Here is a 144,179-nt window from a genome sequence, read left to right as displayed (position 1 = left end):
AATAATCCAACTCTTTTAATTAATATTTTATTAATTAGGATCAATAAATTGAAAACATAAAACGAATTGACACCATAAACATGCAAGCACTAATCACGCATGGATCCCTCCATATTGGTAGCAGCGAGTCATTTGGAGTTGGTTATTCAGAAAAAATATCCATGTGACTTATTCCCACTTTGCATCATTTTTTTGAGGCATTGCCAATTAAAAACTATTAAAAAACTGCTTTCAGTTTTTGTATTGGTTCACAGATTATAATTAATTGGAAATGGGATCAAAACCAGCAATAATCACAGTAGCTGAGAAAGCACCCATTACTGCTGCAAGAAAAGTCCATGATGATCTCGACACCAAGCTTCCCAAACCCTGTAAATAAATTCTACCGTATTCAATTTAAGTGCATTATGATCATGCAATGGTCAATAATTCTTTCATATTAATTAAACTCTGAATTGCGTTTTTTTTAATGATTCTTCTTCTTCTTCAGATGTGCCACGAGCAGTGGTTGCACCTGATACAGAAAATGTGAAGGGGACATGGGGTCACGAGCACAACAACATGTCTGTGCTTCAGCAACATGCTGCCTTCTTTGATCAAGATGGTGATGGCATCATCTACCCTTGGGAAACATTTAGAGGATTCAGATTAATTGGCTTCAACCCAATTGCTTCTTTTGTTTTTTCCTTTCTCGTTCATATGGCTATGAGTTATGCTACTTCACCTGTAAGTTTCCCAATTTATATTATGCGTTAGGGTTACATTATTCTAACGGTTTTTTGCGTGTCAGCTAATTCAGTTGGTAGAAAATCTTAATTTTCTTGTAGACTTGGTTACCTTCGCCTTTCTTTCCAATCTACGTCCAAAACATACATAAGGCAAAACATGGCAGTGATACAGGGACCTATGATACTGAAGGAAGGTAAGAGATATCATTTACAAATGAATAATTGTTTTTTTCCTTTTCAGAAAAAGGACATCAATACCATGTGTTTTTTGTAAAATGATCACGGGACTCTTTATTTTTAAAAAGATCACACGGACTCCTTTTAAAAAAATTTCAGTACCATTTTTCCATGTTTAGAAATGGTCACACATACACCTAAGGTCCCCATGATTTATTCAAGAAAAGAGCCTGTAAGTTCTAAAAGGGAGTTCTCATAACTATTTTACCAAATCAAAGAGTGACACTATCATTTTTCTTTTTCCAATTTTAGTGAGCAATGCATCAAACTAATTCTGGAAATTACAGGTATGTCCCAGTGAATTTTGAGAACATATTCAGCAAATATGCACGAACAGTGCCTGATAAACTTACAAGAGCAGAGATTTGGCACATGACTCAATCATCCCGCAATGCATTCGATATTTTCGGATGGTCTGTGACTCTGTCAATCTGTAATCTCCCAAACACAGTCACATTACATAAACATATAATGCCACAACAGCAATGTGACAATTTCGACTTAATCTTAACAGGATTGCGAGTAAATTGGAATGGGGAGCTCTATATATTCTTGCAAAGGATGACGAAGGCTACTTATCAAAGGAAGCTGTACGACGCTGCTTCGATGGAAGCTTATTTGATTACTGTGCTAAAGTTCATAAAGGCCCTGCCGCTAAGATGGACTGATTCGATCGGTTATCTCAACAATAGAATTGTACTTTCTTAAATTCCCATTTTTGCCCTGTGTACTTCATTCTTTTTCTTTCTAGGCAAAGGGGAGTGACTCACCTTTGTCTTATTGTCTTATGAGCAGTTTATTAACCATTTATATATTTCATCTATGAGGAACTTAATACAAATCAATATGTTGCTCCGCTAATCAAATTATACATATTACTCCATCAAATGCATGTAATCATTAGTCAATAAATTTGTACAATTTTGGGTAATGAAACAATAAGCTTACATTAGAGATTTAATATGAGTAATACTAAGCTCTGAGTGCACCTTGATTGGCCGTAAATATGTTTTGCGTCCGCGACCATCTGATTTGGAGTAATAATAAAGAGCAAGTGTTGGTATTTAACATAAGTAATATTGAGCCTTCAGTGTACCTTGACTGACCATAAATGCACTTTACTTCCGTAACCATCTGAGTTTAAGTAATAATAAAGAACAAGTGTTGGTATCTAGTAGGTATCAGCTCCGTAGAGATACATTGCACTTTTACATGCCTCAAAAGAGCTGGACAAATTGCAAACTACATGCTGATTTAGAAGATTTTACAACTAATTTATCAAAAATGCTCTTAAGATGTCCGTGTACACAATTGCTTCCACCGCTGGATTTGATGATTCATTTATTGTTCAAAAAATAATTGGAACACGAAACCCTGATAATTAAAAGGTACATAACATAAGTGGAAGAAATTGTTTGTGAGCACTAATATTGAGTAATGAAGCAATAAATTGATTATCGAAATTTGAATAATAATAAAGAATAAGTATTGATATTTAATGGGTGAGATTTTCCATCCCGGTTCCGAAGAGATATATTGCACTTCTATATACCTTATAAGAGCTAGACAAATTGCAAACAACATGCCAATTAGGAGATTTGCTATTCAGTTCGCCAAAATGCTCTTAAGATGTCCATGTACACAATTACTTTCACTTCATAAATTGAAGCAAAAGACTTATCCATAGAAGAATATACTACCGAATTTGAGCAACTCATGATGAAATGCAGTATTGTTGAAGCAAAAGACTTATCCATAGGTATACTACCGAATTTGAGCCACTCATGATGAAATGCAGTATTGTTGAACCGAAAGAATAAATTATAGCCCGCTACGGGGAAGGTTTCAAATCAGAAACAAACGGTTCAATTGTTGTTGAAAAACTGCTAGAGCGGGGAAATCCCGACAGTTAGAAGTGTGTACACCCACACCCACACCCACACACACACATAGAGACACACACACATGTATATATATAACAGCTACCAGAGCAAATTCGCAAACATAATAACTAAAGCCACAGTTTTTGGCTTACCTTAAATGAGCAAATAAACGGCGCACTCCCTACAGTAATCAGCATGATTTTTGCTATTTAAATTTATCTCACAAACATCATCACTGTGATTCACTGGATCACATAGAGTGAGAGGATGTTGGTGAGAAAAAATTTGTTTTGAGTGAACCGGGTGTTGAATTTGACCTTGCTCTTCTTGTGGAGGAATAAAGCAAGAGAAATATTGGCTGAAACTGAAATATTGAATCTGATCCATATGATCAGATATAGCAGGTAAGGATTTGTGAGTTGAACTTGAATAGTTACATGGAGCTATTAACAAATGGATGTGTGATAAGGAATTTGAGGTGGGGAGAGAGAGTTTACAGAGAAAATGAATCCCCTGCCCAAGAAATCAATAGCAAGAGGATGGTGATGATCTAGATGCCGTGGATCATATGTCAATACTTTATCTTGTATTTGATATTGATGGGTTGGAAAATAAATTAATATAGTGTCGAGATTGATTGTCGGCAAGATTAACGAAAAATATTATATATTAGGATCTGGAGATTGATGTTAATAATGTTTTATTATAAAGTTAATATTAATGTCAAAAAGATTCACTTTCGAATCGGCGCCTATTGACTAAGTTGGGGGAAAGTGGGAACACAAAAATATTGTTGTTATCACGTGGGGCTGTGGTGGTTTGCATTGATTTGAGTGGTGGACAAATGATGCACGACACATGTTTGAATTCAAAAATAATTATGCTGCGTTTACTTTTTAGATTGGAGTGGGAATCCTGATGAATGGGAATCCTTGAATTAGGAGTGTGGAGTGGGAGTAGGTTGTTTACTTACACTTGAATGGAAGCATGGAATAGAGATCAAAATCCAATTTATGTGTTTACTTTGTCTTAGATTGGGAGTAAATAGTTTCAAATTACAATTTTATCCTTATTTAAAGAATTATAGTTTTTAATTACAAAACTAATAAAAAATATATTTAATGAATAATATTTATTTTATTATATTTGTAAATTTATTATAATTATTAATATTCTTAATTATGAACAATAAATTATTAATTTTAATTTTAATATAAAATGAAACCTTATTTTATTTTATTTAATATAATATAATTATATTAAATTTATTATTATATAAAATAATAATATAATATTATTTAGTACAAAATTAATATTTTCTTAGAATAAACTATTTATTATTATTAATATTAAATAAATATAGTACTATTATTTTTAAAATAAATATAATAATATTATATTTATTAATTCTCTATTAATATAATAATATTATTTTAAAATAATTTTAACTTACAATCAATGTAAATTATTATTTAGTTAAATATAATATTATTATTCAAATAAATATTATTTATTTTATTTTATTAATTATAAAATAATATTTATTTTATTTTATTTTATTAATTATAAAATATTAAATTAAATTAAATTAAAAATGAAATGGTAAAAAGGGTAGAGGTGGGAGTGGATTCTAGAGCTGGCAAAATTTAACACGACCCGATTACCCGACACGAACACGACATAAATAAATGGGTATGGGTCGTCAAATTTAACACGATTATTAAATGGGTCGGGTCTGGGTCAACACGATTTTTTTTCGTGTCGGGTTTGGGTTAAAATTCTTGACCCATTTACCCGATTAATGACCCGATTATATTTTCTATTTTAAAATAATTTACATATTTTTATAATTAAAACTCAAATATTAGAGATGATTTTCTTTTTTTTTATTCTTTAAAAGGGTGAATATAAACACAATATTTTATTTATAAAATTTTACATACATTTAGAGCTTCAATAGTGTAAATGTGTAAAAATTGATAGACATGTATATTTTATAATATTGATATATAATATTATATATATATATATATATATATATATATATATATAATTAAAACCTCAATAGTGTACATGTGTAATATATTGGTAGATATGTATATTTTATAATATCGATAAATTATTTATGTACATACGTATGTATGATAGTGTGTAAATATTTGATGTAACTTTTGTTCAATATATAGATATTAAACGGGTTATTGGGTAACCCGATTATTTTTCCGTGTCGGGTTTGGGTCTCAATATTTTGACACGATTATTAAATGGGTCGGGTTTGGGTCGACCTAAATTTGACACGAAACGAAGCTGACACGACACGAACATGACCCGATGACCCGTTTTGACAGCTCTAGTGGATTCCCACTCCCACCTCCCCCAATGGGAGTCCCACTCCCACTCCCCACTCCAAAAATGAGTGGGGCCCACGGAGTGGGATTCCTAATCCGTAGTCATTTTAAGCAAGTAAACGTTGGAGTGGGAGAAATCCACACTCCTCACTCCCACTCCAGCAAGTAAACACAACCTTAATGTATAGAATTCTTCTGCGTTAAAAGGACAGCATGCACCTCTCTAGGGTTTACAACCTTCTTGGGAGGAGGGCTTTTTGGTATAATTTTTTTCAATAAAATTTTTATTTTTAAAGTTTTGATAAATAAAAAAAATTTTAAAGTTTTTACAAATAAAAAATTTTTGTTGTTTAATTGTTAATGAGATTTTTATTAAAAATTGTAAAATTATATAATTTATAATTTATAAAAATAATGTTATAAAAAGAATAAAATAATATTATCAAATAATAAAAAATATTTTAGATATTTAAATATTTTTAAAAAAATTAACCTCTATTCTCAAAATTTCAAAATTTAAATTTTTTGTTAGTAGAGATAAAATAATTTATTTAATTTTCAGAAGTTCTAGTAAAAGAATAACTAAATAACAAAAATTTTAAAAAATTATGAATTAAATAAGTATTTAATCAAATAAGTTATACTAAATAGATATTAAGTAAAACACAATAACATTTTTGTTCAAGTTGAAATAATATATTTCTTTTCAAATACTTTAATATTCATTTTTTAATTATTACGAGAACAGTTATTATAATTTGGATATATTAAGGATATGAGGTCATACATTACATTAGTACAATATAGACAATAATTGGGTAAAACTCAAAAATCTACGGCAATTATTGAAAAAATCTCTACTTTTATACTTGAAAAGAGACACTAAAATTTGAGAAAATATATACATCTTTGCCCACATTGCTGAGAGGGAAATTTTATTAAGTCCCCCGTGAGGGGATTGGAATTTGGAACTACTGCTCTCGTTTATCGATTATCACCAGCCCAAGGCTTTGGCGGCAAATAATTGATATTTTTTTTAAATTCAGGAGGATGATTGCAAGTGGCCAACAGGCCAAGTAAGGGAGTGGCTGCCTGGCTGCACAAAGAAAGCTCAGCGAAAAAGATAAGGGAAAGACAAATACAATAATTAGAAAAAAAAATGACTTTTTTTTAATTTCTGTTAATAAATTCAAATTTTTTATTTTAAAATTTAAATTTGAATAATCAATCAAATAAAATTATATGAAAATTAGTAGACCCTAGAAGGTGATGACCATTTACTCATATATTTGATGGCTTTACTAAGCTAAAAATATGACTTGGTTGTGTTAAGCGAAAGTAGTAAAAATACTTTTAGCGAAATTCTTTTCATTAACATTCCAACATTATATAAAATTGAACAAACGAGTATACTCGGGAAATTCATACAAATAACCACAAAACTTTTTGATTTTTCAATTTTAATCCCACAAACTTATTTCTATCAACAATAGCCAAATGTAAAATTTTCATACCAAAATGCCCCTCTCACATCTCTCCACCAAGTCAATCTCTTTCACATAATCTCTCCTAGAGCCAAAAACACCCATCGTCGGCAGTGGCTCCACGCATCATCGGCGTCCGATCTACTTTCAATGGCGAAGAAAATCCATCGTCGGCAGCGGCTCCACGCATCATCGGCGTCCGATCTACTTTCAACGAGATCCATTATTCAACTTCAACAAAACCTAGGTTAGCCATTTTATTTTTATTTAATTAATTTAAAATGCAATTTGAGAATAATAGTGGTAGTAGTTTGAGAATAATGGTGGTGGTGGTGGTGGTGGTGGTGCTTGTAGTGGTGGTTGTTGTTTTAAGAGTGTGTTGTTTTGTGATGGGCACGATTTGTGTGCGAACTCGCACGATGGGCAACAAGCATCGTGCAAGTTTGGTCGCTAGGCAACAAGCGCGTGCGACAGGTGCGACAGGCTACAGTTTTTTTTTTATAACGTGAAGTTAATTTCCCTATTATTTTGTTATAAATACAATCTAATAATATTAAAAATATTACAAATACATGGCGAAATCAAAAGTATCAAGAAACGAACTGGGAAGGACAAAGTTAGCTTATGCCGATCACTTCCCAAGGTGAATTTTGAGTATGTGTAACATTTCTACGGTCGCAAAAGCCATCGAGCGAAAATTAACAAAACGACATTTGCATTTGTTCAAGGACGACATATTTGGGCATTTCTTGGAGTGGCGAAACTTTTCGTTCAGTGGTATAATTTTTCACAATGTTTTGCTTAGGCAAGTGACCCATGGAGAATACAGGGGGATGATCAGTTATGATTTCAAATTGGTGAGCATTTGAAATGCTTGTCAATTGGAGAATGGTGCCTAGTTACTGAACTTTCCTATGGTGTAGATACTGCACTAACAAATAACAAAATGGTGCATAGGCTACTAAATACATGTTTTGATGGTTTGTTTCGTAACATCAATCTTAAGCAATTCGATGCATTATTTAAGGAGTTAGACTTCAAGGCTATGGACAACATTAACGCATTAAAGATCACGCTCTTTTATTTTGTGGACTTGAAGGTTATGGACGACATTAACGCATACAAACCCTTGAGCCGGATGCAAAAGAGAGTCACAAAAAATATTGGCTGACTGTGAAGGATTACATACCACGTATTCTAGGCTAATTTCATAAGGTCAGTATCTTATAAGTACTATTTTTATTAAATCGAAATTTTTAACTTTTCATTTACTTATTTTAAATATTACTTTTTAAAGCACCAGCCTTCAATCAACGCAATGCTGCCCGTTACAAGTTAATCAGACGAGCATAATGACATACCGAGCCCAACACCAGAGCAGTGTCACGACACATCTAGGGATGAGGTGCCTGTATATGACCATCAGGAGCAAACAGACAAGTCTGATGACGCACATGATTCCGAGGTTATAAATAATTTCCTTTCCTCATATATAAATCATTATAACAATCTGTTATTATAAAGATTTTTCTTTTGTAATAGTCGAGGACAAAGCAGTTTAATGATTATATGAGACGACAAATGGACAAGATTGATCGCAACATTTATGGACTTAAGTCAGAATTTAAAGACTTTAAAGAAATCGTGATGGGATTTATCGATTCACTGTCTATACATCGAAACAATGATTCTCCAACTGAACGCTCGTATGTGGTGAGCAAATTTAAATTTAACAATTGTGTTCGTTTAGCTTTTAATTTAATAGTTGTTTAATATGTTGATCTTGCCGAATGGACAGGCCCCATATAACTATAGAATGTATACTGATGTGGGCAATCAAAAGTTTTCTACTCACACGTCATTGTATAGTTTCGACGGGAATGTTAGTGGGGAAAGCATGCAGGTCTTCACTGAGGCGTCTCTGGGCATTGGTAAGTTCGGCCGAGCATACAGACCGTTGTATGTTTTTAATAGTCCTTATATGATTTCTCCATTCAGGCGAGGAAAGAACGTCCGGCCTTTACTTCCACCCCAAATCATGGACCATGTGATTGACATAAGTACGAGTATGGATATAAATCCACTTAGAGGATTGGAGGACTCTAGTCTATATGATGGGTTTGACCGATGGTTCGCTGGCAATATGACAATAGATCGAAGAGTCCAACACCTGTGGTCGTTCTTTTAAGTAATTTTAGGCCATGCTTCGATGGGATGATTAGGTGATAAGGTAATTATTTTTTCTAATTTCTTTGAGTGTTGTGGATTTGTATATTATTTTTTTCCTTTTAAATCGACATATTTCTATTCCTCTACATCATAGTCACGAATATTATCACTTGATTAGCGAAAAGTAACGACAGTATCGAAATGCCTTAGTTCAGTGTGTCACACATACAGACACATTTTTTTGAGTAATGTGCAGACATAACTTATAATTACACGATGTATTATTTATTATCTTCTAACACCTTGAAGTTTTGTTAATTTATGCATTTTTTTGGATATCTATGTACTAGGTGTTCTTAAATTAGTTATTGAACAACGGAAATTGTGCGGTCGATTCATTAGTATATAGCAACAGTTTGAATACCTATATTGGTGGGCTGCAGCACATCATGTCCAAACCAATAACGGATGTTGATATGGTGTGTATTTTATTTTATTTTACAGACACAATTAAATGTGTTTTTTTGTTGTATGTTTTTCAATTTCATATGATACATGATACATTTACGAGAATTTTTTATATACAGGTATTCATCCCTGTTAACTGGACCTGGACCTGGACCGCGAGCATTGGGCACTAGCCCGAGTTGACTTTCATAAGAACAAAGTTTGGATTTATGACTCATTGTTGATGTTTCATGACGATAAAAAATACAAGTTCAAGTTTATGCTGTTTGAAGTTATCTTCCCTCGATGGTTGGAATATATTGGATTCTACAACTTCTGACCTGAGTTGCGGAGTGCCAACCTATGGAAAGTTGTCGCAGTTAAGAGTGTGTTACAACAAGAGCCCAATACTGGCGATTGCACTGTTTTTTTTGTTGATGTTTACAATATGTTTAATGTTCGGGCTTAAATTATATTTTAACGGTAGTCATGGGGAGCACTTTAGAAAGAAAATTACAGTTGACATATTTAATGACGATATTGTATTGTAAACCGTTATAGTAATTCGACTATTGAAGTATAGATTTTTTTTCTAATTTGTGTACTTAAGTTTATATGATTTTTATACTCACATTTTAATATAAACTAAAAAACTTAGGAATAAAATTTCATGATATATAAGTGTACAATACACAAAAAAGTAACAATTAATTTAACATAATCACTTGAAACAATACAACTAACTTTAACTCGATGCAATAAGATTCTTACATCGCTTACGATTATGTCTCAGTTCATTACATCGCCTGCATCTAATAATCCTCTTATTGACGTCCTCGCCAGCCGAGGGTATTCAGAGCTCTTTACAATGATCAGGTAGTGGTGCCTCAACAGGTATATAAACGTGCATCTCTTGAATTTTATCTGAAACTTTCCAATCAGCCACGTCGCTAACCGGCTTCACTGGTTGTGCATAAGTTATCGCCAACGATTCCTTGGTGTAATAGTTCGAACAAAGGTTTATATAATCCACTTGGACAGTCAGACAAGTCGAAATTGCATGAGCACAGACAAGCTGATCAAGTTGAAATACGCTACTATTTTGTATGTCAACTAAACATTCCTTAATCCCACCACCTACAACTAAAAATCGATGCAGAGACACTGGACGAACTATCATTCTTTCAGCCATAATTCTCCTATCAGTGACTATTTCATCTGCCCACATTGTTAGCCGAGCACTCATTGATTCAGCCACAATTTTTCTATCATAAAACCATTGCTGCAATATTTTTCTCAAGTGATCAACAAGATGAGTAACATGAAATTTTTGCGATTCCCTCATGAAAAAATTAACACTCTCCGCGATGTTGTTTGTAAGTATATTGTACCTCCTATCTTCAAATTGAGACCTTGCCCAATTACACATACACATATTATTCTCTAAGTAATCAGCCGCGCCTGAGTGGAGCATCCACAACCCTTCAAGTTGCCTTTTAAATTCTTCATGTCCATATGCCTTTACTACATTAATAAAGGCATGCTCAAAGTTATCCCAAAGAGCTTTGGACATCTTGAATTTTGACTTAATGTTACTTTTCACATGGTAAAAACAAACGTCGTGAGCTGCATTGTGAATGCTTTCAGAACGGCTTTCCTTATGGCAGTGCATCGATCAGAGATAATTACCAACTCTAGCCTATCGCCAATCACTTCGTGTAACTTCATCATAAATCATTCCCAAGCATCATTGTTTTCTGAATTCATGACCCCAATGGCTAACTAATACAATTGATTGTACCATCCACAGTAATGACAGGCTCTTTTCTTGAATAAATCATGGGGACCTTAGGTATATGTGAATTCATTACCAATAACATGCTTCCACGATATAGCCCTTTTAGATTAGTACCATCCACAGTAATGACAGGCCGAATGTACTGAATAAAATCATTGATGGAAGATTCAAGTGCTACAAAGTAGTACAAAAAATTACTATTTTTATCCCGCTCAAGGTGAGTGACTGTACCCCCATTCGCTTTAGTCAATACATGAGAGTATTTAGGAAGTAAGTTGTATGACTCTGTAGGGTTCCCTCAAACCATTCAAGATCAACTTCTCTATCCCAATATGCCTGCTAGTATGTTAACTGAACATCGTATTCCTGCAGCGTATCTGTTCTGATGTCATTCGGAGTGTATATCATTTTTTCTTGAATATATTTATCTGCGATAATATGACCGACAACTCGACTCCTTACTTGATGACGATCATCAATCAATACCTCATTATAACAAGTGTGTACATTGTCAATTCTCCTCACCACCCAAGGACCATTATGCTTGTTCAAACTTTTAATTACTTGGATACGCCATTTACATTATTCCGAACAACAGTGAGCCTTGAAATGTGTCGTTGTAGACTGTGCAATCTTGAAATCAAACTTATCCCTAAAGACAACCTTACACAATTATAATATTAACTTATTCTTCTCAGCGAATAGCTTACCCACACTGATATCATCTGAGTCAGAACTGTTAAGAAAACTTAGAGCAACCATATTCGAAGGCAAAATTGAAGTAAGACTTATGAGGGGGTCGATCCTCCTTCTCGAATCAGCCATTGGAGGAAAAGATTGATTGTCTCTGTTATTCTTAGGAATATCGTCTTCACACTCATCCACATGCTAAAACGACAGAATATTGGAAGGACCAACACCTTCATTAACACATGCATTATTGAAATGAGTGGCCCTCATACTATTAGAATGTTCTGCACAAATATTATCTGCCTCCGCGTTACTAATGTCATCAATATGATCATCATTGTCGCGGAAATCATTATTGTGATACGGAGAATACTGTTACTCCAACGACGTCGTTTGTCGTAATACCTCTTCTCCAACATCCACCAACATAATGTCGTCGTCATCAATATTGTCATTATTGTCGTGAGGTGGAGAGTAATATTACTGCAACGGCGTCGTCCTTGGCAGCACCTCCTCTTCAATATCGGGCCTAAAACATATTTGCTCTAAAGGAAGTTTCTGTTTCAATGAGTAGCTCAAGATCTTCACTCGGAACTCGAGGAGATGTGGTAATAAACATAGGAATGCATCCATAGTTAGCCACATCGGATATCATATACAATACAACTCTCACCATTTCATCATTAAATATGTCCTTGGGCAATACACGTATGATATAAAGTGTTATTAAAGCTCAAAGTTGTTTTCATTGTGATACTATATTCATTAGGATTTATTTGTAATACATCATATACTCTTGCCAAAAACTAATCGAACTGACAATTTTTCCCAACTAAAAAAATTGTATTTTTACCATTCACATACTTCATACGGCCATCCTTTAACGTCTCCCACCAACCATCATAACACAATTAAAGCACAACTGAATCCATTAAGTCTGAAATTATTAAAAAATTTTAATTACGTACTATGAAACTAACAAAGAGAATAAATTTTTATATATAACATTAAAAAAAATTATAGGTTGGTGCGACAGGTTGCTTGTCGCACTATCGTACCAAGAGTGAGTTATAATGAATCTATCCCTTAGTGCGATAGGCTGCTTGTCGAACAATTTTAGTGCGACACGCACAACTGTCGCACGAAGAGGCAGATTCGGGTAAATCTACATTTGCCTGTCGCACCAAAATCGTGCGACAGGTGCTTGTCGCACCTGTCTGCAATCACACTAAAACTCTCCCAAGTTGAGAAAATACCACTTAGCACTCGGTGATACGGATTAGTGTTGGATCTAAATGGATTATGTTGTATTTGATTAGAGTTCACTTTTACCGTTTGTCGTTGCCGTTTTCCGTCGCCGGTGATGATTCAAGAGTGCAAGGTTGTATTTGGTTTAATAAAATGAGAGAAGAAAAGTTGTTTTTGGTTTGTAAACAAGGGTAATTTAGGAAGAAAACCATGTGTTTGGCTAATATTAATAGAAAACAATTTGGAGGGTAATTGTGAAAATTAAAAAAGTTTTTAGGTTATTTTTATAAATTTCCCAGTATACTCTCATCTACAAACACATCTTCTTTCGCCGAAAAAATGGCCCTCTTGAATTGTTTTTCCAGCGAAAATCTTTTTTGCTTATTTATTTATTTTTATTTTGTTTAGTTTTCCAGTTAGTCTTAAATCAGATTTGTGCACAACTTTTGTTGGAAGAGATATCTCTTATGGTGGAGTCTCCATTGCACTAGTTTTCATTCCCATCTTTAAAGAGAAAATACAATGATTTGACTATTTGGATACTGTAACAAATGAACTGTAAAGAGATGCCGAAATATTTTTACATGTATTCTACTGTGTCGTATGTTGTTTGTGCGGAATGGAGTTTATGTATGTTCCTAAAAAACAAATGTATTATGAATATGAGTCTGTGACATCCATGTGTTATGGTCTTGAGATTGATGGCAATAAAATTCCGATATATAAAAATGTCAGAGATTCCTTTTTATTTCGCAGTTGGCCCATAGTAACTGTGGTAGAGAAAATGTCCTAGTTTGGTAGGTAACAAGAGGGAAAAAAATTGTAAAAAATTGTAAAAAATTGATCCTTGCAATAAAGAACTAACGATTAGGGTTTAAGACAATTTGCTTCGACTTTTTTCTATATGAACGCGTAAAACCTAAAATTCTGCTGAGATTAATTTAAAATTTTACTCCTACAATAGAATATACGAGAAGATATTAAATTTGATCAATAAAATAATGGTTGCAGGTTAAACAGTAATAACAAGAATAGTGCTTTTAACATCTCTCAGAAATCCTTATGAAGACACTTTTTTTAATTTTTATTCCTTAAAATACCCCTAATTCGATTTTAAAATATTAATATTAACATATAAATTTAAGTCAATTAACTTGTCATTGAATTTAATTGTAAAAAGAGATTTCTTTTAAGTTTTTATTTGTAAAATATATACAAATCTTAAAATCTTAAATTATTTTCTTTTTACTACAGAATTTCTATCTCTATAACTCTAAATTCTTAAAAGTTTCTCAAAAGAATATTTTTTTAATTTAAACTATAAATAATCAAATAAAACGGGTATAAAATATTGGGAAAAGGATATCTATCCCAAAACTTAAGGAAATTGTTATGTAGACCCTAAGTTTTCAATAATGAACATCAAAATCTTTTTTTTACTATAATACCCTCACTGAATAGTAACTAAAAAGATTGATTTTAAATAGACTAATAATATCATAATATTTTTTATTTATAAAATAAATTTTTTTGAAAATCTTAAAATTGTCATATTTATTTTAATATAATATATTTATATTTGTTATAACAATTTTAAATAAATTTTTGGATTAAATAAATTTTATAATTAATAAAATATATCTCATGCATTAATAATATTAAAATTATTTTATACAATATTTAAAATAATTTAAATTTATATATATTTTTTTAATATTATACTTCTATGTATTATAAAATTTAGTTAATATAATACAAGAGTATAAAGTATTAAAATATTTTTTTAAATATTGAATTTTTTTAAAATGTATATATTAATACATTTATTTAATATTATATTTCCATTTCTATTGTTATATGACCATATCTCTAAACCTTGGAAACATATATGTTCTTCTTCCTAAAATATTTGTTGCAAGAAAAATTTATTTAACTATTTAATTGAATTTTCATTCAAAAACAACAAAAAAATTATCTTTAATTATTTAAATAATTTCAATTAAAAAAGAGTTCTATAAGAATTTTGAAGAGGTGTGAAAAGGGCTATTGTAATAGCAAGTCTTAAAAGCCAAGTCTTAAAAAGCAAGCTTAATGTCTCGAGATGATTACTTTATGCAGCAATCCGTGTAACGCTTAGACAACTAATAACACAAAAGTTGTTAAAGTAAGAACTTCTTTCGAGCGGCCCGTGACATTAAGCCGGATTAGGTGTGAAAACCAGCCAAGGCCTTCCACTACTGTCACATATTCATAATTTTACACCAAAGAATAAAATATTATTTGATTAATTACTTATATAAAGAAAGATCCCAACGTCGTTGATTTGCTTTGACTTTCAAATAATTTCTCTCTATTCATAGAGCAGTGCTAACTAGCCAAAATAACGACAAAATGAAGACATAAATGGCAGCACATGCTACCGTTTCCTGTCCTCTTCTTCTGTTATGGGCCCACAGTAAGTTTAAAAAAATGAATAAATAATGATGCACATGCATGAATAAAGTGAAAACTTCTTTTTTCTACTGTTGGACAAGAATTTTAACGTTTTATAATTATTTAAGTGAGAGGCAAAACCAAGTTGTTTACCACAACTGATATCTGCATTTCCAGCCCTGCATTTGCACGATTTCAATAACATAAAAAAAATGTAATAGAAAATCTACAATATGTTGGCTTTGTGATGCGCCGAGGACAAGGGAAAATCTCCAAGGTTGGCTGGTGTGGTCGCGACAAAAGAAAACTGCAAGGTTGCCGTGGGTATAGGTTTTGTCACGACAAAAGAAAACCACCAACAAATCATTTGCTCTGATGTAAAAATAGCTGGTTCCGTCTGATGGTGGGTATAGCTTTTGTTAATAAGAGATAAGGTAGAGAAAATGTACAAAAGAGATAAGATTGCAGCAGCTCTGATATCCTTCTCGAGCTTCTCTTTTGTTTTATTTTTAATTAATATTTACCTTTTTTTAAAGTAAATGTGGGCCCATGAAGAGGAAACGATAAATGAACAAAACGTCAACAAGTGGCTACAGTTTCTATCTTCCCTCTGTCGTGGCTATGTTCACTTACCATTTTCCCACTTCATAGAGCTCCAGGCTCCAGTAATTCATTTCTGTTGTTATTTTATGATGTTATTCTCTTATTAATAGGACTAGGGATGGCAAATTTTTCCAGACCCGGCCCGGACCTGGACAAACCCAAATGATTCGGTCTGGGTTCAACCCGACCTGGATGTATAAAAATGCGGAATCCAAAAGCCTTTTTTGAAACTCGAATGTTTCTAGGTCCAAGTAAACCCGGATACGGAACCTAAACTCGGATTTTATGATTTATTAATTAATCAATTTTTTATTATAAAATATAAATATAAAGCAAAAAGTTACAAAAAAACAAAAACACAGAACAAACCCTAAAGCCCCACACCAGCCGCCACCCCAATCTTCCTTATCCTCAACATCAATTCATCATCCATCCATCATCATCAATTCATCATCAAGAGCAACAACAATTTAAATCATCCTCAACATCAATTTAAATCAGCAAGAGTAGCAATCACGAGTAACAACCAAGCTCTACCACCGTTCATCATCCATCATCATCAACTAAGGGATTGGACGGTACCTATCTTCTTCGTGGATGTTGGACCTCGAACACTGCTTGACGCTCTCATGGCTGCCATCTCTTGGACTCACCAATGCCTCAGCCGATATCTCAAAGAAACCACTAGTCTCTTTTCGTCAGCGCTTCGGTAATTATTGAAGTTTTTGTTGTTGTGAATAGTCAAATACAAAATTTAAACACAGAATATCGATATAATTGTAAACTTTATTATTGATGTAAGTAAATTTAGTTGAGATCTCATAAATTTGTTCTACCTTTTACTGTCTTTGCAAATTCCAAAGAGCCAAAAGTAGCATACTTGGAGAATTCATCTTCCTCCCTTCACCCAACAACCCGGGTTTAAAATCTGAAATTCGGGAACCCAGACTTTTTTCGGGTTGAACCCGCTCCGAACCCGCAATTAAAAAATCTAGGTTCTAATCCGGATCCCAGAAGACAAATTGGCATATGGGTCTGGAACTGAAAAGGCTGAACCTAGACCCGATTTTTGCTTTCCCTAAACAAGACCCATGTAGGCACAATTTTCTTTGCCTATATAATTAAGGAAAATGATAAGTGAACATAGCCATGACAGAGGGAAGACAGAAACGACAGCCGCTTGTTGTCGTTTCGTTCACTTATCATTTCTTCTTCATGGGCCCATAATTACTTTAAAAAAAAGTAAAGATTAATTAAAAAACAAAACAAAAGAGAAGCCCAGGAAGGATATCAGAGCTGCTGCAATCTTATCTCTTCTCTACCTTTGCTCTACCTCATCCCTTATTACCCACGGCAACCTTGCAGGTTTTCTTTTGCCATGATTGGGCCAACCAACCTTGCAGATTTTCCTTTGCCCTCCACACAGCACAGAGCCAACAGATTGAGATTTTGTAGATTATCTTTTGCAAATTTTTTTTTATGTTATTGAAATTGAGCAAATGCAGGGCTAGAAATGCATATATCAGTTGTGGTAAACAATTTGGCCTCTCACTTTAATCATTATGGAGCGTTAAAACTCATGTCCAATAGTAGAAAAAAATGTTTTCACTTTATTCACGCATGTGTGCCATTATATATTCATTTTTCTAAATTTATTGTGAGCCCATAACAGAAGAGAGAGAGGACAGAAAACAACATGTGCTGCCGTTTCTGTCTTCCCTCTACCGTTATTTTGGCTAGTTAGCACTGCTATATAATTAACGATAAATTTCTCTTTTTTTGGTTAAATCTATCATCTTACGCAACATTTGAGGAGTTTAAATGACAAAATTGTTACCAATAACAAAAACTTACGCTGTTACAGCATTCATAGATTTACTTCAATTATTGAGCTAGGCAGAACATGTTCAGCAATAACAGAATTTTGAATCACTAAATTCCTAATTTATGAGTTAAAATGTAGGTGAAAGTTAACTTACCTCACATATGATGCATTCAGAATAAGCAAGGAAGCCGCATTCCCCACAGTGATAAACATGATCCTTAGGAGTTCTTCCTGTTTACAAACATAATCTTTTACACAATCCGTAAGCATAAGATGATGCAATTGGTAACTTTAATGTCTTACAACAAGCGGCAGAGAAATAAATTCAATAAAAACATTCCAATTACACTTACTACACCTATAGAATGAATCTTCACAGTAATCGTGGCGCTTGCCATATTCGAAACACTTAAAACAGTGCATTGTTTTCATTAAATAAACCAAATCATGATCATCAGTGAGGCTTGTGTTTCAAGCTTCTTGTGTAGGGGTATCAACAGGTAACATGATAATAAAATTTACAATCCGAGCATTATTACAGTGCAAGCTGATGCCTTCAATTAATTCGTCACAGACATTACAAGTCTTGGACTCGTCGTTCACCAAAGTATTCAAAAAGAGGGTGTAGTTTTTTAAGAGGATGATGGTGATTTCTTTGGACGTGTTTAGACAGAACCCATGAACAAAGAATTTGCAGTGTATGCAACAATAAGCTGAGTAGTTGATGATGATCAAGTTGCAACAAAAACAAAAGGGTAATAATAAAGTTTCTGAGTGGTTTCCGAAATTGCATAGACCCGATTTATGCATGTATGCACGACATACAATATGAAAAAATCAAGCATACAATAAGAAAAAATCAAGAAGACCCTCTCAAAATTGTAAAACTAATTGTACGGGCATTTTTATTTAGAAAAAACGAGACTTATCAATGGGTCCTGTATGGGACATTTAAAATGGTATCAACAGGCCTTAAAACCCAAATAAATGTCCTTTTAATCCATTTCCCCTTATTAACGAAGAATCCATATCCCCCGGACCTTCCAGGGACAAGGGCAAGTCTCGCTCTGATCTTCCATCTGGAAGGGTAATTGGAAATTAAAAAGCACGGTGTCTAGCAATTGTGCAAAATATTGAGAAGAACTTCTATACTTTGTAGTACAACTAACTAATAAAATTATAATATGCACATAGTATTTTGTCACTCAAATTTGTCAAAATTAAAAAAAAAAATCTTAATTATTAGAAATTCTAGGCAAATTAGTCTGGGTTTCAATCCAAGGAAACCTACACTTGTTACTACCGAAACCAAAAATCAATCCACCTAATTTACTTTGGGTTTAGTTTGAGTTTTGGTTCAAATGATTTGGCTTTGACTCTACTATATCATAATCAATGTAAATTATCACTGTCATACATTTTGGTTATTAAATTATAACTAACACTCCAAATAAACACACAAATGGACAATTAAAAGAATATGTTGGGCATCCTAGAGCACAAGATATTTTGCAGGGAAAAAATTGCTTCATAAATTACTTTGAATGCAATTCCTAACATAACATCATACATGCCTATTCTAATGGATAAAACAAACCCATAATCACATATCCGTATCACAAAATTTTATAATAAACATAAAAAAAAAAAAAACCTCTTTAAGACAGCACTCACACATGCACACATGTTCAAAGTGAATGTAGTTAAAAGTTTAGCTTATTTACTTCTTGGCGGTCACAACAATAAACCTAGTCACCGTAATCGAACATCAATGATTACTCTTGGCAGTCACAACAATAAACATACTCATCATAACTGAACATCAAAGATTAATCTCCTGTGAAAATGTAACAATAAACTACTAAGCACTATGGGTCTTAATAAATGATAAACAAGTCCAAATTTACTTTACAAGATAATTTCCTAGTTTCAACACGCTTATCACCCTTAGCACTTATTTATTTATTTATTTTTGTTTGATACCTTAGATGATATTCATGATACAACTAAAAATATCACATAAAATTCTCAGCTCCTATGTCTTTAAGAAACAATTTCAAGTAATATCACAAATCTTGCTTTCCATTCTCCTTATAACAGAAAAAGTTACTAACCAATCCTCAATCTCAGATTTTTAATTAAAAAAAAATCAATATCCAATATTTATGAAATTTCATAGGGATCATATAGGCACATAAAGGTTACTTTTTTTACAGTAAAATTTCAAGGCAAATTGCATTCAAAATCTGTTAAAAATAAACTTGTTTTTTAGGCCATTTAATCATGCCATAAAAAAAATCCAAAATTGAGTCCCTTTCACTCGTTAACTCATATTAACGAGAAACGAGGAATTAAGACCTCAGTATCTAATATGCCGTGTAAAAGGGCCCATCTGCAAAAGTTCATGATTTTAAAGAAGGTGTTGATGCAAGATTCTGGCTCTCCTCGTTCTACGACCAGGGTCTCTACTTGATCAACTTCACCACGACCAGGATCTCTCCTCGTAAAGCTTCTTCTCCAGAGGTTCCTGCGCACACAGACAAGTCAGAGTACGCGGTTGTTTTCCCGGCGCAAACCCTCCGACGCTCAAGTCAGATATGAAGGTTCGGGGAACGCTTGCCACAAATCTTATGGCTGTTAGGTTGTTTTCTCTCTTTTAGAATCAAAATTGCTAACCCTTTTACCTTTGTTGGCTACCTTTTTATAGGCTTCCTCTGAGTCCCGACCTTCCGCAGTTTACGCCCGTTATTCTCCCCACCTTCGGATGTGTATTCCCCATTTCCGTAGTCGTGGGTGGTTGCGTGGCCTTCGTGCCTAGATTCTCGGGCTGGAGAGCGTGCCTCGCCAACTGTCGTTGACCGGGTCTCCTCGAATAAACCCTTAGCAAGAATACAGCAGGAATGGATTTATGCTTCTTACAAGAAATTGGTCTCACGGATGACGTGCTCGTGGATGAGCAGGATATTCCTGCCCCTGTTCCCCTGCTACCTGGCTCTTACAGGACACACCTGCTCGCAGACTTCTGCCACCAAACATCTGCTCATCACGTCTGGTCTCGTCGGAGTATTTCCCTCAAACAAAAGGTTTGATTGGTCAAAAGTTTTTCATCATTTGGCAACATTACAGAAACCGTAAATTTTTAATATCCAATTGTATGATTCAAAAATCCATTAAAATTCGAATTTAAGTATATTTCAATTTAAAAATTCTAAGAGACCTTACAATGTCTAGTTTCAGTACAAAAACATACATATTTGCAAAAAAAAATGCATTATTTTAAATCGTTTTGGAGTAGGTCACTATCATATGTACACAAAACCTTGAAAAAAACTTAATTATTCCTTACTGTTTCTTCAAAGAACACAATAAGTCAAAACTGATCTTTGTCAAACTAAATCATCCTCTCATAAGTTCATTCTATAGCGTAGATATATCCCACGACATATTTTTGTGAGAAAGAAAGTTTAGCAACCTTACAGTAAGCTTAACAAGTAAATTTAGATATTAAAAAAAAATACCTCTTTGCTCTCTTTCCCTCATAACCTTTTCCAAGAATCTTCAACATCTGTCAGCAGTCTCTAAAACTAATTTTTGTAAGAAAGAAAGTCTACCACCTTACAATAAAAGAAGACCTGATTCTTATTGGGTTTTAGAACTACCCCAAAAAAAATTCACTACGCACAGAAAGCTTTAACTCTTAGGCCCAAAAATTAAAATTCAAGGAGTAATAATAATAATTCACATAATTATCAAAAAAATTAGTCACTAATAATAACAACTGAAATGAACCTTACTCACTTGATTCCAGGCATTATAATATAAATACAGAGTGATCACGGATGATAGCATGAAATTGTGTGCAAACGCATATCTTTATACTATATAACATTGTAAACTATTTTACAACTCTATTAAAGGTTGTGCATGAAAACTGATGCAGATGTTCGCACGTTGGCATGATTTATATATATATATATACACCCAAGATCCCCATATTGTAATATCTATATGGGGAATTTTTCGATCAAGGATTCCCGGATGGACCATTGGATTCCAAATCCCTTTTTTTCATTTTTCTTCCATTTGGTTGGCTGCACATGGTCTGCCATGTGCAGCCAAATGTTAGCCTTTGGATTCAAAAACCACCATTTTGTTCTTAAATTGGAAAAGTATCTAAGAACAAAATATTTAAATCCAAAGGTTATCATTTGGCTGCATATGTTGTTGCTCATGTTGGAGCCAACAAAATATTAAAAAAAAAAAAAGTTTCGGATCCTTGGATTTCAATTAGTGGCTCATTCGAGAATCATGAATTGGAAAATTCCCTATGTACATGCATGCGCGCACGTGTGTAGATTGCACTTATTGTGATGATCCTTTACTTTAGGCAAATATTAAGTTACATTAAATGTAACTTAGGGGCTCCCTTTACTTTAATATGATAAGGTATAATCTAAAAAATATAAAAACACAAATTTCAATACACTACAAGACAAAATATAATACATTGAAGCGTGCTTTTCTTCTATTTTAGCTCATTCTTTACTTTATTAAAGTGCGAGAAACTCACCAAATAATAACTCACACACACACACACACACATATATATATATATTGTGAGCTTCCCATTAAGTGATCCTTTTTTTCGTAAATAAAATGAGGACTTCAAATATTAGCAATCTGGCTGCATTATGTGGAATAACCTCACTTTTAATTATTTATTTTTATTATATTCTTCGCTAAACCAAAGAGAAAGGGAAACAAATATTATATGTTGGCCAAAATCGTGAAAATTGTTTGTTTTCTTTTCGCTTTTGAAATATAATAGGATTTAATAATTAGAAGTGGAGTCATTCCACTTAATACAACCAAAACAAAAAATGGTTATTGGGTTCTGCAAATACAGATTAATATTAGAACTCGATGTTTTGCTTAGGTTCGAACCTCTAAATGATTTTGAAATACAAATTGAGCTAAAAGACAAAAAAAAAAAAAATACTGACCAAAAAACATTATTTTTACCTTCTAGTGTATTGGAGTTCATGTTTTTTTGTCTAAATGATTTTAACATGCAGATATATATATATATACACACACACACACTCAACCCAAATTCTTCTCTAATAAGGATGCTCATATATTTGCAAAATGTGAATGCTTGTTTACAGTAATTCGATGGTCCTCATTCGTTCTTCTTTTAGTTATAATAAAATACTCATTATTGTACATCTTCATAAATGATCTCCAAAGTAAATTTTTAATTATTTAATTATACATTGTTTAAGAAAAATTTCATTCAACCATTTTATTAGAGAAAAATAATGTATATACTTTTATAAATATATAGTTTAACTTCCAATCTGAGAATCCCAGACTTCATTAAAATTCAAGACATATTTACAACATTGTAAAAATCCATTTACATCACTACCAACTCTTCCCAGATTTAGTTTAATCTTGAATTCTCAAATTAGAAAATTTTCATATGTGTGTGCGTGTGTATGTATGTATGTATGTATGTCATTTATCATTTTCTATTACAACAACACCAAAGAAATAGAATGTTCTATTTTAGCCAAAGAAATAATTTTAAAATGTTATGTTTTAGCCATTAAAGTGCAATAACGATTATGTGATTAAAGGAAAGAAAATAAACAAATAAATGCTAGATAAATAAACATACCGTGAGGTGATTACTTCTTATAAAGAGAGTGAAATATTAATACTCCATTCTCTCTATCATCTTCCTCACCAGCATTCAAAAATGATTTAAAAAGCAAGAAATATTAATTTGAAGAACCCACAAAGTAACAATAGTTTTGTCCCAAAGGTATAATGGTAAGAGAATCCAGATTTATACGCCGCTTCAGATAAAAGATAAGGACAAACAAATTTTGGCAACAGTCACTTGCTATGCTCCTTTGACAGCCCCATAATCATTTTTTTTTTTCAAGTATTAACCCTATTTGGTAGCATCATAATTAACTTGGTTGTGCCATTTCTAAATACAATTATTTTATTAATGACGCCCACAAAATTATCCTTACAAAGAATTTCCTGTACTTTCCAAATTTGTAAAATATCGGATTGTATGTGGTCCCACATTGTCCGATTTTGTGGATTATATACAAAAATTCACCATTTTATGGATTGATTCAAGGCCAAAACTACATTGCGTCCGGGGTTTGGTGCCCCACTCGTTTGTCTGTTAGCAAGGTCAGCGTTGGATTTGATCTGACAGCTGCAGAAGAGACACAAATATAAAGGAGTAACCTGAGGCAAAGGTAACAAGCCGGTCACCTACAAAAAATAAGTGTATGATAAAATAACACATGCAATGAATTTTGTTTTGTTTTTTTTTTAGAAGACGTGTAATGAACTTGTTGGAAGCGTATATGCAAGTAATGGTTGGAAACAACTTGCTGGAACCGTGCAAGTATTCGTTGGGCTAAGACTGACATGAAATTTCCCAAATACTGTTCGAAACATTTGCAAATAGTTAATTCAAAGCGTCAATAAATGCTGGAAAAAATACATATTTTTTATTTTATTATTAAGAATACATTTTTTTTATAAAAAAATAAATTATTAATGATACATATTAATAACAAATATACCGAAAAAAAATTATCCATATATTTAAAAAAAATTTGTGAACAACACATTTTTTAGAAGTACACATTATACCATAAAAAAATTGAGTTGTATCATGGACAGCCATAAAATATGAACAAAGATTACAATCTAAACTCCACATGCATGTTTAATTTGCAGATTCCATTTTTTCAGAATGTGTTTCCCACCATGGGGATAACCAGGGTTATTCAGGCAAAACACTACTGTAATTTATTATCATAGACAGGAAAAAGACAATGGCAGAGATCAATGATTTAACACACAAGAATGAGTGAATGACAACAGCAAGTGAGAACCATGCAAAATCTTTTTTATTAGAGATCCTTTCTTAAATCTTAAATAAGAACATTAAATAAGCTTGAAAAATATTGGTAATTGACCCAATACACATCCATCTAACGGAAAACAACGGACAATTTGATGCATGTGTGGAGCACTTGAGGAAACAGAGCATCCGCAGAATGCCTAAATTTGAAAAAAATAAATTGCATTTGACAAAAAGAACTTGGAGCGTTCAAATACAAAGTGTCAATTAATTAAGGGCATCCATGTAGTTGTCTGTTTCACTTTCTACTTCATCAAGCTGGTCTCCATTGGATATAGATTTTTGAATGTCTTCATCAGCAGGAAAGATATCCATTTGATCAACATTTTCAAGGATGACAGTTCCTCTTTCCTGAGTATCTGAGTCAAAATTAGCTGAAAGCACCTCCTGATACTATCTATCAAGCAAGATATCCCTTTGGTCAACACTTCTAAGGTAGGCAGTTCCTCTGTTCTGTGTATCTGTGTCAAAACTTGCTGAAAGCATCTCCAGAGGCTCGCCATCAAGCATGATACCTTACAAGATTCATCAACCATCAAATATGCTCAACATGCAATACCAAATTAAATTACCCATCTCCAGGGTTGGATTTGTCTTCAATCAGATGAATACTGGAGAGAATATAATTGAAAGAATGGCATCATCTACCATGCAAGGTAAGGCTCCTTACAGGTGCTCAACATGACACCACAAAAGAAAATACAATATCAAAGACACATCACCAACATATATGCAAACAACCAATTCTCACAGCATGCAGTGCAACAACTCACAAAATATGAAATTTAACATCATCTAAGCATTTTCTCAAGCTTATTTCTCATTAAAGAACTTAACTGAAAGTAGTAAACATAGAGACATATAACAGTTTTATAAGTACAGACCACAAAGCAGAACTTTGTTCGAATGATAATGATCATAATCCACATTATAAACGCAGTGAAGTCATCAAATGAAAATAAGAACACAGTACACAATTACACAAATATTAGGCTTAATTAATTATTTAGAATAAAACACCACCTCACGCAGCTTCCTTAGCTGGAATCTTCTCATATCCCATCTTCTTAGGGCTCAGATCATCAACATCATTGAATTCCTCATACGAATTGCGAGAATCGTGATGATTAGCAAAGAGGCTCCACACCAAATACATGGTAACTGCAGTAAGCGAACCGCACCCAACGTCGAAAAGCAAAGTGACTGGTCCGGTCGCATAGAGAGGAGTAGTCGTGCTCGAAGGGAAAAACGCGGCATTTTGGTTCGTGGATGAGGTGCTAGTCCTGATCGTCGATTGAAGGGAGAATCGGACAGTCGAGGAAGATTAAGGGACGGTGGGGGCTGAGTTTGGCGAATTTCGGTGAAGATTGTGACGAATCCAGCGAGGTTCTCGGAATTAAGGTTAGGGTTACGGGGATTGCAATGGATCGAGTAAGAGGAAATGAAGAGGGTTTTGCATGGCCTTCCGGAGGCTGAAATTGAGAGAACACCATGAATATTGTGAGAGCTAAGAGGAGACGCTGAGTCGATGATGCCATTGATTCATACCACACAACTTCGATTGGAAATGGAGCCTCTAATAGCTTTAGCCGGTTACCCATTTTTCAAGTGTTAAATCTCAGCCGTTGACTGCCTTTCTTTACGATCTAAAGGGTCATACGCAAAAGGACAAACGACTGGGGTACCAAACCCCTGATGCAATGTAGCTGGATCCTTGATTCAATCCATGCGTTGCACTGCAGATTTGATGCGGATTTGACACTAATCCACATTCAATCTACTATTTTATGGATAGCATGCGAATTACACTTTCATAGACTTATACCTTTTTATTTATTTTAATACTCGATAGAAATAAAAATAAAAATAAAAATAAAAACCCTTATAGCAAAAAGAAGGCAGTACAAGATTAAGATATGGCTAGCTGCTTCAATACTTTCTTAGTTTTCTTTTTAATTTATATATATGATTCATCATCATTGTGAATGTAAATCATAAAAGACAGACACTTATATAACTAAGAAAAAGAAAAAGAAAATTAAAGAAGCCAAATAAATACATACCTTGAAGACCGAAGGAAACAAAAGCTATGAAGATCTCGTCTTATTAAGAGAGTGAATAAATAATACTCGATTCATCTAAATTGATCTTCCTCTTTTGGACTCAAGAAAGGTTTTAAGGGGGAAGAAATTGAAGACGAATTGAAAAACCTTGGACTTATAATGCTCTCAAACAGTTAAGAAGGAAAGTGCGAAGACATTGGCCGCAGAATTTAGTTTTGTGTGTTGAAGGGTGTTTAGAAGATAAAGATAAAATGTTCAAATAATAATAATAATAATAATAAATAAAGATGAAAAATGTTTGGCAATAATATCACTAGAGGTGGGCATCAACCCGCCCAACCCGTGTGATTTTTTGCGGGTTGGGTTGGGTTGATAAAATAAACGGGTTGAGTTGGGTTATTAAATTCCCAACCCGCACTATTTGCGGGTTGGGTTGGGTTAAAATTTTTTAACCCAACCCAACCCGTCAACCCGTATATATATATATATATAAATTATCATACGAATTTTGATATTTTCTATAAAAATTAAAAAATATATAAATATAAAAACTTTGAAATGTTGGATTTGTTTTAAGGATTTTAATATTTACATTTTTTGTTTATCTAATTTATTTATTTATTTTTGTTCACTATTTAATTAGACTATAACAATAGATTTTTTCAAAAACTCAATCCAATCAACCTAACCCAACCGGTCAACCCGTATGTATATAAAAATTATTATATAAATTTTGATATTTCATATAAAAATTTAAAAATATAAATATAAAAACTTTAAAATATTGGATTTGTTCTAAAGATTTTAATATTTGTATTTTTTAGTTTTTTAATTTATTTATTTATTTTTATTCACTATTTAATTATATATAAAAATGATTTTTTTTAAAAGTCTAACCCAATCAACCCAACCCGCAAAACTGCGGGTTGGGTCGGGTTGGGTTGAGATATGTAATGGATTGAGTTGGGTTGAAAAATTTCAACCCGTTCTACATGCGGGTTGGGTCGGGTTAATGCTCAACCCGACCCAACCCGACCCGTGCCCACCCCTAAATATCACCAACAACTTCATCCTCTTTTTGACACTTGCCCTACATGCACTGCCGAAAAGTAACCAAAATTATACCCCTTTTAAAATATTAAATATTTAACCCTATTTGAGACATTGGTTGTGCTCGTTATTAATTGTCTGGTGGTAATAACACAGCTCAGCTATGCATTATTCCCCTTATATGGGTAGAGATAGTAAATGGCCGGACAGCACGTAGTATGGTACGATATGGTACGTGTATGTACAGTATAATACGATATAAGTATGTTTTAGTAAAGTATGCAACATAATATGGCACACATGTGGATTGGGCCGATCTTAAAATTTTAGGCACGCTGGTTTTAAAAGTACAACACGATTAAAGATAAGTTAAGAATGGTACGATGAAAAAGTATGTAATAAGTACATTTTATTTTTTAATGAAAATAAACTTAAAATTTTATGATTTTACAAATAATTTAAAATTAAATGTTTTAAATTCATTTAATTCTTAGTTTTAAAAAATACTATAATTGATTTATATTTATAATTTATTAAATAAATAATTGATATCGTGATTTTAATGAATAAAATTATAGATATCAGGATTTTATAAATATGCATTAATATTATTGTGAACTATGATTTATAACTCTATGTAAGTTCAAGTTAACAATTAAATTAACCCTTAAGAAAATTTTATTATTATAATTGTTGTTAAGTATTAAAAAAAATCTAATACTATAAGGTCAAACTTAATAATTAGTATTATATCCTCTTATAATTATTAGTTTATTATTATTAAATATGGGCTTGAGTTTTGAATTTTCGATTTTATTAAATTTGAATAAAGGCATAGGCCTAAAAAAAAGTGCATAAAATTAAAAAAAGTACACCAACAGTTTGACATGCACTCTTAAAAAATTAAAAAAATACTTCTTGGGCTTTTTTTCTTAGGCATGGTAGAGCCCACAACACGACACGTGTGGGCACAGCACGAGTGGGCACAACACGTGTGCCGGGTCGGGCCTAAGTAAAAAAAAATTAAGCACGGCACGACATGAGCATGAGCACACGTAGGCCTTACTTTGCCAGCCCCGCCTGTTGGGCACCTCTATATATGGATCAGGTCAATTTGTTTAGTATTATTTTTTAGAGACTTAAAAATAATTTTAAATAATTAATAATTAATTTTTAGTATTTAATAAATTTTTGAAAAAAATTATTTTTAGTAAAGTCACTCCATCTTACGGTAAATTTTAAAAAATAAGAAAGAAGTATTAACAAAAAAATAAAATCAATAAATAATATATTTAGTTTAGTTATCAATTATTATATATATACAATAATATATATATATGTGTGTGTGTGTGTGTGTGTTTATAAATATGTAAATAAACTTTATTCAACATTATATCCATTTCCATCATTTACATTCTTATACTTTAAGCCGTTTACATTCTTAGAGTAGTTTAATAGTATAATTTATTAAACACATACTACTGCTTTTATACCTCACAATCTTTTAAAAACAAAAGTTACCAAATATTTAAATGATTCTCATTACAAGTGATTATTTTTACAAGATAGCTAATAATAATTATTTTAAAAGTTACACTATTATCAAACTAGCTCTTGGTTGGGTTAATCTCGTTACTATCCCCTTTGGGATTGAGGTTGAAAATCTAGAAGTTGCTTATTTCATAATTTTTAACAAAAATAGTATTTAGTAAATTTATCAAAAGCTACTTATTTAATCATTTTCTCCATTATGACAACAACTTTTAAATCATGTAGAAAAGTAACTTATTAAATAAGTTACCACATATTTTTGAAATTTTTATTATAATCTTATTGCTTTAACAAAAGGACAATTATTTCTTTTTTTCTCATAAACCGTAATATATAAACCATTAGATATCATTTATGTTTATTTTTCCATCATAGGAGTCAATAATTCTTGCATATGAACGTATTATATAATATTTTTATTCTATTTGGATACACATATTAGTATGAATTTTTATCGTATTTTATGTAATAGAATATAAAAGTTCATTATATTTTATTAATTGATTTTTTTTATTTATGTAGTTTTACGTGTTTTAAAACAAAAAAAAAGTCATGTCTAAGTGATTGTGTTAAACATACTCTAAAAATAAAAGACAATTTAAAATCATATTTATTTTGATCATTATATAATAAAATAATGTTTTCGCAATAAAATTTACCAACGTATACACTGCTTTTCAAACTTACAACAACTTCAAAAACATAACTTACAAACACTAAACTACTTTTTTAATTAGCAACTTAATTTATTTATATGGGAGAAACAACTTATTTTATCAACCACTACAATTCTAAAATAGTCATATTTAAACGGGGCCAGGGGACCGTACTTTTGAAAATATGAAGGAGCATTTCATACTGGTCACCAATAGGATGGTTGGGCTTCACCTAATTAAGTTGTTGTTGTTGTTGTTTTTGTTATTATTATTATTATTATTAAAAAAAATATTATCAATATTTTAGGACAAAGGTTATTTATATCTAAATTCATTCATCAAAAAGGTTAATTTTAACTATACCTACACATGATATTAGAATAGATATTATAAATAAAAATAGTATAAAATTTAAATACTATTATCTTAATGTTCTTAATGTGTGAAACATATTTTATTATTATTAAAACATTCTCACATATTTATAATATCAAAATAATTTTATTGTCCCCTGGTTGAATGGTTTTCAAATAGTTTTCTATCCAAGTTCAAATTCTAGAAAAGATAAAGGGTTAAAAAAATGGATTTTGACTTTGCCCATCCCTCCACCTTTAAAAAAAAATTATTCAATATTTATATTGATATATTTTTAATATTATATGTATATTTACTATAAAGTTTTAATAATAATTTTTGGATTATTATAATCAAATGGTATAATTATCAAATGGGATATGTATAAGCATTTATAAAACTAATAGTGTTTATGTGACTATTTAAACAAATTAATTTATGAGGTTTGGGCGACTTTTTCCTTTATTTTTTTATTAATTAATTTGAACAGCTAATTTGTCTAAGCAACTGTTGGGTTATCATAGATTTAAGTTAAGTTAAAATTTGATCTCTATTAAAAATTATATTTATTTTAGATCTCATTTCTGTTTATTTACTTCATGGATTGGATCAAAATGAAAAAAAAAAAAAGAGCTAATCCGTAAAACTGTAGATTAAATGTGAATTTTGATAAAATTCACGTCTCATGTACAAACGTATGGATCGACTACGGATTGAATTTCATTAATTTATGAATTAAATTGGACCGAAATTTTATAACCTGTCAATTGATTGTGAATCCTAATCTAACCCACAGAATCTGAGTTGTTTAGCAGAGAAAAGCCATTATAAGCCCAATTTCATGCCGCCACTTGGAACTTCAAAGTAGAATCCACACGCCTAACCACACAATTAGCATATTTTAAACACTTGGACTCTACCAATGTCAACACTGTTAGGTTTTAAGCACTAATTAACTAATGCCCACAATTAATGGCTTTTGTGGTAATAACTAAATTACAAAAAAGCCATCCTATGGACACATAATCTCCATGGCAGTTTCTTCATGTATAAGTTCTTCGGGCTTATAGGACATAGGTTGACAGGTCAACCTACATCTGTTATCTGCATGCATTATTTCAAGTATTATTATAATCACTTTTGTTTAATCCAGATGAGTTTTTTTTTTTTTTTGATTACTTATCCTGATGAGTTGAACAGAATCTATATTGTTAAATTTTTAAATTTCACTGCTAGTAAACATCTTTATAAAATTAGTGAGAAATATTGACTCGATCAAACTTAATTCTCACCAATTAACAACTCAAACAATACAATATTTAGAATATGAAATTACAATTTACTCAAAATTGAGATTAAAGTAAAATTACTGCCCATAAGTAAGTTTGGTAATGCTATATCTTTTAAAATGAATGATGTTAATTGCGCTTTAAAAATAATCAGCTGCGAAGATAATTAGTTAAACACTTGATAAAATTTATTTTTACAAGTCTTGTGAGTTTCAAAAGCAATTGGATGTATTTAGTAAATCTTATTGTTAAACTGCTATAAGAATGTTAATAATTAAAATGAACAAAATATTGAAAAAATTTATTTACACATTAATAAATATGTATATAATTTTTTTATTGTGTACACATAGCAATTGATAACTAAAATAAACATTTTTATAAGTTAACTTAATTTTTATTTTGTTATATCAATGTAATTGGTAATAATAATAATATCTTTAAATTTAATAATTTTATTCTAAATTGAATAAAGATAATTTTAAATTTTTATAATATATGTGGAGGATATATGCAATAGTATTAAGAATAAAATTGATTCTCGAAATCATATTTTGAAAAAGTACTTACTCTCTATTTTTAAAAATCTATTTTACGCAGGAATAATTATATCAAATGTGATTTTTTAAAAATTTTCGAAACACTAAAAATAATTTTTAATTTTTAAAAATTACATTTGAACCGTTTAAAAGCAAACACAAACAGACCCTTAATAAACTTGCTGCAACTTAATCGTAAGTAGATTGCCCAATTTATTTATTTTCGAACATCAAATTTTATTTATTTAATCATAAAGTAATTTCTATTTATATGTTTTGTAAATTTAGTTCATTGATTGTAACTCAGCATTTTACTAATATCATAAAGTATATTCATCGCAAAAATAATTAAAAATATGCTTTAGAAGCAGCATACATCCACAGCAATAGATGATTCATGCAACAGATATGTCACAGTGTGCATTAATTGTTGGAGCCAACCACAACCGACGAGGTAGTTAGAACCTTGTCTATTATCTGCATGATTGTTGGAGCCAACTAAACTACTTTTTTTGTCAAATTCTTTTATGCACTCTTGTCTTTGGATTATTAATATAATTTTAACGGCTCTTCCAATTTTAGTACTGTAATGTTTATCTTTCTATCAATTGATTTTGTTGTCTGTGATAAACTTTGATCTATTGTGATGATGTTTTTCTTTTTTCTTTTGTGTAACACAATAGAAAAAAAAAATAATGGGTTCCCATTTAAGTGTCTTGCTCATTTTTTATTCATATCTAGTCCAGTCAGTATGTCATTCTATAAATATATTTAGCGAGTGGAAAAAATCAGCATTAAATGGAGATTATAATACCAATTCAAATCTTCAAAAATATTAAAACTTAATTAGAAGAGGTCTTAATGACTTGTAGATTTGAATGAGAACTCGTCCAAATTTTGAAGGATGAAAATTAAAAAAAAAAAAACCACAAGACTGGACTAATTAAATTGTTTTACCATTACGTTATACACCCAATGTCATGCCGCCACTTGTAAGTTCAAAGTAGAATCCACGCACGCACACACACATACCAACCCACTTTAGCAGATTTTCATTTTAAAAACTTTTGACTCTACCGTGTCAAACACTTAGGTTTCCAAGCACTCTAAAAGTACCCAACTCTCCCCCCACAATTAACGGCTAATATGGTTACCATTCAATTACACAAAGGCCCTTCTATGGAAACCACGCCCATACGGAAGCGCATGAGTTCGAGGCCCACAGGAGCTCGTCTATCGCTTCTAACTATCTGGACGCTCGTTAAAATTCTTGATTGTAATATAAATTTATTGTTAATTAATTTCACTTCACTTGTTTCGACATTTATCATCACACCACACTAGTGATAATTGTGTTAATAATATTAAAACAGGTAACACTTCGTTAATTTTTATCATTAATTAGACGTTTCATTAAAATTTTAGACTATATTATAAATGTATATATTAAATGTTCAAGTAGATTTTTTTTTACATTGATATTACAATTAGACTATAATTTATATTAAATAAAACTACTACTGACATTTATAATTAGATTATTATTAAAATTAATTTACATTAAATATTATGAAATACCGTCTGCATTTTCATTTTCACTAATATTCAAGCGACATTTACTTTATTTATATTTTATAAGAAAAAAGTCTGACTGTACTCAATTATTACATAATTATAAAAGGAATGAAGCCACAATATTACTCTATGGGTCTCAAACCGTTGCTCTTAGTTCAAGCAGATTTCTGATTGTAATATTTGATTGCAATATTACGGGTTTCACAGGAGTAAAATTAAAATATGGACGCGGATTGTGGGGCCATAGATATTTTCAATGAGGGGCCGGCTTATGTGTGTTGTTTGCTGCCGGTTCAACTGAAAGATGTTTTTTGTTTTATTTATTTATTTATTTTATTTATTGTTTGTCTCCACGTCTTTGACCTCTTCTTGTTATGTTCGTCATATATATATATGAAATCTCTCCGTATATTCTCCTTCATAAAATCTCTCCGCTTTCATCGCTACCACTCTCAAGTTTGAATCTCTTTTTCTTTTTAATTTATATTCTCACAATTTCTCCTGTGACTGCAGTTTAACAGAAATGGTTATGGAAATTGATTCATCGACTCCAAATGGAGACGACGGAGTAAACAAAATCAACGGTCACGATCATGATGGTGATCGTCGTCATATGGCGATAATCGAACCTCATTCGGAGTTGCCGAAGCCAGAGGCGCCAGCTGGTTTGTTTGCGTTGCCTCCTTCTCCTTCTTCTTCTCCTCCGTCAGGTAATTACTCATTCAAATTCGGAAAATTCATCCGCGAACGAAGCAACAACTTCTCCGCCGCAATCGTGAAGAAGTTGAATTCTCTCGACGATGCTCGGGCTGAGGCTGAGCCTGAGCCGGCGGGGTCGACGGTGATCAAACCGGACGAGGTGACTCAGTTCAACATATCAGGACTCAAAGTGGTCGTAAAACTCAAAAGCCACGGAGAAGAAGGAGATGAAAAGATTAAAGGACGGATAAGCTTCTTCTCGAGATCGAACTGCAGAGACTGCACCGCCGTGAGGAGATTTTTCAAACAGAGAGGACTCAAGTTCGTGGAGATAAACGTCGACGTTTTCCCGCCGCGCGAGAAAGAGCTGATTCGACGAACCGGAAGCTCGCAGGTGCCGCGGGTTTTTTTGAACGACAAGTTGTTCGGAGGACTGGTGGCGTTGAATTCGCTGAGGAACAGCGGCACGTTCGACGAGCGGTTTAGGGAGATGTTGGGGAGGAAATGTTCCGGTGATGCGCCTGCACCGCCGCTCTATGGTTTCGATGACGATGATGAGGAGGAAGAATCGATGGACGAGATGTTGCTTAGTGTCAAGTTGCTGAGGCAGAGATTGCCGATCCAGGACCGTCTGATCAAGTTGAAGATCGTTAAGAATTGCTTTTCTGGGAGCGAGATGGTTGATGTGCTTACTCACCACTTCAAGTGCGATAGGATGAAGGTGCGTTTCGTTCTCTAATTCTCGTCTTTCATTAGGGTCATTTTCTTATTAATTGACTTGCCATAACTGCATCGGTGAAATTTTTAAATCAAATTTCTTCTTAATTATTAAATTATTATGATTTTTCTCGGTCGTTTCATATTTGGTTTATCCAAGAAATTTCCGACAAATATTTATATAATTTAAAATTCGTGGTTTGACAAATTAATTATAGGAATCCTTGTTTTTATAATAATCGCATAAATTCATTATTTTAGAAATAATCATTTTTTGTTATTATAAATAGTACAAAAATAATCACGGGAAAAAGTTTGTATAGCTATTTTTCAAACAAACACATCTCTATGATCAATTTGTTAAACCATGAAAGTGCCGTTATTCTTCTTTTGTACATTTATACCCTTTATGCGCTTTATAGAATTATGGATATTTGACAAACATTAATGATGGCGAACACGCATGGCATATGATGAGAGCGGATAGGCACCTCGTGCAATGAGAATATATAAATGATTTGTTTTTAATTGTCGAGTACTAGCCCATTATATATTGGATGGAAGTGCATTTATTTATTTGTTTATTTATTTATTGTATTTTAATTGATTGTGTTTGTGTAGGAGAAATAAAGTGACATATAGGAAGGAGCCAAGTTCACAAAAACACAATTTCTTTATTATTATTTTTTAATATCACATAAGTAAAATTTTGATTCCATTAATTTAATATTAGTAACCCTTTTTCATTTAAGTCTTGAGTCTTCACTTTAATTAAGAATTTTTTTTTTGGATGATTTTTCTCCGAACATTTAAATTTTTTTTCCCGTGATTTTCGCAATTTATTATGTTGCGTAATTTCTGAGGGTCAAAATAGTGATTGAATAGACAACATTTTTCTTCTTTTGTTTTTAATTAGTTAGACCAACTCAATGAATTATGAAAAGGGCTCTAGATGTTCTTGATTGAGGGTCCCCTCCCTTCTCTCACTCATTCCGTAAGAAAGCAGCAATTGAACATTTTGTAGGCTTTTATTAATTGCGACCCAAATATTACTTTCCCATATTATTATTATTTTATTTTAAAGTTGATATAGCCCCAAAAAAATTTCATGAAGAATTGTTTATTTTCTTCTACGAGGTGGAATTAGGAGTAAAGTGCGAAGTTGACATAAAAATAGTCAATGAATTTTGCACAACTAACCAAATCTATGAAATATTAAAATAATTAAGTGAAAATGAGCGGATGTCGTTTGTTTATTTAAAGGGTTGGGATTTCTGACTCAAAATTTTTAATTTAAAAAATTTCAACTTGCATAAAATCGTAAGCTGAAAAGTATTTTTCTCATTTAAATTATTCAACCCTCAACTAGTCAACTTTGTAATTCTAGGCACTGAAATTTAGCATTGACGTATGCAGAGGCAGAATTATAATTTTCTAAACCAAAAAAAAAGGTTTGAATTGAAATTTTATCATATATGTTAAAATTTTGTGTTTAACTCCTTTAGTTTTATATAATTGTGTTATACCCCATAGTATTTTATGCTTTCACCACTATGATCCCCACCACTGCACCACTGCACTGCTGCCTCCTCAAATTTTTTTGATATATTGTTACAGCCTATTTTAGTTCATGTTTTCTTCATTATAGCTTAGCTTGGTCGTAACAAAGTCATGTTTAACTGTTTTCGCCACTGGACGTGTGTTCTTCAGTTCTTACAACACTTTTTTTTTTTTTAAATTTTAAGTAAAAAGTTGTTTTAATTGAATCAAGCCTTTGAAATTTTATTCAATCCTCCACCCAGTAAAGAAACATTAAAAACTCAGAGACCCGTATAACAAATTCTCGTTTAGCATTTCTCTGCTTAGATTATTACTTTAAAAAAAAAATTCTACGTTTCTTAAATTATATACATTGATGCAAATGAATTCTAAATGACAAAACTTGCACTCTTGCAGGCAGTTGAGATTGGGAAGCAGCTTAGCAGGAAGCACTTCATCCATCATGTGTTTGGGTAAGAACATTTCTCTATCACATAACTAATGTATAGCTGGACAGTCAATATGAAATATGGTACTATGATTCTTTTTTTTTTTCCCCCTCATGTAACTTATTTACTTACATATAAATTTTGATGCAGGGAAAATGAATTTGAAGATGAAAACCATTTCTATCGTTTTCTTGAGCATGAACCATATATTAGAAAATGCTACAATTTTCGGGTAGCTACAAATGATACAGCACCAAAGCCTGCTGTTTTCGTTGGCCAAAGGCTTAATAAGATAATGTCCGCGATACTAGAAGCTTATGCCTCCGATGATAGGCGCCATGTTGATTATGCAGCCATCAGCAAAAGTGAGGAGTTCAGGAGGTATTACTGGCTTATCTTCTCGCTGCTATAATTTTATTATTATTATTATTATTGTTGTAAAAGCAAAACATGGCAAGAATAAACAGAAATGACATTAGAAAATTGAGTAGGAATAAACAGAACAGCAAGTGATGTTATTTTACTATAAAATGACATCAATAAAGGATGAGGGTGATTGACTTGTAAGATATGCTCATATGTGGGATAAAATAATGCCTGCGTAAAAGATCAGATGCAAGTATAATACTATAATAGTACTTTGAGGCTTGATATTGATTCATAACTAGCAATTAATAGAATTATAAGCAGCTATTAAAATCTATGATTCAGCACTGACAGTATCTGCATCCATAGCTTTATAACAACATTAGCTTATGGAGTATATATCATCATATTTCTCCAATGTGTATAAACTATTATAGTTATCTCACGTTCTATGTTTTTATTAGTGCTAAACTTGTGTGTTACCTTCTCGATATTGGTGAATGTAGATACGTTAATTTGGCTAGCGACCTTCAAAGGGTGAACCTATTTGAACTGTCGCCAGATGAGAAGTTGGCCTTCTTCTTGAACTTATACAATGCGATGGTCATCCACGCGATAATTAGAGTAGGCCATCCGGAAGGAGTAATCGATCGAAAATCCTTCTTTTCAGATTTTCAATATGTAGTCGGAGGCTATCCTTACTCCCTGTCTACAATAAAGAATGGGATCCTGAGAAACAATCGCAGAGATACCTACTCGTTGGCCAAACCCTTTGGCTCTGGCGACAAGCGCCTGGAGGTAAACTTACTTTTCTTAGTTATTTTTATGAACGCCGGTGAGCAGTCGTCTTGTGCTTAAAACGTTTCAACTTATGAAATGGCATGCAGCTCTGTCCTCTGAAAGTGAATCCACTGATCCATTTTGGGCTATGCAATGGAACAAGGTCGAGTCCCACAGTGAGATTTTTCTCAGCTCAAGGAGTTGAAGCCGAACTGAGATCTGCCAGCAGGGAGTTCTTCCAGAGTGGTGGAATGGAGGTGAATTTGGAAAAGAGGACAGTTTATCTCACAAGGATCATTAAGTGGTGAGTGGTTAATGCTCAGGTTCCTTTTGTGTATACACCCCCTTTGCACTAACATTAATGGTTGAAAAGCCTACAGTAGTAACACTATAAAGTGCACACAGCAATGCTGCTTTTCCTGGGGAAATTTGCCTTAAATTTTTTTTCGAAACAAACCAAATATCTACTCTGCCAAAACTGTGTGCTTAACAATCTGCCTTGCCCGGGAAAATGGGGAAAAATTTCCCCTGGCAAAGTAGCATTTTTGAAGTGCAAATATTTATATGAATTGTCTCTTTTCAATCAAATTGTAAGTCTCCTTACAAGCCGATTTTTAAAAGACGAGTTTTACCTAATATTGTGCGTAACTTATCATTTCTTTGGCTATAGGTTCAATGTAGATTTTGGACAGGAAAAAGAAATATTGAAGTGGAGCATCAATTATCTGGATGCGACAAAAGCAGGTCTTTTGACACATCTACTGGATGATGGGGGTCCTGTCAATATCATTTATCAGAGTTATGATTGGTCTATGAATTCTTAACTATCGGCTGCGGAGGGGACCGAGTGGTGCCATTTTCTATAACATACACATACATAGGAATAGAAATGATTTAAGTTCTATAAAAGCGGGGCAGGACCTGAGTTGGCCGCCATATTTTTGTACATTATATATATATATATATATATATGAACACTTTGATTATCAAGCCGCGAGTAAAGGTGTGTTCCGAAATGGGAAAAGGGAAATATAAAGATAGTAATTTATATGCATAATCATAAAGAACTATTCCTTCACCCTCTGTTTTTTTTTTATAATAAAATTAATGTAACTATGATTTTGAATATCATTTCTTACTTTTTGCTATAGAACTTAAGCTAATTTCACCCATAACTATTTGACAAAAGAATTCCTTAATAGACATCTTTGTATAGGTGGATCTTACAAATTGGTCACTTAATGTGGATCCAACCTTTTTCTTTGATCTCAACTTCATCTTTAGTAATCCTCATAGCTTTGCACAGCTTATGAGCTTAATTAGTTCATCTATCTCAATGTTAGCTTAAAGGGCTTAATTAACTCTCATGAAGATTTTATTTCTTATGAAAATTAGTTTACACAGTACACTTAATTCTGTAAAATTTATGCAAACAATAAGAAGTTAGAAGCTGCCTTGAAGAACTTACTTTTCAATTAATCCCTTGACTTTTAACCTTGGCGAAGGTATGGCAAAAAAATAATAATAATAAATAAATAAATTTAGAATTTACTCAGAGGGAAACTGCAGAGCAGCTGCGATTAAAAGTTTGAGGCTTCCTGGTAGTGTGGCAATGGCGGAGGCAACAGCTATGGAGTGGGGCCTACAAGTGGCTGAAAAAGCTAATATTACTTTTGGAATTTTTGAATCGGATTCATTGGAAGTTATTGACTTAATCAACAAGAAGCCCAGTAGCTTAACTGAAATTGGATGGTTGATCTCTGACATTCAGGAAAATCTGCAGAATTTCAAAGCTCAACATTCCCCTAGAGATTGTAACTATGCAGCTCATTCATTAGCAAAGTTAGCTTTGCAGAAGAAGAAAACTGTAATTTGGTTGGATGAAATTTCACCGGAGATTATGTACTTGTTCTTAAGCTAATCAATCGAAAGGCATACTTTCTTTTTTTTAAAAAAAAGAATAAATAATTATTAAAAGGATAATTTTTAAAAACCTCCCCTGAGGTTTGGGCTTGTTGCAAGTAGATGGCGAGAATTGATTTATTTGTAAAAAACCCCCTACCGTCAGTTAAGTTTAACATTGACCGTTAGTTGACCGTGCAAAGACAATATTACCCTTAACAATAGTTTATAAACGAAAATAACTAAAAAAAAACCAAAATTATTAATTATTTACCTTTTTTAAATTATTGATATTTTCTTAAAGTTCCTATAAAAAAGTTAAAATTAAAAAATTAAAAAATCCTCTTTAAATTATTGATATTTTTTTAAAATTCCTACAAGAAAGATAAAATTAAAAATTTAAAAATGAAATAGTCATAATCTTTACCTATGATATTGTAAATTTTTAGAATTGACAAGGATAAAATTGTCAAAAAATAAGGTTTGTGCTTTTTGCACCAATAATTTTGGTTTTTTTTTTAGTTATTTTTGTTTACAAACTATTGTTAAGGGTAATATTGTCTTTGCACGGTCAACTAACGGTCAATGTTAAACTTAACTGACGGTAGGGGATTTTTTACAAATAAATCAATTCTCACCATCTACTTGCAACAAGCCCAAACCTCAGGGGAGGTTTTTAAAAATTACCCTTATTAAAAAAACAAAAGTTAGAAGTTATCTTACGAGCCTGACAATTTCTGCATCTTCGTCATTAAAAGGGGCATTTTTTCAAATATAAGGGGAGGTTGTGAAAAATTTCCCCTACAGATACATTCCCGCCAAATTCACTTCCCTCCTTTTATTCCCGCCAAAATTGAGAGTGAAAAAAAAAAGAAAAAGAAAAGAATGAACTGCAATTCCAAAAATCAATCTGACGTAACCGTAACAAAGAGGAGAAAGGAAGAGAGAGAAATCGAGAGATGGAGAACGCAAAAGCAGCGCCAACGGGTTGCTTCAAGTGCGGAAGGCCAGGCCACTGGTCGCGTGACTGTCCATCATCATCATCCTCAGCCCCATCAAATTCTAATTTCCCTTCCAACAATACCGCCAGCGGCGGCGGCGGCGGCGGCAGTGGCGTAGGCGATGGCGGCGTTAGTGTTTCTAAAAGTGCAATCGGTGGAGTCAAAGAAAAACCGAAGAAGTTGCCAAGGAGCCGCCCAAAGCTAACCCCTGATCTTCTTCTCTCCGACGACGGCCTCGGTTTCGTCCTCCGCCACTTCCCTCGCGCCTTCAAATACCGGGGCCGCGGTCACGAGGTGAAATTTACCATCCTGCCCCTTCTTTAATCCTTCTGAAATGTTACAGAAAATTAAATTGTCATACCCTGCTGCCTCCTATTTATATTTTCTAGTTGTCGAAATTTCATTACTTGTAGGTGAGTGATTTGGGGCACTTAATCGGGTTATACAGTGAGTGGCACTCCCATTTGCTGCCTTACTACTCGTTTGATCATTTTGTAAGCAAGGTGGAACAAGTTGCTGCCTCCAGACGCGTAAAGGTTCGTCGGGTCTCTCTCAAAGATGCTTTGAATGTGGTTGTGATGCTAAAAGAATGACATGGGGTTGAGGGTGTCACTAAAGAACTAATGTTTTACTGAAGTATTTTGATGCATGTGCACCCTATTGTTCTACGAACAGGATGATTTGATTTTGTTTAATTTGGTCCCGCGCATAAGGATTGATTAATTGTTACATCAAAATGCAAGATTCAGTAGCGTGTCCACAATAGGATGGTTAAGTCAAATCACTATGAACGTGGCTTCATATTCTCGCAGTTCAGGTGATTGTTATTTTTACATCAAACCGTTTAGGAGGAGTGTTTTCTGTTTTTTGAGCAAACCTATTAGAATTGAGATCCTTATCTGGATAACACCATGGTGAGGACATTATGATAAGTTAATTATTAGAATGATTTTACATGGAGGACTGTTTGGTGTGATATACAGTATCAAACCCAATCCTAATCTAACTAGACTTTTTACATGGTGGCATGGTTCTAAATATATCCATAAAATGTTGGTTGAAAGAGGTTTTATTGGCTGTCTGCTTGGGTAGAGGTCATTCAAAAGAGGATAATCTGGCATGACTGACTACAGTGTGAGTATATTTCGTCAATTCTGTTGCAAAATTTGGAATATCATTAATTTGCTGAATATTCCACATTCATCAAATTTTGCTAACTTGAGTCAGTAATAATAATAAGTTCAAAATTTTGAATCATGTTGCGGCATTCTAGCACTTACACATGTTTATATATATATATATTTCAATCATTCATTTTTCACATCCCTGGGCAGATGTGTATTAGAGATTTAAGGGACCGAGTTGCAAATGGAGGGGATCCTACAAAATTGCATGAAGCTGCAGTCGAACATGATGGTCCAGTTGATGAACAAGGTATTTGAAAGTTATATCTGTTTAGTTTTTCTTGCTTCCAGAATGGTAGGCTGTGAGAGAATATTTGGAACACAAGATAGAAAAGTACGATTCTTTAGTAAAGAGAAGATGGTATATTGTTCTAACTAGGCTTCAACAGAACTCCTAAATGGTCCGCTAAGCTTAGAAATGAATCTTATTTAGTATGTTTTTGCTAATAATTTTAATTAGATGTCAGCACATATATCAGTCTGCAATGTTAACCAATCGCACAATTACATTAACTGCTCAAATGATAAAGGCCCTAGATATATAGCAGTCTTTGTCACATTATTCCTCTGCTCTTGAATGTAGGAAATTGTTGCTGGACTCAACCTGAAATTTGATAGGGCCTGTTATTTGACCTGGGTCTGGGCTTCAAGTACCTCTTATAAATGCCCATGGTGCAACTAGATTTAATCCCCCATTGTGTTTGTTTATATATCTATGCATTATAGTTGGCAAGGGATTGAAACTGCCCCCTCTTAAAGCTACCATCTACATAAACATGCTCTTGACATTGCTCTTTATGATAACGAATCTATGAGGCTGCCCAACATGCAGTTTGTTAAAGGATTAAAGCAAAGTATTCTTCTTTTCTTATTTTTTTCTATGTGTTTTCTTCTTTCAGCGCCTGCTGAGGCCATGAGTTCTGAGAGGCAACCTCATCAACAAGATCCGGCTTCAAATGTCCATGCTGCTGATGATTTTAACGACCTTTTCAATGAGGTTTATAGGACTACTACTGAAGTGAGTATCTTTTCCAACTTAATTTTGAGGTTCTTTCTCTTTAATTCTGCTTTCTGTAGTTGATCAGCAGAAAATATGCTAAATTGACATGAGTTTTTTTCTTGCTGAAGAGCACCTTCTCTAGACATAAGGAAACAGTTCAAATCATTTGTCATAATTGCATATGCTGGTTACTTTTTATACATTCACAATGGTTTACTTTTTCTCCATGGCTTCTTCAAACAAAATATTTTAGCTTCAATCACTAGGTGGCAGGTATAGAAAGACAATTTAACAGGGATCACTGTGACAATGCCTTTCATCTTGTTGCCCATGACTATTGACCTTGTCACATAATCTAAAAAGGAAATGCCCTTACGGAGAAGATGCCAGTAAGGATGCTTGTGATATCCTAGTTATCTGACACTTGCACTAGGTTGTGGGCTTTGAATAACATCTTTCTGTTTATTCTGCCCTCACTGTGGGGATTTTTGTCATTGCCACCCCACCTGCTCTCCAAAGATATCAATTTCATAAATTAATCAAGGGATTTGATTATGGTTAAAATGTCATAATTACATTGGATTTTGCATGTTCTAAGAATTTATATCAAATGTTTGTAGTTCATGTTGTCTGTTATCATGCATGCCTAATGGTGGGGTCCAGTAGGGGTAATCTAGATATGCTCTCAGTCTTACAAAATTTTGAATTGCTCTAAAAGAAAAGGCTCATGTTTGCATTCGCTGCTCAAGGCAAATACAGTGTGTTGGTGGTTTACTTCGCATGATATGAGTGTGTGATAGCTTAATTGATTGCTTTCATATGGGCAAAAGAGTTTTTTGGAGGAATGAATTTTTGTTTGCTGGAATTTACCTTTTGTTGATCTTTCAACATTTATACCCCACTGTTAGTAGCTAACTTGGTGCTTAATCCTTAAGCAAACTCAAATTGAGAAGTTTTAATTATAAAGCATCTCCAACCCAGAAGCTGGCCCGGTTATGCTCCTGTAGTTCTTGATGTAGCACCTTTTTATATGCAGTATCTTCAAGTTGTTCCCTGTGACTTGATGGCTGTCCACTTCTGAATACTAAAGTCATATAAACTGTTTTAATGTCATAACTACAGGAATCATCTCAGGCCTTGCAGGGTGACGAGGCTGCTACCAATGTACCTTCTACTGAAAGATGTGAAGAAGGATCACCGAAACAAGTTCCAAATAATGAAGGTAGCCGCTCCAGTGAAGTTCATGTCACAGAAGAACAAAGAGCTCGCATGGAAGCTAACAGGTTGAAGGCATTAGAGAGAGCTGCTGCTCGAGCTCGCCAATTACAAGTATCTTGATTGTCACGTCTTTAATAACTCCTTTTGTTTTTTTTAATTTTCATTTTGGCACTCTAATGTGAAGAATCTGATGCTATTATTGTGAAGAAATCTAGACATTGCTCAAACAAGTTGCTTATAGTTGCTAATGATTTCTAGAGATGGCACTCATCACCACTAGACAATTAAAAAGAAGCAGCAAGTAGCTCGATAAACCTTAAATCTATGTAAAGCTTTCAGAGGGCAAGACACGAGTATACAGCTGGACCCCAAAAGCCATCACTACTTGTAAGCCAACCCATGTATAATGGCAAGAGGAAACGCAGCCTATTTTAGTTGGTCCTTTATAGAATCTCTATAATACACGCAAGCAATTATGTAACTGTAAAAGACTAAAATAATAGCTTGCTCTAACATGAATTTATTAGCAATTTCATTCATGGTGTGCGTACTTGCCAAACTGGGAATTCACCCCCAATTTGGGACTGAGGAATAGGAGACTGATTCTCAATGGGGATGAGAATCAGGCTTCCATTCCAAAAGATCTCAATTCTATTCCCATTAACATTTTAATATTCCCAAAATAATTTTCTTTAAATGAAAAATATAGATAATCAAAAATCAAAAGGAAAAACAATAAATCTCTAAAAACCTATACTCTCTTGCATGGAAGTCCCCAACTGAACGCCATCATAGCCACTTCCATCACCGTCATTGCCAAAATCAACCATCGTCTTCATCACTATTGGTTCCATCGACTGTGGAGCAATAGTTAGTTGCTGATTTCGTTTCAATTTCCTCACTTTCATCTCCAATGGTCATGGTTTCGCTCTAACAATGATGATTTGTTGCTATTGTTGTTGATGATGATGATTTCGATTTCAATTATTATTATTATTAATTTTGAAATGGATTATTATTTTGTTGATGATGATGATGATTTTTTATTCTAATTTTGATTTTTTTAGAATAGATTGTTATTAATGAAAATAATTTTTGAACAAGAATAAGTATAATAATAAAAATATAAAATAATAATTATGATAATAGTTAATTAAAGACTTTTTAGTAATTTGTAATAATTTAACTCATTTAAATTCCAATTCCAAAACAAAGTAAATATATCAATGGGAATGGAATCCTTTCCCATTCTGATTCCTACGACTTAAATAAACAAGGTATTTTGATTTCCAATTTCTCATTTTTATTTTAAATCATTCGGATTTCACTCAATTGCACAATCAAGTAATTAAATCCCATATTATATTCCCACTTCATGTTTTTAGATATCTTAATTTCAATTAACTACATTATGGGGGTGCTAGTGCAAACAATATTGATTTTGAAGTACATTATTAAAAAAAAATGAATAGCTTTAAAAAAAGTTATGTGTTCTTTTGATGGTTATAAATGAATAGCTTTAAAAACAAGTTTTGTTTTCTTTTGATGGTTATAGATGAACTACATAAAGAAAGAAGATATTTAAAGTAGAAACAAAACGTTCAAAAAGAAAGCACATTGTAATTGACGACAAGCTTTGTTATTGAATGAATAATTACAAGAGTTGTAAAATATTTATAGGAAGAAATTTGAGTGAAATTATTACACTCCTAGAGTCCTAACCAATATGGGATTAGTCACAAATCGAGGACGGTGGTTACGTATTGAATGTGAGATTGAAGAACCTTTGAATCCTACCACGTTAATTGCATTCAATTTTTTTTTTGATATAATAGTCGTGTTCGACGTGCTTAACACTGTCTCATTAAATTTACTTTTACTAAAATTAGTGAAAGGAAAAAGGGAGCAATTCATTTTTGTCTAATTTGGTCAAAGAGAAAATAGTAGAATGAATTTTTGTCCAGTTGATGTTCGTGACTCCGACGAATATGATTTTCCTAATCAAATAATAGATTTATTTTTATAAAAAAAAGGGTTTAATGAGACAAACTATGATTCAGATAAGTTTTTTTTTTTTTTTTTTCAAATACATAAGAATTTCATCACACCAATCACAATAAAATTAGATATGCATAAGAGAATCTATTACAATAACCTATTGGTCTAATTATTGTATTTTCACAATGTTGATCGAGATGAAAACAAGTGCATTCTCGGTGCATTTGATACACATTGTATTATATTAAATTATATTATATTATTTGATACACATTGTATACCGACCGAAGTACAAGGTTCCACGTTAGTCAAAACAAATCGAAGGACGGATTTCTAATTCTAACCCAAGCAAGATTTCCGGCAATGTCGACGGATTCTGCCATCAATTCCCGTCATCAACTTCAAGATCGACAGCTGTTGATGTCAGTTGGCGGTGGACTGGAGACTCCCTCTTCCCATTTAGTCTTAACGTGAACTCAACCACATTTGTTACGCTGCCTTCTCCGCTGCCACGTGTGCATCCATTTAATAACGACACGTGTCGGGTTCGGTCCAAAAGGACCCTCCATTTATGGCCCTCTTCACTTTTTGCCTTCAATTTTTTCACCGATTTCCTGAGCTTAGAGAAACACACAGTACTCTCGCTCCCTTACAGATCACGCATTAAAATCCTTGCCTCTGCTCCTCCGAACCGAATGAATAAATTGCATTAACCAAAGAAAGAAAAAAAAAAAAAAAAAAAAAAAAAGAGCAAAAACCCAGCTAAAAGGTCTTGAGCAGTCCAAGAATTTCAATATTTTATTTTGTTCAATGATGCGCTCTGGCTCTGCTGTTCAATTAAGTATTTACAACAATACAATACAATCATGGAGAGGAGAAAAGAAAGAATTATTTGTCGTCTGCAAGTTCTGCGATGAGTGCACGTGAAGACTACGCTGTATCCGTGAGTTTTTTTTCCTTTTTTTTTCCCCCAAGAATTTCAAGACAAATAGATACCCATTACCAAGCGCCTGAGGCACCAATGTGAGTGAATGCTGCGAGATAGCTTACCAATGGACTCCCTGCTCCCGCTTCTAGGGTTTCCAGATTCTTCTTCTCCTCCTCCCCCTCCTCCTCCCAGTAGACTCGACAGAGTGTTGATGGATGTGTTGTTGTAGCAGCAGATCTGAAGTAATGATTTAGAAGGGTTGTTTTCAAAGATCAAAATCAGAATTTCTTACAACAGTCATTGATGGAACCTCTGGTTTCAAGGTACTATCACTATCCTCTCGTCTTTCTGATTCTCTCTTGTCTCATTCAGATTCCACTGGTCAGATCAGGTGACACAGAGGCTCTCTTGTCTCTCAAGTCATCACTCGATCCTTTCAACCGTCTTTCATCGTGGAAAAACGGCGACCGTGATGTTTGCAAATGGCAGGGGATCAAAGAATGCTTAAATGGCAGGGTCACAAAGCTTGTTCTCGAGCACTTGAACTTAACCGGTACTCTGGATGAAAAAATCATAAACCAATTAGACCAGCTTCGAGTTTTGAGTTTCAAAGGAAATTCAATATCCGGGCAAATCCCGAATCTCCTTGGCCTTGTAAATCTCAAGTCTCTTTACCTCAACGACAACAACTTCTCCGGTAAGTTCCCGGGTTCTCTTTCAAGCCTACACCGTTTGAAAATCATAGTCTTAGCCAACAACCAGATCTCGGGTCCAATTCCTGAATCGCTGTCCAATCTAAAGAGACTCTACATGCTTTATTTGCAAGACAATAAGTTCACCGGACCAATCCCTCCTTTCAACCAAACCAATCTCAGATTCTTCAATGTTTCCAACAATGATCTGTCTGGTCAGATTCCTGTTACCCCGGCTTTGGTTCGGTTTAATGCGTCTTCGTTCTTGCTGAACATTAATCTTTGCGGCGAGCAGATTCAAAATCCATGTAAGAGCATCAGTCCTGGGCCTGCATTGAGCCCTGCGTACCCGACAAAACCAAGTTCAAAGAAACACAAAAGGGTCAAAATCATAGCGGCGAGTGTAGGTGGTGGGTTAGCGTTGTTGCTTCTAATATGTATTGTGCTATACGTATGCTTGGTTTCAAGAAAACGTAACAAAAAGGGAAGATCCAGTGAGGTCAGAGGCAAAGGGATTGTTGGTGGTGAAGGACTGGAGAGGGGAGAGGCTTCCGGAGCGGGCGGTGGCAATGCTGGGGGCGACGGTGGAGGGAAATTTTCATGGGAAGGGGAGGGTCTAGGGAGTTTGGTGTTCTGCGGACCAGGGGATCAGCAGATGAGTTACAGCTTAGAGGATTTGTTGAAGGCGTCTGCCGAGACATTGGGGAGAGGTACGATAGGGAGTACGTACAAAGCTGTGTTGGAATCAGGGTTCATCGTGACCGTTAAAAGGCTTAAAGATGCAAGGTACCCGCGGCTTGAAGAATTCAGAAGACACATGGACATTCTTGGGAGACTCAGGCACCCCAATCTTGTCCCCCTCAGGGCTTATTTCCAGGCAAAGGAGGAGCGATTGCTTGTTTATGACTATTTCCCCAACGGCAGTCTCTTCTCTCTTATTCACGGTATGTGCTGTCTTGCCACTCGACCCCTTTTTATCTTTTTATTTTCATTCTTTCGATTGATTAAGAAATTTTTTTCAAATGAGCCCAAAAATAGGTGCCGTTTATAAAAATAGCTTAACTTAGATGTCCTTTTTCACTTTTGTATCTAAAAAAGAGTTATTTGAACAACGATGTTGGAAGTAATGATGGTAGATTAACTGTGAAAGCTGAATAGACTGTCAACCACTAGTAGATAGGTCTCCATCGACAATTAAATTTTTTATAGGTTTATGAGTTTAAGTAGGTTGTTTTAATAGATTTAGCATAGGCTAAATTTAATAATAATAAAACCTTATTGCGAGTTTTTTATTTTTATTTTTAATTAAAATGTGAGCTTTTGTAATATAAGTACTGTTTTAATAAATTTAATGGAGATTATTTTAAAAGATTTAACTAGGACATAATGGATACTAAAGTAATTTTTTTTTTATGTTTAGAATTTATTTTATTTAGTGATAGCTGATCAAGATTCTTTCTTAATCTATTAAGATCATAAATAAGTGTCGATCGATCGTTGGGAGTCAAACAATTGATGTTTGGTAGATCAGAGGTTGAGGCTGGTAGACAGACGGGTTGACAATGGTGAATTAGGGTATTATTGTTCAAATTATTTTTTTAAACTAAAGTTTAAAGTGGGCCATTTTTATAAATTAATTAAAAAATCTTGTGTTATTTCTATAAATTTGCCAAGTGAAACAAAACATACGGCATTGTGAAATTGGGGTGGAGTTTCTCAAACGAAGCCATGTGAGATGTGACATATTTTGACCCCATGTGGTGATGTGTAATGGGACTTCCCTTGGTTGTTTTCTTTCGAGGCTAGATTCGCTTCCACGTGTCAAGTCAAATCATATATATCAAAGAAAGTGCCTGCAGATTTATTAATAAAAGATTAGTGAGACTTTAATCATGATTACCGTGGCTGTTATTATTAATATTATAATTTTTCTTTGTGCTTATGTGATAATAATATAATACATACATATATGTAAATTAAATACTCCCTTGTTTCATCCAATATGATGATTTTTAGGTAAATGAAGACAAAAGAGGATCAGGAGGATACGTCCCTTTCCCTATTCTTTTTTTTTTTTTTTATTTAATACAAAATTAAATCCCAATCTCGAAAAAAGAGTGTGCTTTTCGTTGACAGCTCATAGTGTGTTACTTTCCCTGACCTCGGCGTGTTAGTGTTGTCCCGTTCAAAAATTTATATCTTCCTCGATACTTTACCATCTGCTTGATTGCTTATTAGTTACTACTTTTCAGTTATATCTTTGAAAGATCAATGATAATAAATAAAAGAGCCCCAGCGGAGGCTTGATTTTGAGCCTTCTCTTGAGGTATTATTGAAGAGCCTGGGCTACCCTGCATGGCTCGATAACAATAAAATTGTAGTTGCTATTTAATAGCAACAACTATAATTTTCTTTATTATAAAACAAAAGAAATGGTACGAGTATACACAAAGACAAAATTAATGAAGTAAATGAGTTTGTTATTATGTGGTTGAATAAAGTGGTTTTGTGTAATTTTAAGCGAGACTTTGTAAAGGGATTGATCGTTTTTTGATTGGGCATTGGACTAGAAGTGGTATTTTGGTAAATGAGTGATCAAAGTGACATATTGTCGATTGGAGGATATGGTTGGCTTTGATTTTTCCCTTCATTCTGCCTTCAATTCTCGCACATGGGACTTCCTGATTGGATACCCTAATAACCTTGTGACAAGCTACTTGTTGTCTTAAAAAAAAAATGATGTGTGGACTTGAATCGACTACTGTTGAGATGCATGGACTACACATGGACATTTCTCCAGCCTTTGCCGAGGCACATTAATTATAGGAGCAAATGTCCTTGTTTAATGTGTTGACATATATATATTCTTTGACTACTATGACAGGAACAAGGACTTCGGGTGGTGGAAAGCCTCTTCACTGGACATCATGCCTCAAAATAGCTGAGGACTTGGCGAGTGGTTTGCTCTACATTCACCAGAACCCTGGCTTAACACATGGGAACTTGAAATCCTCCAATGTGTTGCTAGGAGCTGACTTTGAGTCCTGCCTCACTGATTACGGTCTCGGTTCATTTAGAAATCCCGACTCAGTTGAAGAACCAAGTGCTACTTCCCTATTCTACAAAGCCCCTGAATGCCGTGAAATCTGGAAACAACCCACCCAACAAGCTGATGTTTACAGCTTCGGCGTCTTGCTCTTGGAGCTCTTAACTGGGAAAACTCCCTTCCAAGACCTTGTTCTGGAACATGGTTCGGACATTCCTAGATGGGTTCGGTCAGTTCGTGAAGAAGAAACTGAATCCGGAGACGACCCTCCCTCGAGTAACGAGGCATCCGAGGAGAAACTTCAGGCCCTATTGAACATCGCGATAGCTTGTGTTTCGCTTGCCCCGGAGAACCGTCCTGTAATGAGGGAGGTTTCGAAGATGATCAGAGATTCAAGGGCAGAGGCTCAAATGTCGTCCAACAGCAGTGACCATTCGCCGGGGAGGTGGTCCGATACAGTTCAGAGCTTACCCAGAGAAGAACATTTGAGCATATGATTGCTTAGTCTATATGGCGGCTTCAAAATTCATTAATTCCGATTCTTTTCAATTGTATCTTGATTAGTGAACTGAATTTTGTAGATCTTTTGGTGTAAATTTTTTCAAAGATTTTTCTTATTTTCACTTTTTAGCCGGATTTTTGCAGTTGACCAACTACCAAGGTTGAATACTACTGCCGCTTCTCTATATCCAGCTTGCTATGCTACGTTGGTGTCCTTAAACAATGTCGAGGTTATTAGTTCGAGTCTTTGTCATAAATTTAACATTTTAGTCTATAAGTGCCTATACTTAGCTTGTTTTTAGATTGTTATTTTTTTTTGTTCCTGTGACATTATTTTCAACAATCAGCCACCCTTTATTATTATTATTATTATTATTATTATTAGTTAATGATGACTGCGACAAGAAAAATGCTTAAAATTTGAGTTTTTTAATTGATCCCAAGAACTAAATTTAACCGAGGATGTTTGAGTTCAACCTGATAATTAAAGCCAGACACAAGCAATTAACCAGTGGCGGACCTGCGGCAAGGCAGCCCGGTCAAACTTAGGAAAAATCATTTATACCCCTTATTTTACTATCAATTATAGACAATAATAGAGATTTTATTTTGTTTTCATGCATGTCCCTAATATAATTATCCTTATATTTTCATTAATTTTATACTATAATAGAGTTTTTATTTTATTTTTAAATATGTCCTTAATTCAATTATATTTTTTTCCAATTGAAATTAGTGACTTATTTTATAAAATGAGTAAATTATATATTTACTATATAGATAAAAAACATTAGGGGGTAAAATGTTATTACTTTAATTTATTTAAAAAAATTCTAATTGAAAAACTTTAAAAAAACATGTAGTAACAATTATCAACATTTTCACAAATTTTTTATGTAAATTTTGAGATTTTATTTATTAGTTATATTAACTAAGATAAAATTTGAATATTTTGAGGAGCTTTAATTTGATAGAAAAATCATCAACAACTGGTTCTTTAAAGAGAGTCAGAGCGTTTGGCAAAGAAACAACAACACCCAAATACATTTTTGTTAGGTTGAATTTAGTTTATAATTGAAACTTTTGACTAATAATATTTTTATAATTTAAAAAGAGGAATAAATTTGAATTGGTTAATTTATTGAAACCTGGTAATTAAGTACTTGACTTCAAACATTAAAGTTTTACTTCAATTTTTAATTGACTGCAAATCTGCAATTACATGTATTCATTTATTTCAGCTTAAAATCCTTAATTAATATATTAATCCTTATATAATCCTTGTATAATTACATTTTATTAGAGTCAGATTTCATAATTGTAAAATAGTGTTTTATTTTTTTAATTGCTTTTGTTTTCTACTCTTTTTATATAACTATTTTTGTTTATAACTTATAGCGATAAGATTTTTCATGCCCCCCTTATTTGATGCAATTTTTTCTACTTATAAATTTTTATACTCACTTTAAAATATAAATTTTTTAATTTAGTCCGGGGTAATACAAATTCCTGAGTCCGCTCCTGCAATTAACCTAAAATGTAAATAACAATAGTTTGAACATCAAAAGATCTCTCACTTTATTCTATTTAATCTCATTTAGTTTTATTTAATAATTTATTGTATATACATAGAGAATTGCTTTGGAACCTACATGGAACCCATACACCACATAGCTGTTTTTGACAAGCACAGTAAACACACTATAAGTTTAGATAATTGCACATAGATTTTTAATTTTTTAATTGAAAAAGCATATTTTGAATTAATAATGTTAAAATAAACACAAGCATGACTGATAATGGCCAATCTATGCTAAGTTGGCGGCCCGTGCTGTATTCGTGCCTCATCATTTGTGCTCTTTTTTCAATTGGGCTTCCTTTTCTATAGCCATGCTATGTTGGTGGGCACTCTCATATGTTTGTGCTAGCATGTTGCCCAACATTATTTTTCTCAAAAAGAAAATTCTAAGTTGTAATTCAATCACGATAACTCTCTATAAAAAGAAACTTTTCTTTAAAAAGAAGGTTATTTCATTTTATTGAAGAGGAGTGATATTTTGCTAAATAAAAATTTGATTGTCATCTTCATATCAATAAGAAATTAATGGAATGAAGTTATGATCTTTTCAAATTTCTGTTATCTCCGAGGCTTTGACAAAGAACTAAGATTGCAATGAGATGAATACTTGAACGGGTGTATGGAAAAAATAAAATAGTTAATGCATTTGATTAGTTAAGGACTATTTGGGTATTTAGATGAGTGTGTGAAATAAAAATATATTTTTAAAGTGCAAATAGACTCCTTTTTAATTTTTAAATTAGACTAATTTTTATGATCAGTTAAGTTGGTGGACTGTGTCATGTCCGTGCTGTCACATTTCTTTTTTATTTTTAATTAACCTTGCTTTTGTAGCCTGTTAAGTTAACGGACTATGATATGCTTATGCCACTCCAATTTTTTAATTGAAATGTATGTGCCAAGATTAACATAAAAAATCAATTACTTAAAAAAAGATAAAATATAGAAGTTTAAACAAGTCAAATTATTCTCTTCAAAAATAAATTGAAGAAAAAGAAAGCTAGCAAGTCGAAAACTATCTTCACTCGAAGAATCATACATGTTTTGCATTTTCTTCAATTACATACCGAGCCATAATTTATTTATTTTTTCCATGACCACAACAACAAAATTACTTAAATTTTGAGTTATCAAAATGAACCTACGGACTAAAGTTAACCAAGAATGTCTGAATTCAACCTGATAATTAAAATTAAACACGAAGCAGCATGCTTGAATTAACCTAAAATGTAAATACTAATAATTTGAACATCAGAAGATCTCACTTTATTCAATTTAATCTCATTTTATTTTATTCAATAATTTGTTATATATTATAGACAAACGCTCTATAAATACAGAATGACTTTGGAACCGATGCTAACTATTCTTGACGAACACTAAACACACTATTAAGTAGGGAATAGCTTTGGAGCATATCACAAAACTAGTTATGGTTACTTAGGTTCTATCTTGATTTTTTGTTCATACAACATTTTCATCAGTCAACTACCTTTCAATATTTTTTCCATGATCATATCCACAACATTACTTAAATTATGAGATTTTTAAATCAACCTAAGAATTGAATTTAAACAAGAATGTTTAAATTGAACCTAACCATTAAAATTGGACAAAAACATATTTAAATTCATATTATTAAAATAAAAAAAAAATATGTTTGAAGATAACGGCCGTGTTAAGTTGGTGGGCTATGCCATATTCATGTCGGCATACCGTCCTAACTTTATTTTTCTTATTTGGATGAACTTTTATGATCGTGTTAAGTTGGTGGGCTGTGCCATTCCTGTGCCATCCCGTTCATTTTTTATTTTTAATTGGACTTACTTTAATAAACTTGCTAAGTTAGCTAACCATGCTATGCTAATGCTGCTCCATTTACTTTTTCTATCCAGAATGGTGCTTCTAACATCGCTCAAAAGTCCTTAGAAAATCCCCACCTCTTTGAATTTACAATTTTAACCAGAATGAAAACTACAATGATAGAAATTCTCTTTTTTTACTTGGTTTCCATCCATGCCTTCAGGTTCTCTTCTTAAACTTAAATCAGCAATTTAGTATCATATCATCAAATCTTTGTACACCAGTAAAATAAAAGGATTAACAATCTCTACAAATTCTTATTTGTAAGCTTAAATTAAAAAAAAAGTTCTGGTAATCAATAATCTTTGCAATATTTTCAATCGTGATTGTGACCATAAATCTCATAACAATTTTTAGTTTTTTTAGTTCAAACTGAACTATTCGTGTCTATCTTTTTTTTCTCTTTAGCAAAGGGAGAAAATAAAATAACGTAATAAACAAGTCGCGGAGATGCATGCTTATTACGTAAAAAAGTTGAGTGACATGTGTAATACCAAAGAGGCACGAAGAAGAAAAGAAATAGCATACTACCCAAAAAAATAAAAGTAATTAATTGCTCTAATTGACATTATACTTGTATAAAATTCGAGAGGAAAAGCATAATTGTATAAATGTTTTGTGCAAATTTTGACGATAGAAATGAGAGAGAGATGGGGTTTATGGAGGACTGTTTTGAATTATGGAGGTATTATTAGAATTAATTGATTGCTTTCTTTTTTTTTTTTAGTGGTATCTTTAAGAAATGGGTTTTACAAGGAATTTAAGAAATGGGTTTTATAGGGAATTTTGAGGGGTGTTAACAACTCGTTTTTTTTTCTTTTTTCTTTTTTTAATAACTTGAAGTGTATATGTCAAAATTAAGGTCTATCTATGATGTTTTCTTTTTTTTTTTACAGCATCAATAGTATAAAAAATATGTATCATTTGATCTAATTTTAGTATACATTATTTCTATTAATAAAAAATTCTAATTATTTTAAAATATTATAACTAGTTAACAAATCGGTTAAAAAGCTGGTTTTAAATTTGTAAAAGAAAAAATAGAAATATTATAGTACAATTTTATCTCATCGAATTCATTTGAAATTAGATTCTTGAAGACTATCTGTGCTCCCACTTGTGCTCCGAAATTGGTTTGAAGAACATCTTAAAAAAAAAATTTCAGGGCCAAAATAACAGCGAAGATGATTTCATAGGCGTGTCGCTTTCAAAACTTAAAGGAGATGCTGTAATGGGTTCGCAAGTGTTAATTTGACATTAATTGTTCTCTCCTGGTCAGCTAGCATTGATAATTGAATTCTAAACAAGACAATAGAAATTTCAAACTCATATATAGAAGCTATATGTATTATATATATGTATGTATATATATATATGTGTGTGTGTGTATATATATTTGGTAGAATTTAATCTACCAAAGAATCTGAACTGTTTTTTTTATTCTAATTAATGTAAAAGTGAATCCTTGTGAATTTTAGTTTTATTGTCGAACTAGATTACTTTCATAATGTAACAGTTAAATTAGATCATATTTCTCCTTCCAAATCAAGGTGGGTGTAACTTGTGTTCAATTTATTGCTAGTTTATTGCGTTGAGTGTTTGATAGGTAAGCTTTTAAATGTGCTGCTGGATGGGATCACCCTAGAAAAGGAATCACGGATTTGATGATGTTTTTTGTTGTACTAAATTCATATCAAATCTTGCTTTGATGCTAGAATATATTTAGTTATTACCTTGCATGAATTGATGATGTTGCCCACTTATTAATGCAGTTTCTTTTCTCATTGATGTTGGCTTAATTGGCTGAGTAATACTGCACTTAGGGTGCGTTGGTAGTCACATTATACTGCATGAATCATGATCCACTATCCTTTTAATCTAAAACAAACAAAAGACAATTGGTTTAAAAGCCAATTGGTTCAATGACGGAATGGGGGTAGTCGAAACGGATCGATAGGGTAGAAAAATATTAAATATCATTCTAGTAACATACCAAACTAATACAATTAGGTTATATTCTAATCGTAACATAATTAGATCTCATTCTAATGCAAACTACTCAATAAAATTTCAATAATGCTTTAAGTGATATTAGATGACGCTCTAATCTAAACGGCTTTATAAAGAAAATTTTGATAGATAATCTCAAAAAAATTATAAATATAAGTTTATTATTGAATAATTGAAATTGAAGTTATAAAAATAATAATCAGGCCTCCCTATTTGTAATAGGGTAAATCAACTTCCCTAAATTAACTTAAAAAAGAAAAATCTACAATTATAATATAAATGAAAAACTAAAATATATATCATAATTGGGGAAAAAGCCATTTTCATCCCTAGGGTTTCATACAATAGCTCATTTCATCCATACTTTTTAAATAATAGCTCAAAACATCCTTCCGCTAACTCACCATTAGTTTTTTGCCATTAACTAAAAATTCACTGAGGGCAAAATGAGATTTTTCATTAATGGGATACAAACTATATTAAAATAAAATTTTTACTCAATTGAATAACACTATAAAATATACAAAATTCATTAATTTATTCTTAAATGAAATCAACGATAAAATAGTTTGATATAGCTACTAAATAATCATCATAAGTAATAAACTGTAACTAACACTATTTAAAATCTTTAAATCATTGGAAAAAAAAACTCAAAACTACAAACAATTTTTGTGTGCTTGCATATGTTGAATATCTTCTTAATCTTCAACAAATTTTTATTTTGACCTTTGTCACCACCCTTCTTTGGCCATTATTGTCTCCCCAAGTCCTTACCATTATCTGCTCAAGTCCGCTCATAGTGCAATTAGATAGTATACTTATACGAATATGAAAATTATGATTATTTTTTGTACTTAGATCTAGAGTTTATAGGACTGTCATGCCGAAAAAATAGAGAAGAGTGCAAAACAATTGCTTGAAATATAAGTTTTTCATCTTTTTGGTATTTCCTGTTTAGTGGGATTAGATAAAAATCATTTTTAATTATATGTCAAATTTGATTTATTTTTTCTCATTTTCTCTTTAATGGAAAATCTTGTTTTAACCTCAATGAATTACTAACAAATGACATTTAACTAACGGTGAGTTAACAGAACGATATTTAGGGCTATTGTTTAAAGAGTAGGGATGAAATGAGCTATTGCATGAAACCCTAGGGATGATAAAGGGTTTTTCCCACCATAATTGATAGAAAATATCAAAAGATCTAAAATAATAAAATTGTAAATTTTTAAAATAACGTCCTACATTGTTTAGATATTTCTGAACCATTTAATTTTTACTACCCTGAATTGAACCAAATACCCACCCTTAAATTTGAATGCTCGTAGTTAGCAGTGGTACGTAAATAGTAGGTTGGCAACAAACAAAGATAAAGGAAAACCTTACTGCAAGCTAGCCATTTCTTAATTTCAGGAGTAATTTTTTTGTTTTTTGTTTTTACAAAGGCACTTTAATAAACATACAGTGCAATAAAAGCTTTTCTTTTTGTTTATTATTTATATTCTCTCCTCATATTCTAATATAAACGCTTTTTTTTTTTTCAATTCTTTTATACAGGGTCAAGAGGTTGCAAACACTGAGGACGTGTGAAAGATTTCATGGGTGATAGGTTAAATATTCGTACGAAGGTTCTTTTTTGAAAATTTGAAATTATTATTATTTATATCCTAGGAACTTTTTTATAATTTTTTAATATATCTTTCCGTAATTAAATTCAATTGGCCGGTTATCTTGACATTTTGCTTTAATTTAGATTTTTTTCAAAGTTTCATGACGTATAGCTATATAAAAGATTTGGAGCTCTCTTTTATGCAATTCTGAACGTACATATGTAGAGTAAATAAAAGTAAAAAACTTTATTTTTTAAAAAAAATGTTAGAACTTATGTTATTTGAATGCAACTGGAAGGATAAGATTTCGAGGGCAATGAATAACTTGGCTCTTTACGTAACCAACAAAAACAATTAATTGATTTTGTTGCATAAAGTTTCTGTTCTGTATTTTTGTTGCATATGTTTATTTTTATTTATTTTTTAAAAAAATAACTTGGATCTGCTGCGTCTACTGGAGAATTTATCTAGCTGGGGCTGCTCTCACTGGTGGGCGGCAATTACTTCCTCGCTTTGTTCCGCTTCCTGAGGATGAATTTGCTTCTATCCAAGCCCGGCTTGATGATCTTGCTAATCGGATAACCGATTTGGATGATATTTTAAGTTTGCTTTTGCTTTATTTATTTATTTATTTATTTTTTAGCGGACCTTATTGTTACCTTTGCCATGCAATTTTCCTTTCTACTAATCAAATTCAGTCTCTCTTTTTAATCTTGCAGTAATTTTTTTTTTTCTTTTGAAACTAACATGCTCTAATGTATACTTTTGGTTAGTTATTTGATTTGTTTATATGTAGGTTTTTTTTGCTATAATGCCATAATATGTTCTTGAAGACTATTTATTTGGAGATTTTTGCCATAAGGTGTCGAAGGGGTAGATTAGTTAAGATCTTTGTATTATGGGTATGTTATGGCAAGTCAAGTTCAGGGGCAGATGCAGCATATGACCAGTGGGGGCTGCCAAAAAAAAATTCTAAAATTGAAAGAGAAAAATATTTTAGTTTTCTAATTAACCCCCATTAAATTTATTAAAATAGTCACTATAAATTATAAACCCCTATAAAATTTAAATTTTAACTTTTAAAAATTATAAAAACTTATATTTTAATTAAAAATAATGATAGCCCACCACCTAAAATATTTTATATTCTCAAAAAATAGGATTGATTCTTCCAGTTTCTATAATAATAGTAGAGCGAACGTTTTTAATAATGAAACTCATGAAGAATCATCTTTGGAATCGGATGTGATAAATGATAGTTTGGTTGTTTATGTAGGAAACAATAAATTTAATAATATTGATAATGAGTTTATTGCATAACATTTTTAAAATATGAAAATGCGTAGAGAATAATTATAAATATATTAGCAAATAATTTATATATTCAAAATTTTAGTTTTTCATATTTTATTATTATCTAATTTAGGCCCCGGTAAATTATTTTTTTAGATCCGTCACTGGTCAAGTTTATTTGAGAAATAATATAATTATTCGGTTTTATTAGTTACATCATATATTTTAGTGGAATTCTTTCTTTTTTGTTATTGGGATTAAAGTTGGCTTATAAGGGAACTATATTGGAAGCAAAGCAATATGTAAAAGGCAAGAGAAATTAATGTAAAAGAATATGGATGACATCGAAGACAAGGCAACTTGTCGAAAGGATAATGATCCTTTTTAAAAAAGAAAAAGAAAAAAAAAAGAAAGTAAACCTTTCATTACTTACTAAACAACATTGTCAAATACATTCTGCACTTCTGCTAGTAATATATCTAATCAGATAGCAGCGTAATCTTTTCTTGGGAGTAAATTTAGCTAAGGAATGGGCATGAACATTTCAAAATCTTGGTACAAAATTAACATGGATCTTTTGAAACTCTTTTTTCTTGTTTTGGATTTTCGAAATTATCCACAAAATCTCAATCCTGCTGCCCTTTGTGTTGTTGACTATCTCTGCTGGCTTTCCTCTCTAGTATTGCCAATACCAAATGTTCCTATTTTTCGATAATGATCCTCTTTTTATATGAGTTATTTTGAATTTTTTAAAGATTTTATTCCATGTATATTTAGATATAATATATGGGTAAGATTTAATTTCACTAATTATTTCTTTATTAAAAATCAATGACCACTTAATTTTATATCTAAATGCAAGATTGGATTACAAAAGAATTCTAATCATGTCCAAATTGGAAAGTATGCATGCGTAAGCTGGAGATTAATTGTCCTACGTGGATTGAAGAATTAACCACTTGCGTTAAATGACGTAGAATTGCATGCTTAATTTCTTGTATTACCTGACTTATTACGAGAGTCATCAGTCTTCAGAGCTTACAAGAGTCGTCACTCTTCAGAGCTTACAAGAGTCGTCAGTCTTGAGAGCATAATTTAACGTACGGAAAATTACTTTTGTGGGATACATACGCCAAACAGCCGCACAAGATTTTGAGAGCAAGCAATCTGAGAGCTGTTGATCGTGCAGCAACTGTGACGAGTGAGACGCTTTGATGTTGGCTTAGGAATTATTTCTTTTATGACTCACTCATCCCCAACCATTCTATATTTCTTGATTGGTCTCCTTGGGATAAAAAGATCATCGACAACAGGACATAATTTCACGTTGAGATTTGCAGATAAGGAGTCAAATGATGCTCCTAAATAGATTCGATTAAGTGGATTCAATTTCGGAGCGATAAAAATGAGTGGAGAATTTGACATTGTATAAGAGTCTATAATAAACTATAATGTTTTCATGCTATCTATTGTATGGATGTCGCCTTATGACTATAGGATTACGATTTGAACTATGTAAAAATCTTCTTTGCTAATAAGTGCTTAATTTTATATCAGTTTCCGTTAGTTGTTTTTTTTTTTTTGCATTTCTTTGTTATTTTCTTGAACCTCTTGAATCTTTAGTTTTTTTTTTTCTATGTTTTTGTTGGAGTTTTGAGGCAAAGATACAAAAAAAAGTGAAAAACGCTGTAAATTGGTGTTGAAAATGCTCAAAGTACAATTTTATAGATTTTGATTGCTCCTTGGACGAATTTTTGGGCTCTTTTTTTATATTCTTAGGTTCTATTAGACTTACACTAAGGACTTTTATTTATTAAATATGAAATTGTACTAATTTCAGACCTTTTTTAAATTTATTTGTTTTTTTAACTTATATCTTATTTTCAGACATTTACATCTAATAAAAAATAAATTTTTATGACTTTTATCTTAATGCTAAATAAATATTATATTCTAAAAATATCTCTATAGAATATAAATATTATCTAAACTATAACACTTAATCCTTTTTTTATTTTGATTTATAAGGATATAAATGTCAAATAACCTCATTTAAAATGTTTTTTATTTACAAAAACAAATAAGATACCACTTATATTCATATATTAAAAAAGTAAATATGTTATTTATATGCTCATATTCAGACCTATTTGGATTTTAAAAGAATTTTAACCTATTCAGAATTCAGAGAAAGAAACAAACTCTACCTAAGATGAAGAATCCGATTCGGCCCAAAATGATTGGTTCTTAAATAATTGGCTGAATTTCCTATTTGGACCCACATGAAGAATAGATTTTTAAATTATTTTGCCACATGGACTTATTTCCTCATATCACAGATATTTTCCTATTGGGAGAAGGAGACCTAAAACGAATTTTACAAACTTCATCAAGGGTTAGGGTTGAAAAAATATATAAAAGTCTGAATGACCTAAGCTTTGGCATCAAGAATCAATTCAAGAAGAGAAAGAATGTAAGAAGAGGAGGAGAGAATATTTTTTAAAAGAAATCAAATTGCCTTAGCCATATTTCAATCAATAAGATCTCCTCTCTCTTGTCTTTTGTTTACTTTTCATTTAATGAATTTAATTTTAAAAATCTTAGACTAATCTTAGACTTGTTTGAAGAAACTATTTGTTGGTTAAGAATGATTTCAAAATCCTAGACATGGTTTTTAGTTAATAAAATTTCAGAATTTCTTGATCTTTCTCAAAAAACATTATATTCCATCGATTTATTATTTTGGACTTGCTATCCTATATTATTTAGGTGTACAACTAGATAAATTAGTAGTGATTTAATTTTTAATTTAGGGTTTTTAATATATAATTGTCAAAGAACTAAACAAATGTAGCAAATTATGATAAATGATTATAGAAGATTTTTGTTTGATTGCATATAGAATATAATTCAAGATGAAAAAAATTGAGCTAGTGTGTTTATTCTTTTATTCAATCTGTATCTTTCTTGATGTTAATGCTTTTATTAAATTAAATCCAGAGAACTTGTTCTAGGTTGTTTCATTAAAAGAAATTAAGTAAAGTGCTTATTTGACTTAGATAATTCAGCTTATAATTATTTTTGGGTTACTGTTTTCAAAAGAAAATGAATGTTAATTCTAACTATTGATTAAATCTAATGTTTAGTGGTAGAGAATGATTTTTTAATAATATTTCTCATCATATTTTAAAACCTCTTAATTTTTTTTCGAATTTTTAGAATTATGCTTTAAATTCTTTAGTTTAGTTTAGATTATGAACCAGCTCCAAATCCTCCTAAATTTTTTATGTGTGTTTATTAGTGTATCCTTAGTAAATTTAAAACGTTTTAACTAATTTCATTAAGTTTTTAATTAATTTATTTTTTATTTCAGATCAATTTTATATATTTTGTATTAATAACTTGTTAATTGAAAATGACCTTTTATGAAATGACCCTTACTTGTTGTCAAGTGATACACTTTTTACCATAACATTTACGTTGCTAGTGGTCATCTAATTGATGTTATAGACATCTTTAATGCTTAGGGTGTGTTCGCTATTATTTTCAAATCCTATTTTCTGTTTTCTGAATTCTGAAAACACTAAATACGTGTTCGGTAGATCATTTTTTAAAATGTTTTTGAAAATATAAAATTCATTTCATACTTTTAACCAAAAAAAAAGAAAGAAAGAAAACAACTTTTTTCTTGTTTTTCTTGTTTTCCAATACAGTACTAAGTTTCAAAATAAACACTTTTCTTCCACCATCTCACAAAATAATAATAATATCATCATCATCATCATTATTATTATTATTATTATACCCAAAAAATAATTCCTTCACAATAATCTTTTCTTTTTATATACATTATAATATTTATGTTTTTATATATTAATTAAATCAAATATGTAGAGTTTATCATTTTTCTTTAAACAGAAAAATTAACAAGATCACCTATTTTTTAAATTAAAATAATCAAACTAATTAAACAAAAAAATTCTTCATTACTTAATTTTAAGTTTATGAAAATTATTCCAATAATAATTCTTTAAAATATTCCTACCAAATGTATTAGTATTTTATTTTTTTTTCATTTTCAAGATTATATTTTAAAATGATACCAAACACAATTTTAAAGTTTAAAAATAGATTTGAAAATAACATTTTCATTTTCATTTTTGTTTCATGAAAACAACATTTTGGAAAACAATACCGAATAGGACCTTATAATCTGACTTCGATGACTCTAAATGGAGTTGTTCCTATTGAGGAGGATGCTAAAGACCCTAATGATGAGGAGCCTATTAACATGAAAATGTTCATTATATTGATTTTGATGATAACAAACTTTAAATGTTTTTGATTAAAATGTTAGAACTATTCATCAATAAACAAAAGTCATATAATCATACCAATTATGTTCATGAAAGATGTATAGTTGATTAAGCTTCAATTGGAAAATGATTCCCTGCAATATTTGGCTAAAACTGTGAAACGGTGAACTGTTTACTTTGAAACGGTGAACCGTTTACTTTGAAACGGTTAATCGATAAAAACCAGAAAGATTCAATTGCTTAAGCTCTAACTGGTTAGTAAAAACGGACAACACAAGTGTGCAGAGAAGGTCACTGGAATTAAATGGTTAACCATTTACAGCAAACGGTGAACCGATAATTTTCAGAATGGAAATAAGTGTTAACCTTGAACCGATGAAAACAAACGGATAAACTCATTCAACTTTGCATGCCATTGGAAATAACCGGCGAATCGTTAACTTCAAAACAACTAACCGATAATTTCCAGAATGTCATTTTATGTTAACCTTTAACCATTCAGCAAGAACAATTAGTAGAAATTTGTTTTGCAGGTCTCTAGAAATTAACGGTGAAAAAGTAGTGACAAACAGTCAACCGTTTATTTGAAATTTGGCTCAATGATAACTTTAACCAGTAAAACGGTTAACCAATAATGATTAACGGCGATCCGTTTTCTCTCAGAAAGTTAATAATGACTAGTTTTTCAGCTCCAACTATAAATAAGCTCATTCAAATTCAAATAAGGATTGATTACAACGCTATCATTGAGCTCATAATCGAGAATACAACCTTCATAAAGCTTTAAACACTTTCTTGCTTCATTTATTCACATATTGGGCATTGATTTGTAATCTTAAGTATTGTGTGAGTGAAGAACAAATTTATAATTTTTCTTTTGAGTGATTGTAAGTGTTGGGATACATTTGGGTTAAGAGATTGGAGATAATCTCTTGTTGTAAAGGTTCATTGACACATTGGAAGTCAATTGTAAGTATTTGAAGCCTTGAAGGCTTGCTTAGTGAAATCCTCAAGCCCAGAAAGCTTGGAGGCATGGATGTAGGCGAGATTGGCCGAACCACGTAAAAATCTCCGTGTTTGAATCTCTCTTTCCTTATTTTTTTATTTTTTGATTGATTTATTTGTTATTACTTTAAATTCATTTTAGATTTGCATTGAGTTTTGATTTTAGAATTGAATAATTTTTAGATAACCAATTCACCCCCCTCTTGGGTTGCATAACTAGAATTTCAAAGCCCATGCTCACTCCACCACGGTTTGCTCAACTAGCTTTTCCACACCTTGTCATTACCACGGCCTTGCATATCTAATACATGAACCAACTGCTTCTTCTTCAATCACCTACTTCTATCCAAGCTTCAACTTGATGATCTTTCTAATTAAATAACTTTACTACATTGGTAGGTCGTGCCATGTTGGCGCTTCCCAATTTATTTATTTGTTTATTTATTTTCAAATTGGGCTTGCTTTTATGTCCATGTGAGTTGGTGGGCTTTGCCATATCCGTGCTACCTTGTTTTTGTATTTTAAGTTGAGCATGATTTTATGGTCGCACTAAAATAGTGGGCACATCATTCCAATCCTGCCCCGTTGCTTTTTTTTTTTTAATTAAGCTTGATTTTATGGTGGTGCTAGTTGACGGGCCATGCCAAAACCTTGATAAAAGAAGGATATTTTAACGATTCTATATCCCCATATGTATTAATAAAGAAATTGAGATCTTATTTTACAATTATAAATCATGAATTTTATTGGAACACTTGAAGAGCTCTAAAAGACTTTTAATTATTTAAGAAAAGACTCTAAAATTTAAGATTTGTGGATTATCTTTGCCTGTAGATCAAGCATAGTTCTAATTAACTCTATTCATCAATCAACTTACAAGGAAAAAATTGTAAAATATTTCAATATAGATAAATTTATCATTGTTAGTGGCAGACAATGTATAAGGCTAAGGGGTGCCATGGCATCTGCAGAGTTTTGAAAAATATTGGGGTTTTTAAATAAAGGAAAATTATCAATCGTATACCCTTAGTTTACTCTGTTATCAAATTTACTACAACACTTTCAGGGTATATCAGTCGTCCACCCTAAATTGACAAAATGTATCTGTTGTCCACCAAACTGTTAGTTGCCGTTTAAATATGATGACGTCAGAAGGGTAATCTTGTCTTTTCACATGATACAAGTGATAATTTAAGGGTATATAGGTGATAATAAGATATTTTAAGGATACACAAGTGATAATTTTCAAGGGTAAAATCATCAATCCACTATAGTTCCGTTAACTTTCAAATGGTAGCTAACGATTTAGTGGTTGGCAGATAACTTTTGTCAATTTAGGGTGGACGATTGATACACCTTTAAAGTGTTGTAGTATTTTTTATAAAAGCGCAAATTTAAGGTATACAAATAATAATTTCCCTTAAATAAAAAATGAAAAGTTAGTGTAAAAATTCTATACTATCCCCTGTACAATTGACATTTAAATTTTATCCATTAGATAATAAAGTACCTTTATAGTTCCACTAAAGCCCATGCTAAATGACAAATTCCCAAATTTTGGAAGCTACCCAACAATACTGTAAATTTCAGACAATCTCTCTACAACAAAAATGAGAACACCGTTAAAAATTAATCAATATTTCAAAAGAAAAAATTGGTCCCTGTAGAATTTTCAACTGTATTCTGCCCCTGTAATTAGTTATCATATAATATTATGGTCCATTGATCCTAGAAATGATCATTTCGCTCTAAAGAGGAAGATAGACATATTCATGGTCTTGGAGTACCATTCATAATGTAATTGGTGCTTTGTTGAATCTAGCACAATGTGCTAGAACAAATATAACATTCTTAGTTAATTTATCGGTAAGGTTCAATTCTAAACTAAGCAAAAGATATTGGAATGTCATCAATCATTTTTTTCCTATATTTTTATGGAATAAAAAAATTAGAATTATTTTATTCCAAAGAACCAATAAAATGGTTACTTACATGATCCCTATAAAGTTTGGATGATATAGTATAAGGAAATGTTATTTATAAGAAAAGAAATTTACAATTATTTAGGGAGATGTAATCATCCTTACGCCTCGTAATGGACGTAAAACCAAAATACAGACAGAAATGCAATGCTTGAATTAAAAAAAAAGTTAGAAACAAGTGAATTAAACATCGATCATCTAGAGAGTAAACGAACATAATTTAAAAATGCGTTAATTTCGGTCTACCCACTCGTGAAGTGACAATCTTCAAATCGCTGCCTTACTATTGAAAACATTAAGTTACCCCCTAAAATTTGTTATCTTTCTGTTATTTTTAACGACTAAAAGGATAAAATAGTATCTGCACATTTTTCTAACAGTCAATTAACAGAAAAAATGTCAAACCTAGGTAGACTAATTTTCATGGGTCCTAATCTTTCTAAATTGATCAAAACACACATAAATATTTTAAATATTTATAGTATGCTCCCTAATACTTTAAAATATTTTTTATTTTGTGCCTATATGACTAATTTTTTTGAACAAATTAAATTTTACCTTTTCGTATTTAAAAAATTTATTTTAAAAAATAGATATGGAAATTAATTAAAAGCTACAAATGGAAAAAGAATAATATTTTACCCTTTTTCATATTTTTTATTATTATCATTATTATTATTTTTTCATTTTGTGAACGTACTTAAAGAAAATATAGATATAAAAAAAAAGAAAAATCAAAGAACAAAAGAAAAATGCTACTGGAGTTTCACCAAACAAATGAAAGGAGTAAGGATGAAAAAAATGAAAGGAAAGAAAAAAACGCTAGTGGAGTTATGTACATGAAAGAAAAGAAAAGGTGAAGAAGGAGTAAGGATAAGAAAAAAATAAATGAAAGGAAAAGAGGAAGAAGTAAGAATGAGAAACATGAAAGGAAAGAAAAAAAAAGTTACTAGAGTCATGTACATGAAAGAAAAGAAAAATACGAAGAAGGAGTAAGGATGAGGAAAAAAATAAATGAAAGGAAAAGACGAACGAGTAAGGATGAGAAAAAAAAAATGAAAGAAAAGATGAAGAGAAATGAAAGAAAAAGATGAAAATGGTATTATCGTAATTTATATATAATGACATGTCTTGTAATTTGTTTAACTAACATGTCTAATTTAGGAAAACTATCAATTTATTTAGGCTCATTAAGTTATTTCAACACTTTATTTTTCAATGACTAGTCATATATCAATTACTTTTTTCATTTTCCAATGACTAGTCGTACATCAATCATTTTTTTAGCCTCACAATATTTTCGTACTTTTATGAGTCAATGACGGTCAATAGTTAAAGATAATGAATTTTGGAAATAACTTGATGTTTTTAATAGTATGGGGGGCGATTTGAAGATTGTCACTTCACGAGAGGATAGGCCGAAATTAACCAATTTAAATTATTTGCATCATAAGATGAAGATCATGGTTAGAGGTGGCAAAAATACCCGCCCCGTCTGGACCTGAATCGTACCCGGGCATTGTGGACCGGGTATTACCCGGCCCGGGTATGAAGCCGGGTCGGTTCTGGGCATCACTTGATAAACCCGGAACCCGAATTTTATTCAAAAATATTATAAAATATATATTATTTTAAATATTTATATTTATTTGACTCATTTATTATACATATATAAAGTTTTAAACACTTAAAGTTTATATTTTCATGTCAAATTTTATTGAAATAAATTTAAAACTTATAAAATTACCAAAAAATAAAAAATATATACACATATAATATTAACAAATATAAAATTCGGGTACCCGGATTAAAACTCGGCCCGGACCATGACCCGGACTAGTTGCATCCGGGCAGGGTCCGGTCATTGCAATACCCAGACCCGGCCCGAGGTTTTGCCATCCCTAATCATGGTGTCTATATCATTAAACAAGAGGGGGTTACATTGAAGATTACAAAACACAACATATCTAGTTAAAATTTATATATCTCCAGTTTAAGTAGAGCGAAGAGACTGATATTAAACATATACATTCTATTGACAATCTTTCATGTCTATTCAATAAAACGTTACTAACATCAATATTTGAGATGTTACCTTTTAACAATTATATGTACCAACTCAACAAACTATTGTTATTAGGATTAATATAGATTTTAGATATGAAACGTACAATCGTTCTTTACTCTTTCTTGCAGTCAAAATTTATCACATTAAAATTTACTCGCCTAAATTTTTAACGAGACAATATTAAAGCATATTTTGATCCTTGAGAATATTGTTGCAATGGTATTAATGTAAAAAAAAAGAAGTCAAGCTAGGAACACAATATATTTAACAATAGGGATGTCTTGAGTTATATTTTAAAATATAAAAAAAAACCGAACTTTTAAATTCAAGTATAAAAACTAGACGAGCATTCACATAATAAAAATTCTCTCACCTGCAAACTGAATAGCTCTCTACATTTTACTTTAAAAATTATTTAATTATTTTCATTTAAATAATACTAGAAATCTTAATATTTAAACCCTAACTTGAATCTTAATATTATGTGTTACTAATTTATTATATTAATATAAAATTATTTATTATTCTATTTTATTAGCTAATTACACTATTTTATCATCCAACTGATAACCAGTTAGACTCCCACCCTCACATTACTCCAATCATTTACCCAAATTAGGAATACAAACGATAAAAATGAATAAAAAAAGAAGTGCGTGAAAAAGGAAAGGTGGGGAGAGTCCACAATAATTGGCATCAAATGCTTATGGAGATTCGCACTGCTGCTGAATTCCAAGATCTGCCAAATAAATGTCCATTATTATATTAAATACTATTTTAAAAAAAAAACACTCTCAGTCTTTTCAATTTTATCTCACCTGAAATTCTTTCCTCTTATTGGTATAAAATCTTTTTAACTCTTGACACCCCCCACCCTCTGTCTCTCGAGATACCAATCAGACTGTCACTCTATCTCCTGTCCTTTTACAAATAAAACAAGAACCAAACCCCACAACAAAAGCAGTAAAATAGGATTGGCGGAAGCGGAAGCGGAAGCAGTAGTTTAGTGTTTATTTTAGTGAGAGAAACCAAAAAAAAAAAAAAAAAAAGAAGGCACCGAACGGAAGAGACAGCCAATTAGGCCCTCCGCCGGAAAGTTGTTGCCAAGATAAAAGGAAGAAGAAAAAAGAAAAAAAAAGATCTTCTTTTTCTCTGTGGTGCCTTTTTATGTCTCATTTTGAATGGAGTCGAAAAATAGGTGAATTTTTTTTTTAATTTTCTTGAAAATTTACTCTCTTTGATTTTAAAAAGGCGAATCTGAATCTAACTTGATGGCCGAAGAAGATAGTTTAAATCGGCGAAACGTAATATCGTTTCAGTCAGGTGCCGTAAACAGCTCGTCGGAGGTGATGATGATGATGATGAATCCTTGTGCTTCGTCTACGGCTGGCATGAATTTGAATACGAATATGGTGTTTCCAGGAAATTCAAGCTTAATTGGCAATTCTTCTCTTGCTTCCGCTCCTGGATTCGTCCAAGCTGCTGCGAATTCTTCTTCTACTTCGCTTTCGGTTTCGATTCCAGGGCTGAAACACGATGCCGGACTGGCTGTTGAGTGGACTGTTCAGGAGCAGTATAAATTGGAGCAAGGCCTTCTCAAGTAGGTGCTATTTATTCAAATTTATGTTATTTACGGATTTCTTTCTTCTTCTTTTTTGTAATTTTATTTTGGAGGTAATTTACTGTAGTTTTTTTTTTCCCACATCTCCATAGCTATGCTGATGAACCAAACATTATGAAGTACATAAGGATAGCGTCCACCTTGCAGGACAAAACCGTACGTGATGTTGCAATGAGGTGTAGGTGGATGACTGTAAGCTATATTTCTTCAACTCCTTTTTACTGTTAATAATAATGTCGTTTATGTTTCGATTATAATTTGGAAAATTTTGAATTGTCTGATGCGTATTTTCGTTGTTTGCCTCATGTACGGAATCAAAATAAGGATTTAAGTATAAAACATCTATGATGGCCAATCGAATGTAGTTAGCTTAGCTATCCTCCCGATCAGTTTAATTGGACTTCGGACAGTGGCTTGAATTTATTTTATTTTAAGTTCAAAATTTTTAAATTGGAATCAATTTAATTTTTAGATTCCCTCACATTACTCTTTCTTAACTTTTTTAAGTTCTAGACTATCTTCTTTGTGTTTTGCATATTATTTAGCCAATCGAAACAAAGCAGTCAATTTATGCTATTGTCATATCAGGTTGCTGATATGTTCTTCTATGGTTAAATCACCAAATGATGATCTCTTGTTGTGGCAATCAAAATTTAAGCTGGATGTGTTTTAAATGTGAAAATAGCTAATAAGAACCTTTCACAGAGAAAACGAAGGAAAGCCGAAGAGCACTATTTGGGGAAGAAGGTGAACAACAGGAAGGTATGTTGTTTATGAACTTGTGTGATATTTGATATGTCTAATTTTCATGATGTTATTAAGTTATTCATAAGTTGCTTTAGTTCGAGATCCTGAAAAAGACTCGATTAATAACTACAATTATGCTAGTATGAAGTCATAATGAATGTGACATAGAAACACTCTGTTTTGTTTTTTTTCTTCCGTTTTGACAACTGATGATGTTTGTATTTCTGGGTTAAAAAGCAAGTTGAAGGAAAGAATTATAGTACCCGTTAATTGACACAATTTGAGAGTGAGAAATTTCATGATAGCAAGTGGAAAGAAATGAGAAGATTAGATATCCTAGGAATTACTCATTAGAATATCAGAAACCGCTCCTATGCATTACAGCTTCTTCATGGGCTCTCTAAGAATCTAAGTAGGTTAATATCAATAAAGCACCTAAAACTTTTTCCATACTCTAGGGTCGCGGTTCTCTATACAAAATTTAATCTAATATTAAAACACATGCAAGTCAGTTAATTGGTGGATGTATTAACTCAGCTGCTTCGACCCTTAATATTAAGCATCCGCTGGGAGGGCTGCTGACTGTAGAGCTGCTGTAGTAAGATCACATAAACTAACCCTATTTTCATATGCCCCAAACTAGATTATTTTTCCCCAACAAATACTCAACTCTCGCTTCTGCAACCTATATTAGAAGCAAATCACAAACCATAATTCTGTGTTTCTTTATTAAACTTATTAGTTTATTAGGAAGCTTAGCCTCTAGGCTCTATCATTCCCCCTTATGTGGAAGGCAAGTGGATCAAACATAACTCATTTTATAAAAACAAGCATATAGAGAACTTAGTAATGTTGTAACTGTGAGGAGAGGGTTCTAAACACAAGACCTCTTTATGAAACTGATTCTGCTATTACATTAGCAACCACATGACCCAAAATTTAAATTTGCATTTCCAATGAGTCCTTTGCCCGAGAAGGCTTGACCTTCAGTTCTTATGTATAGCAGGATTATTATTCCAGAATCTCAAACTTGCAGCTGCAGCTTGAGATAAAATTTTTTCTTCTAGTTAACAATTAGAGAATGGAGTTGAAAGGGAAGTAAAAGTTTCCCTTTTGGCTGTATTTTTTAATTTGTCAATGATAACGAGTAGTAAAATTTGTAAGTGTTAGAACTGCTGCTTATGGATTGAAAATTTACTGAACTATATGATGCAATGAACTCTTTTCCCCCGCTAACATTTGTAATGAAGGTTATAAACAAAAGTGACAAAACGGAGCAAGCTGTTAGGTGGAAACTGAATAATGGTGAATAGGAAGATGACTGGGCATAGTAAGAAAGTGGAGAAGAGGATTACTGTGAATTTTTCTCTAGGATGATAATAACAGAATGCTGCTTACACCTAAGCATCTGGAATCTCACCTCACATAAAGCAAGAGTTCTCACATGGTAGCTTTAGTGACTTTTTGTGCCAAATTGGTATAGTGGATCCTTACTTATAGCCTGTTGGAGGAGTTACTTAATGTTGAATCACATAAAGAATAGCTGCCTAGCAGTATAAAAGCACTTAGCTTACGTAGTTCTCACATTGGAGGTTGCTTGAGCATGAAGAACCTTCTGGCTCGATAGTTGAATCTTCTGATGAGCAACTTTTACCTTGACTATCCAGCCTGTATGAATGCCGCAGGTAGGGTCGCTTCCAGAGGGACAATAGCTAGAGGCCCTTCAACACACTGATATGATAATATTTGGGATTCCATGAACTCAGTAATCATTCCCCTGTTTTCACTCCTTTCCAAGTTCATGACTGTGACATCTGTAGCCTCTAAATTGCATCAGATGTCAGGGATCACCATGTTGGCAACCTCTCCCTAGTTTGCAGTATTTTGTGCTCTGCTGTTCCATGCGAGTATTTTTATATGTTTGTTAAGGTATTGGTTTCTAGGATAGATCTTATCCAAATATCACTATGTCTGTTATTACAAATACTTCTCCATTTTTAATAGTATAGTACATATACCTTGCTCATTACGCATTTCTTCATTTGGTACTTGAGGATGAAATATCTTCACAGAATCGCACATTTGCATTTCTCCGGTCGCTAATTCCACATATTAGCTTCCTACCCCTCCCTTGGCCTAATATTTTATTCCCTTTACCCCTCAATGAACTACTTGACAGTAGCTGTATTTTATTTTTCAGATGAAACTTGTACCTCTTTTTCCTACTAAAAGTGTGTTACTCCTGTACATTTGTATTTTAACAATTGCTATTAACGGGAAACAGAATTGCCCCTTTATATTCTAAGCTTTGGACAGTGATAAGATATCTAGCAACACCTGTGTGGATTCTTGTCTTGATTTATGTTATCAATTAATGTCTCTAGGATTTAATGTTGGTTGAAGATCCACTGTTCTAAAGATCATGCTTCTTCAGGATAAGCTGGTGGAGCTGAACTTAAAGACAAACATACCATTGGTTATGCAGCAGAATAATACTGCCTATCCTGTCACGATGCAGCACATGTATCGGAATGTACCTATTTCTTTTGAAGGTTAGTCTTTATATAATCTGAACTTAGACACTTGTTTATCTCCCAGTTGTTGCTCTCTATTAATTCTATAAATACATTGATATGTGTATATTTCTCGTCTTTCATTTTCCAAAGACTTTGGTGATCAGGACTAAATATATCAAACTAGGAACTAGTGGTGCTTTTGTAGTGTAGATAACATGTATAAATTTATTACTTCATTTGTTTCCCTTTCTGCAACTTCGTTCCTGCTGATTTTATTTATTTTTCTAATTAGCACTATTTTTGTTGAGAACCAAAATAAAACTGATGAAGGTCATGAGTCATAATATAGAAGAGTTTTTTGGTGAATAAAGTGTAAGGCTTCAGAGAGCTATCTTCATCAAGAATTTGTTTCCCTTTTGTCCCACAGTAGTTTCAGCTGCGTGGATTTGAATGTATTGATATTCAGTGCAATTAACTAATCTCTAAGGATATGTTGTCTTCTACTTATGTTGATCGGAAGACCATTTCATACTGAACATTGGTCCTTAATTAAGATTCAGTTTGATCATTTAAAGCAAATATACGTGCAGTTATCAATGCTATATATACAATTTTTGAGTTCATGTTCTCTTCTTCATTTTAACCTTAAAATTTGATTTGTTGGGATTAACTTTTTAGAAGATCATTCTTGTAAATCCTTAAGGTTTCACTCATGATTAATTATTCAACATCACGTGTAGTAAATGGTCTGGGTTTCAGATGAAATGGAATCATTCTCAGAAACCTTGGAGTTTCCACCCTTTCAGAACTATCTTGGCGTTGGAATAGGTTTGAATAGAAACAAAGTTTTTTGATGCTTTGGAGGAATTGGTTTATATTTAATCTAAATTGCAATATCTTGCCTAAAAATGCATTGTAGATGTAAAATAACATGATTCCATGGTATTGCAGTGGGTTAATCAGAGATCTATTTTCTTGCAATCTAGCATTTTCAGAATATATTTTTTCTTTCCTTTAAAATGTACCTTATTTTCCTTTTTTTTTGGGGGGGGGGGGAAGGGGGCGCTTATTTTAATTCAAAGTGTGTTAGATGATCTATTTTCAGCTTTTGTAGTTGGATTAAGGAACCATCCTACATTTTTATCTTTATATGCACTTGTTTATTTTTGTAGTCCTGGGAATAAGTGGCACAACCAGGCATCTCTTGGAACAGAATGCTCTAGCTTTTAGTCAAATCAGGGCCAACCTTTCTACATTTAAGGTGAATGCCTCTTTCTGTTGTTCATTTTGATTCTTCAGCAGACAATCTGCTAATACTTTGTTCCAAACAATGTTGGGCATTATAATTGATAGTTTTATCTCATTGGCTCATTCATAATTGTGAGCTAAAATTATGTTGACTGCACTATACTGCTATTTCAACTGATCGGTTATTGAAACGAATCATCTTCATTTATATTGAATCTGGTCTAGTTCTTGCAAACTGTATGTGGTCAAGGAAAGCAGATCTAACTGCTTCAACAGGGAATGAGGGCACTTTCATAGCGAGAGTTGATGAAGTGGTTCTAATTTTAATGATGAGAACTGCTAGGTTGTGGTAGTGGAAGGTAGTTTATGTGATTGGGAGGCTATCCCCCATTGTGTAGCTGACTGTAGCCAGTATCTTAAAAAGGATATTTTGATGCTTTGATAATCTAAATATTTTCCTGGTGGGATTCAAATTACACTCCTTTGTATAAATCCTTGGTTTGTTTTCGTTTTCCATTTTTTCCTTTCTCTTTCCCAGCATAAATCACATGTATTTATTCATGCAATACTAAGTTTCTGTTTCTCTCTCTATTGTTTTTATTTATTTATTTTCCGCAACAACAGTTGTTAATTATTTTAGGAACAGTTACAGGATAACATTGAACTCTTTTGTCGCACGAGGAGCAATGTTTCTGCCATTCTGAATGAGTAAGTAATACATGTTTAGAATGTCCAGTTTATTGTTTATGCTGTTGGTTTTCGCTGTTTTTGATTGAATCAGTGTTGCCCATTTTTTGCATTGAAACTGGTTTTCTGGTATTTGCAGCATGAGATGTACGCCTGGCATAATGAGTCAGATGCCACCTTTGCCTGAATCCATCAATGAGGATCTTACAAGTAGTATACTGCCTAATGCAAGTCAGGTAAGCCTCTTGTTATCTACTTCTATGTGTATACTATATGGCTGATGAGAGGTTCAATCCACCTAATTAGCACTCTGGAGTTAATTATTATATATAATTACAGTGTTATGGATGTCCTTTTTGTCAAAATTTCATTGGATTTTTTTTTTTTCGTTTTACTCTGAGCATATGAGTATAAATAGTTACTCCATAACCCATTTTGGTCGTTCTTTTAGAATTTAGTTTGATTTAGGAAACCTGAATATTTAATTATCTGCCGGTAGTCGCATGCCTAAAACAACGATGAATTGAGGACCCAATAAATGCACTGATATAAGTTTTAAGTTTTGGCATATCATAAGTGCTTGGAATCGCTTGTTTACCTTTATTGCTCTCATGTGCCTCTCTCCAGTCGATGATGCTTAGCTCGCCAACTGGGATCCAACTGAAGCAGGAACCAAGGTGCTGATAGAAATTCTTGAGGTTGATATAACTGGTCTGTAAGTATGAAAATTCTTCTACTGTAAATGTCTGAGATGCTGGTAGGGGGCTGTTCTTCCCTCGTACACAGTCGTCATCACATACTTGGTGCTGCAAGAATGTCCCCATTTTTGGAACCTCAAAATGTTTATATCGCCTGATGTTGATGAGCACCAGATAATAATAATTCCAACTGCCCTTCATCTCCTGGCCTGCAGGGAGTAGCTTTCTAACCAAATTTAGCTGAATTTCGAGCTGAAGCTTCATCTGTACAAAAATCTATGATGCTAAAAAAGCATGCACTGAATCCTTTCCTTGGTTTCTAATCTATTATGTATTCTGGTGTCAACTCTTCAGAATTCTTCGCATAAAGACCAATAGGACTATTTGATGAGGTTGATAATCTTTTTTTGCTTTTTGTTAACCAGTAATACTTTGATTGGCAAATATGAAATTGTATGAACTTTTTATATGTAAGTCCAATGAAAATATAACTGATCAACTTTCTATTATGAAATATGTCGATTTTATTTGGTGTAAGGAAAAATTTACCCTTTTAAATAGGATTTTTCGCATCAGTTTATTTTTGTCTTTTTTTCAGTTTTAAATTATTTTTATATGAATTTTTTTTTTTAAAAAAAAAACCTATATGTACTTTAATTAAACCATAGAAACTTCTCTCCATTTATTTTTAAAAAAAGGGAAAGTACTTTTGAGTCTTTGTCAGATCTCACTCTCAATTGTAGATGGAGAGTCTGGCCCAAGAGAAGCAGGCCTGATTCGTGCTCTATGTCCCAAGTCCAGTCCAAAACGTAAAGCGCGCGAAAAGAAACCTCGAAGTTGACACCAAAAGAAAACAATCAAAACCCGGAGACCCCCCATTTTTTATTTCTGTGAGAGTGGAGAGAGCGAGAGCAGAGAATTGCAGCCAAATTTGGAAAATGGGTTCTTCAAAAACGATAATGGATCTCTTTCAACCCGCTGCCAAGCGCTTCAAACTCTCCAGTCCCCACTGCTGCGCCTCTGATAATACCCCTAATTCTAAACCCTTGCTTCAAGTCGTTTCCCGAAAACTTCCTTTGAGCTCCAAATCATCGGGGAGTAGCTCCGCCATCACCACCTCCCTCACCGCCGAGCAACAATCCCGCATCGAATTCAACAGATATGTCGCGAAATCCAAACGAAATCTCAAAGCCTGCTCCCAAAAAGTGTCCAAAGCTAAGGGTTAGTTTTGCTTCCTTTTTCCCCCCTCTCATTTTGGTTTTGCTTGAAGTGTTCCAATCCAGAATATATTATATTGCAATCTGAGATTTAATGGGAATATAGATACATACGTATTGTAGTGCAACCCGCCCCAGAGGTCTACCGAGTATAGTTCAGAAATCTGCTCCCACTAACCGAGAGAAATAAATCCACATTCTACATTTATGGAATTGGGAAAAAGCCCGCGTGGGGCTCGAACTGGTGCCTTCAACATTGGCTTCCTCATTTTCATTTCTGGGGTTGAGAGAAATGGAGAATGTGATTTGTTGATTTTTTTTTTTTTTTTGTTTTGTAGAAGAAGGTTCGGGATATGTGAAATTGGAGGAGCTGTTGGCGGAGGAGACGTGGTTGGAGGTGCTTCATGGAGAACTGCAAAAGCCTTATGCTAAAAGATTGTGTGAATTTGTTGAAAAAGAGATAAAGGATAGTGGTGTCGACATTTTTCCGCCGCAGCACTTGATATTTAATGCTCTTAACACTACCCCTTTTGACAGAGTCAAGGCTGTCATAATTGGACAGGTACGTGCAAATTACCTTTCCTTTTCGTTCTTGTTATTTGCTTCTGAAAAAGAAGCATGATTCTATATCAAGTATTTGTAATTTGATTGTTTTTCCTTCCTCCCTTCTTGGGTGACTTGGTTTCCGTATAGATGTTGAAACAACTAATCTTTATATGAATCTTTTGGTCGAACTCATTTGCTTGCTTTACCATCATAAGATTTTGTCTCTTTTATACATAGCAAGAAAATGAATGATGGGCAGAGTTACTTTCAGATTGGAGTACCCTTGAATTTGATAGTTAGGGTTGGGAAATTAAAGTAAATGAGATGAGAGAGGGGCTATAGACGTGAATAAGATGGTGAACAGTGCTTGGAGCAGTAACTAATATGATATTTATAAATAATGTGGATAATGGATTGAATTGAGTTTGTAGAATGAGAAATTTTTATATAGGATGGAATTCGAGCAAGGCAATTGGGTGGAAAACCTTTTGGAGTTTAACTAAGGGGAATTACACCTGTGAGAATTTTAGTGGATACTCACCATTTACAAAGGTAAAGAAAATTCTATTGTTGAACTTCTTAGCTGAATTAGCTGCATCCATTCTTTTTGGGTAAGTAATACTGATGTATCAACCGATGAGCATACTTATTAAACATTGAAATATTCCTAATAAATGATGGTTTTGAGGAGTTCTGTAGCAGGATTATTGTTAATATATATATTTTTTATTTCAAATGACTATGAGTCATTGTGGAGATTAAAGGCCTATAAGTCTTTCTAGTCTAGATTGCCAAAGAATGTTGTCTTTAAGGCTGAAGGAGGTTCAGAGAAAACAATCTCAAAACACCAGGAACATTTTGATAAGGGTAGACAGATTCTTGATGCTTTCTTGTAGATGAATGTTGAAAGAACAATGGTTTAGTAAAGAAAACTAATTTTGGAATCAATGGTAACTTGAGAAAATCAAATGAATGGAACTGCTTGAATGTTGTTATTTAACTTGGATTCCATCATTGTTCATGTTTTGAGAAACTGAATGTGCCCGGCTAGTAACATCAGCAAGTTGCTTTACATTTTCTATTTTATCTTAGCCTTTTGTTGGCTTGCATACTTGCATAGTAGGGGTCTGATCCTTCCGATAAGCTTGTTTTTGGGCCAATGGCATGCACACTATCATCTTTGGGTACATTCTTTTTGTAGGACCCTTATCATGGACCTGGTCAAGCAATGGGTCTTTCATTTTCTGTGCCAGAAGGAGTGAAGATCCCTTCAAGTTTGGCAAATATATTCAAGGAAATTCATCAAGATGTTGGCTGTCGACTTCCATCTCATGGAAACCTAGAGAAGTGGGCTGTTCAGGTAAATTGATACTCATATAAACTTTTGAATTGTTATCTACTCATTCCTCTCAACCCTTTTATCTACTTTCCTTAAATTAATTTTCAGATTGCGCTGTGTGGCTATACATGATGGGTGAAATGTGAATCTTGTTTAGATCATATGCAATATGGTATTTGCATTTTTGTGTAGAACTCGGATTGTCGGCTAATTTTGTATTAAAATACTGTCAAATTGGCATAAATGTTGTCAACTTGTCATAGATGTACAATTTAGATTACCCATTTTTATTGAAGGATGGATGATTGGAGGAATTGAAGTTCAACTTGATTAGTAGTTGAATCAACTCGTACTTACATAAATCTAGTGTCTAGTTTATGTAAGGAGATATCGAAAATTTTTCTTCTTGATTAAATGAGCTGTTGATAGATATCATTTCAGAATAGCAGTCATCTTTGGTCAAAGGGAGACAGATCTTGGTTTCTTTTTGGTTGTCCATGAAGTGTGGAAGTGTACAGTGCGGGAAAAAGAAAAAGGATGGTTTTACCTTTCAAATTTATTTTGTTTCTGAATGTAACGATTCTTGTACGATTCAGCTTACTTGTGAAATTGGTTTTTCATATAGTTAAATTCTTAGCTGAATATAAACTAATGTATATGGAATGGGCTTTCACTTCTTTCTTTTCTTTTGTATTTAGTGAGTTGTTGAAAGAAACTATTTTTTTTTTGTTATTATAATAAAATACTGTTCTATGGTGTTTTTTGTTTCTCGACTGAATGTTGCTTGACTAATCTATCTTGTAGGGTGTTTTGCTGCTCAACACTGTGCTTACAGGTAACGTCTATTATTAACTTATTGTTTTGGTTCGATTTTGGTTAGTCCTAAAGCATTATGACAAGTTGCAAAAAATGGCCATCACGAGATGATCTTTCTGGTTTATGGGTGGAGTTTAAGGGGAAGGACGCACTCAAACCTGCAAGAGGAAAAGTAGCATTAGAGGTGATGACTGGCAACGGCACTCTGTTGCTGCAGTTAGTGGAGAGTGTGAAGAATACTAGGTTTCTAAAAACTATCAAACCAAGGTTGAAGATACATTTTTTGTGTTTAGAGAGATCTTACCTTTAAGGTTTTACCTTACTTTATATTTAAGGAGTGCCCCTGAGGACGTTCTTGTGTCTTTGTCGACACTTGCAAGTCATATGTGGTTGTTCCCGTTCTCGAGCAGGGACAATCACATAATCTTTAGTGTGAATTTACCACTCTAGTTTGAGTTAAACACATGACATGCTTAGAGGAGAGTCGTTTTGGCCATGTGACTGTCCTTGTAGGACAATGGGTGTATTTCCATTATTAGCTCTTTTTGAATAGGCCAATGGGATAAGAGAGCACATGAATTTGTTGGTGTTGTTACTATTTATTTTCTTCTGTGATCCCCTTTTATGGTTTTAGGATCGTTTGGATGATATTTGGAGAGTTGTTGGGATAGACTCAATAGGCTTGGCAATTTTGGAGCATTATGAGAGACTTTTTCATTTCTTAGGTTATTGGGTGGGTAGTGTTCACTTTTGGAGATGTTACTACTCTACCCTTAGCTTTGAATTTCCTTTTCAGGTCCATTGTAGTTTAATATGCGTCATGTCCTTATTGCTTGCCCTACCTAAAAACACAATTTTTGCACAGTAAAATTGAAACGAATGGCAAAAATTCCAGAAATTTGAGATCGGTTTCATTCAAAAACAAGAATCAAGAGGAAAGACTAAAGTTTAATTACTGGTAGTTTCAGAAACAACTTCGTGAGGTAGGAGAAATAGACCAAAAATAGAAAGTTACGAACACTATTCAAGAAATAGACCATTGCACAAACATCTTATATTTTTGTGTGATTTGAAATCCTTAAAGTATCTCAATTGTGATACCCCTAATCAGTCCACACTTAGAAATCTTATAAGAATTCATAAGATTTGCAATTACCAAAAGTTTTTGTTTTAAAATGAGAAAGATAATGAATAAACATTAAAGCTAGTTCATGATCATTCATTCCACCAAGTCATCACTATCTTCTCAATAATGGCAACAAACATTATTATGAGCTAGACCCATCCACTAAGCCATTCTTTATTGGATGTGATCTTATCACTCCAATAATTTATTTAATCAAATTAATTTTAAATAAATAAATAGTTAAATTATTAAATTATCTTTAACAAATTAAAAATATTTTGATCAAATCAAATGGCTAATTATGAGCTTATTTTGTAATGAATAAAGAGTTATTATTAAAATAGTTCTATTACCTTATAATAAAGAACTTAAAAGGTCACACACCTAATAAAAATGAAAAATGAGTTACTAAAAAATGAGAAGTTAAATTTCTTAATTTTAGGAAAATTGTTATTTGTGTTATAATTCATTAAAGAATGAATATGCATTTTAAATATGATTTAAGATAGAAATTTTAATGATCCATAAATGGTTTAAGGAATGAAATAAATTTCATAAATCCCTAATCAAACATTAGGTTAAGATTAAGCATGTAAAATGATCATATTAGACATGTTTCTATTCATAAATGATTATGGACTTCTAGACCAATTTTGTGTGTTTATTGGACCTAATATAGATTAGGAAAAAACATAAAATCATGTCACAAAATAAACCCACAATTAGTCATTTGATTTTATCAAAATAGGCTTAATTTGTTAAAGACAAAATTAAGTAATTAGACTATTTATTTATTCAAAATTAATTTAATTAAATAAATTATTGGAGTGATAAGATCACATCTAATAAAGAATGACTTAGTGGGTGGGTGTAGCTCATGAATGTTTGGTATTATTATTGAAAAGATAGTGATGGCTTTACTTGGTGGAATCAATGATCATCAACTAGCATTCATGTTCTATTTTCATTATCTCTCTCATTTTAAAACAAAATTGGTGATTTCAAATCTTATGAATTTCTATAAGATTTCTAAGTGTGGATTGATTAAAAGCATCACAATTGGGGTGCTTTAAGGATCCCAAATCTCGTAGAAACTAGAAGTTGTCCGTGTAGTGGTCTATTTTCTGAACAGTATTCGTAACATTTTGCTTTTGTTATTTTCTTCCTACTTCACGAAGTTGTTTTTGAAATTACAAATGAGGTAATTAAATTTCAGTCTTTCCTCTTGATTTTTTTTTTTAAATAAAGTCGATCCGAGATTTCTAGAGTTTCCGTCAGTTGTTTTAATTTTGCAAAAATTACATTTTCAGGAACCTCATGGACAAATGTTGTCCTTCAAAATTTTCCCTCCAACAAAATCCCCTAGTCTTCTTTAGCAAAAAAATGTGATGGAGATTAAATTTACCTCTTGCAGAAGTGACGTGTATTGATCTTCCTTCCGGGATCATCTTTGTTGAGTTTGATAGATCTTCTCTTTAGGGCATTCCCTCTTGGGGCTATCCCCTGGTGACATTCTTTGAACGGGGAGCTTCAAAATTAATAACAATAATTATAATTAAAATAATTATTTTTGTAGCGAAAATGGTGTAAAACCAACATTGAAGGGGCCTTGTTGATAGTTTCCAAGTGGGTGGCATCATGGTTGACGTGATTTAAATTTTTTGTTTTCCCAACATCTCCTATTCTTCTTTCTTTTAAAATTTATTTTCTTCTTTCACTTTTACCAACTATGTTCTTACAAATCCTCTTCTCCACTCTCAAATCAATCTCTACTACCTTCTTTCTTCCAATTTATTCTTTTCTTTTATTTTTTCCATCCACTTCTACAAAGTTCATCAGCTACCCTATAACCTAGGAAAATTAGAAAATATCTCTCATATTACTCTAAAATTGTCACATGTCCTCAAAAGGACCACCATGATTAAGATAGAGCCTCCACTAGATTTATGACAATTCGCCTGGGATGGGACCATCCCATGAACTCGCCAAATATCATCCTAACTGTTAAAAAACCATGAAGGATACACATCCCAAACATGGGTAAATCATATCGGGGGAGTGGGTGATTGATACATGTGTACGTTTTACGAGAGCTCAGATGACTAGATAATCGCACGCACACCTTCGAACTAGGAAAGTTCCCTTTTGACCAGTCCCACTCTCTTTCTATCTATAACTCATTCCATCATTCTCCTATTTCGAAGCTGAGGGTTGAAACTCAAAATCTCAAAATCAAAGGACTATTCTACTAAAAAGAGGTTGGACGTGACCTTGATGCGGAGCTGGAGCTCCCTAGGTCAAGGATTTGCACGCCAGTGACAACACCAACAAATTTATGCGCTTTCTTATCCCTTTGGTCTATTAAAAAAGAGTTAACAAGAGAAAGACACCCTCCTGCAAGACAGTCACATGGCCAAAAAGGGATGCTGACCTCTAAACTTGTCATGTGTCTAACTCAAACAAGAGTAATAAATTCAAATGACAATAAGATTAGGCGATAGCCACATATGGCCTGTCAAGTGTCCAAAAAGACACAAGGTTGTCCTTAGGGGCACTTCCTATATATAAGGTGAGGTAAAACCCTACACAAAAAAACTTATCTTCAACCTTGGTGTTGATGGTTTTTAGAAATCCAGCCTTCTTTACACCTTCCACTAGCTTAAGCATTGGAGTGTTGCCGCCTCTAATGTTATTTTTGTAGGTTTGAGTAAGTCCTTCCATTAAACTCCACCCAAAAAGATCATCTCCTGATGCCCATCCCTTCCAAGTTTTCATAATGTTTTGGGGCTGACCAAAACAATTATTATACATACAATTGGATCCCAAAAGCTTTTACTCGTTAATCATTTTTCCATTAGTTTCAATACCAAAAAAACAATAGAGGTTTTAATTCTAGAATGGTCTTCATACTGTTGAAGTGCTGCTCAACATAATATTAATTTAAACATAAAGCAACCAGTAGCGACTTCTGGAAAGAATGAAATAATTTTTTTCCTTCATATATGATCCTCCCCTGCTAGTATTAACTTTCGGGACTTTTTTTTTTGTTTGGGAGAATTAACATTTCCAATTAAAAAAAAAAATAATTAAGGGTTTGACAAAGTTCTACAATTTACTTTTCTTTTTGTTTCTTTAAGAGTATTTATAAAACCATATTCTTAGCCATGCTAGCATGGGTGAAATCCTTGTCGGGTACATCTATGCTCGTAGAAGATTTTGCCACTTTCGTTGAGCCATTAAAGCTTCTGTTTCATGACAATCATTGTAGTGGCCGGTTTTTGAGTTATTTGCAAAAACAAATAGTAGGGTCTTTTGAGGATTGCACTGCAAAGAACATTGATTTATTTTGATAGAGTGCCTTTTCACTTCTTTGTAGATTCAATTTCTAATTAGTTTAGAGAACATATTCACTTTTTCATCCATTCTAATTGGTTTTGTTCTCTCTTAATTTTTGTTCCTCTTGATGTGGTTTGGTTGTCAGTTCTTTCTTGTTCTCTCTTTGCTCTTAGTGGTTGTTTATCCTCTCTGTCTTTTGTCTGACAGAATTCTGATCTATGCATTTTCATGGGTTTCTGTTGCATTTTTTTGGACATATCCATCTTTTTTATTCACATATGGGAGAGTCCTTTCAGTTATTTTTGTACATGAAAGGTTTTATTCTTTATTTCTGCCTTTTTGGGTTCATCTGTATTGTAAAATAAAACGCAAAACTTTGTTTAATAAAAGTAAGGAAACAAATTACTCTATTCATCCTTTTTTACCTTTTTATTTTACTATTGGTTCTAGAACTTACATAACTTCCTTTTATTTGTTTGTTCAGTTAGGAGGCATCAAGCTAATTCTCACGCAAAGAAAGGATGGGAACAATTTACTGATGCCGTTATCAAAGCAATTTCAGATAAGAAGGAAGGAGTTGTTTTTCTCCTTTGGGGAAACTCAGCTCAAGAAAAATCCAGGTATTTCCATCTTTAGGCTTAACACATTATGAAATACTTTGGTGGAAAGGAACTGTGTATAACCACAAAATCATTTGCGTCATTCTGTTTCTTGTCTCTGTACGCAATTCAGGAATAACTTAGGGTTTATTCAACTATTTAATGTAAAAATCATATTGCTGGTTCCTGATGTTTAAATAAATATGACTCTTTGGTTCTGAAAATTTTAAGAAATCTCCCCTGTGATCTTGAAGATTACCACTGAGCTTCTCTAAAATTTGTTAGAACCTCTCTTGGTGTTTCATAAAGTTTATTTATTACAAGCCTTTCTTGCAGGGGGTCTCTGACTAGTGCCACAATAGAGAGTTCTAAGTTTATTAGGCTAAACCTTGGGAGAGATGAATAAATTTTATCCATGATTATTCAATAACTATTGATTAATTTGATTATCCTTGATCAAGTTGAGAAACAATTTAAGCTTTTGCTTCTGAAAAATTAAATGATTTGGTTGTTGAGCTTAAAGGGGGTATCCTGAACAGGTTGATCAATGTGACAAAGCATCACATTCTTAAAGCAGCACATCCTTCTGGTTTGTCTGCAAATAGAGGCTTCTTTGGCTGCAGGTTAGTTTTATTTCATGAGGAATATTGTAACTGCTCTACAATTTTTATGCACATAAAGATACACTGGCACAAATATGCCAATCTTTTCAACCTGTATATGCTTATGCTCTTGGATAGTGACACAATGGCATTAGATAACTTTGTTTGATTAAATTTTGTTGATGTGGCACCGAAGACATTTGCAAATGTATTTGTTTTAGGGATTGTTTCAAATTAAAACTCGAAGCAATTGAAAGAGAGCTGAAGAGTTTTGGGCACGTGGGAGTGGTTTAATTACGTTTGGGGTTGGAGAGGATTTGTTGAGTATAAAGTACTTGGGTAGATATCATTTTGGAAGAATCATGTGTCCCAAAGTTATAAACTCTGTTTACCAATCTACTTAAAAATTAGGGGAATCTGCTTTTAGTTGCTGAAAGAACTGATCATCAATCCAATCTTATTGCAAACTAATTGTAGAAGTAAATTTTCTTAGTAGTACTTGATAACAACACACAACTTACATTGCAACGATAACTGTTTTTTTACAAGAAAAACTTTTTTGCTTAAAATTGGTACTATTTTTCTACTAACTCTAGATATTGGAGAACAATGTTAGTGATTAATTTATTGAAATTGAGGAGTTTAGTTACTGTTTCCATTGGTTAAAACTTGGGATTAAACTTTTATATTGTTACATTGGATATTATTTGATGCAAGTTTTAGTAGATATTTATTGTAGTCAATAACTAGTGTCAATTTAAGATACTTTCCTGAATACTTACTGATGATCGCAATTATGTGTCAACAGCAGAAACTCAATGACGTTTGATAATGCTTAATTAATTGCTTGTTGTTAACAGGCATTTTTCACGAACAAACCAGATTTTGGAGCAAATGGGAATGAACCCGATCGATTGGCAACTTTGATTTGAAGCTCAGAACCAGCCTTCAATGGTGACTTCATTTTGTGCATGGGCAAGTCATCATCCATTTATTCTACTTGATTTTGTCTAGCAAGTTTTTGGGGCTTTTTGTTTGTATGTAAATGCTTAAATTAATAGCTATCATTCCCCATCGTGCTTGCATTAACCTGAAACTGCACGTATTGTATAACATGCAGTAGACTAAGAAACCTGCTTGTCCATTTCATATTTGTTTTATTTATGTTGCCTTTCCCAAGTGAAGTGATAGCAACAAAAATCGGCCGGGGCTAGAAACATACATACATACATACATATATATATATATATATATATATATATATCTTTTAGTTTTTTGCCGAGGGCTCGCCGGGCCAGAATTGCAAATAGTATTAAATTTAAGTGACGAGAAAATTTATGATATCATTTATGTTCATCTTTAGAGTTTTGGAGCGTACTATTTGTATATGGTCTAGATTTTTACCAATTTAAATTTTGACTTATAATATGTTACTTTGAATCTGATTTATACAACTCTTTGTTATTGACACATAAATGTTGCGTATTTAGGCATAAACCGTCATTTAAGGCCTCATATTTTGAGTTGGAAGTTGTTCATCATATTTTCGACAATTTCGGAGTATTAGTCACAAATAGCTTATCACATCCTAGTTTATCATCTTCTCTTAGAGCCAGTAGCTTTTAAAATAACTACAGTGAATTATGTTGTATAAATAATTAATTATGAAAGGAATCAATTAGATGTTTGGTAAAATTTATTTTTAAAAATACTGTGAGTTTTAAAAGCAGTGGTATGTATTTAGTAAATTTTAGTGTTAAGTTGTTGTAATAATGTAAATCTGTGAATTACACATAATGTTGAATAAAAATTATTTAAGCATTAATAAAAATCTATATAAAATACTTTTTATTGTGTATATATAATAATTGATAATTAAAATGAATATTTTATATTATTAATTTTTTTTTTTTGTTATCTCAATCTAGTTAGAAATAATAACAATCTCGTTAAAGTTAATGATTTTATTTCATAATTAATAAGGATAATTTGGAATTTTAATAATATATGTGAAGATATATGTGGAATTGTATTAAGTATAAAAGTTATTCTTAAAATCAAATTTCGAAAGCCTACTTCTTCCCTATTTTTCAAAATTTGTTGTAGGATAAAATGGTTTTTCCCAGAAGGAACTTATAAAAAAATTTACCAAACACTAAAATAATTGTTGATTTTTGAAAATAATTTTTTAGCATTTCAAATGCAATCCCAAAAGTGCCCTTACAATATTCAACTATTTATCTCTTTAGAATTTTTTGCTCTTTAACCTTAGCTTTTACCCCTCCTAAAATTCAGCAAAAGAATAAGTTAATTAAGAGTAATTTCCTATCTCGCATGAACATTTAAACTATTCCAATTACCAATCAACCCTTGGCCTGTAAATTTGATTTACAAAAAAGATGAGAAAAGCATAGAGACCCTATTATAATACTAATTAAAGTAAATTAATGATTCTTTTTCCACTTTGCTTTTGATAAGTGGGACAGAGCATGTTAGATGCCATCATGACTCATAAGGGTTTCACAGCACCCTGACCTCTATGATGTGGCAAAATCCTTTTCTGTTGAGGAAGACTTAAATAAGGATTTGATTAATCCTCCAAAAGAAAATTAGATAAAGAAAAAAAAAAATCAAGTTTAATAATGAATACTAAACCCTACAACGCTGTGTTTGTACTTATAATTCACACATCCTCTTAATATGCTAATGTCTTGTAGATAACTTGCAAGACATTAGCATTTGCATAATTTGTAGGAGACTTGTATGAAGGTTAGGCCTTCTTTAAAAAAAATTATTATTTCACACATAGTAACCCCTAAATATTGGGATTTTCAAAACTCAATATATATGTGATTACATCTTCAACCTCAAGGGAATTTTTATTTTTTATTTTTTTATGCATTTGAAATATCACGGCATTCATTCAATAATTAAATAATATGTTGGGCGATACATTTACTTTTATTGAAAAAAAGGATCAAATAAATATATGAGAATTTTATTCGGTCAAGGTTAAATAATGATCCACATTGTAGTAACAAACAGGAATCTATGATAGAACTTATTGTAAGCACCCAATTATGTTCAAAGGCAAACAAAGACTTGCAGCACGCCAAGTGAATCATCTTTCATTCATCATTTGAAAAGACCAAAGATTCACGCACTTCTTTAAGACTTTTGACACAGAGAGAGTGAGAGAGAGAGAGGGGGAGGGGGAGAAAAAGAGCACAAATGTCAAACAGTGATTGATTTTGGATTCTGTCATAAAAATCAAAATGAGAGAGATTTGGGGTCGGTCCCCTTTGGCATGCCATGGACGACAATTCTCTTGCTCTTTATAGCATCAAAAGTCCCACCCCTATTGCCATTCATTCCTCCATAAATCATGAAAATAAAATCCCAATCTAACTTTGAATTATTAATTGGAAAGTATCTTTATGTTTTCGTACCGTATTTTTATTTTTAATAATATTAAAGATCCCCATATTTGAGTTCTAATTTAAATTTCAATACAACATGTCACTCACCGATTGGATGAAAGATCTGATCGCTTGACTTACCATCAAATAAATAAATATCATATTAATTGATACCCAAACTAAGACTTAGATGTTGGAATATCTATTATTGTTCTTTCATTTTATTATATTACCGTTTTGATCAATACCATACTCATTTACTTTGACAAACAAAATTGACAAAAATTCAGTCTAAGTAATAGCTAGGGTGACCCATTTCAATTCTCAATCACAAGTTGTGACCACCTTCATCAATTGAAATAATCACGCCGCTTCAAAACATGAAAGTATTTTCTTTTAAGTTTTTATTCTCAAGTCAGTAAATCATTTGAAGTAGTGAAAAGTAAATGCTTTTAAGACATAAAAATCATTTCGTGAAGTGTGTGGATTAACAGTTACTTAGTAAGGAGATTAATTATCATCGGTCAAAACATTTTGATTGGATATATTTATTATCCATACACTACTTTTCATGTTGTTTATATCTGATCCGTATACATAGTTGTAAAATGTATGCCCTGGCTAATGATTTTTTTGGAAACTCTTTACTTGTATTTTCACATTCAATCTCATTGCACTCATCATATCCATATAGAAAAGGTAATATTCATCCCATCCCATTTATACAAGAAAAAAGAAAAAAAAAAAAAACATTACCTTCGAAGCTAAAACTATTTATGAGCATGTCTATGAGAAGAGACTTAACTTTATTTTCTTAATTTAGTATAATGGTAATCAAATTCTCTCCCCATCTAAGTAAAGTTCGAATCCTAAATCTCTATCTGCATTTAAGAGATTTTATCAATTACCAGGCTCTCTTCTCTAATATGAGAATTAATCTCAAGTTTTTTTAATTATTTTATCATCTTATTTGATCATAAAGACAACCTGATATGCCCATTTCATGCCAGTCTCTTTAGAAAACAATAAGAGAATACTTAGATTTGATAGTCTCACTCATCACCAGGCTGATATGGTAAAGATTGCCCAAACTAAAAAATATTTTAATAATTATTTTAACTTTAATAATAATGAAACCTATAGCTTTAATTGGTTGGAGGGTCAAACTAAATTTTTTCTCAAGAAAAGATAGAGAATTAAGCATTTAACAACATAACTAAGAGCCGAAAATAAGAGCATGTAGGTCCTCTCACCAGTCATGAAGAGGGAATTTGAGGATTTAGCAACCAGGCCGCGACATATTAGAAATTTCTCGCGAAGCAACAAAATATGTAAAAGGTTAACCAAATTGTGTACATTTAGAATAAAGATCCCAAAGACTCATATTAATAAATCCAAAATCCTCAACGCAATTAGTCACATATACTTTTCGATAAGTGCATGCTACTTTTGTTTTTAATTATGTTACATATAAATTAATAGAGAAATTGTATAAATAGTGTTGAAAAGCTACACCAAGTGAAGGAAATTTCCTTAATGCTACACAAAGCTAGCTACTACTCCCCTTTTGGACCCATACACCACAAATTCTTGAAAGGGCCACCTTACCGAACACTAATTATAAACATAATAATAACAATTTTAAGCAACTTTTTCTCATCGGTCAAAATGCAATCCACAATTAAAGTCTAGGGAAGTAGGAGTTGAGTTGAAGAAGATCCGTAAATTCAAAAAATTAAATAAAAAAAAAAGTAGTAGTTATTGAGAGAGAGTATATATTTGATATTTCTATGCGGTTAATTTGGTCGTGCCACCACTTTCAGTTGGATAAAGGCCTTTCAAAGCTGTATGGCGGTGATGTGCAACGAGACTCGATGGGCGACAAGCCAACAGCACACCTGAATCTAAAGATAATTTATCAATAACCCTATGATTAGTAGGCATTAATCTTTGCATTAGTGACTTAATTAATTAAGGTTTTTGATATCATCTAGACTAGACATCGACCGTTTCAAAGTTATCTTGGGCATATCCCTAGGTGATGCGTGTAATTATTATTGTCAATGCTGCTTCAATATATTTTCTTCAAAAGTATGGGTACCATATGTTGGATAATTGACCCATATGTTCACAAGTCTGAAGGGAGATTTTTTTTTTTACAGGAAATAGTATTAATTCTTTCGAGTCCTGCACACATTCTGTCTCAATAAAATGGCTAGGGTTGCTAGATTAGGGTAATATTTATTGTTTTAAAAGCATCTCCAAAAACTTTTATAAATTTTACTTTTCAAATATCTATTTAATTATCTATATGGCAAATAGAAGAGTAAAAAAAATATATTATTTTTCAAAAGTCTCTTCAAATAAAAATAAGTTAATATTATTTTAATCAAATAATTTTTTTTTAAAAAGTCAATAGTAATTAAAGCATTTATCTCTTTCTCTAGTAAAACGTAATAAAATATAAATTGAAGAGGGAGAAAGCAACTCTTCAAATTTGAAGAGAGAGAACTATTTTTTATTTGAAAAATTTTAATTAAAATGTCTTTTGGAGCCTTAAATGTTGACGTGCCTCTTCAAATAAGTAATAAAATCTTATTTGAAGAGTTTTTTTGTGGTGCTCTAAGTCTAACTATCTATACAAGTAAAATTTATCTAAAATCTAAATGGACGACTGAAACGTGTTCGACAAGTAGCCTCACCCTCTCCACCATTTTTTCTCCGACTTGACGAGCATGTGAACAATTGTTTGAGCTCTATATAAAGGAGGGAAAGTCTTTGTATTGCATGTCATTTATATGCTCCTTCAATAAAATCTTGCTATATAGACGTTCATGTTAACCAAAAAAAAAAAAAAATGATAAGAATTACAATAATGGGAAAGAAATATTTTAAGCCTCGATGATGGACTTTATGTCTAATTATATAATTTATTTGTGACTAAAAGTTAGTAAATCTCTCTACTAAACAACTTCTGTTACATAGATTTAGATTTAGTGTTGAGTTGAATTAGAAATGTTCTAATAGCTATTACAGTGTATGGTTTAATAATGTAATAATTGTGAAAGTTATTAAATTATATGGTTTAATAGTACAATAATATCATATCATTGATTTATTTCTAAACTTTATTAAGGTTTAGGATTTTGGATCTGAGTTAAATTATACTTTTTTTCAATTTTTTTTTTTTATCATAGATATATTTATGATAGTGTAACAGAACAATATATAAATAGAGGCTCTACATAGTCCTCGTGTTCAGATTTTAGAGTCTCACCATAACCAGCTAGAAAGTTGAACTTCAAAAGTTAGAAAATTTCTAAGACGACATAAAATATATGTATTACAAAGAAGTTATGACTTGTTAACGTGAGTAATAAAGAGCCAGTGAATCAGATTCAAAGGGAATGAATGAACGAACGGCTTAAACCAGCTAGCTGGCATTGTGTTATAAGAAAAGAGAACTAAAAAGAAAGTAGTGAGCTGAGAGCATCATCACCTCTCATGCCACTTTGCCATTAACCATAAGAGCTCATTGATTTTGTTCCTTTTGTGGGCTCCCTGTTGTATTTTTATTCTTCCTCCAGCAGAAGAAAAGAAAAAAAAATGTATTTTAATGAATTTACTTTTCCTCTCATGCACCCAACACAACAGTATCATTGATTCCTCTTCAAATTTTATCATCTGGGCCCCCTACCTCAAGCACAAAGATCTTTTTTTTTTTTTTTTAATGTTTTGATAAGAACACAAAGATCTACTATGACATGACATTATCTGTATGATACTATGCATCTGTTAACATACTTTTAAATAGTTGTAATGTTGTATTTTTAATAAATTTTCTTCCACTTATTGTAAAAGTACATATTTTCATTGATTTTGTTCTATCCAAACATCATTCATCGGTGGCTTTGGGTTTTATTATTGTTGTTGTTATGCATTAAGATGTGTTTCTCTTATAGTTTTGAAGAATTCTGAAATTTCGGATATAGAAACATACATGTTAAAAATCGATTATGATAGGAGATCTGTTATTCTATCAGTTGGTAGAGCCAATAAGTAATATTTCCGATGGTGCTTCAATAAATTATGTGCACAGTTAGTTGATATATCCATTGTTGATATCTCGATATATACACTATTTTTCTTCTTCTTATTCCTCAGTAAATGTTCAACAGCTCAATATATTATTAATTTGTTTATTTGTAATAGACGGGTACGTTATGTATGCAGATCTAAGTACATGTGATAGTCCTCGTTGTGCTGTTATGTTTTATTATAGAATGGCATTTAAATTAACTTGGATACGTATGTAGGGCCTCACACTTGTGACAAAACAACATATCAACATGACCAATTCTTAAATCATTACTTTTGTTATCAACATTCCCTCACGCTTACTGTCACTGACAGACAGGGAGTGAGTCTTGGATCAAACACAATCCCATATTCCCATTCCCACTATTATTTTCCCTCTTAAAGCAGCAGATCCTCACTAGTTAATAAATTAATAGTCACAGACCTTGTTTGTGGGTCCACTAATTTTGACCAAAAGTCAAATCCGAGGCCTCCTAGTACAAATACACCCTTTTCTTTAAATTCTTTTTGTTATTCCCTCCCTTTTTCTCTCATTTTTGTAAAAAACTTATAATCAGAAAGTATTCTCTTTTTCTAAAGGCTCTCCCCTCTTCTTCATGCTTTCCTTTGCTTTACAAGCAACCAAATAAAATTCTCATCAAATTATTATTCACCACTCTCTCTCTCTCTCACTACTCAGTACTCACTACTCACTGCAATGGAAAGGATCACATCGATTCAGCTCACTCTTGCACTTGTTTTTCTGGTGTTACAGCTTTCGGTTTCTGCAGGGTTTGATCCACATCCATCCATCAGGACTGATGCTGCAGCCCTTGTTATGTTCGAGAAAATGATTCAGAATGACACAAATGGAGTCTTATCATCAAGTTGGCTTCCCATTAAAAACAACAATCCATGCACCTGGTATGGAGTCACATGCTCTTTAGGAAGAGTCACTCAACTTGATCTTAGTAATTGTAATCTTGTAGGTGCCATCTCTTTTCATCCTTTGGCCTCTCTAGATATGTTGTCTGTTCTTAAATTGTCTTCCAATTTATTTACTCTCAATTCAACTTCTTTGCTTCAACTTCCATTTGGTTTGAAACAGCTTGAGTTATCTTCAGCTGGTCTTGTAGGCCTGGTCCCTGACAATCTTTTCTCAAAACTTCCAAATCTTGTCTACCTAAATGCTTCTTACAACAACTTGACAGGGTTTCTACCAGAGACCCTTTTATCAAATTCTGATAAACTTGAGCTTCTTGACTTGTCTTACAACAACTTAACAGGATCCATTTCCGGTTTCAGTTTGAATGAGAATTCTTGCAATTCCTTGTTGCATCTAGACTTGTCACAAAATCATATAATGGATGTTATCCCTTCCTCTCTTTCAAATTGCACAAAACTCAAAATTTTGAATTTATCATTCAATTTGCTCGCAGGGGAGATCCCAAGAACATTTGGTCAGCTGAGTAGTTTACAAAGATTGGATCTCTCTAATAATCATATCACTGGTTGGATCCCTTCTGAGTTGGGAAATGCATGTGATTCTCTTCTTGAGCTTAAGCTCCCTCACAACAACATAACCGGCTCTTTTCCAGTCACCTTGTCTTCATGCTCCTGGTTGCAATTACTTGATTTGTCTAATAACAATATCTCAGGTCCCTTTCCAGACTCCGTCCTGGAAAATCTTGGATCATTGGAGAGCTTGATTTTGAGTAACAACATGATCTCTGGATCATTTCCTGATTCCATTTCATCATGCAAGACTCTACGGATTGTTGATTTCAGTTCCAACAGGGTTTCAGGAATCATCCCACCAGACATATGTCCAGGAGTTTCATCACTCGAGGAGCTGAGGTTACCGGATAATCTCATAACAGGAGTAATTCCAGGTCAGCTTTCAGAATGTACACAGCTAAAGGTGATTGATCTTAGCTTGAACTATCTCAATGGATCTATTCCCCAGGAGCTTGGGAAGCTCGAGCATCTTGAGCAGTTTATAGCATGGTTCAACGGCTTGGAAGGGAAAATTCCACCAGAATTGGGCAAATGCAAGAATCTGAAGGATCTTATTCTCAACAATAATAAACTTAGTGGTGAGATTCCTGCTGAGTTATTCAGCTGCAGTAATCTTGAATGGATATCTCTCACAGGCAATGAACTGACGGGTCAAATCCCCCCAGAGTTTAGCCGCTTGACAAGGCTAGCTGTTTTGCAGCTTGGAAATAATCGTTTTAAGGGTGAGATTCCAGGGGAGCTTGGAAATTGCAGCAGTTTGGTTTGGTTAGACTTGAACAGCAACAACCTCACCGGGGATATCCCACCTAGACTAGGCCGGCAGCTGGGGGCAAAACCATTGGGTGGATTCCTCTCCAGCAACACTTTGGTGTTTGTACGAAATGTGGGAAACTCTTGTAAAGGAGTGGGAGGCTTGTTGGAATTTGCAGGAATCCGCCCTGAGAGACTCTTGCAGATACCAACACTCAAGAGTTGCGATTTTGCGAGGATGTATTCTGGGCCAGTCCTGAGCCTGTTCACTCAGTACCAAACTTTGGAGTATCTTGATCTTTCTTACAACCAGTTTCGAGGAAAGATCCCCGATGAGATAGGGGATATGATTGCTTTGCAAGTTCTTGAACTGGCTCATAATCAGCTGTCTGGGGAGATTCCCTCATCACTTGGTCGGCTCAGGAATTTAGGTGTATTTGATGCATCACATAACAGGTTGCAAGGTCAAATTCCTGAGTCCTTTTCAAACTTATCTTTCCTGGTGCAGATTGATCTATCCAACAATGAGTTAACGGGGCCAATTCCACAAAGGGGACAGCTTAGTACACTTCCAGCAAGTCAATATGCAAATAATCCTGGACTCTGTGGGGTTCCACTACCTGAATGCCGAAATGGCAACAATCAACCAGCTTTAAATCCAAGTGTCGATGCAGCCAGACATGGCCATAGGGTGGCAGCTGCAGCATGGGCTAATAGCATTGTCATGGGAGTCCTCATTTCTATTGCTTCCATATGCATTTTAATTGTGTGGGCAATTGCAATGCGCGCAAGGCGTAAGGAAGCAGAGGAGGTCAAGATGCTCAACAGTTTGCAAGCATCCCATGCAGCCACAACATGGAAGATTGACAAGGAGAAAGAACCATTAAGCATCAACGTGGCAACATTCCAAAGGCAGCTACGAAAACTCAAGTTCTCTCAACTCATTGAGGCAACAAATGGTTTCTCTGCGGAAAGCCTTATTGGGTGTGGTGGATTTGGAGAAGTGTTCAAGGCCACACTGAAGGATGGATCAAGTGTTGCAATTAAAAAACTCATCCGATTGAGCTGCCAGGGAGATCGAGAATTCATGGCCGAGATGGAAACTCTAGGGAAAATAAAGCACAGGAATCTTGTGCCACTGTTGGGTTACTGCAAAATAGGTGAGGAGAGGCTCCTTGTATACGAGTTCATGAAGTTCGGAAGCCTTGAAGAGGTTCTCCACGGAAGAGCAAAAGCACGAGACCAACGGATTCTTACTTGGGATGCGAGAAAGAAGATTGCAAGAGGTGCTGCCAAAGGACTATGTTTCCTACACCACAATTGCATCCCACACATTATACACAGAGACATGAAGTCAAGCAATGTGTTACTGGACCATGAAATGGAAGCAAGAGTCTCCGATTTTGGAATGGCAAGGCTCATAAGTGCACTGGACACTCATCTCAGTGTAAGTACACTAGCAGGAACACCAGGTTATGTCCCTCCAGAGTATTACCAAAGCTTCCGGTGCACTGCAAAAGGCGACGTCTACTCCTTTGGGGTTGTCCTACTGGAACTGCTGACTGGAAAACGCCCCACGGATAAGGATGATTTTGGGGACACTAACTTGGTGGGGTGGGTGAAAATGAAGGTAAGAGAAGGGAAACAAATGGAAGTCATAGACCCTGAATTGCTTTTGGTCACTAAAGGAACTGATGAAGCTGAAGCTGAAGAAGTTAAAGAAATGGTCAGGTACTTGGAGATAACATTGCAGTGTGTTGATGATTTTCCTTCCAAAAGGCCAAATATGCTGCAGGTTGTGGCCATGTTAAGGGAGTTGATGCCTGGATCAGCCACTGGAAGCAGTAATAGTGGTTGAAATTTTAAACAATATTATTGTTTACTTATTAGTGTAAGTGAGATTATTATAAGGGTCGTTAAGATTTGTTGTTCACTTACTTGTACAAGAGTTTATTGTATCTACTTGGCAAGTTTTTTGTTTTTATTTTATTTTTCACTTCTTTTTCCTCCGATCTTTGCCCCCCTAACAGTGAAAATCTTTTATAAGCATTTTGAAGTAAATTTTTATTTAAATTCAGAAATGGGGTTTGCAAAGGACTTTGGAAGGGTGTTCATGGCGCCACTCTAATATGAATGTTGCAAGAATTCAAGGGCTTGTAATTATATACGAGAAGGCCTTTTGACACCCCCTTAAAGCTCCTTAAAAAATCTCTTTTTAATTAAAATTACTTAAATAACTTCACACGAATTAATTCATTTCATATTTTGAATGAATTAAACACTTTAATAAATTATTCTTTTAACAAATATTTTACATCCACGGTCCACCCCCCTTGATAATTTACATTTATATTTTAAAGTTTTAATTAAAAAATATCTTTTTGAGAAAATTATTAGAGTTTAGAGTTATGTAAATAAAAATTATATAATAAGGAAAAAATTAAGATAAATTTAATATTTTAGAATTTATATGTTATTTAGGAAGAAATATATACATTGTTGGAAAAAAAAATTTATGGGTAGTTGATTAATTTTAACGTGTGGATGTGTGTTTTATCAAATAAAGGTTTTTTAAGGAATAATATTTAAAAGGGGTGGTAAAAGATTTTACAGGGGTGTTAAAAGAATATCTCGTTTAATATTGGCCCATTTAAAAACATAGAGCCCATTTTAGATGTCCCCATGTGGAAGACCAAAGGAAGCAACTAAAGGGTTTTGACTTTTGACTTCCAATTCAAGGCGAATGGCCTGGCATATTTCGTCGTTTTACATTACTTAAATTTTATTTAATACTGGTATTTAGGGCAAATACAAATGTACCATATAATATTTTACACTTTATTGAAAATATACATTTTTAAAAAAAAATTTTTTGGCTATGCACTTGAAATTTATAACATGTATCATTATTCCACTTTTCTCTTTATGCCATGTGAATATTTAACTAAATATTACTAAGACAACTATTTTATCCGTGATCTTAAAACGACTATCTTACCTTAGTTAAATAACAAAAAGTTTCATATTTCATTTCATCTACTGTATCATCAATCAAAGCACAACAATTTATAGAAACTCATCTGTTGTTTACAAAATGTATCATTACTTTACTGTCGTTTTAACTCTGTTACAAATTTAATGTTGTCATAAAGATAAATTGTAACTTCATGTTTTTGTTTCCTTTCTTTTGAAACAAAATATTTTTATTGTTTTATTTTTTTTCTTTACCAAATCCTAGACTCCTCCATCCTTAATATGATCTCTTTTCTCTTTAGCAAACTCTACCCTCCTTAGTCCTTAATCTCTTTCAATTTAGCAAACCCTAGCCAACCTACCACCATATTCTTGCTTAGCCTCGCACAACCGAAGGTTGTTTCTTGCTTGGCTATGGACGGCCCATGGAGAATTTGGTTTAAGTTGTCTCACTAACAAAAGGTCAAGATTGATCTAATGGAAATGAGTGGTTGGCATTAGATAGATCTGATCTTATGCCATCAGAGAAATGCCTACTAATAGAGGCATAAGACTGATTGAAAGGGGGATTCTCTATAGCATTCTAAAGTGAGAACTCATAGTAACACATTTTTCCTGAGACCTCGAATATCTTTGAGCTACTCTTGTAAGTAGGGATGGCAAGATAACCCGAACCTGGCTCAGACCTAGATGAACCCGAATGATCTTGTCCGAGTTGAACCCGCACCAGATGTATATTCTATGCAGAATCCGGATTTGTTTTCTTAAACCCAGACTTATCAGGGTCCGATTTCAAGTTCACCTGAATCTAGATTTTCGAAACCCAGACCCGAATTATTTTGTTTTAAATATTATTTAATATCTTTTTTTAAATTGTTATTTATAAGTTAAAAGTAAAAAAAAATGATAAACAAAACAAACCCTACATTTCCTCTAGTTTATAGCCGCTGCTTCCTTACTTTTGTTCATTTCCCAAAATTCAGCAAATGAATTCAAAATCATCATCGCCTCGATTCATCATCATCCATCAATCATCAGCATCACAACAACGCCACCGTGGCCGCACTTCTAGACAAGTTTCAATTTCTAACTTATGTGTTAAAATTAGATTTATACTGAGATTTGGGCTCGTGGAATCATGTGGCTTTCTTTCTGGTTTATTTAATTTCCCAACTTCCTCATCCTCCACTATCTTCGCAAGATCGCATGACTTTGTTCTATTTGTTTCCGCAACTACCAAAGAGCCGAAAGTAGCATGCTTGAATTTTTTTTTTTAATTTCAGGCCTTCAACATGTATATTTGGGTTTAAAACTCGTAATCTGGAAACCCACATTTTTCCGGGTTTAACCCAGACCAAACCCGGAGCTAAAATATCTGGGTTTATATCTAGATCCGGTATTTAAAATTGTCATCTGAGTTCAGAACCGGAAAGACTAAACTCGGACTTGGACCCGAATTTTGCCATCTTTACTTGTAAGAGAGACAAATAAGATTAATAGATATTTATGAGTGTGTAATGAATTATTTGGTTAATGGTGCAAAAAGCTAAATGTAAGATAAATTTTTAAAGTATTTTAGCCCAAAATTTTGTTATTTGAGAAATTCAAAAAATTAATTATATCATATTCACGTTATGTAATTATGTCATGTCCCATATGACTACCTTTAAACGAAAGTACCATATAGCAAATAGGGGTGGGCAAAATATTTGACCTGATCCGATCCAAAAAATTTCGGGTTCAGATCAGGTCGGATCGAGTTGTTAATGAAACCCAATTGGATGAATTCTTCTAAACCTAATCAGGTTGTGATCTACTCGATCCGATCCAAAAACCCGATTAGGTTGCTTTAAAAAAAAAAAACTAAACCTAAACAGTAAACACAAGCACGCCACACACACAAGTACACAACATATCAAATTATATTGTACAATACACAACACAAAACGCACACAACGCTCAGTCACTCACAGTCTCAGTCACAGCCTCACACTTACAGCACACTGTTGACGGCCACAACCTTCTCCCTCCCTCAACTTCTCATCTATAGAAGACAAGAACACTCTTCACTCCCCTTACAGTCATGGTTTCACGCATATGGTACATGTTGTGCAAATTTTATTGAATTTGCAAGTGCACGAATTTATTGTAGAATAGATCAATAGTGACGAGTGTCGATCCCACGAGAAGGTGAATTTTTATTATGTGTAGAGTTAATTTTCTAAGTGGGTGATTGGATTTGTAGAATTTATTGTAGAATAGATCAATAGACGAATTTATTGTAGAATAGATCAATAGTGACGAGTGTCGATCCCACAAGGAGGTGGATTTTAATTATGTGTAGAGTTAATTTTCTAAGTGGGTGATTGGATTTGTGGTGGAAGTGATTTAGATTATCCTAAAATTTAAATTAAAATGGTGGGAATAAATTGAAGTAAAATCTATTAAAATGAAGCATTTGAGTATCTGGATCTGCATCAACATGCACCATGGGCTTAATATTCCTTATTAGTGCCAATTAAATCATGAGGATGGTTTCCACTCCTCATGAACCACACTCTAATCAATATGATGCTAAAATAGAAATTTATTAAAATACGTATAAAATACAAGATGAAAAAGGAATTACAGAAAATGGAGTTAAAAAATGAATTCAAGGATGTCAAATTAGGGGGGAAAGCCCCCATTTTTATAGATATAATGAGTAAATCATGGCTATTAGATTAAAACAATTTGGATGCTTAGGATTACGCCACGTGGCAAGTTCTGATTGGATATAACACATCATCAGGGCTGTTATTACGTGTATATGCATGTATCATAAGCATATTTTTTGATCCATTAACATATTGTCACGTCATCGGTCAACACCACATTAATATTTTAGTCCAATAGGATCGTGACACATCATCGGTCAACATTAACTCATCAATCAACGCCACATAAGCAGTCAATATTACATCATTCATCCAATTGAATGTTGCCACGTTATCGGTCAATGCCACATCATCGGACCGTATATGTGAGCAGTGTTGTTAACAGTACCATGTATAGTACTGTATATATGAACAGAATCGCACATGTGAATAGTGTCGTTTACCCTTTTATACTCTTCCTAAGGTTTTCGATTGTTCTGAATCTAAAATTACTGCCCATTTTGCTCTCTGATCTTTCGTTCATTGTGAAATGACTATGATGCCCCTAAAATATATAAAATACTTAATTAAAATAAAATACACATAATTAAATCACAATGGACTTAAATATATAAAAGTAGAGATGTTAGTGAGACTTGAAGTGTAAAATAACGATTTTCTCCTTTATAAATATACACTTTCTAACACTCAACAGTACACACACATCTCAAGAAGTCAAGAACTCTCTTCACGGATTACGGTCACGGTCACCACCATACACTATGTTGTTGTCCGGAGATTTGTAACTAGTCGATCTGCTACCATCGATCTACTGCTTCAACTCGGATAAATTGAAATTCAATTCATTTTTGGTAATCTTTGCAAACATAAACAAGTGCACACAATATATATTGAGCTTTAATTTATTAATCATCAAAGATAAAATCTTCATTGAGCTATCATTTGTATATCCACTCTAAAAAAGAGTTGTTTGTTTTAATTTTCATTTCTCATCAAATTGTGAGTGTACAAGTGTGAGAAACACTTATGGTGAAAAGATTGAGGAGATAATCTCTTGATTGTAAAGGCCCATTGACACCTTAGAATTCAATTGTAAAGATCTTGAAGTCTTGGGAGGCTTGGATAGTGAAATCCTCAAGCCGGGTGAGCTTAGAGGCGTGGACGTAGGCGGGGATTGCCGAACCACGTAAAAATCATAGTGTTTGTTTTCTCTTCCCTTACTCTCTTATTATTGCACTTTATTGAATTTATTGTTTTAGATTCCATTAAGACATTAGATTAAATTGTTATGTGGTTTGCTTAGCTTAAATTTTAAAATCTCAATTCACCCCCTTCTTGGGTTGCATAGTTAGTATTTCAAAAAACACATCATTTACTATCTAAGTATTACTTATTTAAGTCTAAAAATGTCATGATAATTTTCATTTCATAAAGTTAATAATATGTACTAAAAATTGGTTGTAATCTAAACTTTTTGCCAATCTCGTCTTCAACCGTCAAGAAAATATTAAGAAGTAAATGTCTCATATGGAGGTACAAGTAGGTAACATTTTTATCATACATAATATATTTAAAATGTATTATAATTTTATATATAACATCTACATGTACTTAAGTTTCTTACTAATTTTTTTTTATTTTAAAGAGTTTATAAGATCACAAGCTTTAACAGTGGAAACGGTGAGCACTGACATTAGTGTTATGGATATTTAAAAGGTAAATTTTAATATATATTATTATTTATAATTTGATATTATACTTTTAAGTTGTAATTTAAACTTTAATTATAGTTGTTATAGTTTTAAACTTTTAAGTCTAATTGTAACATTGTAAATTTGTAATTGTTTTAGTTAGATAAGTTGAAGTTGATAGAATAGTGTTGTCTAGGATTATTATTAACTAGACTTGGTGATGAATGCCATAAAATAAGCATGATTGACATAAATTTTATAGATATATATTTTGAAGAATTTGCTAAACATGTTATATTTATTTGTAATTATAATGATATAACATAAATTATAAAGATTGTAATAGCCTTTTATCTCAATTAAAGATATGAATTTGATTTATTTATTTGTGTTTGTGTTTGATGTGCAAAGATATGAAATTGGTTTATTTGCTCAATTAAAGATATGATGTGCAAACTGCAAAGATATCTTTATTTGTTCAATTAAATATATAAATTGAATTTATTTATTTGCAACGTGGTTTAAAGGAAGTAGTTATTATACATTATTTCTTCAATCCTTCTCTAGGAGATCGATGCTTCAATTTAGAGTACAAGAATTTGAATTTAGAACTTGTCGAAGTGCTTGCGTGGGGCGGTGGAGGAAGCTTATTTAATATTTATGTTTGAACTTTGTTGTGTTTTGAACTTTGTGATTTGTGTTTTGGAAACAATTTAATTATGTTTAAAATTTGTGATTTTATGTTTTAAAGACCAATATTTAAAGATTGTGCTTTGAATGGAGACTAATAAACTATTAAGTTTGGACTTTGTAAATTTGTATTAATTTTAATTTTTATTAAGTTTGAATTTTATGTTAATTTTAATTTTTATTCATTTAATAGCACAGGCATTATGTCTCTCTATATTGCACCCTCAAGCAGTCCCTAAATCTTAGTCCCTTTCTATATTGCATTCATAGCACTAACTCCATTTTTAGTAAGAAAAATAATAAATGCTTTGAATGGGTATACAGCGGTGGCAAAAATAACGATAAATCGATTTTTTTTTTTCAATTAATTTGTAGTTGATTTTAACGTGTTCTTTGATTTTTTTTTTCAATTAACAATAACCTAAACGGATTTAACATTGATTAGTTTGTGATTCTTGAAATATTTCTACTTAAATGTCAGTGCTCTTATGGTAATTATTTGACAAAAAGCACTTATTTAAAGCAACAAGTGGTAGTTGAATAAAAAAATTTGCAATTATTATTATTTATTTTGACGAGGATGAAAAATTTGCTATTAAATAAAATAAAGAATAAAAGGCAAAGCGTCATGGGTGGTGATCATATTTAATTGCTTCAACAACAATTGCAAATTGTGGTTAAAAAGTAAAGGCGGCCCGGCGTTGTAACGTTAAGTACAATGAATGTCCATTGACTTGTTGCCACTGCCACTTTTAACCTGCTCTAGCCGGTGCCTGCATCGAATTTTGGCCTACAAAGTCAGCATTCAATCTTCTTTACCATTCTACTAACTATTTCAGCTCTGGCTTCTTCGGCTTGGCCAACGACCATGAATCAAGTTGATTTCGTTCTCTTCTTTTACGAGTTAAAAACAGAAAAGTGTTGAAGTCAAAGCTTATAGCCACCTCCTTCTTATCGGACAGCTCTGTCTTAATTTCTCTTCTTTTCTTTACCTTTGGCTTACTTGCTGATAAGGGTTTTGTTGTTTCTTGATTCTACAATCCATGAACATACTACTGTTTATCTTTTTCTCTTAATCTTTCTCTTGGGCTGAGCTGATATGGGTGTACAAGATTTGTGCCTGTTCATAATCCTTGCTGGGTTCTGCTTCCAAGCTCAGCTGCTTCATTCACAGCGGCAGGACCTCACTTGCAACCCAAATGATTTGGCAGCATTGGAAGATTTCATGAAGAATTTTGAATCAGGGATTGATGGCTGGGGAACCAATGCATCGTCATCTGATTGCTGCAACTGGGTAGGCATCACTTGCAATTCTTCATCTTCACTTGGATTGAATGATAGCATAGGTTCTGGTAGAGTAACTGGGCTGTTTCTTTATAAAAGAAGATTAAAAGGCAAATTATCTGAATCTTTAGGCAATTTGGTTCAACTTAGATTCCTTAATCTTTCTCACAATTTGCTTAAAGGCACGGTGCCTGTGTCATTGGTCAATTTGCCTAATTTGAAGGTCCTAGACTTGAGCTCCAATGACTTATCAGGCCCTCTTCCACAAACCATCAATCTTCCTTCAATCCAAGTTCTTGACATTTCTTCCAATTCATTGAATGGTTCAGTTCCCACTAGCATTTGCAAGAATTCTTCCCGCATTCGTGTTATTAATTTGTCAGTTAATTATTTCTCTGGTACTCTTTCACCCGGATTAGGCAATTGTGCTTCATTAGAACACTTGTGTCTTGGCATGAATGACCTCACTGGTGGCATAGCTGATGACATATTTCAGCTTCAAAAGTTGAGGCTTTTAGGTTTGCAAGACAACCAACTTTCTGGCAAGCTCAGTCCTTCTATTGCTGATCTCTCTAATCTTGTTCGTTTAGATGTATCTTCCAATAATTTTTCAGGCAACATACCTGATGTTTTTGCTGGGTTAGGTGAGTTTCAATATCTTGTAGCCCATTCCAATAGATTCACTGGTAGGATACCTCGTTCACTGTCAAATTCACCCACCCTTAATTTGCTTAACTTGAGGAATAACTCTTTGGATGGTTCTTTGCTTCTCAATTGTCCTGCTTTGACTAATTTGACATCTCTTGATTTAGGCACAAATAAGTTTAATGGTCCTCTGCCCACAAATCTTCCCCGATGTAGAAAATTGAAAAACATCAATCTTGCCCGAAACAATTTCAGTGGTCAAATACCAGAAACCTACAAGAATTTTGAGAGTCTTTCTTACCTTTCCCTCTCAAATTCCAGCATCTATAATCTTTCATCTGCTCTCCAGGTCTTACAGCAGTGTAGGAACCTTACAACTCTGGTCCTTACCTTGAATTTCCGTAATGAAAAATTGCCTACTGATCCCAGATTGCATTTTGCAAATTTAAAAGTTCTTGTTATTGCAAGTTGTGGGCTTAGGGGTTCAATACCCCAGTGGTTGAGGAGTTGCTCCAAATTGCAGTTGGTTGATTTATCTTGGAATCAGTTGAGTGGAACAATTCCAGTCTGGTTTGGTGATTTTCAGGATCTCTTCTACTTGGACTTATCAAACAACACCTTTACAGGAGAGATTCCAAAAAATCTAACTGGATTACCAAGCCTCATCAGTAGGAATATCTCTTTGGAGGAGCCTTCCCCAGATTTCCCCTTTTTCATGAGAAGGAATGTTAGTGCAAGAGGGCTGCAGTATAATCAAATTTGGAGCTTTCCTCCAACTATTGACCTTAGCCTTAACCGTCTTGATGGGTCAATTTGGCCGGAGTTTGGGAATCTGAAGAAGCTCCATGTGTTTGATTTGAAGCATAATAATTTATCTGGACCAATTCCTAGTGAATTGTCTGGGATGACAAGCTTGGAGACGCTGGATTTGTCCAATAACAATCTATCAGGTGCTATACCTATTTCATTGGAAAAGCTCAGCTTTCTTTCTAAGTTTAGTGTTGCCAATAATCATCTCACTGGGAGGATCCCGTCGGGAGGCCAGTTTCAGACTTTTCCAAATTCAAGCTTTGACGGAAATAATCTTTGTGGTGAGCATCGGTACTCTTGTACAATTGATAGGGAAAGTGGCCAGGTCAAGTCAGCAAAAAAATCTAGGAGAAACAAATACACCATTGTGGGAATGGCTATTGGGATCACATTTGGGTCAGCTTTTCTTCTTATCCTGATCTTCATGATTTTGCTACGGGCACATAGCCGGGGAGAGGTTGATCCTGAAAAGGAGGAAGCTAACACAAATGATAAAGATCTAGAAGAACTTGGTTCAAAGTTAGTAGTTTTGTTTCATAATAAGGAGAAAGAGATCTCTATCGATGATATTTTGGAATCCACCAACAATTTCGACCAAGCAAATATCATAGGCTGTGGGGGTTTTGGTCTGGTTTACAAAGCCACCCTTCCCGATGGTAGGAACGTTGCTATCAAGCGGCTCTCTGGTGACTGTGGGCAGATGGAGAGAGAATTCCGTGCTGAAGTTGAAGCCCTTTCGAGAGCCCAGCATCCGAACCTTGTCCATCTTCAAGGATACTGTATGCATAAAAATGACAGACTCTTAATATATTCGTTCATGGAAAATGGTAGCTTGGATTATTGGTTACATGAGAAACTTGATGGACCATCCTCGCTTGATTGGGATTCAAGGCTTCATATTGCCCAAGGGGCAGCAAGAGGACTTGCTTATTTGCACCAATCATGTGAGCCTCATATCCTTCACCGAGACATTAAGTCGAGTAATATCCTTCTAGATGGGAATTTTGGAGCCCACTTAGCTGATTTTGGTCTTGCTAGGCTCATACTTAGTCCATATGATACACACGTGACTACTGATCTAGTTGGGACACTAGGCTACATCCCTCCTGAATATGGCCAAGCTTCTGTTGCTACTTATAAAGGGGACGTGTATAGTTTTGGGGTTGTGCTTTTGGAGCTTCTCACTGGGAAACGGCCGATGGATATGTGTAAGCCGAAGGGATCTAGGGATCTGATATCATGGGTGATACGGATGAGACAAGAAAATCGGGAAAGTGAGGTGTTAGATCCTTTCATTTATGACAAGCAGCATGATAAGGAAATGTTGCGAGTTCTTGATATTGCATGCCTGTGCTTAAGTGAATCCCCTAAAGTGCGGCCTACAACTCAGCAGTTAGTTTCTTGGCTTGACAGCATTATCTAGCTTTCTTCTGTGACTTGGGAAGCTTGAGTTGCACAGTTGGAGATGTTTCTCATTAAAGGTTGCCGTTGGCTTCTCTGTAAAGTGATGCTTTTTCTCTATAAACACTGATTCTGTTGTAAATATTCACTCACGTATCTGATTCTCAAAGTTTGCTGCTCCCACATGGAGGAGAGAGGAATCTAACTGAAGAAACAAAATGGGTTATACTGAATGTTGTAAGTCTTATAATTCAAATTTGTTTTGTCTTACATTTTAAAGAAGATATTGGCCCTCAAACTTGTATAAATTAAAAGTTCAATTTTTCTTTTCGACATTACGGCAGTTCATATTTGATAATATAAGGAGCATTTGAGATCAAATTTGAGAAAATTTTCTTATCTCTATTTTCTTGCATGTCATTTCTGTGAAATGATGCAGTTTCAGTTGTGCACGCATGTTAATTTGAAATGATTTTGTTTCAATTGATGTAGTTTGGCCATGCCTTTGCGCATTAGATATTGATGATCAGAAATGAAGCCAGAAACGTGGGGAAATATGTTGTTATCCTGGTCTCCATACTATGCTTTAGGACTATAAAGTTCTTCCTAAATAAGCACCCATCTCTTGAAAATGCTGCATAGATTTTTTTTTGTGAAAGCACTACCGAGCTGTAGAGGCTTAGAAAAATGATACTGACACTTTTGTATGCGACTTTGAATCCAATTTTGTAATGAATACACTGGATCATTCTACCAGTTTTTTTCTAAGTTATCTGAACATCTCTAGCTTTATTTTTGCACGATAAATTTCCGTAGCAATTATGCATACAAACGAAAGAAGCAGAAAACTTTGAAATTTCTGCATACAACAATAAGATGTGGTGATTCTATCCGATTCTAGCTAGATGAAGTCAAATGAGTTGGCTTTCTGGATTCAAGACTCTCAATCTCCCATTTCTAAGTCAATACTTCTATTGTATGCCAACCTTTGTCAAATGAGCAGATAAATGTTGATTAGAATTTCATAATTATGAATTGTTTTGACTTGTTTGTATTTATTTGTTCATTGTTTCATTTGATGGTACATAGAAGTGATTTGAAGGTTCTCAAATAAGCTATAAGTTTCTTCATTATGAGTCCATTGACTTATTTATTTATTTTTCCCTTTTTTAAGAAAGTTCCTTCTTACAGCTATGCAAAGAAATTTTTAAGTGTGCAACTATGAATGGATGGATGACTTGGCCGACCTAACTTTGACAAACCTCAAAGGGAATAAGTTTACAAGAGTTAGAATATTCTTGTGGTTAATGAATGTGAAATGTGAACGTGTTGTGTGTATGCAAAGCTTGAAGCACTCTATGCCAATTTAGAGTGAGGTCATGAAGCTAATTCCTGGTCAATATAGCAAAATCTTGGTAGACATTTTGGGTTTGTTTATGCAGCAATGGCTAATAGTCATCCAAGACTAAAGATTTAAGACCAACTTGTGGGTAATTTATTTTCGTTTGTAAGCAAATGTCAGCTTTTAAACTGAATTTCTTGAATAATTTTGCTGAAGTGGTGGGTCAACTCAGGCAACTGGGTATGGAAGTGGGTGCCATTCCACCCTCTTCCTCTATTCAATTTATTAAATATATATATATATATATATATATATATATATATATATATATATATATATATGTAGGTATGTATGTATGTATATTCCATTTGTTTGCCTCTTTGCATAAATTCCAATTCTTTGTTAATTTATCTGAAAAAGACAAAATGTCAAATGAGTTGATAACCAATTTAGAATTATTGGCATGTTGTAAGTGCCATTTGTTTTTCGCAAACTGCACATCACATCACACGTGTCTTCCACCACTAATGCCTTTCATTTTAATTATTTCATTAATGACTCATTAATTTTGTGTCCTCATCTCACGGCCCAATGTCTCTCCACAAGAAACTTCCATTGTAAGTTAGATAAGCATTTTTTTCTTTTAATTCTGAATTTTTTTATATTAATATTAACTAGTGATATTTATTCTACTTATATTTTATAAAAGAAAAAAAAATTATCTCTACTCAATTAAAAAAAGAAATTAAATCCTTATATTATAATATAAGGATTCAAATATGAGAGTAACTACTTGGGCAAGGGTGAGTGGCTTTTTTAATCTTGAAAGTTAAAAGGTCGATAAGCTTAGTTTTAATTGTTTTTCTCTATTTATATTTTGCTCCACTAAGTGGTCTTGTAACTTTAGCTGCTTGAGTGGCTAACCATGTGACATTTAACATGACCAAAATCATATAATGTAGTGGTTTAAATTTAAAAAAGTAAAAATATGCAGACAAAATTAAAAGATAAGAAAATTACGCACTCTTTAATGTATTGAATTTATAATTTTAAAATGGGATATTATCATTTTTTCCACCAAAGTTATTCTGACACATCATGTCAGTACCACAGTTTGGTAAAAATATCATTTTACCACCAAATGTTTAAATTGTTAACATTTTCTCACTATTCCATTAAAACTCAGTTAATATTTAATGGAAAATGCATAAAAAGTCAAATTTACCCCTGAAGTATAAAAGACGATTTTACCCTTTAAAAATGAAGAACAACAAAAGACGATTTAATTACAAAATTACTCCCAAAAGACGACAATGCTGCGAGAGTGAGAGAGATATGGGTCAGTGATAGTGAGCGAGAGAGGGTGGAGATGGAACAAGAAACGAGAGAGGGGGGTTGATTTCGATTTCTAGTGCTTCCATGTCCAAATTGCTTTTTTTTTTTTACAATTGCAAAAACAACATTTTGGATTAGCGTGAGATGTTCAAAATGCCCTTATGATGTCAGCATAATTTTTATTTAGTTAACGGAATGATGGAAAAATGCTAACAGTTTAAACGTTTGATGGTAAAATGATATTTTTACCAAACCGTGGTACTGACATGATGTGTCAGAATAACTTTGGTGGGAAAAATGATAATATCCCTTTTAAAATTAAAATATAAAAAAATTACGCACTCTTTAATGTATTAAATTTATAATTTTAACCTTTTAACTCTGAATGAAGATTAAAATAATACGGATATCCACACAACTGCATCATTTAAATCTTGGAAAATCATTTTATGGATTTAACGAATATTTTTCTTCATCACAAGGGAAGGATGGATAACAAAATACAACACTTGAGTGGCCTGCATTAGTTTGTGGTGGAGAGAGCATCTTGAAAAAAGTTTCCCACTAAAAACTGTTCTTCAGTAGGAGCAGATAATAGTGCAAAAGCCACAACGAAAAACAGCAACCGGGTTGCTTAAATTAGGCTTCTAAATGATTGATGGCATTGGCACCATAACTTATAATATTAATCATACATCACCAAACCACTCGATGCCTCCACCCACCCACCAATTCTAAAATACATATTGCAATAATTACAACTAGATTTGTTTATGCTGTGTTAGTGTTACCCCAATTCTGTCTCTGTAGCTTTAAGCTAAAATTCTTTGGTACATCAAAATATAAAAACTGCGAAATCAACAAAAATTAGACTAAATAGCAGGATTAAATGATGAAGAAACAGTGTACATGTATATATATATATATATATATCCATGGAAGTTGCACAGGTGATTCAAGGAACAAGCGGTAATTTGTTGAAGATAGGACTAGCAAGCTAGGAACAAACATATGCCAATTCAATCAATAACCCATCTTTGACCATTCTATTCAGCATCCACAGAACCAAATCTTACAACAATGGGTATTTGACAAACTGTAATTTGATGACATCTTTGGGGGAGAAAAAAAAAAAGAAGACACATTATCTCAAGAAAAAAATCAGGCATTGGACTCCACATCATCTTCCATCTCCCGCACAGATTGAAGGGGACCGCTACCAAATGTGAAGCCACTGTCTGAGGCTGACAGCTTATTCAAAGGCTCGTTTCCAAATAAACATACCTGCGGTTCAATCTGGTTCAAGCGGTTCCACTCATCGTCTGACAGAGACCAACTGAAAATGTCTATGTTTTTCCTTATCCGATCAGGCTTCAAGCTGCAAGGTAGGACACTTGTACCCCTTTGCAGTCCCCAGCGTAGAATAACCTGTGTTTAAAAATATCAAAACACAAGGCGAACAGAAACATACACAAAAGGCTGTTCAGTTCCTATTTGTTGTCCACTAACTCAAAGCACAGAGGATTTGTTTTTGTTTCTGTTTTTAATTTTTCTCAAACCAGCTGGTAATTTCAACATAAACCATGACAAAGCAGTCACCCCTAAACCTGAAGTTGTACGTTCCCAAATATCATCCAACCTATAATCTCATGAAGGGGATTCCCCCTTTAAAAGCTAGAACCCATTAGTGATTTCATTACATGGCTTGGCCATAGCAAACACAAAATTGCAAAGCAGAAAATATGAAAACTTTGGAACTATCAAATTCCCCTTTTATTTCTATTACTAACGTACAAGAAATAAGACCAGAAATTTTGGACAGAGAAAATAGATTTTTTTCCCCCTAAAATCAATAGAAGCTAGTATATGAAGTTCATCTAATTTTGTAGTTCAGAAGACCATAAAAATAAATGAAATACATATATACTGGCCTACAGAGTAACCTTAAGACCAAACTAAAAGAAATTTGACAATAATTTATATAGCTGAACCCTGGAAGAATTAAAAGGGGCAAAGATGAGCTGCTGCATTTACAATTCAAAAAAAACATTCACACTGACCTCTGTAAAAAACTACGAAAATGTTTTAGCATCACCAGACACAACACAGAAGTGAAGAGGAACTCACTGGAAAATCATTGAATCTCACACTCCCATGGACATGCAGCCTATAAACTTATCAACAAGAAGTTCCAAAAAGGCTCCAAACCTACTAACTGGGGTCAAAAAGTTCCTTTTTTTGAACTCAGATTCAGATTGATTTGATAAAACTTAGCAAATGAGCTTTACTGCAGATAGCCAGTATTTACTTTCACATTTCCATTGGGCAATTACATAAAAACCAGCTCAAAAACAGCGAGAACCTCTTCATAAGGAGGTTTACTAATTCAATCAGCAATATTTTGTTTGAGTCAGTTTCTTATGTGTGCATGTTGGTGAAAAGGAGCCTTGGTGGTTCTAAAGAAAATGCGGAACTAGAAAACAAAAGATGTATCTCCAAACTGCAGGGACAAAGATACCGGGAATTTTTCAGACCAAAGGCAGATTAATTCTGTGCATCAGCTATAACAAATACTGATCTTTTCATCACTACAGCAATGTCCATGAAAATCCAGCTTATCAATTATGGTATCAGGCAACAGCTTCTGTTTTCTTCAATGGCTTTAATGAGGACAATAGCTTGGAAGCTATAAATGCTATTCTAACAAGGAAGCCATTTTATATCCATGGTCATTGGACATTCAGTTGGGGCCCTACTTTCACTTAACGCTTCTTCACAAATGATATCTTTAAAAAATAAAATATCTTACAAAATGGAATTCTAGAAAATGAAGAATAAGTTTATGATTGCAATTGGAAGAACACTAATTGCAAAATGTGGCACTAAGGGAGATGAGAAAGAGGCTGAAGTTGCCCAGGCACACCAATAAGGTCATAAACAAGGATGGCCAGGTCCTGGAGTGTTGTTCTTTTACCCCCGGCTAGTAAATGTATTGCAAGTTCTTGCCAATCAATTATAGGAGCTTTAGTATTTCAGTTAATCTCTGTTTTGCAGGCAACGAGCTAGTACATATTAGTACTATGATTGGTTTATTCCATTTTCCTAATAGTCAATTCTTAGAATTGAGAGCAATGGAACTGGAAACACATTGAATCATTTCTAAAAGCAACAGGGAGAATGCAATTTTTTGAAAGTGTTATCCAAGATAAAAGATGACACACTTAGCTGCAATTTTGCAAATGCTAGTATTCATGTTGATAAGTTTCAACCTAAAGCCGTACTGGCCTTACAATTTCATTATTACTTAAATGCTTTTAACTTGCATAGAAGTTTCAATTTGTGGGGTATCTTTGATCTAGTTTTAATGTAAACACTCCCCAATGAGGATATCCACAGCACTCAAAAGTTCCTCTCCCTCTTTCTCTCTGTGAATGCAGATGCCACTCATTCACTCCTAGGAGAGCACAGAGGGAAGGAATTATTTCAAGCAAGGATATTAAGATCTCAAACCTGAGAATGATTCATTTAAATACTACATGAGGTAGAAAGTTACGAAAAAAACAAGTGCAGCATGAAATTGTAAAACCCAAAGAAGATGCATGTTATACGATATAGCCCTCGTCTGTAGTCCAACTACTCATCAAACTAGCTTCAAATTTGAGGGAAGAATCGGAGAACAAGATAGCTTTCTCTCACTTATAAAACAAGGATAATGCAGCATTATGCTTGGCGAGGGGTTGTGAGATTTGAGGGGATGGGAGAAAATGATAGCTTTCTGACATTTATATGCATGAGGATAATGCTGCAATAAGCTTTTGCTATCATTGAAGGAGAATAAAACACTCACTTCATTGGGACTTGCAAATATTCACTTAAATCAAAAGATATTTAATGAACGGACAAGAATGTGCCAGTGTGTGCGCGTGTGTAGGCCACACCATATCAAATGGCAGACAATTGGAATTCATAAATGTGGTCAACATAACATATCTAGTAAGACAGATGCCACATGAGATAAAAGCTAAGATACCTGCTCAGGTGTTTTCTTGTGCTTATCTGCTATCTCTGAAACGACCGATAATTTCAGCATTGGCCCATGCACCGATCTTGACCTTCTAAATGATATGCGTGGAGTTCCAGTTTCATCTTCCCCGCCTGATCCACTGTCAGATGTTCCAGGACTTGAAGTAGGTACACCTAAAGGTGTGTGAGCAGATACATGGATACCTTTAGATTGACAGAATTTTACTAGTTCATCCTGCCTCCAAAAAGGATGCAACTCCACCTATGAAAAGCTCATCATAAATCAATTTTAAACCTCAAAATTTATGGACAAGTTCTGATGAATTAAATCGTATAGATTGATGAAAGCAAAAACTATCAACTATAGACCAATCCTTAAATAAGAGTAAAAAGAAAACTACAGATATAACAATGACAAAGTTAGAAGCAGCAAGAGGTTCAATTGTTGAAATATGAAATGATTTTATTAAAATAATTTTAAACCTATAGTTAATGATATTTAAGTTAAATTAAAAAAAAAAAGGAAATACCTATCAGAGGAAAAAATTCAGTAAATCTGGAAGCTTAAGCCTCAAAATAATCATTATTATTTCCTCTGATAGGTATTTCCTTTTTTTTTTTAATGGTATGCAACAAGTAATTTAACTATACCAACCTTTTACAATCATTATTATTTACGGTGATAGATAGGACAATATTTTATTTAGCATATGGCCAGGCAACTTCACTATCAACTGCAGAACTACTGCTTACAGATGATAGATTCAATTGTGAATACTATTATTTTTACCCGATGGCTAGGGTGAAACAGAATAGTGACAGATCATTACAGCAAACAAGTAACAACACAATTGGTTAGATCAAGGCATGGAGCCTGGCACTTGCATGTCAGCAATTTGATACTTTGGCATATTCATTTGAGGAATTCTCAGATATCACTCGTTTTTTTCAATGTGTTGAATTAGATATATCCTCTTTTAAGTATGCTTTTGTGCCATTTTACGAACCATTAAATTGATTTTAGGAATGTTGAAACACTAGATGTTTCTTCTCTGCTACTTTTCTTCTATCTCATCTTTGTTATTTTCTTGCTCCCTCTTTGCTCTCCTTTTTCTCTCTTCCATCCACTTTTGATTTGGTTCCTTCTATCTATGTGCTCTCACTTCCTTTGGTTATGGGTTTCTAATTCTATCATTCTTCGGTACCCATCTATGTATCATTCTCTTGACTCCTATAACTTATCTTTCAATTCTGCTGAAGTTCCCCTTTCCTCTTTTTCCATTCATATTTTTCTATCTATATTCTTTTACTCCTTCCAGAACCTTTTTATATCAAATCTGTGCCAAAATTTGAAATATGCACTTCATAGCTTCAATATAGAATGCCACAGAGATTGTTGCATCTAAACTTCATATGCCTGGTAAAGAGCAAAAGATCGTACAAAATCAAAAGTAAAAGGATATGTGATGATGCTTTTATTTTATAGGGAAAAGTCAAAGAATAAGACTTATTTCAATGATTAAAAACCCCGTACCTAAAAGAACCAGCTGCCCACTGGACTACGAAGACAACAATGTGAGCAGATACAACTCCTATAAAACTTTCGTTTATAAATCTGAAGATGACAAAAGGAAAAACTCTAGATTCAAGTTGATCCAAAAAAAAAAAGAGAATAGATGCAGATTCACTTCCAAGTGATTGAGCTTTCGACGCTATCACACTCTAACGACTTTGAAATTGCTTTATCAGTCCAGAAAAGGATAGATCTCATGCACTGAAGCAGAAAGAAGATTGTATTCACGAAATTTTCATGTTAAATATTCCTATATTAAGCAGCCAAAAGGTTTTCAATATCTAGCCTGAAGATGACCAATATACAAAATAAATCCATCTAATAATGTAAAACTAGATTAGATCCCTACGCCATGATTAAGAATTGAAAAACTAGGAAACTGAATGAGAATGAGTAATATAGAAGCTAACCTGATTCACCGCAGGCATAATTTTGGCAAATTTAAGCAACTCTTTGATCTGTGAAACCCCAAAATTACTGACACCAATAGCTCTGACCAATCCCGAGTCCACGAGACCTTCCATGGCTTTCCATGCTTTCTTCAAGCGATTTAAAAACTGCCTACGCTCACTCCCGGACTTAGAAGGAGGATCAGTAGCATCCCCAAAACCAGAAGCAGAGCACTCAGGCCAATGCATTAAATAGAGATCCAAATATGAAACTCCAAGATTCTTAAGAGACACTCTGACGTAATTTTCAATCTTATTGATTGAATTCATACTACAATAGAGAGTTGAGGTCAGGAACACATCCTCTCTCTTGAGAGATCCTTTGAAAGCTTCATCAAGTGCTTCCCCAACTTCAATCTCATTCCCATAAAGATGAGCACAATCTATATTACGGTAACCCACTGACAATGCTGTTTTCACAGCCTCAACACAAAGCTCTCCCCCAGTTTGCCATGTTCCCAATCCAATGGCTGGAATTTTAGCTCCTGTGTTCAACACAAAGTAACTACTCCCTGGACTAGCAAATCTCCCTTTCATTTCCCAAATGAACAAAAAGAAAAAAAGATCAAAAACACAGATACCAAATCAAACCAAAAATCACAAAACCCAGACGAGAGTTTGCATTTTTTTTTTCACTTCAAAGCTTTTGACAGTATTAAAAAGTGCAGGCCAAGTGTTTGTCAACTTGACTCAATGAACTCCAGCAGACAAATGAAGATTCAATCATCTTCCCGACTTAAAACCCACAGACGCATTAGTCCCACACGAAACTGAAAAACAACAAAAATAGAATTAAAAAAATATTTTTTTGACTAAACCCAACCAACCAATCAAAGAATTACTTTTCACGTTTTGTATGTAATTTGTATGCAAAGAGAGAAAATGCAGGGGTCGCAGTCAACAGAGGCAACTCTCTCGTCAGCAGACAAAACTAAAGCTTTTACGCTGAGCTGTACCATCAAAATTTCAATCTTGTTTCATTCCCAAATTGCCAAATTCGTCAATTTAATTAATTAATTAATTATACACAATCAATCTTTTTGTTTATTATTTGTTTAATGATATCCTTTATTTATTTATTTATTTATTTATTTATTTGTTCCTCTTCGCCAGCCAGCGACATTGTAACGGTCGTTCAACTTTATAACGCGTTAATTTAAATGGTTTAGTTTTAACAAATAAGGTGGCGTTTATTTTGATTTAAAAACCAAAAAAAAAAAAAAACAAAAAGACTTATTCATTTTGTAAGGGTAATTCTGTCTTTTTAATGAATTATTAATGTAAATTACGTACGTTGATTGTAAAATTGAACAAATTTAAGATTGTGTAACAGTTTTTATGACTGGGTAACTTTTTTGGTGGATGGTTGATCATTTCTTTAAAAAAATTAATAACAATAATGACAATAAGATGACATTTGAGATATAACAAATATAACTATTTTTGTCGTATTTGAATTCGACTCAATTTGTAAAAAAAGGCGGTTGAGAAAAGAATTTTTTCAGTTAGAAAAAAAGACGTACAAATATATTTTATCAATAACTATGCTTAAGGGGGCTGATCATCACTTTCTTGGTTGAGTTATAAATAATTTTTCGTGTGATTTAGGGATCACGATTTTTCTTCTGATCTGATAATGTACTCAACAAATAATTTAATGGATGATTAATAATTAATAAATAAAAAATAAGAAGAAGATAAATCTTATTCATACACTATTATTAAAATACACATGATAAATATTTTTAAAAGTCAAATCATAAAAGAATCTTATTCCCTCATTCATGAGGTTTTGGATTACACTTTGAAAATTCAAAATAAGAGATTTGGATAGACTTCGGAGCATAAATATCAACGTATTGTGTAGAGTTAGATTATTGATAGTTAAATTTGTTTTGTGTCTAAAAGATTGTCAAACTATTAAGCAAACATTTATTTCGATTTCGTTGAAGTTTCAAGCGTGGAATTTGCAACAAACACATAATTCTGAATATTAAAAAAAAAAATTGTATTATTTTAGATGTCTTTATGCTTTTCCTTTAAGACAACAACCACCAAAGAAAAAATATTAATAATACATAATTGATTCTACAATAAAGCAATAAAAGAAAATTATTAAAGCATCATTTGATTACAAAAATGAACCATACCCCATCCTTTAACTCCAAAAATTAGACAGAAAAATATTTATCATCTTACAAATATATTTATAACAATTCTATTAAATTCAGCTAACAATATATACTAAATAATTACTAATCACATAAAAACTTGATATTTGACAATGCTTGCACAACAAAACTAATTTTAGTGAAAATTAGTTGGAAAGTGTTGTTGAAAATTTGTCATTGTAATCTACAATTTATTACAATTTAAGGTACTTGAAATCAATATGCTTGTATTATAGCGTAGAAGTTAACTATGTAGCTCAAGAATTTAACTCTCTTTAACGTCATGAAGATATTTTAAGAAGATATTTTAAGGATGGTAGAAATTTCCACGAGAACGAGTCCTGAGGATTTTATCTATTCAAGGAGAGTTTAAGGATAAATTTATAACTAATTTTTTATTCGATGAAGGAATTTTTTTATCTAATTTTTTGTTTGGCGAAGAGACGGGGGTGAGGTGGAATTCCTATCCCTTCCCCATATTTGCATTCTAGAATTATTAGTAAATACATAATAAAATTTAAATTGTAAAATATTAAATATTGATGCAAATAACAATTATCAAAATATTTATACAAATAATATAAATATTAGTTAATATAGAGACTTTGATTAATTTAGACTTAGCCATAGCCTCAGTCCCACAACCTCACAAGCGCGCAATTCACAAATTAGACCCTAAATTACTCTCTCACAATCTCATTTGTCTTTTCCTCATCTCGCCATAACCTAGTACCATCTCGTGTCCTCATCTCATTTATTTATCTATATCAATTTCATTTTATTTCATTATTGATATAAAAGTATTTTTTTTCTTTTTGTTATAGGATAATTATTCTAATGATTTGTATTTTGTAGTGTGACTTTTGTAATATATTAATGTTAATATAAGATATATTGCTAAATTTTATTTATTTTTTCTTTCATATGATTAAATCAAGTGTGGAAACTAAAAACGTATCAATTATTTGAGGATTAGGGACCTTGAGGAATCCTCTATCATTATTTGGAAATCTTCATCTCCTCCTCTCAAGTAATTTTGATAGGGACAAAGAAAAAATGTGGACATATGTAAAATATCAGAGATAGATATGAGGATGTCAATCCTCTCCCTTCTCTGTTGCTATCCCTAAGATATATGTCTTCATTTAATATAGTTTTATTAGTTTTTTTGTCCAATTTGGTCCCCAATTATTTTTCATTTAATACTTTTAAAAAACAATTAAAAAAATCTCAATAGAGGTTACAACCAATGCCCCCAATAATTTAGGGGCAATGGCCCACAATATGCCGGGGTCGTGAGTTTTGATCTCTAAATCTGTTGCATGTTCTTTGTATATTTAATTGAGTGCAAATCTCTATCATGCCAGAACAGCACATCAGTCCAGTAAGTACAACAATTTTTCATTTTTCAAGTTGATCCAATTTTGTTTCAAAGTCAGTAATTTTATCATTTTAAGCATTTACTTAAAATTTGATGCTTTTATGTCAACCACTCGGAGATAAAATTCTCCAAACTCCAAAGTAACTACTAGAGATTCTCTGATGAAGATCCATCCGGGCCAATAACATGCTTGTGGGGACAGAGGCAGGATCCACCCATGCAACTCTCAAAATTCGTTGGCTTTAAGCATCATTGTTTGTATTCTGTACGAGTATAAAATTGTCTAAACAAAACATGGACCACTAAAGTAGTAAAGTAACTGGACTTCTGAAATCTCTATTTCAAGTGAAGTCACATTCCATCCAAGTGTCTGATAAATTTTTGAATACATCATAGTTAATTATACAGTAACTAAATGATAACACAATATTTTTAAATAAATAAAAATTAGATTAAATTTATTTACACGTTATATATTCATTAATTGATTGTATTATCTCTAATGTATTATATAATTTCTCATGACATTACATCCATTTCAAAATTTTGAAAATTCTATTCAAAGTGATGTGACGCTCCCTCCACTGACATGCTGTCAAATTGACATAAATGAGATACTCATCTTTTTTATGTATCAAGTTCAATGGAGCTAAGTGTTGAAAAAATAGCATATTAGTATGTTATTTTAAGGACACATTTTGAGGGGGATCTGTTAACCTATATGGGTATAAATATTGATTTTGATGATAACAAACCACATGTATTTTAAAAGCTTTGATAATGTTTTTAAAGTTTCGGATTTGGACTTATTTGAAATTATTTAAATAGTTTTGGGGTCATTATATAATTTCACAAAGTTTGGGCAAAGTCATAATTTCAGAAAGTTTGGGGTTAACGAAGAATTATTTAGAAATTCTGAAATTGGACTTATTTACAAAGTTTCATAACGTTTTGGGCTATACTACAGTTTTATAAAGTTTTGGGGTCAAATTATAAATTTTAGGAAATGTTTTACTGTAGCAGTTACTGTAGCAAGCGGCTTACCGGATACTGATAAACGGCAACCCGGATACGGGGCAGTAAGCACCAGAACGAAAGCGGCTTACCGGATATGGTTAAACGGCAAGCCAATTACGACAAAAAATGTGCATAACGGCTAGTAACGGCTAGTTTTTGAGTTCAAACTATATAAACTCAAAACCAATTCATTTTTGGTAACTCAAGCAAGCATAAACAAGTGCACACAACTTATATTGAGCTTCAAATTCGAAAATCTCCATAGATTAAATCTTCATTGAGTTATCATTTGTAAATCCACTCTTAAAGAAAGTTTTTGTTGTAATTTTCATTTCTCATCAAATTGTGAGAGTACAAGTGTGAGAAACACTTGGAGTGAAGAGATTGGAGAGATAATCTCTTGTTGTAAAGGTTCATTGACACCTTGAAGTCAATTGTAAACGTTTGAAGCCTTGGAAAGGCTTGGATAGTGAAATCCTCAAGCCCGGTGTGCTTGGAGGCGTGGACGTAGGCGGGGATTGCCGAACCACGTAAAAATCCTTGAGTTTGCTTTCTCTTCCCTTGCTATTTAATTATTGTGCTTTGATTGAACTTATTGCTTTCAATTTTTATTAAGACATTAGATTGCTTGTTGTGTGGATTTGTTAGTATAATTTTTAAAATTCCAATTCACCCCCCCTCTTGGGTTGCACACTCATATTTCAGGATCCACTTAGAGAAAGTGAAAATTTTTTAGAGGTTTGAATTCTACTCCGTGAATACTTCGAAATAGTATATTTGTATACTCAAAATAACATAAATGAGATACTCATCTTTTTTTATTTATCAAGTTCAATAGAACTAAGTGTTGAAAAAATAACATATTAGTATGCTATTTTAAGGACACTTTTTGAGTGGGACCCACTTAACGAAAGTAAAAAATCTTGAGAGGTTCGAATTTTACTCCGTAAATACTTCGAAATTATATATTTTTATGCTCAAAATGATGCTTGGGTGAATGAGAAATTAACTCTCAAAGTGCACCCTTGAAGTTCGAAATTTAAAAGGAAATGGAACTTATCCCACAAGGGAAAAATAAGCAAAATGATTTGTGTTTATGCATAGATACTCATTCACACATGAGCAAGAATTTTAAAGATAGAGGCTCTCTTTATACGCGCGTGCGCATGGGGGTGCAAATCCAAGCCTGCTTTGTTTGAACTCGTGTACGTCATACGTACAAGTCACCCAGGCCCGCATGGCCACGTTTTTTACTTCTTTTCCTTTTAAATTTTGTAACAGTTTTCACAATTAAAAGCAATTTTAATTTGTGAATAAATTTTAAGCTATTACAAAATTGAATATTTTGAATTAAATGGGCTGTTATAGAAGCAAATTAAATCAAATATTCAATTTTTATTCAGCAGTTACATATCCTCATGTATATCAAAGGCAATCTTCCTCTTTTATTTTAGATACAACAAACACATAGAGCACTTAAAAACATTTTCCTCCTCTGCCGTTCTGTTTTGATCGAGATTCTACGCTGTTGTTATTTGTCGAAATTATTTATCTGTGCTTGACAAATAATTCGTTCCCGTTGTATCCTGAGAAATAGATACCAACGAACCTAAAATATTGTAGTGTATGGTAAATCTACTTTAAGGAGATTGTTGTTTAACTGGCCTTGGGTTTTTTCTTTTTCTTTTCTTTTTGTTTTTCATTTTCTTTTCCGTTGCTTATTTTGTTACTACTCCAACGATTTACTGCAACCTTGTTTACTAACTTTCACTTGTTGTTTATTTATATGAATTTACGTTTTGTTGCAATTTGATCAATATACTTTCAATTGTTGACTCACTATAATTTTTCAATAATCTTTAAACAAATTTAAAGTTGAGATGGCAATTGAAAGCACTGATGCAATATCAGTTGTGACTGAGACTACCCTTATTTTAACATCTGTTGATGGGCCCTCTATTGTGAAAGAACCAGCCTCTGTGGCTATTCTTTTAAATCATGCAGAAAGGCTAGAGAAATTCACTGGACAAAATTTTAAACATTGGCAGCAAAAAATGTTCTTTTATCTGACCACGTTAAATCTTGTGAGGTTCTTGACGGAGAATGCTCCTAAACCCAAAGAGGGTGAAACTAGAGATGGCAGAAAAGCCCGCCCGGACCGGACCTGGTACATTCGGTCCGAGTTTGCATGAAAAAAGCGGAGCCGGGCATTGATTTTCAATGCCCGGCTGTTTCCGGGCACGGGTCCGGTCACAACACCAAGAACCCGGAACTCGGACCCGTGCCCGCTTTTTTATTAAGTAAAAAAAAAAGAAAATATAAAAACGAAAATTCCATTTTCCTTTGCCCAAATTCCCCCAAACCCAACCAGCCAACCCTAAATCGCGAATTCGCGACAAGTCTCAGAATCGGCACCTCCTCCCTCCGTCTCTCCACCAACAGCCACCACCCATCCTTCACCGATGGCGATGCAGTATTGACAGTTGACCGCGCCTCTCCCTCTACGAACCGCAAAGCACAGTCGTCACTCGTCAGTCCGTCAAAGAGCTCTTCACTGTTTGGTCAGCTTCTCAGCAGCAGCCACCGTGTGACGGCGTCCGCCACCATAGCTGGTCTCACACTCTCACTCCATTGTTTTGTCACCATATCAGCTGCAAGTGATTTGCGTTTTAATTTTTGTGTGTTGTGAGAAAGGACGGTTTTTGCAAGTTGGGTTTGCAAGTGGGATTTTGATTTTGAGAGCTTGGAGGAGATTGATTTGGTTAAGCACAGACTCAGAGCAAGTGCCGTGTTTCTCCCATTCATGGGACCAAAATGTTATGCCATTCCCGCTTGGGCAAGCCAGTGTTGGCCAGTTCTTTTGCATGCTGCTTCGCAGGTCTGATATCTATATACCATAATTGAAATATATATATATATATATAACAAATAAAAAAACATATAACAAATATAAATTAGTTAACGGAATCTACTTTTACACAAGTAACAGGGAGGTAGCTAGTGTGATGATAACAATAAAAAGGGGAGGTTAGAGAGTGAAGGGACCTGGGATTGATTGAAAGGGGCATTGGGGTCACAGTTGAAACAATTTTTCTGATTCTGTCATCATCACTCAAATCCGGGTAGAGAAAACCCGAAAAAAAACCCGTGCCCGGATAGTGCTGGGCATGTGCCCGGCCCGCATAGAAAAATTCCGGGCACGGTGCGGGTCCGGGTAGCTACGTTTGACATCCGGGTCGGTCCCGGGCATCCCCAAACCCGGACCCGACCCAGACTTTTGCCATCTCTAGGTGAAACCGATGTTCAAGTTTTCAGTACAATTGATACATGCCATCATTCAGATTTCTTATGTCAGAATTGTGTCATGAATGGGCTCAGTGATACCTTGTATAATGTATACATTGGAAAAAGAACAGCCAAAGAACTATAAGAGTCTTTAGACTGAAAATATAATATTGAGGATGCTGGTACCAAAAAGTTTGTTGTTGGCTGCTTCATAGACTATAAAATGGTGGACTTTAAAACTGTGATGAGTCAAGTATAAGAGCTTTAGATCATACTTTCAGAAATCCTTACTGAAAGGATAATGCTAAGTAAAACTTTTCAAGTGGCTGCTATTATTTAAAAATTGCCTCTTGCTTGGAAAGATTTCAAGAGTTATTTGAAGCACAAACGCAAGGAGATGAACATTGAAGGGTTGGTTGTGAAGCATCGAATTAAGGAAGACAATAGAATTGCATTAAAAAAAAGGGTTGTTTCTGTGGTTAAGGAAAATGTTATTGAACATGAACATAAAAGTAAGAAAAATAAAAAGCTGAGTCCGAAGGAGGAGTCTTCAAGAAGCAAGCAAAATTTCAAGGAAAGTGCTTCAACTATGACAAGATGGGTCATAAGGCTTTGGATTGCAGATTGCCTAAGAAGAACCGAGAGACAAATGTCGTGGAAAACATCACTCAAAATGTTTCAAACATTAACCTCTCAATAGTGGTTTTTGAAGTGAATCTGGTCGGTTTTAATCCGAAAGAATGGTGGATTGACACAGGAGCAATTAGACATGTATGCTCACAGAGAGTTGTTCATTTCATTTGAAGCTGTTAGCAATGGAGAGAAGTTGTTTATGGGGGATTCAACTATGTCTGAGATCCAGGGTCAAGGGAAGGTGATTCTGAAGATGACTTCTAGGAAAGAGCTAACTCTGAACAATGTGTTTTATATGCTAGAGATTTGGAAGAACTTAGTGTCTAGATCGCTGTTGAAGAAACATGGCTTCTAGATGGTGTTTGAGTCAGATAAGGTAGTTTTGTTTAAGAATGGAATGTATGTGGGAAAGGGTTATATCAATGATGGGCAGTTTAAGCTTAATGTAATGACTGTGAAACAAAAATTTAATAATAAAGTTAGTTCTTCTGCTTATTTACTTAAGTCTTCTAATCTTTTGGCATGGTAGATTAGGACATGTTAATTTTAATTCTTTTTGTAAATTAATTAACATGAAGCATATTCCCAATTTCCAAATTGATTTAAAACATAAGTGTGAAACTTGTGTCGAGATAAAATTAACAAGGTCATCTTTTCAAACAATTAAAAGAAATATTGAACCACTTGATTTAATACATACTGATATATGTGATTTTAAATTCATTCAAACAAGAGGTAGTAATAAATATTTTATTATCTTTATTGCCGACTACACAAAATATTGCTATATATACTTGTTGAAAAGTAAAAATGAAGCTTTAAAAAATTTTGTTCTCTAGAAAAATGAAGTTGAGAATCAACTTAATAGGAAAATCAAAGAATAAAGGAGTGACCGTGGTGGTGAGTATGTTGTTCCGTTTGGGATATTATGTGAATAAAGTGGAATCATACATTAAGTCACAACTCCTTATTCACCTCAATCTAATGGGATTGCAGAATGAAAAAAATCGAACCTTAAAGGAAATGATGAATGCAACGTTGATAAGTTCTGTGTTATCTTAGAATATGTGGGGAAAAGTTGTCTTATCAACTAATTAAATAAGAAGATAAAACCTGAAAGTTGTTAAATAAGATACCCTAAAAGTAAGAAGATAAAACCTCGTATTAGTTGTGGAAAGGTAGAGCACATTCTTACAAGTTCTTACGAGTATGGGGGTGTCTTGCTAAAGTAGTGGTTCCTTCACGTAAGAAAGTAAAAATAGGACAAAAAACTATTGATTACATTTTCATCAGTTAGGCACATAACAATAATGCTTATCAATTTCTTGTGCATGAATATAAAGTTCCAGATGTCTATAAAAATACAATAATAGAATCAAGAAATGCATCATTTTTCGAACATGTGTTTCCTTGTAATTCTGGAGAGGAATCGAGAGAACTACAACAATTTCATGAAACTACCATTAAAGGCAGTCAAAATGAAGGAAATTGTGAAGCTCAAGAAGAAGAAGTTCAAAAAGAAGAACAAGAAGTTGAGGTCAGATGTAGCAAAAAAGTTAGAATAGAAAAGTCTTTTGGTCTAGACTTTCTGACGTTTTTGTTAAAAAGTGAACCTCAAAGCTTTAAGGAAGCTGTAACTTCACTTGAAAGCGCTTTGTGGAAAGAAGCCATTAGTAATGAGGTTGAATCCATTTTACAAAAATATACTTAGGAGCTAGTAGATCTTCCTCCAGGATGTAAACTGTTAAGGTATAAATGGATTTTCAAAATGAAAATGAAAGCCGATGGATCAATCAATAAGTGCAAGGCTAGGCTTGTAGTTAAAGGTTATAAGCAATGAGAAGACCTTGATTACTTTGATACTTATTCTCTTGTTATGAGAATAAATTCCATTCGGGTGATAATAGCGACTACAGCTTTGCTCAATCTCGAAATACATCAAATGGATGTAAAGAAAACTTTTATAAATGGAGATTTAGATGGAGAAATCTACATGGAGTAGCCTGAAGGTCTTATAGCTTCGAGACAAGAAAAGAAAGTCTGTAAATTGGTGAAGTCATTATATGGCTTGAAACAAGCACCAAAACAATGGCATATATGAAAAATTTGATCATACAATGATCACAAATGGCTTTAAGATCAACGAATGTGACAAATGTGTTTATGTCAAAAAAATAAAAAATGACTGTCATTTTATGTTTATATATTAATGACATGCTCATTGTTGGGAGTGATGATGACATGATTAAATCTATTAAGAGTATGTTGAAGTCTAAGTTTGACATGAAAGACATGGGTCTTGCAGATGTCATTATGGGGATTAAAATCTCAAGGGCTTCTAATGGACTTATTCTAAATCAAACTTATTGCATACAAGTCACTCAGCTCCGCATGGCCACCTTTTTTTTTCCTTTCCTTTTAAATTTCGTAACAGTTTTCACAATTAAAAGTAGTTTTGATTTGTGAATAAATTTTGAACTGTTACATAATTGAATATTTTGAATTCATTGGGCTGTTACATTGGTTATAAATTTTGAGTTGTTACAGAATTGACTATTTTGAATTCAATGGGTTGTTCCATAAGTAAATTAAATCAAAAATTGAATTCAAATATTCAATTTTTGTTCAACAGTTACATACCCTCATGTATATAAAAGGCAGTCTTCGTCTTTTGTTTTAAACATAACAAACACTATTTCTGTTCGTCAGAATTATTTGTCTGTACTTGATGAATAATTCGTTCCCGTTGTATCCTGGGAAATAGATACCAACAAACCTAAAGCATCGTAGTGGGTGATAAATCTGTTTTAAAGAGACTGTTGTTTAACAGGCCTCAGATTTTTTCTTTTTTCTTTTCTTTATGTTTTTCATTTTCTTTTCTGTTGCTTATTTTATTACTACTCTAACGATTTACTGCAACCTTGTTTACTAACTTTGACTTGTTATTTACTTATATGAATTTACGTTTTGTTGCAATTTGATCAGTATACTTTCAATTATTGACTCACTACAATTTTTCAATACTAAGTAGAGGTGTTAATAGGATTTGGGAGTTGGATGCAGTATTTTCCATTATTGATTCGAGTGTTTGGTAACTGAGAAAATTCGAAAGATTGTCTCTAGAGAAAAAGAAAGATTCCGTTTGAAAAGAAATCACTTGATAGATTACATTACAAACTTATTGAAGTAGAAACGAAGTTATTAAGTAACCCAGTCAGCATGTCTAATCCAACCCTGCCCCAAAATAGAGATAGTCATCTATGCAATATTGCTTGCTGCATTCTGTTGAACATCAAGCTGTTTTCGAGCCCCAAATTTCACCATCTCAGCTTTTCCGGAAAGTACTGCAACGGAGTAGTTTAAATTTTCTCATAAGAAATTGGAAAAGTAACAATGGAAGATACATTTTTGGTTGTAATATTTGTGTTCAGCTAAGGCTGCTGTTTTAACTGAGTACCTTTTCAATGAGACTGAGATAATATGGCTTGACTTTCTCGACATCAACTCGAACTTTGCTCTTGCTGTAGAGGTCATACTTGCTGCAAAATTAAGAGCATAGCATGAGAAAAATCATGATATGTAACGACAGTCTTCCCTCGTTACAAAGTTATTAACAGGTTAATTAATGGGTGTTCTTACTTGAATATTTTAAGCCACTTCAGATTCTCAATATCTTCCTCATTCATCAAGTGCTTATATGCATCTGCCCGGTGTAAGGCTGCAAGATCAACAAACAGTTCAATAAAAACATTAAGTTTGTAACTACAACATTAATAAATTCCTTTATTTATTTTTTTTCCAGTTTCTCACCATAGAAAGAATGGTATCTGATTATGAAAAGGCCGGCTGACGGCAGAGTGGTCTTATTCTCCTTAGCTACCTGAATATAAGGAACCCCGATAATGATGTCATTGAAATAAGTAGAAGAAACAGAGCTTGATTTTCCAATAGAAGGTTTTGCAAAATTTTACCAAGTACATGTAGTCATCATGGCCCCATGACATCAACACATTGTCTAATCCACGGCCTTCTGAATAAGCTCCATATTTGGTGTTAAAAGCAGGATTGTTGTAGTCTGGATTCTCCTTAAAATACTGTACCACCATGAAAAAATTATAAATGCAAGCTTTCAGAAACCAAAATGGAAAAAAAAAATTATAAAATAAAAAGATTCGGCAATGAAATTTGTCGAAAGTAAGACCTTGTGGTGAACAATTGATTCATCAAAGGCACAACCAACGGGGAATGTGTCACCTGTAATTATGTTCCTGATCAGTAGATAAAGCAAAATATAGAACAATCATCAAAATAGAAGACATTTTACTCACCAACAACAGCCCACTGAGGAAGTTCCCCAAAATCAGGATGAAGAAGAACCTTTCCAAGATCTGAGATCCATCAAGAAACAAAATTAATTCATTTCTTCTGAAGCAAAACATTTAAAATTACTCCTTTTTTTTTCCTGGTTAAGATCATGACAATCATATATATTTTCAGTTAAATTTTCAGATACTAAGAGCCAGATGATTGATTTACCATGGATGAGACCGGTCAAATGTAGCCAATCCTCATTAGGATAGTCCTTCCTAATGGCCTCGGCTGTCTGCAGCAAGTGCTCAATTTGAGGCTCATCAAGGTCGGGATCACTCTCATCAACAAATTCATTTAGTAGCTCACAGCATTCCCATATACTCATTTCCACCCTATTCAGTTTTCCATACTCTTCTCTCATCCTTTTCACCTATATATATGGAAACATTCAGGTTAACTTGATTTAAACAAGAAAAATACTACGAACTGAAAACAAGACGATCATTTTATTCGTAAATGAACTATGTCGAGTATCTCCATGACAGATAATTTCCGAAATAGAATTATATGATTAGTGTTGGAAAGAAATGATGATGACCCGAAGGCAGCTTGCTTACAAAGTCACAGGTCTGATTAATATGTTGAGTTCTATAGAATTCCTCCACGCCCTTTTGCCGCTCACTTTCAACACCATAATCCCTATTTTACATGGCAGGTTAACTTAATTGTTAGCGGAAAATAGATTAAAGGCAAGTAAGAGAATAAACACAAGGACAGAAATCTAGAAATTATTACGGATTCTAAGTTTGACAATGTAGGTAGCATTATAAAGCCTATACCCTATCCATTTCTAAGAACAAAGTAATCAATCTTTACGTTTTGTGTTAGGCCTTAAGCTTACATCTGACTTGCAACAATATGTTATATGTAAAAGTTACAATTATTATTATTATTCAACAACAAAACAGAGCAAAGAACTAAGAAGGCTTTGGGGGTAACAACAATCATGATTAATCAAATATTATTGAGTTACTGTACAAACATTATATGTTGATGGGGGAGAAAATTTTAATCTCCCACTAATTCTTTCATCATTATGCCTTAAAATCAATCCATCATTGCCATTATAAACTAATATAATCCACCGTTGCCACTATAAATTTTATTTTTGTTCCTACTGCTCTTAGTTAAATTAAAAAAAAAGGGGGGTATCAGCAAGCAAACCTGAAAGTTTGACCAAACGAATTAGTCTCAGGCACCGTGAATCCTTCTCCTCCATCCTGCAGCTGCTCCAATTCGTTGTCATTTGAATCAGCGAGAACAGCCATCCTGTGCCAATTGCAGAGCCTGGTGATTCTCCTTCTCCTTCTTGTTGTTGCATTTTCTTGGCGTTGAGTGATTTATCTATTTATAGGCAGCCGGAAAAGTCCTTCCCTGAGAATTCTGAGGATTCAAGCCCTCAGCACGTAAATTTTTCTTGCCAAGGACTCGAAGAAAAACAGAAGCCCTTCTCCTCAAATTCAGAAACTTTTCCATGCAAAATCTCTTTGCGTGTTCGTGTATTAACTCTTGGGCCCCGCGAAGCTGTCGGCTGCCTAGAGTCTTGACGGTTTCGATAAGCCCCACATGACGTGGCATCCAGTCAAGGACAGCTACTTTCCTCCTAATATGAATCTTTTAATCCGATAAATTTCAAACTATACTACCTTTAAATCATTCATCTTATTTTTTTAAAAAAATTCAATTATCTTTATATTTAATCAAAAAAATAAAAATAAGGACGGATTAATTTTTTTTAGCTTTTTCAAAAAATAAAAGATAAAATTAAGATTTTTAAAAATAAAAGAGACCATTTAAAAATATTTAATTTACGAGGAGTAATCCGAAATTAATCCATATCAGTTTCCATTTTTGAGTTGTTTTGTTTTCGTGGGATTCTTTTGTTGTTAGGACTCAATTTGGTAATGCCACGCCACGATCTTGTGTCTATCCTGTCCTTTGCTCCACCAAATATTACAAAATTTATGATAATTTTCTATTTGTTCTGTCCGTTATTATTTTCGTTAATAGTCGTGCAACTCCATTTTTGACATAATAATTAGTTTATTATTCTAAATCGTTCGAAGTTTAATTGCCAGATATTTTCCCTTTTACAGATTTTCGTTTTTTCCAAAATAAAATACAAAATCATTTTTTTCTTCTTATTCATGAGTCACAATTACTACTACTTCCTATTATGCTTGTACATTCACGATTTGAATGCTGATTCAGCTACTGCATTGACCAAACTTAAACCTTACATTAAATATTAGTTCCATCTTCAAAAAAATCATAATAAATAATAAACCAAATGAGTTGTTGGGTTGGACCGGTCTATTTTCATATGGAAGGCCCCTGGCCTACAGCCCACAGCCTAAAACATACGTCAAGTAAATGAGAAAGCCTTTTGACACTCCTCAAAATTCCTCGTAAAGCTACTTCTTTATCGAAATTACCTAAATAACTAAAAGTAAACTAATTCATTTCTTATTTTGAATGGGAGTTCAATTAAATGCTTAAACAAATTATCTTTTTAACAAACTTTTTACACTCTCCTTTCATAATTTATATTCACATTTTAAATTTTAATTAAAAATAATTTTTGCTTAGAGTTGTGGAGAGAGAAATTATTTAAGATTTTAAGATTTTTTTGTATCTTATACATAAGAACTTAAAATAATTACTTTTTTTCTTAATAATAAAAATTTATAGGAAGATGATTAATTTTAATATATCAATTTATTTTTCGCAAATTAAACTGGGGGCATTTTAGGAATAAAATTGAAAAGAGGTGTTATAAGGGTTTTAAAGGGGTGTTAAAAACTCTATTCAAATTTGTGGGCTTAAAAAATAATATTAAGCCAATGGGACGATAGCTAATAAGTAACTAATTTGAGGCAGAGCATGGGTTTAGATCTTAGCATATATTGAGGCTCTGTTCCTTTCTAAATTTTAATAATTGGGTAGAGATAGATTTCTCCCTACCTAATGTAGGTGGGTGGAGTAGATTCTTTAAATTGTGCTTTAATAGATTTGATTTATGTTGTCCTGATAAATTTTTTAAAATTACTTGTTGATAGTTGTTTGGTTGAGAAAATGAGATTTCTCCCTTGGTTTAATTTAATTTTTTGGTTCCTTAATAAAAGATAAATATGGGATCCAGCTATGTTTGAAAGACAAATGTTCGAGAGATTAGAATACTCTCATGCTCTTAACTTCTTTAAAATAAATTTACCACACCTACTACTATCAAGTGCTTTAGGTTTGAAAGGCAAATGTTTCCCTAGAGGGAACGAAACAATTTTATTACACTTCTAAATTGTTTTTCATTGAACTTCTAGTGTGCTTGAACTCTTTGACACGAATAAATGTCAAAAGAGCGAGGAAAACTCAATACAATTGTGTTTTGTGCAACATATGTGTTTTAAAATAACATTGATAGGGATATCTTGTTCCTAACAAACTGTATTAAGAAGCTATAATGGCTGCCTTAAATGTTATAATTAAAAGTTTGTAACTATTGTAATTAATTCTAAAATTAAACGAGTCAAGCTGATCGTACTAGGATTTGCACCACTTCCACGGGTGTGCGCAAGAGAGAACCTCTATACTTATATTTTGACTCATATACAAATGAGTAATTACATTTATACATGTCATGTCTTAGCTTTCTTTTCTACGTGAGATAAATGCATTTTTTTTTAATTTTTTCAACTGCATGGGTGTATCTTAAATACCAATTTCTCATTTACCCAAGTATCATTTTAAATATATAAATATATTATTTTGAAGTATTTGTGAAGAAGTATTCGAATTACGCAAGACCTTTCACTTACACTAAATAGATCCCACTCAAAATTTAATAAACCAAAAATTAATCAAAGTTCTGAATATGTATTAATTAAATAGCGTACAACGGTCGATTAAGTGAGGTGACATGACCTGGCTGATAGTACCTTGTACTGCAGACGTATGTTTGCCTATGGGACACTCGTTTTGCAAGCCCACCATAATTTGTAAGTTTCCCCATCCTATTCGGCATTGCATTTCCACTCCCACTTTAATCAAAGTCTCCTAAATCAGTTTTATCATGACGTATTCTGAATTTTTAAGTTCATAACTACTATTAAATATTTGGGGGGGGGAAAAAATCCAACATGTGTTAGTGAGAGTCTGATAAAAAAATTGTTCTAAGAATAAAATAAAAAATTATTTTAGGTTTTCAAGTAGTTCTTGTTAAATTTATTAAAATACCCTCATAAATGTATAAACACATAAAATTTAAACTTTAACTTCTAATAATTATAGAAACCTATACTTTAATTAACAATAACAATAGTCCACGAAAGCACCAATTGTTGTTGCAAATAAATAAGCTCTGTTTTTTTGCTGCTATTATTACTCTCTCTTTCAGCTTTTCATTGGTTCATAATCTTCGGTTTCTTTTTTGTTTCTTGGCTGCTTCACCTCTTTGTGCCTTCATGATTGTTTGACTTCTTTATGGCTTCTTGGGTGCTCGACTTTCCAGCTTCTCTATGATCTGCCTACTTTTTGCCTTTCTTTCTTCTTGGTTGCTTCTTTATATTCTGCCTCCTTTTTTTCCTTTCTCTTCCCTCTTGTCCATCCTCCCCTTTCATTATGCAACTTTGGTTTTTATAGACTACTTTTTTCTTTTTCTTTTTTTTTTAACAGGTGTCAATACAAGTTACGCATGTCCAAGACCCTCACTCTTCAGCACACTAGCCTTACATTTCATTTATTCACTAACAGTAAGCCCCCCATTGTATTATATTTTATTTTAAAATGTAATGCAATGTTTCGACACTTGTTATTGCACGTATCATTATCTTTAAATCATTTGTATTTGCCAAGGTTCTAAACATTTAAATAACCCCACTTTGCCTTAATCTAAATTGTCTTCCCGACGCTCCAAAGATTAATCAAATATGAGCAGTCATAAATATTATCGAGGAAGAGAGGTTAGTCATGGTAATTATCCTAAAAGATTTAGTGATTTCGAGGGATGATGAAAATAAAAAAAGAAGCTGACTCAAAATGTATGAAAGTGATTGTCACAGCACATGTAATGAAGAGCTTATTTGCCCAAATATTTTATAATTTCTAAAAATAAAAATAATTCTTCTAATTTCCATAGTAACTGTGGAGAGAACGTTTTTAACAATGAAATTTGTGAAGAATTATCTTTGAAGTTAGATGGAATAGACCATAATTTGCTTGTTTATGTAGATTAGGATACATTTAATAGAATTGATAATTAGTCTATTGCATAAAGCTTTCAAAATATAAAAAGCATTGAGAACAATTATAAATATATTAGAAAATATTTTATATATTCAAAGTTTAAGTTTTACCTTTTGTTCTTATCTAATTTAGCCTCTGATAAATTATTTTTCTCGACCCACTACACAAATATACATATATGAGAAACTTCATAATTTCAAATTCTCAACTTCAAGAATGAAATGAAGAGGTTTTCACACCAATCAACTACAATTGTACATAAATTAATAGATTGGTAGTTATTGATTAATTAATATTTCTTTTAATTAATAGATTTCATACAATCTCAGTATAGAAGTATACTACATATATGCTCGAACACATTAAATATTGATAATAAAAATATCATGAATTAAATATATAATAATAGTCCTAGTTTAATGCTATGATAATTTTTTAACAAAGGATGCCTCATTTTAATGAAGTAAATATAGTCAAAATAATTAAAATACAGACTCAATGTAGTGTTTTTTTTACTTAATATAGTATTTGTTTTAAGATTTTTATATTTATAATATAACAGAAAATAGCATCCTTAATTTATATCTTATAATTCAACTCAACAACGTTTAAACTCATTCAAATTAATATGTTCTTTTCCACAAAAAAATGCACAATGAATGATTAGTTTTTGTAATTTGTATTTTTCACAAATAATTATTGTGTGACTATGTGATTTAAAGTTGATAAATAGTTTTTTTTTTGTTTTAAAGATTTTGACAAAAGAATTAATTGACAAAGATTTGAAATGAGTACTCTCAAAACAATTAAGAGTCTTTTGAACAACTACAAAACTGTTTCAATATTTCATCCTGACAAAAAGTTCCTTGGTGTGGCGTTGGCCAATCTCATATCAGAACCTTTTGCATTTTCAGTGTTGGAGTAATAATTTTTCTTTTTTCTAATTAATAAACATTAACATAATTAAGAGGCAAAATATATATTAGTATTCTAAGATTATTGTTGTTAGTATTATTATTATTATTTTATTGCAGAGTTATAACACCAACACAAAATAAGAGGGACATAGCAAAAGTAGAGAAATATGTAAGTTGATCTTAATGATATGTTAAATTTATACTAGTTTATTAAATTAATTGATACAACCTTATTTATAATTAATGATTGTTGAATTTAATTAGTTAGTATATATTTATTTTTATGATATCTATTTAAAATTATAAATCTGATGAGAATTATTTTAATAATGTTTTTACAAAAATCAAAATAACTTTTGTGATAATATATACAATAACTCTATCTCATTCATCATTTTATTCAAGAAATAATACGCCCATGTCGTATTGCATGAATCATTCATCATATGACATGAATGGCTATATATGTGTAAGTGTGTGTTTTTTACAAAGAATATTAAGACACTCACTAATCTGTGCATAAAGTTATAAATGACGTATACCATTATTAGACGTACACATTTAGTGGACGTATACCGATAATCTTAAAAATTTTCTTAGTACTCTAATAATATATATATGTGTAAGTGTGGGTTTTAATTTTTTTTTTAATTTCTCATTTTGGTCAATAGAGTAAAATAGCTAAGAAATTTATCAAAAAAATTTGAGAGTACAAGTACGAAAGAAATACCATTTGCCATTTAAAATGAGAATTCGACATCGAAAAAAGTTGAGGAAATGATGAAGGATTTATAAACACCCCATGTCGACCCAGCTCTTGATAGTTATGCTACTTTGAATATAGGAATGGATGCATTGGATGAGAATAATATGTTTGGTCCAGAGTTCATAATTATGGGAGAAACTGCTATCCCGAATAAACTAGTTTGAATGCTTTGTTGTGTGTAACATACTTCAAAAGCTATATATTGTATAATCCTTACATTAGTAAAATATAATAAATTTTTAAATATTTAAAAGTACGTTCATTGAATTGTACATAAATTAATGGGATGATTTATACGTAATGAAAAATGATGATTGAATTTCATTAATATATATGGTGCCAAAATTTAAATATAGGATTAACCTATCAATTTCCTTTTATATTATGAGGTTGCGTAGGTTAATGAGCATGATGTCTGTTGTGCAAATTTTATTGAACTCGCAAGTGCACGAATCTATTGTAGAATAGATTAATGGAGACGAGTGTCGATCCCACGAGGAAGTGGATTTTAATTATATGTAGAATTAATTTTGTATGAGGGTGGTTGCATTTGTGGTGAAAGTGACTTAGATTATCTTAAAATTAGAATTGAAATGACGAGAATAAATTGAAGAGAAATCTATTGAGATGACGTACTTGGGTATCTGGATCCGTATCAACATGCATCATGGGCTAAATAATCCTTATTAATGCCAATTAAATCATGAGGGGGGAATCCACACCTCATGAACCACGCTCTAATCAATATGGTGCTAAGGACTTATCGTGTCAAATAATAATAACATTGTACTAGGGGGCCGGTCAAACCAAGGCGGTACTAAACAAGATTAGTATTATTTGTCGACGAGAAGTCAAAACATCCACAAACAATAGAGGGGAAGAGAAAGTAAATTTACCAAATAAAGCCCATGACACATGTTGAGACTTCACCTTCAACCCAAACTTGAAAGAAAATTAGCTACTCATAATTGAACTAGGGGTAAAATGAAAATTTATTAAAATACATAGAAAATACAAGATGGAGAAGGAATTACAGAAAATGGATTCCAAAAATGGATTCAGATATATCAAATTAGGGGGGGAGGCCCCTTTTTTATAGATACATTGAGTAAATCGTGGCCATCGGATTAAAAACAGTTTGGACGCTCGGGATTGCGCCACGTCATCAGTCAACAGTACGCGGTTTGACCACGTGGGTGAATAGTAACACGGTTTGACCAGGGTTGAACAGTGACATGGTTTGGTTGAAAATAATCCTGTGTGATGCATGTACCGTACGCGAGATTTTTGGTCCACTAATATGCTGCCACGTCACCATCAACAATACATAAGAATTTTAGTCCAACATGATTGTGACACCTCATCAGTCAATGCCACATCATTGGTCAATGCCACGTCATATATCCGTCTATGCGAACAGTGCCTTGAACAGTAACGTAGACAGTACCGCACACATGAATAGTACCATACATGTGAACAGTGCCATTTTTCCTTTTATGCTTTTCCTAAGGTTTTCGATCGTCCTGAGTTCAAAAGTGATGTCCGTTTTGCCGTCTGATCTCTCATTTATTGTGAAATGACTATGATGCCCCTAAAATACATAAAATACTTAATTATAATACAACACACATAATTAAATGACAAGAAATTTAAATACATAAAAGTAGGAATGTTAGTAGAACTTGAAGTGTAAAATGACAATTTTCTCCTTTATAAATATACATTTTCTAACACTCAACAATGTTGATGCTCTGTTTATTGGAGACTCGGTCGTTAAGAACTATAACGACATTCGGGAACTACAAAAAATGGCAAGTTTTCTTTTCAATTTTATTTAATTTAGTTTATATATAAATAAACTTTTCACTTAATATATGTGCGAGTTTTTTTAATTTCTCATTTTGATCATTAGAGTGATATGAGTAAGAAATTTATCAAAAATTTAAAGGCACAAGTCTGAAAGAAATACCATTTGTCATTCAAAATGGGAATTCAACATCGAAACAAGCCGATGAAATGATGAAGGATTTACAAATATCTCATGTCAAGCCAACTCTTGATAGTTGTGCTGCTTTGAGTATAGAAATGGCCACACTGGATGAGAATGATATGTTTGGTCCAGAGTTCACAATCATGGGAGAAATAGTTATCCCCTAATATGTTGCAATAATAAAATTATATGTTTATTTAATTATTTGATTCTTTATCTGTGGTATTCCTGTGAAACGTTTGACTAGATTTTTAATTTTATTAGCAAATAAGGTAAAGAGTAAAGTTAATCTTGAATATTGTGATCCTTAATACACAAAAACTAAGGAGCCAAAATGTATCACATTAACCTAAAAATAATTACGCTTTGTCTTAAGACAACAATGAAAATACAGAAAGGGAAGCCGAGTGTGAACAATTGACCACAACATCAAACTAATATCAATTATAGACATGTACTATACAGAAAATCATTAGCTTATAATTGAATTCAAATATAAACTCCTCTAGGAAGATGATAAATTGAATAAGAAATTGAATTCCAAGCATTACTTTGTCAATTTCCTTCAAGCCAAGCAAGCCCACCCTCCCCATGCAAGATCAGCAAAGAATTCAGAGAGAGCAGCCCGATGGCACCATTAGAAATAGAAAAGTAATATTGAGTAGTTTCATCGTCAACCTGCATGTTTCTCCTCAACAAGTTGATTATCTTTCTCCTTCCATGATCAGAGGTCACCATGTTCAACAAATAACTAGGCTTTTACCCAGGTGCACCTTCTAGAAACAGCACTGTTACTTCCATTTTCACATAAGTGACTAATTCTATGTAACATGTTCCATATATAAGATGTTCTGGATTGCTTATAGGGATCAATAACCTCTCCCTTGAATATATGCCATGATCACTCGTCAAATTATTTAACTATTTAATGTCCATAACTTGCAGACAGAAGTAATGTAGATGAAATGTGAATTCCCTTGCTTTTGAGTCCATCACACGAAGAAAAGAAAAAAACACTTCACTAGCACCATAACAATGAAACAAAAGATATCTTTGTAGAAAGTTTCAAGCAATTGGAAAGACGCATTGAAATTTCTATAAGAATCTAAATGAGTTATGAACCACTACTAAGCAGTAAATATTCTAACTTTCCTCACTAATGTAATGGAGTAAAATCCCTCAAGAAGAAATTTTGCATCTAAAGCTGAATCATTAAAAGATAAATGTCTCTAGCTTTTGTTTTCATTTATATTTTTCCTTTCACATTGAAAAAGGGACAACATCAACCGCCTTCTACTTAGAAAGAACTCGCTTGTGAAACCAAAATAGCGAACAAACAAGGACAACTAATTGTTAGACCCATGAAAACTTATGTTAGGCGCAAAATATAAAGGGGCAGGGGCTGTTTAGTAATTTTAGGGGCAGGGGCAATTTAATAACTTTGTTATTAATTAGGGTTTAGCTATAAATAAGAGATTATGGAGTCATTTAGGGTCTATGTTGAGTTTTGTCTGGTATTGGGAACCATTAGGAGTTTTGGGAGAGATTGATCTACCTCTCGAATTGTAGTTCAGGATTGATTGTTTGTTTTCTTTTGATTTAATCAATAAAAGTCAGCCCTAATTTAGCCCTAAGTCCTATCACTAATTTGCGTAATTCTACAATATAATTAGTACTGCTGGGTTCCACAACACTTCTTTTGAGCTAGTTTTTCAATTTCAATCACACTTCATAATTGAATCATCTAATTCTATTATAATCTTCAATCGTTGTAACATTCATCACACAAGCAGTAAAAAAAAGATGAAAATTTTATCAAAGAACTCTTCTATAGCAGAAATTCAGCCAAACTCCAAGACTATTTTCAAACAAATTTCACGATTCAACACACATTTCCAATAAAATTTCAACCTTTTTATTGCATCCCCATATTTCAGTAACCAAAATATACGCCGAAAAAATTTGAAAAAAGTAAATTAAAAAAAGTGTTAATTTCGTCCTGTACTCAAATGTTTCAATATTTTCCACCGCGACCCCAAATGCTTCACCAATTTCCACTCCACACCCAAATTCGTTAATTTGACCGTTTATTCTAACGGTCAAAGGGCAAATTTAGAAGTTCATGCCCTAAATATTATTTGATGATGATAAATTAAATTTATTTGATAAGTTAATTGATGAGATTATTATTAATTACCTTTAATTAAGAATTTTTAATGTAAATATTAATTATTGGATTAGCATTTTATCTCATTTTATTCTTTTTTAATTCAAGATAAGGGGTATTTCAGATATTTAATTAAATTTTAAATAACTCCGTTAAAAATAACGGTCAAATTAACAGAATTAGGTGTATGGTGAAAATTGTTCAAACATTTGAGTACACGGTGAAAAATATCAAAACATTTAGGGGCTGAGTGGAAATAACCTGAAACAAAAAAACAATTCAGCTACCTTGAACGAAGTACTTAACGGCGAGGCCAGCGACGGAATCTCCTAGCATAATTACAAAAAATTAGTCATAGAAATTTTTACAGGTGGCAATGTGGTCAAGTCACATTCAATCTTAAGAACCCAACTCCATTTGAAATGGCCATGAGAACTTCAGTGTCCCGGTGCATGAAATTAACCCTTTGCATCTGCAGCTGCAAGCCTGCAATCACAACTGACGACTTGGTTTCCAGAACCTACACACTGCTACACCAATCGTGCTGCCAAGCCTGAGTAAAAGAAGCTACACCATCAGAATTGGATAAAATTGTACTTCACCAGTAGTATTCCAAACCTTAAAATTAAAATTTCAAGGTGGGGATGGCGGGACTGGGTGGTAACTAGTAAGTAATTATACAAATCATAAAATTGATCGAGCAACAAATGAGTGGCACATCAGCACACAGGGTGGAAAATTTAGAGGTGGGCGTTCCGATCAAGTTGACTCGAACTGAAAATTTATTTCAGGTTCAGTTCAATTCGGATTGTATCTTATAACCTGTTTGGGTTCAGTTTAGTTTGGTTTAGATTGATAATTTAAATACGATTAGATTGAATTCTCTAAACCAAATGGGTTGAAATCCAAATCGAAACTCGAACAATCCAAACCAAAATTCGATTTGCCCATGAGGGTATACCCGAACAACCCGAACCGAAATTCGATTTGCTCATTGAGGGTATTAATTGCTTGGGAAGTCTATTATTATTTTAAATTAAATATTTTTCCAAAATAACCTGATCGTTGATCATCTACAAGTTCAGATCGGTGAAAAAATTTCAATATCTAGGCTGGCAGCCCACTAGGATTAAGGCCCTGATCGTGACTTGGCCCAAATGGATCGTGCCAGTAGCCAGTGTCCGAGAATTTCCCTTTCAAGCCCCAACGCATGTCATAGTATACTAATATTTATTGCAATTTAAATGCGCCCGTTTTTAATTTGCTCGCTCCTCATACTGCATATCGTCTATACGTATATATATATATTGGAAAATCGTATGGTCCATTAAATTCTTATGGTCCGAACTTAATACAATATAATCTCTTTAAATTAATATTCAATAAATTAATAATCCTTATTATAATATAACGTTTTTACCCTCCAACTAATAAGCTAAATTAATAATTTTATTAAATTAATATTATAATACTTTTTTTCAAAAAATCCTTATATAATTCCGTACTCCTATTCATATCATAAATTAACAATTTGCTAAAATTTAAATTTAATTGACTCTAATATTTTATTTATAAATATTTAAATAAAATTTATTCAATATTATACCAAATTCAATTATTTACATTCTTATACTTACAATATTTTTAAAAACAAATTTTATTAAATATTTATCTGATTATTTTTAAATTTAATTATTTTTACAATACAATTCATAACAATTATTTTAAAAATTATTGTGTTACCAAACCTTCCTTTACTCTTATATGATCAACGGCTTGATTCGGGAGTGATACACGAATACAAAGGCATACTGTACTTTATCGCTTTTCTGACCGTAGTCAAAGAGAAAATAGTTTGACTGGAATTAATAAAGTGATAAAATGACAGGTGGTTTTGTCTTATTTACAATGGACGCCCTTTTCTTCAACTTTTTCTCCAGTTACGGTAGTTCTCTTTCAATAATTTTGCATTTTAATACCAAATAAATAAATATAATCCACGAGATTCCTTCAACAAGAAACAATTGTCCTACTTTTCTAGATCTGAATATTTTTTACTTCTTCCTATCAAATTATTATTCATAATAAAAAAGTATCTATCTTTATAAAAAAAATTAATTTAATTTAATTTAATAAAAATTTGATAATCTTGGTACCTCCGAGATTCACCTAAAAAAATTGATAATTATTTGTAAGCAACAATACAATTTCCGATAACCAATGTTGTTACAACAACCCTATTCATTATACGAAAGCATAAAAATAATATGAATAAAATACGATTAGGTAATGTGATGTTTATTTAGCTAACAATATTATGTCATAATTGTTTGGATAAAAAAAAAATTATGAAGGGTTGGAATTTTATTATTATTCTTTTGGAGAATAAATATTTTTTCATAGTTTGATGAAATTATGACTCATTATTTTCAAAAAGAGATATTATTGTTTGATTACCTCAAGAATTACAATATATTAAATATCTATAAGAAGTATTATAAAATATTATTTTACTACTATATCTTTACAAAAACTTATCATTTTTACTCTATTTTTGTTAGTATCACTAGTTGACTAGTTAATTGACTAATAAACTACTAATTTTACCTTTTAAAAAAACACAAAAAAAAGTATCGAATATTATATTCATAGGCTTATAGGGATTATTTTTACGTGCTTTGTCTTTTGAGTTTATAATATTGCAATACTTTGTTTGTTATTAGTATTTTTTTTCTTTTTTTAAAAATTATATAAAGAGTAAAATTAATATTTTATTAATTAACTAAATGGTCACTAACGGTATTAATAAGAGTGTAGTAAAA

At 32.7% G+C, this 144,179-nt stretch overlaps 10 protein-coding genes, 1 long non-coding RNA gene and 1 other non-coding gene across 24 annotated transcripts; 8 read left to right on the top strand and 4 right to left on the bottom strand.

Annotated features, from left to right (window-relative positions):
* Positions 1 to 271: 271 nt before the first annotated feature.
* LOC127899383 (peroxygenase-like) lies at positions 272 to 1,633 on the top strand. The gene is made up of 5 exons (XM_052432747.1): positions 272 to 371; positions 491 to 726; positions 828 to 922; positions 1,253 to 1,378; positions 1,480 to 1,633. The coding sequence occupies exons 1-5, from the start codon at positions 272 to 274 to the stop codon at positions 1,631 to 1,633; spliced, it is 711 nt and encodes a 236-aa protein (XP_052288707.1).
* A 179-nt stretch (positions 1,634 to 1,812) lies between these two features.
* LOC107175960 (uncharacterized) lies at positions 1,813 to 3,595 on the bottom strand. Its single transcript, XR_001507391.3, has 2 exons — positions 3,001 to 3,595; positions 1,813 to 2,339 (listed from the first exon to the last, which is right to left on the bottom strand). It is a non-coding gene; the product is annotated as an uncharacterized LOC107175960 (long non-coding RNA).
* A 21,223-nt stretch (positions 3,596 to 24,818) lies between these two features.
* On the bottom strand, positions 24,819 to 26,909 carry LOC102610909 (uncharacterized). Its single transcript, XR_008050800.1, has 2 exons — positions 25,878 to 26,909; positions 24,819 to 25,369 (listed from the first exon to the last, which is right to left on the bottom strand). It is a non-coding gene; the product is annotated as an uncharacterized LOC102610909 (transcript).
* Positions 26,910 to 34,308: 7,399 nt separating this feature from the next.
* On the top strand, positions 34,309 to 39,577 carry LOC102621750 (uncharacterized). Its single transcript, XM_006470852.4, has 6 exons — positions 34,309 to 35,351; positions 37,304 to 37,359; positions 37,486 to 37,716; positions 38,208 to 38,499; positions 38,589 to 38,785; positions 39,152 to 39,577. Exons 1-6 carry the CDS (start codon positions 34,455 to 34,457, stop codon positions 39,303 to 39,305), a joined length of 1,827 nt encoding a protein of 608 aa, XP_006470915.2. The 5' UTR covers positions 34,309 to 34,454; the 3' UTR covers positions 39,306 to 39,577.
* Positions 39,578 to 41,258: 1,681 nt separating this feature from the next.
* Positions 41,259 to 45,286, top strand: LOC102621455 (uncharacterized). Its single transcript, XM_006470851.3, has 5 exons — positions 41,259 to 41,678; positions 41,798 to 41,920; positions 42,719 to 42,818; positions 43,468 to 43,586; positions 44,691 to 45,286. Exons 1-5 carry the CDS (start codon positions 41,343 to 41,345, stop codon positions 44,904 to 44,906), a joined length of 894 nt encoding a protein of 297 aa, XP_006470914.2. The 5' UTR covers positions 41,259 to 41,342; the 3' UTR covers positions 44,907 to 45,286.
* A 2,103-nt stretch (positions 45,287 to 47,389) lies between these two features.
* On the top strand, positions 47,390 to 52,136 carry LOC102620977 (inactive leucine-rich repeat receptor-like serine/threonine-protein kinase At1g60630). 2 transcript variants are annotated; one of them, XM_025096375.2, is made up of 3 exons: positions 47,390 to 48,035; positions 48,099 to 49,348; positions 51,289 to 52,136. In XM_025096375.2, the coding sequence occupies exons 1-3, from the start codon at positions 48,016 to 48,018 to the stop codon at positions 51,945 to 51,947; spliced, it is 1,929 nt and encodes a 642-aa protein (XP_024952143.2). In that variant the 5' UTR covers positions 47,390 to 48,015; the 3' UTR covers positions 51,948 to 52,136. The 2 variants fall into 2 exon arrangements, with proteins under 2 accessions (XP_024952143.2, XP_006470912.2); XM_006470849.4 differs by having other exon boundaries at positions 47,390 to 49,348.
* An 18,341-nt stretch (positions 52,137 to 70,477) lies between these two features.
* Positions 70,478 to 77,674, top strand: LOC102620128 (uncharacterized). Of its 8 annotated transcripts, none has more exons than XM_052431940.1 (10): positions 70,484 to 70,881; positions 71,003 to 71,106; positions 71,209 to 71,283; positions 71,397 to 71,496; positions 72,010 to 72,066; positions 74,486 to 74,603; positions 75,740 to 75,828; positions 76,462 to 76,523; positions 76,642 to 76,738; positions 77,130 to 77,674. In XM_052431940.1, the coding sequence occupies exons 2-10, from the start codon at positions 71,033 to 71,035 to the stop codon at positions 77,184 to 77,186; spliced, it is 729 nt and encodes a 242-aa protein (XP_052287900.1). In that variant the 5' UTR covers positions 70,484 to 70,881; positions 71,003 to 71,032; the 3' UTR covers positions 77,187 to 77,674. The 8 variants fall into 8 exon arrangements, with proteins under 8 accessions (XP_052287896.1, XP_052287899.1, XP_006470908.2 ...); XM_052431938.1 differs by having other exon boundaries at positions 70,968 to 71,106; XM_052431936.1 differs by having other exon boundaries at positions 70,478 to 70,881; positions 70,968 to 71,283; positions 76,468 to 76,523.
* Positions 77,675 to 77,824: 150 nt separating this feature from the next.
* On the top strand, positions 77,825 to 87,965 carry LOC102619856 (uracil-DNA glycosylase, mitochondrial). 4 transcript variants are annotated; one of them, XR_003064428.2, is made up of 7 exons: positions 77,850 to 78,421; positions 78,756 to 78,979; positions 80,165 to 80,323; positions 81,107 to 81,137; positions 86,065 to 86,200; positions 86,703 to 86,802; positions 87,642 to 87,965. XR_003064428.2 is itself a non-coding variant. In XM_006470844.4 (7 exons), exons 1-7 carry the CDS (start codon positions 78,139 to 78,141, stop codon positions 87,706 to 87,708), a joined length of 984 nt encoding a protein of 327 aa, XP_006470907.2. In that variant the 5' UTR covers positions 77,869 to 78,138; the 3' UTR covers positions 87,709 to 87,965. The 4 variants fall into 4 exon arrangements, 2 of the variants coding, with proteins under 2 accessions (XP_024951943.2, XP_006470907.2); XM_006470844.4 differs by having other exon boundaries at positions 77,869 to 78,421; positions 86,719 to 86,802; XM_025096175.2 differs by lacking the exon at positions 81,107 to 81,137 and having other exon boundaries at positions 77,825 to 78,421.
* Positions 87,966 to 94,710: 6,745 nt separating this feature from the next.
* LOC102619569 (serine/threonine-protein kinase BRI1-like 2) lies at positions 94,711 to 98,557 on the top strand. Its single transcript, XM_006470843.4, has one exon. It carries the CDS (start codon positions 94,996 to 94,998, stop codon positions 98,401 to 98,403), a length of 3,408 nt encoding a protein of 1,135 aa, XP_006470906.2. The 5' UTR covers positions 94,711 to 94,995; the 3' UTR covers positions 98,404 to 98,557.
* Positions 98,558 to 105,278: 6,721 nt separating this feature from the next.
* LOC102619276 (phytosulfokine receptor 1) lies at positions 105,279 to 109,470 on the top strand. Of its 2 annotated transcripts, XR_008050986.1 has the most exons (2): positions 105,279 to 108,933; positions 109,189 to 109,470. XR_008050986.1 is itself a non-coding variant. In XM_052432202.1 (1 exon), exon 1 carries the CDS (start codon positions 105,656 to 105,658, stop codon positions 108,716 to 108,718), a length of 3,063 nt encoding a protein of 1,020 aa, XP_052288162.1. In that variant the 5' UTR covers positions 105,279 to 105,655; the 3' UTR covers positions 108,719 to 109,077. The 2 variants fall into 2 exon arrangements, 1 of the variants encoding a protein (XP_052288162.1); XM_052432202.1 differs by lacking the exon at positions 109,189 to 109,470 and having other exon boundaries at positions 105,279 to 109,077.
* A 2,921-nt stretch (positions 109,471 to 112,391) lies between these two features.
* On the bottom strand, positions 112,392 to 118,267 carry LOC102618972 (aldo-keto reductase family 4 member C10). The gene is made up of 3 exons (XM_006470841.2): positions 117,380 to 118,267; positions 115,404 to 115,658; positions 112,392 to 112,801 (listed from the first exon to the last, which is right to left on the bottom strand). Exons 1-3 carry the CDS (start codon positions 117,953 to 117,955, stop codon positions 112,535 to 112,537), a joined length of 1,098 nt encoding a protein of 365 aa, XP_006470904.1. The 5' UTR covers positions 117,956 to 118,267; the 3' UTR covers positions 112,392 to 112,534.
* Positions 118,268 to 129,025: 10,758 nt separating this feature from the next.
* On the bottom strand, positions 129,026 to 131,753 carry LOC102618589 (inositol oxygenase 1-like). Its single transcript, XM_006470840.4, has 10 exons — positions 131,441 to 131,753; positions 130,834 to 130,915; positions 130,442 to 130,646; positions 130,234 to 130,293; positions 130,107 to 130,159; positions 129,877 to 129,999; positions 129,716 to 129,785; positions 129,545 to 129,623; positions 129,363 to 129,444; positions 129,026 to 129,249 (listed from the first exon to the last, which is right to left on the bottom strand). Exons 1-10 carry the CDS (start codon positions 131,542 to 131,544, stop codon positions 129,223 to 129,225), a joined length of 885 nt encoding a protein of 294 aa, XP_006470903.2. The 5' UTR covers positions 131,545 to 131,753; the 3' UTR covers positions 129,026 to 129,222.
* Positions 131,754 to 144,179: the final 12,426 nt, after the last annotated feature.

The sequence above is a fragment of the Citrus sinensis genome, chromosome 8, assembly GCF_022201045.2.
Source record: "Citrus sinensis cultivar Valencia sweet orange chromosome 8, DVS_A1.0, whole genome shotgun sequence".
Classification (NCBI taxonomy): Eukaryota; Viridiplantae; Streptophyta; class Magnoliopsida; order Sapindales; family Rutaceae; genus Citrus; species Citrus sinensis.
This window is presented reverse-complemented; position numbering and strand designations above follow the sequence as displayed.

Bases quoted from the DNA above. Each gene is read 5' to 3' on its own strand.
- LOC127899383 (XM_052432747.1), top strand. From the start codon at position 272: ATGGGATCAAAACCAGCAATAATCACAGTAGCTGAGAAAGCACCCATT. The intron at 727-827 runs GTAAGTTTCCCA...ATTTTCTTGTAG, and splicing joins TGAGTTATGCTACTTCACCT to ACTTGGTTACCTTCGCCTTT. The intron at 923-1,252 runs GTAAGAGATATC...TGGAAATTACAG, and splicing joins ACCTATGATACTGAAGGAAG to GTATGTCCCAGTGAATTTTG.
- LOC102621750 (XM_006470852.4), top strand. From the start codon at position 34,455: ATGGTTATGGAAATTGATTCATCGACTCCAAATGGAGACGACGGAGTA. The intron at 35,352-37,303 runs GTGCGTTTCGTT...GCACTCTTGCAG, and splicing joins TCAAGTGCGATAGGATGAAG to GCAGTTGAGATTGGGAAGCA. The intron at 37,717-38,207 runs GTATTACTGGCT...TGGTGAATGTAG, and splicing joins AAAAGTGAGGAGTTCAGGAG to ATACGTTAATTTGGCTAGCG.
- LOC102621455 (XM_006470851.3), top strand. From the start codon at position 41,343: ATGGAGAACGCAAAAGCAGCGCCAACGGGTTGCTTCAAGTGCGGAAGG. The intron at 41,679-41,797 runs GTGAAATTTACC...CATTACTTGTAG, and splicing joins ACCGGGGCCGCGGTCACGAG to GTGAGTGATTTGGGGCACTT. The intron at 41,921-42,718 runs GTTCGTCGGGTC...ATCCCTGGGCAG, and splicing joins CTGCCTCCAGACGCGTAAAG to ATGTGTATTAGAGATTTAAG.
- LOC102620977 (XM_006470849.4), top strand. From the start codon at position 48,016: ATGGAACCTCTGGTTTCAAGGTACTATCACTATCCTCTCGTCTTTCTG. The intron at 49,349-51,288 runs GTATGTGCTGTC...CTACTATGACAG, and splicing joins TCTCTTCTCTCTTATTCACG to GAACAAGGACTTCGGGTGGT.
- LOC102620128 (XM_006470846.4), top strand. From the start codon at position 70,851: ATGTCTCATTTTGAATGGAGTCGAAAAATAG. The intron at 71,284-71,396 runs GTAGGTGCTATT...ACATCTCCATAG, and splicing joins TTGGAGCAAGGCCTTCTCAA to CTATGCTGATGAACCAAACA. The intron at 74,604-75,739 runs GTTAGTCTTTAT...TTATTTTTGTAG, and splicing joins TGTACCTATTTCTTTTGAAG to TCCTGGGAATAAGTGGCACA.
- LOC102619856 (XM_006470844.4), top strand. From the start codon at position 78,139: ATGGGTTCTTCAAAAACGATAATGGATCTCTTTCAACCCGCTGCCAAG. The intron at 78,980-80,164 runs GTACGTGCAAAT...TTCTTTTTGTAG, and splicing joins AGGCTGTCATAATTGGACAG to GACCCTTATCATGGACCTGG. The intron at 81,138-86,064 runs GTAACGTCTATT...TTGTTTGTTCAG, and splicing joins GCTCAACACTGTGCTTACAG to TTAGGAGGCATCAAGCTAAT.
- LOC102619569 (XM_006470843.4), top strand. From the start codon at position 94,996: ATGGAAAGGATCACATCGATTCAGCTCACTCTTGCACTTGTTTTTCTG.
- LOC102619276 (XM_052432202.1), top strand. From the start codon at position 105,656: ATGGGTGTACAAGATTTGTGCCTGTTCATAATCCTTGCTGGGTTCTGC.
- LOC102618972 (XM_006470841.2), bottom strand. From the start codon at position 117,955: ATGAAAGGGAGATTTGCTAGTCCAGGGAGTAGTTACTTTGTGTTGAAC. The intron at 115,659-117,379 runs GTTAGCTTCTAT...AGCTTTTCATAG, and splicing joins TTATGCCTGCGGTGAATCAG to GTGGAGTTGCATCCTTTTTG. The intron at 112,802-115,403 runs GTATCTTAGCTT...TTTTAAACACAG, and splicing joins ACAAGAAAACACCTGAGCAG to GTTATTCTACGCTGGGGACT.
- LOC102618589 (XM_006470840.4), bottom strand. From the start codon at position 131,544: ATGGCTGTTCTCGCTGATTCAAATGACAACGAATTGGAGCAGCTGCAG. The intron at 129,624-129,715 runs GTGAGAAACTGG...TTGATCTTGCAG, and splicing joins CAGATACCATTCTTTCTATG to CCTTACACCGGGCAGATGCA. The intron at 129,445-129,544 runs GTAAGAACACCC...TTAATTTTGCAG, and splicing joins AAGTGGCTTAAAATATTCAA to CAAGTATGACCTCTACAGCA.